The sequence below is a fragment of the Aptenodytes patagonicus genome, chromosome 3 (assembly GCF_965638725.1).
Source record: "Aptenodytes patagonicus chromosome 3, bAptPat1.pri.cur, whole genome shotgun sequence".
Classification (NCBI taxonomy): domain Eukaryota; kingdom Metazoa; phylum Chordata; class Aves; order Sphenisciformes; family Spheniscidae; genus Aptenodytes; species Aptenodytes patagonicus.
The window spans coordinates 37382493-37509705 of NC_134951.1; the positions used below are offsets into that span (position 1 = coordinate 37382493).

General features: G+C 39.0%; 1 protein-coding gene across 5 annotated transcripts; it reads right to left on the minus strand.

Moving 5' to 3' along the window:
- Positions 1–19034: 19034 nt before the first annotated feature.
- COL12A1 (collagen type XII alpha 1 chain) lies at positions 19035–121565 on the minus strand. Of its 5 annotated transcripts, none has more exons than XM_076333084.1 (66): positions 121298–121565; positions 118527–118634; positions 110025–110141; positions 109112–109255; positions 108148–108204; positions 107182–107445; positions 106904–107068; positions 106277–106450; positions 105164–105454; positions 104337–104939; positions 102676–102948; positions 100130–100402; positions 98899–99171; positions 88700–88969; positions 86482–86748; positions 83970–84162; positions 83134–83255; positions 80366–80515; positions 80161–80280; positions 79447–79611; positions 79110–79256; positions 78326–78465; positions 76986–77115; positions 75785–75930; positions 75377–75506; positions 74434–74573; positions 73545–73674; positions 72000–72139; positions 71568–71700; positions 71441–71467; positions 70988–71130; positions 67775–67904; positions 66744–66883; positions 65520–65649; positions 64663–64805; positions 63482–63611; positions 62401–62543; positions 60736–60865; positions 60422–60541; positions 59314–59460; positions 58376–58492; positions 57772–57918; positions 57223–57297; positions 56546–56685; positions 54377–54500; positions 54044–54187; positions 51640–51804; positions 50722–50760; positions 50490–50628; positions 48196–48338; positions 47707–47816; positions 42368–42517; positions 41116–41193; positions 40393–40479; positions 39463–39516; positions 38837–38932; positions 36769–36822; positions 35471–35524; positions 34174–34227; positions 32989–33060; positions 26770–26805; positions 26594–26660; positions 24794–24982; positions 23656–23724; positions 22499–22669; positions 19035–20118 (listed from the first exon to the last, which is right to left on the minus strand). In XM_076333084.1, the coding sequence occupies exons 2-66, from the start codon at positions 118597–118599 to the stop codon at positions 19937–19939; spliced, it is 9369 nt and encodes a 3122-aa protein (XP_076189199.1). In that variant the 5' UTR covers positions 118600–118634; positions 121298–121565; the 3' UTR covers positions 19035–19936. The 5 variants fall into 5 exon arrangements, with proteins under 5 accessions (XP_076189199.1, XP_076189197.1, XP_076189195.1 ...); XM_076333082.1 differs by lacking the exon at positions 19035–20118 and adding an exon at positions 20132–21357; XM_076333080.1 differs by lacking the exon at positions 19035–20118 and adding an exon at positions 21366–22134.
- Between the last annotated feature and the right edge of the window lie 5648 nt (positions 121566–127213).

Below are 127213 nucleotides of genomic sequence, written 5' to 3' on the forward strand. Positions count from 1 at the left end.
CAATAACTAAAGCATCCCTGTGTTATCAAGGCTGTTTCCAACACAAATCCAAAACACAGCCCCATACTGGCTACTATGAAGAAAATTGACTCTATCCCAGCCAAAACCAGCACAACGCAGTAGCACATACTTATTGCCTCTGCAAAGCTTTTCCAATTAATGGTCCAAAATAAAGACCCAAGTGCTTTAGCACAAAGTTTCTTTTTTCATAGCAAACTTCCAAAGAAGCACAGACAGCAACTGTGTGTCACCACACCCAAAATGACAAACCAGTAAGTAGCAAACATCCAATAAATATAATACAGTATCAATAATGTGGAGCAAAACAAAAAAAAAAAGCTTTGAAGCAAGATTCCCATTAGGAAGTTGTGAGCTTGTAGAAATACTGATCCATTTATGAAACTTTACAGCAATCAGAATTACCAGGAAAATTAACATGAGAATTATGTGGGACTTTACCATAGAAGCCACAAACACAATATTTTTGTTTGTATGTAAAAAATAAATTATTTATGCCAATCTGTAGTGGAAGTAATTGATTGTTTTCACTGACAAAAATTCTTATTAGATTGCCAAAATTGTAAAATATTCATGGGATGTTTCATCATGTAACAATTGAACTGAGTTCCTGTAAGAATGGGAGAACTTGGCAGACTGCAAACTTTTGGCTCTTTGCACAGCCTGTGAGCAAGAGGAGGTGTTCCCTGTGAGCTGTTAGGAAAGGATCTCCATGTATTTGAAAGAGAGGAGAGCACAGGAACTTCTGTGCCTGGCGGATCTGGACTAGTACTTTTTGGAGACTGGCAATCTTGGAGCCTCCATTAGTATAGTATCACTGCTGTGAACAGCAGCAGTGGCCCTGCTCTGTTAACATCCCATGTAACAATAGCAGTCTCACTGAGATGGCATGTGTCTCCGTATGTACATCCAGAGCCACCTCAGCAGCACAAGGAAAAATCAGGTTTTTAACAGTAATAGAACAGCTTGCCCGGACACAATCTCCAAATAGCACCTCAGGACACCAGGACCAGAGGAGATGAGCCCCTTTCCCTGCATGACTAGCCATATGGACACTAGATAGCCCTGGGAGCCAGGCACTGGATGTGCAGCCACTTGTACCAGCTCACCCCATTATTGCTCCGCACTGAGGAAGACCCGGCTCTCGCTGCAGGAGTGGGGCATGGAGGCTGAGGCCATGTCAGCAGTTACGCAGGGCAAGGATGAGTGTCTCAGCTAGTCAGCCTAGGTAAGACACAAGCTGGGTGGATCCTACTGTGAAATAAACGTGTGTGTGTGTATGTGCATGTGTGTGCACACGTGCATGTGTGTGCAAATTCTTTAAATTCATTATGCGCTGCCCCCACCAGCCTGGCACTGCTTTGCTTATGCTTGACGTGGCCAAGCTCTGATTATATCACATCAGAAAGGTTAAAATGATAAATAAAAGATCAAAAGAGATGACTACAGATATAAAAGATAATGTTTGTTTTTCTTTTCAAAAGTATTTCTTTGGAACCCAACACTGTGCAAGAACAGGCTGTACTGGCATGGACAAACAAAAAGCAATGGGAAAACCCAGTAAGTCCACTTTCAACCACATAAATGAACTTGTCTCTAGGCATGACATCACAGCCCATAAAAGCCTTCAGTGTAGGGTTTCATTCTGCTTTAAGAGCATCATAAGCACTAATTTTAGACTTGGTATGTTGAATAACCCCAGGGGAAAAAATGAAAACAAGGAATCAAGACTTTTCTCTACTCATCAAAGATCTGAAGTCAGTGTTTCCCACCAGCTGACACAATGTATTTCAGCCTTTTTCCTGAAGAGCAACGTAGCTAGAAAGAGCTATGGGGCATGGATAGTCCTCCTGGCAGTGATGTGAACTGCAGGTTTATTTTCTGAAGGATCAGACGCTTTTGTTTGTTGACACTACATTGAATGTAGCAGAACCAAAGGGGTCCATTTAGATAGACATATAATTCATCCCTTTCTGAAGCTTTGTGGTTATGATTGTGATAAATCCTGTCAATAAATGAAGCTCTGACTTGAAAGTCCCTGAATCTACTTCTCCAGAAAGAACAATTCAGAGATAATGTCAAAATAGTATGTTGCATCTGAACAATAATCTGCCACAGGGTGACAAACCACTGAAAGATAGCTGTCAGTGATCTTCCCCAGACCATTACCATCAAGAGGATACTCCTCCAACAAACACCTCTTTTAATGGATGAGAAGGTTCCCCCTTGGGTCAGTCACTGGTGTTCCAGTTAGTGCTGGGGTCCATGCCCCAAAGCTTTTACTGCGTGGCAGCTAATGGTTAGTTTAAAAGCAGAGCATTTCAGTGAGGGAGAAGGTTGGTCCTCCATTGCTTTTAGTCCCTTATAGAATCATAGAATCATAGAATCATTAAGGTTGGAAAAGACCTCTAAGGTCATCGAGTCCAACTGTCAACCCAACACCACCATGCCCAATAAACCATGTCCCTAAGTGCCACATCTACATGTCTTTTAAATACCTCCAGGGATGGGGACTCAACCACTTCCCTGGGCAGCCTCTTCCAATGTTTCACCGCTCTTTCAGTAAAGACATTTTTCCTCATGTCCAATCTAAACCTCCCCTGGTGCAACTTGAGGCCATTTCCTCTCATCCTATCGCTTGTTACTTGGGAGAGGAGACCGACACCCACCTCACTACAACCTCCTTTCAGGTAGTTGTAGAGAGCGATGAGGTCTCCCCGAGCCTCCTTTTCTCCAGGCTAAACAACCCCAGTTCCCTCAGCCGCTCCTCAGAAGACTTGTTCTCCAGACCCTTCACCAGCTTCACTGCCTGTATAATGAGGGAGGAGAACAAAACAGGACAGGAAGAGCTGAAGTCATTATTGCCTCACTTTTCTAGTCTAAAAGAAGGTCTTGTAAAAATCTTGCTTCCCATGCTGACTACAATTATTTAGTTTGCAAGGTGCTGGGAAAAGGTTAAGAGCAGGAATTAGATGAGCACAGTCAGAAATCAGCTATTTTATGACCTCCCCATTCCATTGCCCTTCATCAGTCCTAGGACAGCTCTTTCCCTAAAAGCTTTTCCATAGGATTAATTGCCTTAATTTTCAATTCTACACATGAACCAAATGACTGTTCTGGTCCAAATTCAGGACTGCCTGAAAGCAGCTCAGAACTGCAGCTTTTCAAACCATGCTAGAAGTTGGCCTCTGACACAAAGCACATAGTTCTGCTGTATGTGGGATCAAAGCTATGATGTTGCAGATGACCTGGGGTGGGAAATTGTGCTGGCCCTGGAACACCACTAGGTCATGGAGGACCCAACAGAGATGCTCAGAAGCCACCTCTGCATATATCAGGCTCCCATCCTCTTCCAAAACTGCAGCCACTATTTAGTGCTTTGTCATTTATTTACATAAAAATGTTGTCCTCTCTAAGGGTTCACTTCTGAAAATAAGCCTCTGTTTTAAATGCTTTGACAGTGACTGCATAAATTTATATGACTCATGTCACAATACTTGGAAACTTGCTATGCTAATGATGGATACTCAACATTTCTTTGAGATAAGTTTGCACTGGGAGCTGCGGGGAAAGGTTAGACTGGCAAGACCTCAAAATCTGAGGAGATCATAAAACACTGCTAGTAACATCTTCATGCTTTATCTCAGTAACTATTTTTACAGCATGAGAAATTGTGCCAGAAATTCAAATTACATTCATTTTATTACACTTGCCCAGGTGTTTTGCATGCAGGTATGATCCACTTTGCATTTCAGGAATTAAGAGCCAATTACTGAATCACAGAATCACAGAACTGTTGAGGCTGGAAGGGATCTCTGGAGGTCATCTTGTCCAATCTCCCTGCTCAATCAGGGCCACCTAGAGCCAATTGCCCAGGACTATGTCCAGACAGTTTTTGAATGTATCTCCAAGGATGGAGACTCCACAGCCTCTCTGGACAACCTGTACCAGTGCTCAGTCACCCTCACAGTGAAAAAGTTTTTTCCTGATGCTCAGATGGAGCCTCCCATGTTTCAGTTTGTGCCCATTGCCTCTGATCTCGTCACCAGACACCACTGAAAAGAGCCTGGCTCTGTCTTCTTTACTCCCCCCATCAGGTATTTATACACATTGATGAGATCCACCCCGACCCTTCTCTTCTTCAGGCTGAACACTCCCATCTCTCTCAGCCTCTCCTCACAGGAGGGATGCTTTGATACTTTAATCATTTTAGTGGCCCTCTGCCGGACTTTCTCCAGTCTGTGTGTATCTTGTCTTATACTGGGGAGCCCAGGACTGGACACAGTACTCCAGGCGTGGCCTCACTGTTACTGAGTAAAGGGGAAGGATCACCTCCCTCAACCTGCTGGTAACACTCCTTCTAATGCAGACCAGGATACCATTAGCCTTCTTTGCTGCAATGGCACATTGTTGGCTCATGTTCAACTTGATGTTCACCAGGACCCCCAGGTCCTTTTCTGCAAAGCTTCTTTCCAGTTGGGTGGCCCCCAGCATGTACTGGTGCATGTGGTTGTTCCTCCCCACGTACAGGACTTTACACTTCTCCTTGTTGAACTTCATGAGGTTCCTGTCAGCCCATTTCTCCAGCCTATTGAGGTCCCTCTGGATGGCAGCACAACCCTCTGGTGTATCAGCCACTCCTCCCAGTTTTGTGTCAGCAGCAAACTTGCAGAGAGTACACTCTGCCCCATGATCAGGATCATGAATGAAGTTGTTTAACAGGATTGACCCAGTATTGACCCCTGGGGTACACCACTAGTTACTGGCCTCCAATTAGACTTTCTATCACTGATCACAATTCTTTGGACTCAGCCATTCAGTCAGTTTTCAATCCACCTCACTGTCTCCTCATCCAGCCGATACTTCATCAGCTTCTCTATGAGGAGCCTATGTGACAGTGTCAAAAGCCTTCCTGAAGTCCAGATAGATAACATTCATTGCTCTCCTTTAATCTACCTTTAATCTACCAAGGTAGTCATCATAGAAGTTTGTCAGGCTCATCAAGCATGACATCAATTTTGTGAATCCACACTGACTACTCCCAATCACCTTCATGTCTTGCATTTGCCTGGAAATGGTTTCCAAGATTAGTTGTTCCATCACCTTCCAAGGGATAAAGGTGAGGCTAACTGGCCTGTAGTTCCCTGGGTCCTCCTTCTGGTGATTCTTGAAGATAGGAGTAACGTTGCCTTCCTCCAGTCCTCAGGGACTTCTCCCAATCACCACGATCATTCAAAGATAATCAAGAGTGGTCTTGTAATGAGATCAGCCAGCTCTCACAGCACTCAGGATCCCACCAAGGATCATGGACTTATGTAGGTTCAGTTTGTTTAAGTATTTCCTGACCTGATCGTCTTCCACCAGGGGTGTGTCTTCCTTGCTCCAGACTTTCCCTCTGCTCTCTGGGACCTGGAATTCCTGAAGGCCGATCTTACTAGTAAAGACTGAAGCAAAGAAGGCTTTCAGGACCTCATTCTTTTCAATGTCCTGTGTCATCACGACCCCTGAGCCATTCAGTAGTGTCGCGGATGGAGTGAGACTGCACTTCACTCGTAAGAGAGAAGCAACAATACTCTATTGATAGAAAACAGTGAGTTAAAGCGTGAATTAACAAAGTTCAATGGTAAATGCAACAGTGAACAAGATTCGATGGCAAGGCACACTTAATTATTTACTGCATAGAGGACAGGGTCAGACATTACTGTCAGGGAGACCCTCCCGTTGAGTCCTGAGGTTCAGAAAGGACCCCCTTGCTTTCTAAACTTCTCAGAGAGGAGTTTAGGTGCGGCTGGATCCAATCCTAGTCCCAGTCTTGGTCAACAGTTTATGTCTAAAGGATTATATATGCGCAATATATAATATTACATCACTTAGCTAAGATTTCAAAGTTTAGCATGCTATTAGTCACTTACCGAGGATCTGTCATGGCAAGGAATTTCTCAACCTCAAGGAGTAGCCTTGAGAGGCGTCCCTACTCAAGGGGAGATCCTGCTGTGCAGCCCGCTGCCGTGCAGGAGAGCTCAAAGGGCTCTTGGGCTGCTCACTATTTATAGGGGTAAGATGATTGACTCATAGTCATATTTGCATACTGATAACTGTGCTTAGGTGGGCGTATTTCTCACAATAACCAAGGGCTATTGTGTTGTTATCTGGCTCCCAAATCCACTTCATTAATGGATGAAATATCACCATCAGCATCCATTAACAACTGCCCCTGGTAGTTCTCACTTAGGTAGGGTTACAGGAGATAAAGGTCAGGTTGGGCGGGGGAGCACACCGTCACAAGTAGCAGGCCCACATTTTCCCTACTCTTTTGCTACTTACAGAAGTCTTTCTTGCTTTCTTTGATCAGATTGGCCAGATTCAACTCCAGGCGGGCTTTGATTTTCCTCACTGCATCTTTGCATGCTCAGACAGCATTTTATATTCCTCCCAGGTTACCTGTCCCTGCTTCTGCCTTCTGTATATTCCTTTTTTATGTCTGAGTTTTGACAAGAGCTCCTTGTTCATCCATGCAAACCTCCCGGCATCTTTGCTTGACATCCTGCTCATTGGTATGGATTGTTCCTAAGCTTGGAGGAGGTGATCCTTGAATATCAACCAGCTTTCTTGGGCCCTTCTTCCCCCTAGCACCTTATCCCATGGAATTCTTTCAAGCAGATCTCTGAAGAGGTCAAAGTCTGCTCTCCTGAAGTCCAGGGTTATGAGCTTGCTTTTTACCATCCTCCCTCCTCTCAGGATCCTGAACTCCACCATCTCATGGTCACTGCAGCCAAGGCTGCCGTTGAGCTTTACATCCCAAATGAGCCCTTCTTTTTTTGTAAGTGTGAGATCCTGCAAAGCATGTCTCCTTGTTGTTTCCTCTATCATTTGGGTCAGGAAGTTATCAATACAATCCAGGAACCTCTTGGATTGCTTATGCCCTGCTGTGTTGTCCCTCCAGAAGTTATTTCAGTGGTTAAAGTCCCCATAAGGACCAGGGCCTGCAAACATGAGGCTACTTCTAGCTGTCTGTAGAAGGCCTCATCCACTTGTTCTTCCCAGTCAGGCAGCCTATAGCAGACACCCACAACAACGTCATCCATACTGGTCTACTCCAGCAGAATGTGGAAGTGAGAAGTGAGTGAAAAATGATCAATCTGTAATAAGCTGACTGACAGCACCACTAATATTTGCCTCATTTTTCAATACCCATGAAGTCGTGGTTGGATAGGAATATGAAAATTAAATGATTTAAAGTGCAAGAGAATGCAGACAGAGATAAATTGTTGGTTTTTTTTTTTTAATTTGTCCTTGTCCAACCACCTACATTTCATTTTAAAATATATGATGACAGAGAGACTTATAGGAATTACAAAACTAATTTCATTTTTATTCTTCATTTGTTAAAACAATTAGGCTTTTATATAACGTAGCTCACATGCTTCTGTTCAGTGGCAGATATTTTTAGCAGATGTGCCTTTTGTGTGTCCTACGTATTAGGAGAGATGGATGGATATTTTTAATATGGCAGAGACAATTCTTTTCTCTGCTTTCTTTCTCCTTGGAGCATTTTCTAGTTTCTACCCTAAAAATAGCCCACAAGAAAATTATTCTGCATTTTACTTTTATGCAATATTAGTAACATACTTAGTTGAGAGATGCAGATTCACCCACCCAAAGATGATATTTTTCCAGTCCCATGCTTGGTGAAGTTCAACAGGGAATGAGGTCCTATAACCCCAAACATAATCTAGGCATGGGACCCCCTCCATGGACCACTTGCCATAGAGTCTTCTCCTAAACGGCCTGGTTGGCTAACCAGGGAAGAAAAGTTTTTAGCAAAAGACTTCATACTTTTACTCTTGACTGTCTACCTTTCTGTAGGCACCTACTGCTTCCTCATGGAAAGCACTGGGTCACTTAGTAGTATGCGTTCATCATCTAAAGTGAACAAGCTTACTATATCTATGAATGGCAAACTGCAGACTGTCATTGGCTGATCCTATAGGGAACCCATAGAGATTCCCAGGGTGCATTACAGCTGAGCAGTACCTGGGTGCAGCTCTGGTTTTCCTTCTGTTTGCTTCTTCTTCCCCCTACTCCTGGTAATGCCATCCCACTGCCTCTCTTGAGCTACCACCCTGAGCCAATTCCACCCTCTCATCTGGTCTTTAGGTTAGGCACTTTTGGTGCCAAGGACACTTGCTAACATTTTTTTCTCTGATTTTTTCTGACACTATCTTCTATATTCATGTTCACTGAAGCACGACAACGAATTCTTACATGCTAGATATTCTTGAGAACTTGACCATTTCATTTAGGTTAAGGTTGCGTAGTCACTTCAAGACAGGCACATGTAAACCCTACCTGCATTTGAAGATGGGTTGTTACGAGCCACCTCCAACTCAGGAGCTATGTAGAGGTGCTAGTTTGGCATTGAACCTCAGCAAAAGTGCATCTTCTCAGCAGATCTTGCTAGCTAGGTGTGGGAAAATAATGGAAGATTGGCAAGGAGGATTGTAAACACGCTCAAGTGACTTGCAGCTGGGGTGTTGAAAAACACTTATATGATAATAATTGTTGTTTGGCCTTGTGTGTTGGACGCGTAGAACATCTGTGTTTAGATAACATAGGCCTGTGATAGACTTAGAGGCACCCAATCAAACATGCTTGAGATTCCTGCCCTGCTGTGGGAAAGATCAAAGCACAGTGGTAAATTGCACAGTGGTAAATTACGCCTGCGTGAATCCCTGAAATACAGGTGAAAACAGCAAGTTCGGTGATCCTCTAGCATGGACCGAGCTCCGTGGTGCCTGCGCTCCCACTTGTGTGCCTCTGCCCAGGTGCTGCTTCGGGGATCCCCCGGTTGGTGAGGTAACGAAGATAAATTTACTCTTTGCATTTCATCTGTGGTTTTGTGGTTGTTCCTGCGTCCTGCCTGTGCCGACTCACACACTAGGGCTCAGCACCATGACAGCGTGGCTAACCAGCCTCCTTTAAAAAGCGGGTTCACATCTGAACCCAGAGTGTAACTAGACTCAGTGCCTAAACAGAATTTTAACTTTCTGGGGAAAAAAAAAAAAACTAGGCTCAACTCAGATTACAAAGACTTATTGAAAATCTGGCCATAACTCATGAAATTCCATACTGATCCATTTCCAAAGAGTTTATTAAAGGTAAAACCCAATTGGTTTGGAAGGAACTAGTTCTTCCTCCAGTGGAATTTCCACCAGACTGCCGTGTGGCTTTTCCCACAGTACAATGCACAATGCTACTAATGTTATAGGATAACCGTAGTCCAATGTGATGTGGCAAAAGTCTACATACTAAGAAAGTGAGAAATGTTGGTTGTAAATTTTGACTGCCAAAGAGGAATTGATTCATGCAGCTTTAGAAATATGTATAATTTTGCAGCATTTTGTGTAGGTGATGATCCTGGGGAAAGAATAGCAAGAATAAAATCAGATGTAGCAGATAAAGCTGGGTGAACTTTAAACTGGAACAAAATGTCATACACTATTGGTATTACAGTAAGAACTTCCCAGGTGTTGTAGCTAGGAAGCCATTCTTAAAACTGCAAAATCAAAATGGATTAAATACATATGTATCACACCAAGACATGACAGTGAATATACATCTTATGAATCACAAAACACATTTTATCATAATGTACCTCATTTTATTCACTCTGTTTACACAGTATGCAAAATGAGGGGAAAAAAAATCATTCTACATGGGAAATATAAGCTATTTTGACCCCTTGGGGTTCTGAAAGCACAGTTGACTGGACTTTCTTAATTGACCATGTAGTATAGTATCTAAGTATCCCAGGAGCATTCTTTCATGCTGAAAAATATTTTTATGAAACTTTTGGTGTTGTAAGTTACCATAAAACCAGTGTGCTATGTTCTGACTTACATACATTTGTGAAGCATTACAATACATGCAGGAAGTCTGATAAGACTGTTAACAGGTAATAAAAATAAGGGAGGTCTGCCTTTTCTGAGCACTTCTGGGTAAGAAAGATCTATACCTTGATCTGAAAGGAAACTATCCTTGCATATGCCCATACAGATACTTTTTCCACTCTAACATCTCTAACTTCATATTGAACCCTACCACATTTTATGAGGTCATCTTAGAAGTACTTCTAAGAAGGGATAGATAATATGCTTTTCTTTAAGACATCATGAACTCTTCATTTACTCTAATATGCAAGATGGATGTATTAAAAATGCACAATATTACTCTGCAGAAAATGGGAAAAGCTATTCTTGTGATACCTAGCCATGTATGCCTGTAATATTACCCATTCAGCTTTGAATAAGAGACATGGAATGATTCAGAAATGTGAAAGGAGAATTTTTTCATTTAAGGTAGGAATTTAAAATTGTACGTTGCAAGTCTGAGTGATGCAGTTAGGCTGAAGTTGAGACATATTGCAAATGAACTGAGTCAGAGTCACACAACTGAATGAATTCTCTCATGCAGGGTTGTTGAAGAAAACCTTTATTTCAGGAAATCTGTAGTATTACCTCTGACACAGTCAGTGCGTGGCTGAAAGATTATTGTCTATGTCTCCATTTAACGTCTTTCCATCTAGAGCTAAATTCCAAAGAGAATTGCCTAAAATATCTATTTAAAAATAACTGGCTATAGCTCTTATTCATTGTACATTCCTAGTTACTATTTCTATATACTGCTGCATAAAGCAGGATATAGCAATCATTATTCACATTTCTGCACATACTCCCTTTTGAAAAAAAAAATCAATCACCTCCTGCTTTAAATGACTGTATTTTTAGAGTATGCAGAAATTGTATCTGTGTATCTTCTGCCAGAAGGGGATGATGAGTACACTTATTTAAAAGTGTAGGCCTCTTACTTTCTGTTTTTATATTTCTGTAGATCATCAGCTATAATCTTCATCATTTTTCCCCCAGTAGATCTCAATGAATCACAGTGAATAGCATTGCCTTATATACGAGCATGAGGATTTGTGAGCAAAACTGTGGGTTTTCTTAATTTTTTTGTCTGTTCCAGTGTCTGTAGGCCAAGTATTATATGCCTAATACCTTGGTTCTTAATTTATTCCACTTCTCTGTTTTCAGCAGAGGCCCCATTGTCATCTTTATTTAGTGACAGCACTGTCTTCCATCCCTTCAGCAAGACCGTGCTGCATTGACAGTCATCTTCCAGTGTCAACAGCCACTGTCTCTCACAGCACACCTCCAGCTTTAGGAGGAACAGCCCATATGGTCCTCGTAAGGTACGCGTTTTGTACAATTTTACCATCCAGCCTGGTGAATGAGTAGCCTCAATGATGACCATTTAAGGATTTCCCAAACTGAATATTGTAAAATACTGTATGAGTAGAAAATAGTATTTTCAGATACCTGAAGGCAGTGCTAGGCCTGACTGTCCCTGCCAAACCTCCGCTGGGGCCTCCCCACCCTGCCTATGTCCCAGGATGCCATTTCAGCCCAGCCTGGGGCCATCAGCCCCTGCCCAGTGACCCCACAGCAGGGCCAGTCTCCAGCTGTTAAGAGGGTTACTTATGCAGTGATGTCTTGCTGGACAACACAGAGCTCTTGCCCTTTCCTCGTGCTGGGCAGCATGAGACAAGTTTGGTTACTCTAATGAGTTGACCTTCCAAGCCAAGAGGTCACTCTTGCATATGCAGATCCCCAGGTTTAGGTTCTCGTATTGCACCAACTGGACACACTTCTAGAGGCTTCCTAAGGAACATGTGCCTTCCCATGACTTTACAGGAAACTCTGATACTTAGAATGTGTCACTAAAAAACTAAAATTTTAGTTCACAGGCTAAAAGATGAAGTGCTTAATAAAATGGGTTAGGTCCCATTGCGGTTTTTTGTCTGTTAGCATACAAACTAATGGGGTGATCTCACCATCAGGTTACCAGCACAGGCAGCATAACTTGTGCTCTGCATGTGGGGCAAAAGAAGGAGCAGTCAGAAAACAGCATCTCATAAAACATTCTTTTGGTCAAGAGCAATGACAGTCCTTATGAAAATAAGCAAATTACCTTGATTTCCGGGATGACTACAAGTAGATGCAGTTTGAATGAGGACACCTACTATGCAAGAGCTCCTTACATCGTTCTCTATCAAAGGAAGAACGGCAAGTCATATTTCTCCCTGCTCATTCTCTCCTCAGTAAAGAGTAAGCTTTATTCCATCCTTGAAGGCTAGCCTTTCCTCCCAGCCTACTCCAGGAAAAAATGCAGCCACCGAACTACACTAGCTGATGACTGCAATTGGATGTTTCCCTGCCCATTTTCCCATTTGTTCCTTCACATTTGATCCTTGTTTTAGTTCCTTATTCTGAACCTTTCAGGTTCACAGATATATGCCAGTCCAGTAACGCACACTGAGGGAGTGGTTAGAGATTTGTTGGACCAGGGTGTTGGGAGACACAGTTTGTGAATTCTTTCTCCTCTCCGTGACTTCATCTACCTGAGCAAAAAAAGTTAGGAACTTTCTCCCACCTCAGCTGGAGAAAGAGGTTGTGTTTTAAAGGAATTAAATAAAGACAAAGTTCAGGTAAGATGGATATGGCCCTTAGGAAGTCTCTTTTTCTTGAAATTCCTTATTGTTGTGGCTCACTGATAATATACTCAGTGCACTGATGGTAGCTCGGTGTTTGGGTCCATGCTAACTAATCTATTGCATTGAGGAAACTGTTGGGAATCTCATTAGTGCTGCTTTCCCTTTCCTCCCTTTTTAATCACCTCTAATACCTCAGATTCAGGAAGAAATGGGAACAACCTGTGACCCTGTGGTAGTACATAGTTCTTGTGCAAGATGGTCTGGTTTTCTTGACCTGTGGGTGGGAACTTACATTGGGCCAGCCCTGTTCTGAATCATAAAAACACTTTAATTTTATGCCACTGTCTAAAGTAAAGCTTTTAATTTTTACTATATATCTAAAACTTTTTCTCTTCAAATTTCTGAAAGCTTCACCTATTTCACTAGCAAATTTCTTGGCTCATTTTTGGGGAAGCAAGTGCTGTAGAGAGAAAAACACATCTTTCAGACATGTCTTTGAGAAATGGGACAGATATATGAAATGTTTGGTGCTGTTTTGACTTCTGTTGCTACTGAAAAGAGATCAGCTAGGGAGATTGAGAAATATAACCTCAGAATATTACCTTGGAGGATGCACTGGCTGGGATTTTACAGTATACAGGCATTTTCTGTCAGATGTACTGTACACAAGGGCATTGCCAAATAACAACAGAGAGTATTCATGGTATTCTGAGGAACTGCCAAAGAAAACAAGTCTGCAGATTACCTCTTGTTTGATGTTATGCTGACATTTCTCACATCAACAGAGTTTCTAGAACTGAAAACTTAAGGATAAACATCTAAGGATGGATAATGGGCCAGGATTCCTTTTCGGCTTTTTAGGGAAAAATCCTAAATACATTGAAATGAGCCAAAATTCAGTAATTATAGAAAAAACCTTGGATTTTGAATTAAAAAAACCCTTCCCTTATCTGTAAGTGGGTGTGTATACACATGACATATTTATATAATTTTTAAGATTGTTTTTCTTTCTATTTCAAACCTTGGTTATGGTTTTATATCTTTGGTTATTTATCCATAATGCAAATTAAATTTAAAATTAAAAGCCATTGTAGTTAAGAGTATTTTTTTTCACTGTCTTCTAGTGCGCAAAAAAGTATTTGTTTTGTTTCTTGTAGTTACATAGAAGAAATAGATTTGGGTTAAAAACCTGTCTTGAACTATCTCACTAGGTAATTGACACCTGTAGCTACATATAAGAAGAAAATAATAAAATCTACCCAGAAGAATTCCTGCTTGTTAATTTATTACAACAGTAGTATAAAAGCAGGAAGAGGACTAACAGTTCAAAAAGATACCGGGAGACTTGAAAAGGCCAATACTTATACAAGTGTCAACAATACGGAGCCCTAAAACTTTGTTCCTAAAAACCCACTTTACAGTTTTAGATGCAAGACAGGCAATAGCAAAATGCAAGTCACATGGAGTGCATGATCCAGGAATCCTCAGAATTTTCTTAATCTTTCATTCATATACTGCCATCAGAACAAAACGAAAAGAACAGCAGGAAGGCAAAGGGAGTTGAAGACAGCAGAGGAATCCTTCCTTGTCAGACTTCTCTTTGCCAGGCTAAACAAGCCCAACTCTTGCAATCACCAGGTGCTCCAGCCTGCGGACCACCTTGGTGTTCCTCAGCTGGACTTGCTCCAACACGTCCTTGTCCCTGGGGAGCCCAGAGCTGCACAGGCAGGAGGGCTGAATAGAGGGGAATAGTACATAAGCTTCAGGAAGGAAAGGGCGCATGGAAGAAGGGGAGACTGTGCAGGGCATGACATGTTAGCATAACCGATAAAGAGAAAACCGGTACTGTACAGTGTACAGTAATTTTAATTAATTTGTTCTGTTCATTGTCATGAACAGAGCCCAAAGCTGCAAACATTATTTAATGTGTTGCAATTTTCCAGTAGTGGTTGCTATGAGACATAAACAGCAGACCATTATAACTGATAAACGTCTCACATTTGCTTCAGTTTGGTAGCTGTAAAAACAGTATTACTCAAGGTATTTCTCAGTTTTATATACTTCTGCTTATCCCAGACAAGAACACTTTTTTCATGATCAATACTGGAGTTATGGTAACTTATAAATGTCTTTATTTTGCTCAGAGACCAATAATTCTGGTGAAGTTTATGGCCGAAGTCTCTGGATAGGTGCCCTCTCTAATGGAAAAAGATACAGCTTTTGTTTTCTCCTTTCTAGTATTTCCTGAGCATCTGAAGCTTTTCTGCTTTCATTATAGCTGAAGGAAGAAAATCCATCTCCTTCAGTATTTTTAACTTAAGAACTTTGCAGGGATAACGTGAAAATGAGAGACAGAATATATCTTATTTCTTCTCTGTTAAATTTTTATTGTTTTGTTCAATATTTAAAATTATGCAAATAATCTTGGTAGTGACTTGGAAGATAACTCGAGGCTGGTTAAAGAGGTCAAGTTATTAGAAGCATATTGCGTTCTGAAACTAAAAGATCAATGGGTGCTTCAAAGTGAGAACCCAGAAATGTCATGTTCCCAAATCTTTAGCAGCTCTTGAAAATCCAGTGAGTAGCTTGCATCACTCAAGGGAGGAATAAATATGGGCTGCACAAAGAAAAGCTACAGTGAACATGAACTAAACCTTCAAGACATCCTGGACTGTCTATACAGGAATGAAAGACAGTGGAAGTCAAACTGGGCACTAAACTATTCTGTAAGAACAGTTCAGAAACAAACAGCCGGTTTCAAGGATGAAGAAATTCAGAACAACAAAGCTGATACAGAAATGAAACTGAGAGCAGCATCTGGGTGACAGCTCCAAGTGGTCTTGCTGCGTTTCCTCATCAAAAAAAACCCCAATAATTTATTGCTAAGGGCTTTCTACATCTCCAAGCTTACAGAACAGATGTGTTGAATGAAGTCAAGACTATAAATTCAACCTCGCTAAATTCAGTGGCAAAACATAGCTGATCTTACAGGAGGCAGGATTTCACTTTGCATTTCAGAATCACTCTCTGAGGTACAGTTTGTCACAGTTACCTCAACAATCTCAGGCATGACACAAAAGAACAAAACCAATGAGATGGAAACATATTAAACAAACAGCACAGGAAAATAACTCAATGAAAATGCAACTGAGCATTTCTTTTCAGAGGCGAATAATGCATCAGCACTAAAATCCCTGTCTGAGTCTATTCTTTTTAACTGAATGTCATCTAAGAAATGTTCAGATGTGGAGAAGCCTTCAAGAGAATTTCCTTTCATTCCCATCTCTTTTTCTAGAGCATGAAAGTGACGGCTGTGCATCTTTTAACTAGCTGGTCAAGGCAAGAGTTTGAGGTCTTCTGCAGAATACTGAAGGAAGAAAGGCCTTTATTAGAAGTTGTGTTTTCTTGATGGCTATAAGCTGGTCTGATCTTTTTTACTTTGAAGAGGAGAAATACAACTGCCTTCATAGCAGTATGTTCAATGGCGCATCTAAAGTAAAATGACACAAAAGTTATTCATTCTTATACCAAAAAGCTGACATGAAAATAATTAGGGTTTTCACACTACAACGTCTTCCCAAAAAGTTTTCCCATTTGTAACTTTGGTCTGAGTTGCAGTCAAAAAATATCAACACATTATTTCACTTCATAAAGGCAGTAGACAACCTCAAGGACTATGTGACTCCTTTAATGTGTTTTCCACAGTGGAATTTATTTTGGAAACTTGCAAACGAGAATTATTGCATTTAAGATCTATATAGATCGATCAAGTTATCACTAATATACCATTTTTTAATACCAAAAGGGGCCTTCATGGGAACAAAGATCAACTGTTTATGCTGTTGGTTGAAACTCTTCATGTCTAGCAAAATCAGTCACTGTCCCTTTATCTTCTTCTTTTGTAAGCATCTCTGTGCAGTCAGTGCTAGGGCATTCAAAAGACTATCGCAAAACCACGACAGAAGAAAAAATGAAGGGAGGCAGTCTTTCAAATAAGGCTCCTTACGTGCTTTCCTTCAGTCCATTTTTGCCTATTATTGTACAGAGATCTCAGCAGTGATGCATTACCATAATATTTAGCCTTCGTAAAACAGTAATGCTGCCTGGGTATTTGTGCAGTTTTCCTATCCATACTATTAGGAACGCAAAGAACTTGCTCTCTGAGCAAATGTTTGCAAGACACAGAAAGACTGTCTTCATTAAGGTCCTCTCTGCAATGTTCAGTCCTAATTTCAAACAAGCAGCAGCCCTTTCCCACCTGCTTGTTCGTATCCACCGTTTTTGCCATATCCACAGGTTTTGCCAAAATGAGAGAAAATGTGTCTACAATTAAAATTGAGCTGTTTAAACAATTTCCTTCTTTAAAACTGCCAGACTATGTAAACTGCTCAGTTGTGCATGAGATATTCAGGAACTCAAACTTGTTTATATTTGCTTTGCATCTGTATTTCTCCAGGATTTGCTTGGCTCAGCTTTGCAACCTTTCCCAGAAGTGTCATCAGCACTCCCCCACCCCCCCAAGAGTCATTCCCCCAAGAATTCCTGGAAATTAGTTGTTCTTCCTTGTTGGCTTCCATCAGTGAACACTCATTTATATGCTGTCCAAACATTTCAAGTATTTTCTCCCTATTTTGGATGAGCCAGTGAAAGTCCTTTTTACTTCAAAATGCACTGTCAGAAGAAGTCTGACCCTGTCAAACATTGCAGCACAGGTGAAACAAGTGTTAACCAGGTTTGGGGATTATGGGGATTTTTTTATGAAATGCAAATGCTTATCAGCACTTATCTCAAGTTCAGAGATTGTCATGACTCATCCTTTGTAATTCTGTGCCTGTAGGAAGTACACATCCTAGAGCTTGTATCCATCCTGCAGATTTGTGAGCAGAATTTTGTGGTTAAAATGTACTGACTACCAATAAGCTTAGGTTTCATTGCATGTTTAAATATTTCAGGCCACCAGATAATCAAATAGCAGCATCTCTATTAAAATTGATATTAATAAACCCCACAAAGAATACAAGGCATGGTTGGCAAGCATTGGGCATATTTTGTGAAGAAACAGAAAAATAACTTAAAATATATGCTTTAAATAAGGTAAAACTTTCTGTTTGGAGGCCAGAAGGGAATCTTTTTTATGAAGATATGGGTATCTGGTTAAGCTTGTCCTAGGGACACACTTAATGCCAGAAAAAGACAGCTGGGGGATCAATGCAAGATGTCGTTATTTTTAAATACAATTCAGAGAAACATTTTAATCACTTCTCTAAATTTCTACCAACATCTTTCTGTCTGCCAGACACATGCATTTCTTTATTGCACATCAAGCTGCAGGACATGTTTTTTATACTTAACTCTCTGCAATTAGAAGAAAACATAAAGAATCAATGGCTTTGATTCTCCTTTAAATGTTCCTCAGTTCAGCCCAGAATTATTCTCTTACAGTCTAAAAGGCATATGGCTGTAATCTGGATTACTCTTTGAAATGCCATTTGTTTGGATTTCATTTCACTGAACCAGTAGGCGGTCTATGGAGTTGTTGTATAATTTCCATTTGTGGACACTAATATTTGTCATATAGCTTCCAGTGCGGAGTAAAATTCAGTGATCAGGAAGCCAGCCTGCACATCTAGCTTCACTTCTGTGACAGATGTCTTGCATGATCTTAAGAAACATCATTCCAGCTTTCCCAATGAAGTCAAAAGGCTTTGCTCCAGGTCCTATGGCGAAAGCCACTTCTACTTCTAAGACAGACCTTGGTTAAGATACCATGGATAGGAGGGATCACCACCAGTCCACTCTCTCCTCCTCAGTTAGCAAGTGATTCTTCTGGTCCACTGCAGTTTTGTTGTTCTTTTCCAAATCATCCTTGTCACCTTCTCCAGGTAAAGCTACCTCACAGCCATCACTGTGATCAAAGCTTGTGCAGATACCAATGACCTCCTGAGCAGATAGTAGCCAGCTCATGTATGGTCCAGCAGGATGGAGCTCAGCAAACACCAGACACCCACTTCCTCAAGCAAGCTATCTGCTAATACTGATCTCCATGGTGCCATGGCTACAATGCTCACAGCACATGAGGAATTAAAAGTTTGTGTGGCTTTAGGCACTCACTGCAGTCCAAGTAGTTCCTCAGGTGGAAAGAGTCTCTCTCTCTGCAACAGCCATCCATCAGAAACCCCAAAAAAGACAGCAACTGAAGCTCAGAGCCTCTCTTTTTTTTTCTTCACCAAAAGCCTTGCAGACTGAATTTGTTAAAAGTCTTATTCATACCTCAGACAGAGGAAGCCTCTCCTGCTTTCATCCACCCGCCTCTAGACACCACAGCCCCAGTACCTATTTTAAGACTATTCCCATTCTAGTTGATTTTTGGTACCTGGAATTTCCAAATGGCTGAGTAAATAACACTAATAGGATACACACACATCAGTCTCACCGTGCCTTTCAAAAAATGCATAGTCACATATAAATTTTCAGTAGTTTTATTGAAAAATGCCTCTTTCATTTCAGAAATAAATAATATAAGGCAGTGAAATTCACAATTTGCAGTTAAAATATAAAAGCAGCAATTCTATATCCATAGTCTTGCACACAATTTCCAACTGCTTTTGATAACTAAGAAACATTGTATTCTGAAAAAAAAATTTCATACTAAATATACAACATGAACATGCAATTCCATCTCTGCAGGATTGACTGCAATTTGGCATAAATGTTACTGTGTCTACAAACAAGGAGATTTCAGGCATTATTAAACTGTATCCAGTCGATACAATGATTTCAGCTACCTAATGTCTGTGGTGTTTAAAGGAGATGTATAAGAGCAGTATATGCTCTGCAAAGTGTAACTAAGAATAGAAGAAAATGACAATGATATTGGAAGGAGAGGGAAATTTTTGTTTCTTTTTTAACTAGATAATGCAGACCTATGATCTGACTGAACTGCAAACATGCATTTGAAAAAGAAGAAAAATGTAGAGCTAAAGCAGACAGTCCTTAGAAAATTTGCAGCAGCTCTGCGGTTATTTTTGTTTTGGTTTTTTGGTTTTCTTTTTTTTATTTATTCATTTTTACATTATTTTAATGAAAAGGCAGGACTGGGATAACTGAATGCACATATTGACCTGTACGCAGCCACTACAAGCAAAAGTATTTTACAAGCATTTCCAGAGCAATATGAAGCCCCTAGGCGCACACATTGCTATCCCCACATAAGCAAGATACAAAACAGGGGTGCGTCTGATATGAAAAGACCAGAAAGCTGTATTGCAGAAGAAATGATGCACTCTCCCTGTGTGTGTCTGCAAATGCAAGTATAGCAAAACCAAAAACCACCAACCAAAAAAACCAAAACAAGACACAGATGTGTTACGGTTTTGTTTTTGCTTTTCTTGACAGCGATCTTTTCCAGCGCATGTGCTCAGGGTATTCTGGTGAATGCATTTCAACTCCATAGTCCTCATACTCGTCCTCTCTCCTTTCTGACTCCATAGGTACTATAAAGGGTTCACCTTCAGGTTGATAGGGTCCACTTTCAGGCACGTATGGTTCTGGTTGAAAATAGTTGTCCGATTGAACATAATAGTTATCGCATGTCTTTGAATCCACAAATACAATGAAAGTTAGTTTGTCTACATAATGTTAGTCCAATCTTATTTCCACATAATAAATATATAAATTAATAGTTCACTGGGGGTATTTTTCAGTTTTGCCAATGAATACTTTTTGGCAGTAAAATAATAAAAAGTTTGAAACTCATTTTGAAAGGCTTTGTATTTATAGTACACAAAACATTGCAGAAAGTCTTAAATTGCGCAAGGGACCAATTATTGTAAAAGAAAAATAAAACAAAACCAAAGCAAATCAAATAAAAATATTATTTTACAGCTACTTCAGTAAATCCAAGCACTGGACTTTATTTTAGACTGCGTAATTAGTAGAAGACATGGAGCGGGTAAAATGAGTAGGTGGGTTTGGAATATACTAATTTTCTCTGAGAATGGGAAAGTAAGTGTACACGTAACTATCACCAGCGGCAATATACAGTACATGTCATTTTCTCGTGCTGTTCCTCGTAACAAACCGAGTTACAGCTGGTGCTTCAGGAACACCAAAAACTACAGCAAAACAGAAGAAAAATAATTATAAAACTTTGGTATTTATAACTGCAGTTACAGAATCCAACAAGATTACATATAAAAAAAGGCACATGCCCCGATTCAGACAAGTTGGTAACAAGCAACAGACAGGTAGGTGTCATAAGTTGTCAAAGATGTTATCCCGGCATATAGCAAGCAGCAGCAGGCTTTTATGCAAAAGCATCACGTAGAGTTGTTAACAGTTTTTAGTGGATACGGTCCCATACAAATCATTTACAAGCCACAATTAGTTTACTATTTACATAAGTCATTTCTCATTTACCAGGTTAAATATGTCTCTTCTAATGGCATTACCTTTGCTGGTTAGTAGTTTTATAAGCCTCCTTCACCACTGAGGCTTTTGATGGTCTGGGTCTTTTTTTTAAAAAGAAAGACTGTCTGTTTTATTATTGAAATGCAACAGGCTTAATGAATTGACATCACTGTCCTTTATCTCATTCACGAGTTGTGTTAGTAAAAAGAATCTCCCCATTCTATGAGACCAACATGGTTCAAAAACCATATCCGTGGTGAAATATCCATACGGACTCATTTTCTAATAAGCACGTGCGCAAACATCTCAGAAACAGGATTTTCATGTATTCAAACTGTAAGCAGCACTGGCGACTTAGAAAATGTGTTAGCCGAAACCTGAAACAGGTCAAAGATGATGTTAGTCTTTTAAAAAGTCCATCAGATGTGCAAAAACATACTTTCATCCAACTAAATACATAACAGTTAAGTCATAGGCATATATTTATATATGTATACATAGCTGCTTACTAGAAAGGAGAACACTGCTGAATCACAGTTACAATTTTCTTTCTTTTTCATTTAAATAAGAATTTTGTGTGAGATCTGCACGACCACCTGGCTCTTTAACCAGCAGCACTGAGTCTGCAAGTGTGTACATATATATATATATCTATCTCTTTTTTTTTCTTTTCATGGGTACATGCACAATACACTAACAGCAAACCATATCCAATACTAGTATCACATACACTAATTTTGAGATGTTGCAATGCATACATATTAATTTGTTAACAATACTGTGGTCCTGCAGGATCCCCATGTCAAAATATATTAGAATCTTTCCAGTCAGAAATTGGTGGCCGCTGTGACCCTTTCTTTTGATTCCAGAAACAGCCTACTGTTTTGAGCTACATCACAGAGCGGAAGGCTGATATGACCCAGGGCTAATCAGAGACTCCATGGTGTTTAACTCGGTAGAAATTGTAGGACAGTGGTGTTTTTCAGTTGTCTGCACTGTGTCACTGAATGGATTTCCTTTGTGGAAAATTTTTATTTCAGGTATCAATTTTGTATAAAATAATCCTGACATTGCTCAAAAAGAGACACACGGAAATTGCCAACCACAGCATTCTTTTTATTTTTCAAGAGAAACATGGAGAATTCAACCTTGTTCTGAAGACAGTTGGAAGGGTTGGGGACGGAGGGGAAAAAAGAAGAAGAAGAAAATGGTCACTTAAATCCTATGAGCAACATTATCAACTACTAACCATCTATGTTTAAAAAAAAAGGACTAAAATATTTAGTTACTACTTCCTATTTAAAGCGAACCACACATAACATCAAGTAAATCTGCATCAAAGTCCAAATGACTGCTCATATACCTGCACATTACAATGAGGCAGACCTGCTCATTGCAACCATTTCCTCCTGATTCAGTATGTCCAGGCTAGCAGGACTGTCTCATGTAAAGCAGCTCAATATGAACAGCCACATCTGTGAAGGCTATTTAAGGCAAGTTAAGTTGTTCATAACCTACCTGGGAATCCTTGGCCATTATAAGGGATGCTAGCACACTGGGATGAATCACAATATCCTGGTGGCCCTGGGGGACCTCGAATACCCGCATTTCCAGGACGACCTGGCGGCCCTGGTGGTCCTCGTGATCCTGTGGAGCCTGGTGGACCAGTTCTAGATTCTCCTTGTGGACCTAATTTTAGAATTGAAAGATTGGGGGGTTGTTTTCTTTAAGAGCTAGCTTGATAAAACAGCTAACATTACTGCTGTCTAGACTACACAGTCTAGGCTATGTCTTTGGTGAGAAAACACTTGCACTTTGTTGCTAGTTGTTGGGGGTCAACAGAAAGAAAAACAAAAGAAAGCTAGAAATGTGACTCATCATTAGTTGCTTCCCTGTGTGTGGCTTACTTAAGGATTTATTCACAGAAATTGATTTTGTAAGTTTTGAGCCAAGTAAGAAACATCAATGAATTCTCTGGTTTATTTCCCCTCTGTGTAAGATACAAAGATCTCAAGGGAAACTACTAGATTAGACAAGCACATTGGATTTCAATTAAAATATAGGAGTACATTAATTCTTCTACCCTGTAGCCCCAGGATAGATGAGGTAATGTTTTTTTTGGAACCAGTCTTATTATGGTTAGCAGAAAAGTAAAGCTTAAGTAACTGGGGCTACAATTTGCTGCAAGCATCTTATGGGTCCTGTAATGAAAAAACATGTTTAGCCTAGTAAACTACAAGCAGAAACAAATGATGTAGCTGATTTCTGCCAAGGCATCAGTGAACAAAACTGCATGATGTCCAGGGACAATTTGTAGTTCTGTAATCACAAGTGAAAAATGGAACTAGATACTGCAAAAGTATCATCTGATAACGCTTATGAAAATATCCGTCAAATATTTGGACAATGTATTTTCATGAGACACATTTGCACACAAGCAAGCATGCCAGATGAGTAAATTACAAGATAAAGACAAATACCTATTAGCCACAACCAAAAATCTTTCTAAATTGCCCTTTTTTGCAGGGCTTTCCAGTAAACTCTAATACATGTCAAAAACATGAAGTGGACAGAGTAAAGCATGTTCATTCACCATATGTAGTCTGGTTCCCTATGAAGAAATGTTGTCTTTTTCTCCTACTTTTCTGTAAGCTGATAAAACAAAAAATATTTACCAGGTGGTCCTGGCAAACCTCGTGGTCCTTGAGATCCAGTCCCTCTTTCGCCTTTCTCTCCAGGCATTCCTACAGAATAATAAAAAAAAAAGCAATAAAAACCAAAGGAAGGAAATGACATCAATAAATATTTCTTCATGCTCTCTCATTGGTATTAATATTTATTTCCCATTATTTAATGTAACAAGGCTGGTCAAACCTTATTTTGTACAGATGTCCAAATATGCATTTGGGAAAATAATTTGGATATAAATATACTAACCTAAAACCAAAGTAGGATGCAGAAGTAATTTAGTGTGAATAAACTTTCTCAAACATAGAAAAGTCTTTGAGATACACCACAGAACCTTATTATATTAAACTACAAACAGGAAGGTATTTTCAAAAGCTTGCATACTTCTGCTATAAAGGATGCTTTACACTTTCTTAGAGACAGTTATGATGAAATAAGTTTAAGGAAGAGCAGAATTCAGAAATTCATTCTTCCTTGATTTTTTCCTAGTCTTTTTTAAAGATTATACTAAAATATATACTAGAAAACACAGCACTGAGTCTATGCTACAGTAGAGTAGCTGGAGTAAGCAAAGGCCACAACATAGTACAGTACAGACACTCCATGTCATTGCAGTGATCCAAGGTAGCCATTACCATATGCTCAAACTCAGTTCAGAGTTGCTTCCCTCTCTGAGTACTGCAAAGAGCCAAGGATATAGACCTAATACTTTCAACTCCTTTTTATTCTTGGTAATGACTCATTTCCTCTCTTAATCAGAGTTCTGTTCTGCAAAGAGTTGTGTTACTCCAGACAGCCTTTCAAGATATAGCTGTTTAGTGCCAGAAGAGTTCTGAGAACATTCACTTTCCTGGGATATCCTGTGGAAGCCTGAGACAGCAGCCAAAACATTATACCAACTTGTGTTTCGTGAAACATGAGCAAGGGAGAGACAGAGCACAGCACTGTCGTAATTAACCTTGTCCTCCAGAACATCAGTGTCCCTCAGGCAATCCAACTGACCTAACAGGCTACCACTAGGTGTGGGCTTCCTAGTCTGACATGGTTAAGGGATCAGACTGCTCCTCTGGCAGCCACTGCACTATGTCCACTGTGAAATATACAGCTGCCTTGGAATTTACTCACCTCTTTCACCGGGTGGTCCTTGGACCCCAGGAGGCCCTGGGAATCCCGGTCTTCCTCCAGGTCCAGGCTCTCCTCTTGTCCCAGCAGCTCCTGGCGGACCAGGTGGTCCTGGTGGCCCTGGCTGGTTACGATTTGAATAATAATCATTCGGGATTTGATTCAGCATTTGATTGAACCGGCTCATTTGACCTTCAAAAGGGAAGAAAAATGGTTCGATAAACCATGTGAAATGAGTGAAAGTCTTCTATCAGAGTGGGAAGGAATAACAAATTCTCTCTCTTCATTAAATCCTACCCTTGCTCCCACTCAATAGATTAGGGGTGAACTACTACAAATTAGTTAGGAAGACTTAAGATGAATGTCTGATAAGAAGGCTGAACATAAATGGAGGAGGGAGGGAAGAAAGGTAAGGGGGATTCTGGAAACCAATAACATTAACAAAAATAATTTTAAAGCAATTAAAGTCACAAAATAAGCATTTGTTTACAATACTCTTGCTCTCAGAGTTCTATTTAGAGGTTGTTGCTACTCTGAAGAACAGAAAGGACTTGTTACACTTCGAAAGGTGGAGTATCACATTTCTATGTACTTTCAGAGCTCTGAAGCTACCACAAACACAGTATAAACTATTCATGTGTAGAGCTAGCAGCACACAGTCTATGAAGTCACTTTCTTAAGCCTGTAGGGTGCATAGGCTTGTACCTATATACCTTCTGCATACAGGCAAATTTCATTTCCAAAGAAAGGTGTCTGAACAAAAGCAACAGCGTTGTGAAACTGTGCAGAAAGGAGCCCTTAACAAGGGGCCACATCTAACCATACCCGATTAGTGTAATGTGCCAGTCCTAGCATAACCCTGAAGAGATGAGCTGAATATGAAAAAAATAAGGCAGGGATGTTCAAAAAAGCGATGCTAAGAGATCTCAGATAACACATCCTTATTCACAAGCTTAATACATTCATGAACATACTTTCCTTCCTCTGCGATGGCTAACTAATAGACATGTTTTAAACAGCAGCCATCACAGACATTTTAAAGGACATACTGTCCTTCTCCCTGTACACAAGCACTCTTAATGATCCAAAAGGTATGTCTGTTTACCTCAGTCAGCACTTACCCTTGTTATAGAAACAATATTAAGAACAATTTATGGGCACATTTGTCTCTGTCCTCCTCAGCAGGGCTACTGATAGCAAAAGCACTGCCTCAGGGACAGAAAGAAAGCCTCTGCAGAGAACATTTTCATGGGCTGCAGAGCTGCGCTGTGTGGCAGTAGAGGACTGAAATTCAGTTTGGAGTCCTTATCCAAATAAGTATCATTTTTACTTGCATAGCACAGCTGATTCTGTGCACAGTGTTTACCCAACACTCATCTGTCTTTTCCTGCTAGCAAAGTACCTGCAGTGAGCATCCTTTTTCTCACCGACTCCTTCCTCCTGAAGATAAGACATGTTCAATGAGAAAATGTATATCAATTTTTATGACAAAGATAAAGTAATTTTGGACCAGACTGACAAAAGGACAGTCATCTTCCTTGTATAGAGTATTGGACTTGCATGTGCATTTCCAAAGGTCACAGTTTAGTTTATGTTCAAGCTAGCCATTTGGATCTGGCAAAAATTTAGTGCTACATTTTTTTCCACCAAATCATTGGCATTGGACAGCTACCAGGTCACTCAAGCTCTTGCTATGCTCTGTGGCCAGTATCCCTCACCTTAAATTTAAACCATTGTTTTCTCTTTTAACAAACAAAGTAGTAAATTACTAGTATGAGAAAAAAAGCAAGCAACGCTGTTTACCATTTATCAGTTGTTCACAAACTTGTCTTGCAACTGCTCGCATCATGTTCTGAGAAGCAATGTCACCCTAAATAATCAAAACCAAAACAAGTGTTTTATTAGCAAGTGTCTGTGCTTTTAAAGACATAGTGTTTAATTAAAAAATATGAGAAAAACTGTGTTTAAAGGAGACTTACTCTGTCACCTTTTTCTCCCTTCATTCCAGGTGCTCCCTAAAATAAATACAGTAAAAATAAAACAGCTGAAGGATTATGTTATTCTGCCCCACCTATAGGTTTGAGACATGCAATTTTAGAAAACGTTTTGACTCCTTCAAGAAGACAGACCTGGTCCTCCTTGAACTTTACATTTCATTTACTTACACCTAAAGCAGGTGCCAGAAAAGACTGGACAAGCAGTGATCTTTTGTGTATAATCAAACACACTGACAGATGCAGAAGAAAAAGATCTGAAGGAAAAATTCAAACTAGGGCCAAAGAAACTGACATATTCTGTCACTGGGACCACACTGGCAATTTGAAAGTTGAATTTCTAGCATCACATTTGTGTAAATGGTGAATAGTCTTGTGTGAATTATATATGACTCTTTAATTTTAAGTCTTAAGCCAACTCATCATTGAAGAAGGTAAGCTAGGAAGAGTAACACATGTCTAGGAAGGGTAGCTGTCTCCTTGAACCCGCAAGAAACAGACCCTGTGTTAAGCGAAGAAGCGCTATGCAGAGATGACACATAAGATGGAGAATATGCCATTAAGTGCTTATTCTATTTATAACGACAGCTTCCCTGATAATTCTCAACTATTTCTAGTCTTACAATAGCTTAGCTTGAGCTGCTTTATAATTATCGACATTTGCCAAGAGCTAACTTTTGTCTAACAGCAATTTCCATTTGCCTTTGAATACTCTAGTGGTTGTTGTGGGTTTTTTGGTTTTCAAGAATACTATGTAAGAAGCCAACAAGAAGGACTGATTCTAATTTTTATATATTTATGTGTCTATGGCTGGAAAAACATCAGATATACTCTAAAGATGTTTTTAAATGCTGAACTGGAGATATGCATGCACAATCTACTCTGCAAACAAGATTTTGTGTGTGCACCTCTCACAAAACATTTTGAGTTTTTAGCCTTATGTTTGCATTCCAGTGCTAGCAAATAAAAGCATCAAGAGAGAGCAAACCATACTTTCCAAAGAAACTGTAATTACAATACTTGTTATGATAGATTTTGAAAGATTTTCAAAATAGACAGCAATGATCTCAGAAGGATGTTTATAACTTGCTTTGATCTATTTGACATGATTTTGGTCACAGTAAAAATTGCAGATACCCATTTAAAGTAAGTGGAGAATTAGATTCACAGTCGTTTGTTTTAGTCACTAGGTCGCCCTTTGAAAAATCTAAAAATCCGCAAAGTATTTTAAAACTATTCTTTTAATTTTGACATCGAAACACAAAAGGAAAAAGAAAACAAAACTGCATTTACTGCAAGACCTGCTTAGAGCACAGGAGCTTTGTTACTTAAGCAAAAAGAGGCTAGCATGAGTTCAAATAGATTTTCACTTGTAGCCTAAATTACTATTTGAACGTAAGGCATATTTCAAAGGTGAAAGACCAGTTTGGTCATCTGCTGCTCTGCATGGCTCTCCACATAGTTACACATACATCCTAAGTATTGCTGCTTTTTACATCGTAGCATTTCTTTAAGGAGCCTGTTTATCACCATTAACAAAGCAAAGGCTAAGTGTGGGCTGCAGCTGTTTTTCATAACATTCCCACAGTACCCACAATTAATTTCAACAACACGAGACAACAAATCATTCCACAGAGGTCACAGCGGATAGAATTCAAATGCGGTGGCACTGTTTCATAGACTTCCATCAAGGTTTTGGGCTAACAAATCCCATGGGATATGTCGGGGTGCGAACTTAGTATGCTATCTGAGCTTCTCTGCAGCAGTGTTGCATACACCTACCCCATGACGTGCCACAGAAAATATGAGGCAGCTCATCTATCAGTGAGTTAAGTAGTTGGCATACGGTACATTTGCATCATGCATAACAGATTGTTCATGCACAATTAATTGTACAGACTCAAATGAAAGATTTAGAATGCCGACACCATAAATGTGCCACTAGAATAAATTATGCCACCAATGAGACAGTTACTAATATGTACACAATATACTCATCAAACTGATGAATATTCTTTCCCTTCTGTCCTGCACTCTTTCATCTATATCTTTTCTTACTCTGTGAAGTCCACAGGGAAAAGGTCTGTCTTTCAGTTTTAGCTTAGCACAGCCACATGCTGTTTCAGACCATGGACTTGTAAAATGGCCATAACAACATAAATAAACTGTAACAATTAAGACCATCAGGGAAATATGACATTTCTATCTGTCATTCTCTAATAATTAACATTGTGGTAAATGCTGATGTACTGAAGCTCTAGAAGAGATGTAATTTGACTCTGAATTCAACAGACATTAACTTCTCAGTTATAAACTATCACATTTATCTGAAATATCCACTGAACAGAATTGGAGGTTTTTCACTTGCACTAGTCTATAACATGAAAATCTGGGGGAAAAATTTATTAACAAATTATTTGGTGCTTCTCTTTCTGTTTGAAACTTGGCAATTTTTGCTATTCTCTGAAAGCGTATTCATTTGAAATTATCTGCTGAGTACATACTTATAATACCTGCTCATTGTATTCTCATTCTTCCTAAGGCTTTCATAGTACAACCTCGTGTTGTTTTGACCGGAAGCAAATCACGCAGTACGTCTTCTTGTTTATTCATTAGGTAAGTGCAAGCATTAAAAATCAGATGTCTAGTCTACTATCCCAGGAATATTCTAATAATTACTTAAAGGGCCCTGTTCCAATGAATTCACTTGCTAGAGCATTCACACACAGAGCTATACACAGAAGAGAAAAAAATGAAGCAAACTTTAAATGTTCAAATCCTATATACTGTTTCTGGAACTATTTTTGCTGACCAGTCAAGAAAAGTTTTTCAGGCTGCCTTCAGCCACATGCCACGTTGGTAAGACAGGAAGGTGCTCTGATAACAAAAGCACAACATTGCTCCAAAGTATTGCCAACAAAGGTCTCCCAGCTAGAAAAATGCTAAGGCCATTCCTTAATTACAAGCGATACACAGTCAATTTTACAATTCATTGAAATCAAATGATCCTCATTCTTCAATTTGTGACCTTGCAAAGATACACTGTTTCAGCCTTATGATTGGAAATCTATAGGCTTTTCCAAACTAACTTTAATATTTGAAGATTAGAGGCTGACTGGCTATGTTAACAACAAGGTTCATTTTCTACCTGGATATTTTAGAAATATGATTTCCAAAAAATAATTACAACTGCAATTACTGAGTTGCTATTTGCATCTTCCTCCCACTTGGTTATAGTCTTCTTAAATTTAGTTTATTTTCTTTTAATAGACAAAAACGTGCAATTTAGCCAACAGCTTGCCAGCATTTTGAGAAGCAGCAGCTGCTGTTAACATTCTTTTTTGTTGATATCCTGCAATGAGGGAGCTACTTTGGGTCAGTGTGAGGAGAAGCTAGTTTATGCTGCATGTGGGATTTTTCTGAGCTGTGGGATGAAGGCTGGGGCTGCAGCAAAGTTCTACAGCTGAAGGAGGACAAAACAAAGGAAGTTTTGCTATTTTTACTTTAAAAGATAATGTGCTCAATTGTTTTGCCCAAAAGAATGTTCGCTCCCCACAAGAACCACCAGTTCGCTGCTCCCAAAGCAGGATCTTTTTGAGACTTCATCTGGGATGTCTGCATAGATGGATGCAAGATCAGTAAACACGTGGCAGCAGAGAATGGAAAATGCTCAAATACTGCATCTAACTCACAACAAACATCTCCCTTATGTGCTTGGGATTAACCTCTAAAGATTTTCACGGTCTATTTGGTCCTGGAGGCATCAGTCTAATAGTACCTTATATATAAAACATGAATGCCTTGCACTATTTCCCGGGGACCTTCTAGATCAATAAAGTCAGACCTTGTTGTCACAGAGTCTGTTTTATAAACAAGACAGCTCTACCTTAAGACAATTTAGTCTGCCTACCCATCCATTACCATTTTCACTCTCACACCTATAAAACAACAATACAGGAACTTTTCTTCTCTGATAGTCCAACACCTTCTATTTTCCATTACATTTATTCACAGAAAACATATCCATTTCTTCTTGAGCTAACATCCCCTTTTAGCTAAATGACTCTTTCTTACCCTTGCTGGTTGTTACCCTATGATATATGTACAGACTACTACCAAATTCTCACTCTCTGTTTGACCAGACAGAGGACAGATATTTTAGTCTCCTCTAGGATAGCCAGTGCTAAATTCTCAATAGATTACTGACTCATTTGTGTTCTTACTGTTCCTTTTTCGGTCATTTTGTTACTACACTGAAAAAACACCTAAGTTTCTCTTGGAAGTACTTAGAAGCAGATTATAAAGTCAAATTTCCTATTTCCATGAAAATTCAGTTAACACTTCAAGTATCAACTTGTTCTACTATAAGTACATATTGAGGTAGAGAAATGTTTACAGCCACATTCGTGGTGTGGTCTGCCTCAGCTTAGCACATTAGTGGTATTTAACACGTCAGAAAAGAGCTCCAATCAACTGTGTTCACTGAGAATGTCTTTGCAACACCAAGGCTCCTCATAATTTGCAGGTACCTGTGTATTTTTTGCCTGGGGTGTAATGTTCCTTGCTTTGTAGGGGTCTTTCACCTGACTTGCACTGCATAATACCAGCAATACAAACTTTTCAGGTAGAAGAAAAAATGGCAGGATCTGGTCAAAAATTATTTACTCCTTGTATTTACCAGAGACAATATGAAGCCTCGTTATCTTTCTCCAGGACAGGAAGTTACAAATTCAGGCAGGCCTGAACTATGATTCATGACACTGCAAGTTGCATTTGGCCATAAGGCTGCACCTTTTGCAATTCTAATACTGGACACAAAGGAAAGTGTTGAAATTCTGTCCTCCAGGAGTCTGATAAAACATCTGTGCAAGGTGCAAGCCAGAATTCCTGCTGGGATCTGTTCTAGAAACATAGGAAATGGTAAATATGATGCACAGTGTCCCATTACAAGAAAGTGCAATAACTGGAAAAAAATGGACTTCTAACTGAAAGGAACGCTTAAGATTAGAGTGTAGGAGAACTTACACGTGGTGCTTGGACAGGAGTTGACTGCCTTGTTTTGCAAGAGCATGAAACAGGGCTTGTAGCCAAATTTCCTTCTGTGCCCGTTATTTACCTGCAGAAGATCTTTGCTGCTGAACTGGGTCAGCTCTCCAGTGTCCCAGGCAAAGGAAAACTCAGATACATCTGCTAGTTTCAAGCTCACTTGTGAACAAACCACAGCACCTTGTGCCCTGGCTATGTCTATTAAGCATCTGACCTGGCAGCAACATCACATTAGCAATGTATGTCTAAAGGCAGGAAAGCTTCAGTGCTTTCCTAAGGTACTCGAAGTCCTCTACTGTAAGGAGAAATGGGATCTATAGGCTGGCAAATGCAGACCAAATTCAACATGTGTATGAGAAAATGACCCAGCTTCCAGGTGCTCCTGGGAACTTCCACTTCATAACCATCAAGCCGCCCAGCCTACTATATATTCTTCCAAATTATCCAGCTGTCGTATACACAATGACATTGAAGTGGGATGGAAAATTCTGGCTGATTGCCAGACATTAAGGTACAAGTAATGAATGACTTTCCATTTCAATTGCTGTCTCCACTCCTGACTCAAACACCATTTCTCACAGATCCTATAAATGAATCAATTCAAATTTCTCCTGAAACTGTTGGTGGGAGGCAGCACCTCCTGCTCTTTCTCCCTGTTCAGGATGCACTTTAACTTTAAAGTTTGACTAGAACCCACAGAAACCAACCCCAAATAATTTTGAAATCACATTTTAAAAAACACAAAATGTTTGCAAAACAGAAGTGATTATGTAATATTACCAAAGATTGTCCACTTTCAGCAGTGTGCCACTTTTTTACTACACACACACACACAAATCTAAAGACTTTCCAGTCATTTTGCTGACCCAGTTCTTCATGCTTATGCAGTGTAGGAATATATGTCTTGGCACATAATAGCCTACGATCTTTTTAGTGGAAACCAGAGACCACAATTTCCAGCCCCAACTATTAAACTGAGCAAAATGACATACTGTAAAAATAAAATTGTTTGAAAAAAAGGCTTGCGGTCTTAGGTCAGCTCCACTGTATTAACCACTGTCATAAGTGCAAGACAAGTATTTAAAGCAAGGAGAAGTCTCATATTCACCAACAGACTGTAATTTTAAATTTCATACTATAAGGGTATCATTATCTTACTGGTGTCCCACGATCTCCTGGCTTCCCTGGTTTTCCACTTGGGCCAGCAACTCCTGGAACTCCTGGGGCACCCTACAGCAGAAGACATGTAAAGTGAATTGCAGAAATCCACAACGGCCTAAGTGCTAATAAGAAATGTGATATGGTATTGAGTGCAAAGCAATACTGAAAATGGCTCCTATCAGTTTTTTTTTTCTGTTAGGTACATATCAGGTTTGAAAACTTTCCTCCAGGAAAAATAGTTTGTTTCTTCATGGAAATGTGTCCTTATACATAACACCACAGTTTAACAAGCATTTCTGAATCTAAAGATGCAGAGAGTGTCTATATGTTTTTGGTATCGCTCTTAATGACAGATTCCTAAAGGAATACAAGACAGTTTGGCCTTCTAACTTCATCTAGCAGGTCTGTGATCCATGTAAAAGTCCACAACAAAAAGTCCATAAAAGTCATTCTAATGATACCAGATAAATATGAACAAATAAAAGACCAGTGTTACGTTATAAGCTCACCTGCACACCCACGAAGGAGCACAAGAAAGACAATCCTGGGGGAGTGGGGGCAGCCCAAATAATACCCTGCCCTAGCGACTCCTGTCTATATAAATATACGTGGTGTAAATGTGTGCTCTGTGTACGTATGCCTACTGAGAATACATCTTCCGCCTCACTACTGGTTGGACCTGGTAATATGGAGCTGCAGTAACTTGCCTATCTCAGGCTGTCTGACCCAGCATGATATGTTTTTCTCTAACAACCAGCACCTTTTCTAACATGGTCCCACAAAACACAATGAAGTAGCTTTTTAAGCAAAAACTAATCCTCAAATACTCGTCAAGAAAAACTTGTATTAACAGTGTTTGTTTTCACCAGACTACAAGTAATAAGCTGATTGGTTTCAGTAGACCTAGCTATGCATATAAAGGTCATGTCTAAAGAACCAGGTAAACTGGTTCTTCCCTTATTTACACTGGCAGAAATCAGTTTCAAAACCACTCATGAATGTTTCTGAATACATGCTTTACACAGCTGTCTGCTCACCTTTTACTGTGATTTTCCCAGATCCATTTAGGATATTAAACAGAGGGTCCATTTCATATTTGACAGAAACTGAAAATGTCAATGTGGCTCTCTCTTGGGTCAGGTCTCTTATTTCAGAGTATATCAAAGACAAAATTATATTTACCGCTGGTCCTGGTGGGCCTCTGGGACCTGTGGGACCATCTTTTCCTGTGAAACCCTATTCAAAAACAAAAGCATGATTAGACATTAACCTAAGATTGTAGCCTGATTAAAATGGCCTTTAAGATTATATAATTGCAATACTCCTGATTACTACTAGCATGTACTTTAAAACCTATCCACAATGTAAGTTATAAAAATAGCTATCACAACTAATGCTGGAGAAGGCTATGGAACAATGAGCTTCAGCCAATTTAGAAGATGTTCAGCTGCTGTTGATTAACTGAAGATGGAATGAGTCTCTCTTAACATTTTTAAGAAAAGGAATCATTGTTCTATCCCAGAGGAGCAAGATCTCCCTTTTTGCTGTTCTCTCACTCACAGATTAGCTGGAAAATCTGAGGTTTCTACTTAAATGAAGAACAACCTCCCTCTCAGATACATCCTCTGCAAGAAGAGATGCTGAGAAATCCCATTTCAACAATCTAACGTAGCATTCACAAATTAACATTGATGGTCCATGGCCCACTAATGACCCACCAACCCCATGGTATGTTCTTTGGCAACTGGCTATCACATGGTGGTCTGTTTTCATTTCTGGCTATCAACTCCCACTAAAGGATAACTATAGATGCATATATCAGCTATTAATTTTGACTGTAAAGGTAAGTCCTTTCAGGTGAGACCTTTCAGTCATCTCAAAGGTGATATGCCACTGTGAAGACAAAAGAGAGTTGCTTAGAATTAGAAGAAAGGGATTGCAACAACTCCACAATGAAATACCTGTGTGCATGTCCATTATGAAGACATTTCAGAATCCCCCATCCAAAGAAAAGTTCTTAGCTCAAGACAGTCAAAGTTTAAGGAGCAAACTTGACCTTCACAGTAAGAATAGCACAGACAGATTCTTTACAGATATGACATCTCCCAGACATTGAGACAAGCAGAGTTTCAAAGGGATCCCCTGGAGCAGCAACAACAGTGTGTGGAAGGCAGCAGGGCTGAGTACATCAGCAGAGCCCTGCTCAGTGGACATACTGCCCTACGGGTGCAGGCATCTGAGAACCCAGTCAGGAGAGTGAGCAGTGCAATTTTTACAGAAACTATCTGGCTGTCCTATGGCTATCTGGGCAGGTTTTCACCCCCAGGTTTTTCCAGTCCTTCCACTTTTACCTCTCTAGGTTGGATACTGATAAAAGGACTCCTTTTGAATAAGCATTTGAAAACAAGAAGATATGATAAAGAAGGGGTGGGGGGAATACTACTCGGTCTTTTCAGAAGATAAACTGAGGAAACCTTACCCTTTCACCTGGAGGTCCCATTGGGCCAGGTGGACCAGGTAAACCTGGGGTTCCCTAGAGGGAAAAAGAATGATAAACTGTATCCATGACAGAACAAACATCACTGCTATGTTAATCATCCCAGTATTTATGCAGAGATTTAAATATCTAACTGTCTTCAGTGTTGCTTTTTGGCATTTACAAAAATAAATCAAACCTTTAGAAGAAACCATTTATTTCATATACATGATACAAGAGTCTTCACCCTCACTCTACTTTTTATTTCCATTTCCTTACCAGCCCATAATTCAGCTTCAAAAATAATTTTCAGTACTGTTCTCATAAAACAGATATATGTGGTTTGTTGCCTTTACAAGCATGACTTACAGATGTCAGCTAATGGTTTAACACTGTAGGATCAGTTCCACTGTTGTAGGAATTTGATATTGAACATCCTTGTGTCATGTTGTCATGTTCTTCCCCCTTTTCTGTATAATCTCACTGTACGGTAAAATGTAGCATTGCCTTCTACAGGACATTACTACTTCCTAAATGTATATTACTCAGGGTTATAAGGACTAATAAAACAGGTAAAGAATACAAGGCCCTTGGTTCATGACTGACCTTACCTGATATATGAAACTAAATCTACAAGCATTTCCCATACAGTCTTCATATCCCCAGTAAAATCAAGGACAATACAGTAACCAAGGAATATTAGTTATGTCACCACATGTGCAGATCAATGACCTTAGATTATTCAAAACTGGCTGATTATCAAAAAACCCCTTATTTTTTCTCCTCAAAACCTAATCCTAGTTTACAATAGAGAAACCTGCAAGTAAGTAAAATTTAATATTGCTTTCTTCATTCAGAAAGCATACAATTAATGTCCCAAGACCATTTGACTTCCAAAAGTAGAAAGAAAGTAGACAACATTGCTGAAGAAGGGTTCAGCAAAGGTTCTGCAACCTCTATTTTAGGAAGACATTTAACTGCAGGTGGTCAGAAGTTGAGAGAACTTCCTGGGGAGTTATCAGTGTATTTTTCCTAATCTGTCCCTGTGCATTCACAACTATCCAGAAGGACATTTCGCTTGACTCAATACAGCTGTTCTTTCACTCTTGCTGTTTTGAAAGGTTTACTATTTCCTACATTTCAAATTCCTAAGTGTAAGATAATTATGTTTCCAAAACTATTGCTTAGGAAGGTATGACAAGAGCCCATGACTCCTAGTGATGTCAAAGACAGCTGTCCAGCAGCCAGCCTGCATCAGAAATAGTGTAAAATGACATTATCTTGTCTAAGTATCGACTTACCGATCGCCCTGGTAGTCCAGGCTGGCCAGCATCACCTTTCATTCCTTGACGACCCTATAATTTTCATAAATGATTGTTAGAGATTCTGAATTACAGAATAGGTCAGCAAAATAACTAATTTGTGTAAATGGACATGAAACAATTTGTGCAAAATACCTAAATTAAGTAATCCATAAGCCAACTATGTACTATTATTTACAATTGGACTCGATGATCTTAAAGGTCTTTTCCAACCTAAATGATTCTATGATTCTATGATTATGGAATAAACAAAGATACATATACTTCTTAACTGAAGCAATATTGATCATCTCACAAACATTTGCAAATGCAGGATGACCAGCTGACATTATATTAAAAACATAGGCAAGCAGACATTTGGAAGGACACATATTTTGATAAGGAAGTAACACAGACTTTTCAGTAGGAGAGACTGATATCAATGTCTTCACAAGCAGGAAAGCAGGGAAGGGTTATATGTTTTCTCCCAATCTCCCTTATCTTTCTCAAGTGGTGAATGGAGCTGTCTACACTCAAGAAAGGTAAAAGCTCAGTCTTTTTAAAGTATCACTGTTTTTCTCTAAACCATGGTCTAAAAAGCATTACACACTTCCAGGACACAAGGTGTAGGAGCATATAAAGAAGCAATGTATTGCCTTTCACAACTTGCTTGCATTCCACATATACTACAGCACTGTAGTATAAATGCACAGTCTAAACCCACGTGAGCTAAATTTGACAACACAATATTTATTTTCCACAGTGGCTTGCATGATATTCCATAACTGTTGATGACACACAAATAATCAAACAATTTGTAAACATAGCCTGCCAATGTGAATTGCAATTGGTATGAAAAATGAAATTACATTACTCAAAAAAGTGCCGCTCTAACATTGTTAACTAATGAAAAATTCCAAGAATTATGTTGGTGCTTTCATTCTTCAAAGGTTTTCAAACTGAATGTGACAAATAAAAGTCTTTATTGTATTCCACATGTAAAAGGAATGTGTTTGGCCTTTCTTGCTGTTTGGCACCTCTAGGCCATCTCGATGAAGTTTTTCCTTCCGTTATATAACAAAAAACTGAAAAGCATCTACACTGGTTAACAAAATCTTTCTACTTTGTCCTTAGAAAACAGAAGATGTACCTAATCTTAAAACACATTTTGTTTTCCATTTCCCAAATTACATTACAGACTGAGAAGGTAACCTGGTTCAAATGCAAAATGAGACAGTGTGCAATCAGACACCAATTCTATTATTTGTTTTCATAAACTTTACATTTTAGTCAAAGACTTAATACAAAAAGCTCCTGATTGTATTAAAATTCAAGCTATTCCTAAACAGGAAACATCAGAATTATATTCCTGCTTTTGGGGTGATTACTTATTAAAATATGGCAAAAGCAGTCTTAATACATTCAGAATGTAGACAAAGGGTTACCTGTGCTATCTGCTCTAAAAACCCAAATCTGGTGAAACTTCATCAGTGTCAACCGTTACTCTGGCTTTGAAGGCATGTACATGAAATCAGAAATAGCCTCTTGCTAAAATATGCATGCTGTTGTGAAGAAAGCCCTATAGGAACAAAGGGTTATTTTGTGTGCCTAGATCTAGGCACCCATTGCCTCTCTGAACATTCAGCTATTGATTTAAGCTTAGAAAATAGAAGTTGGACATGTAAATCTGTGAGAAAGGCTTCAGAGTAACATTGCATGCTTAATTTTCCTGCACTACAGTTTGATAGTTTTGAGTCCTCGAACTTGAAGGCCTAGCAACTCTACAGAAAAGCTGTAAGAGAAAAAATGGAGTAGCACAATCTACATTACAACACTTAGATTCTGTCCCTTCACAGACATCCCATAAGCACATGTAACATTCAGGATAGAAAATGCTATTGTATTGGAAGAGACTTGTTTCAGAAAGAGGCTTGTTTCGTTATACTACTGCATTGCAGAGAGAAACGAATGTTAGAACAAAGCTGCCACCTTGTTCCCAAGGCCACCACCCCCATGGATAGCTCTGACTCCACACACAGTGCCACCCACACTCAGAACAGCCACTCACCGGTTCTCCTGGGATTGACAGCCCGTTGGGGCCCTGCGGACCTGGGGGACCTTGAGGGCCAGGAGGACCTGTCTCACCACGAGGACCAGGTGGCCCCTTAAAGCAGAAAATTAAAAACAAGATTGTAAATGACAACCCCTTCTTAGGTCTGTAACTGCAAAATCCTTTGGGTTAGACACTTAGGGTAAATCAGAAGCCTGGAGACACATTTAATACTTCAGAACAACTGTGGAAACGGTTATTCAAGTGGCATATCCTTTCATAAGCTATTCTCTGATTCATGTTGGCTGTCTCAGGCCAATATACACCTTCTTGCAGTGTCAATTAGAAGTATAGCTGTCTCCTCTGTACAGAAGAAAGGACAACAATGCTGCAGAGTGTGCATTAACACCCTGGTGCATGTACTCTAGTTTCCTGATGTGCAGTCAATGCCTTTGAGGTTACATATATACATAGGCTGTGTATATATAGTCTCAAATAGGTAGGCTGCACGTAAATAACATATAGGCATATTTCCAATTAAATTTTTAATCTCCATTCTTAGCTCAGCATAGAACTAAGCATACAAATTTTCATACAGATAAGCATGTAGCAACATTATAGATGCATCCCAGAAAGATACTTACAGATGATCCAGTCAAACCCCTTTCACCTCTGGGACCTTTAGCGCCTGGGCCACCCTAAATTGAATATTTGGAAATAAAATATATTTCATACAGGGAAAGCAAGAATACATCATACTGGTGTGAGTTATGAATCCTCTTTATCAAACTCTTATGTGAAAGCCCAAAGTTTTGAAGTGTATAGATCACACTGCTAAAAAGAGTACTAGAATAAAAGATGCATCAGAAACTCAGGTAAACCACATCAGCTTCAGCCTTGCCAATTCAGCCCATGAAAAAATATTGTCATTTTTGTCTCTACAGATATAAACTTCTTCAATTTATATTCACCAAAATTTCTGGATACCTTTCTAGTAGACTGCCAGACAACTTAACTGGGCTTCAGATTCCTCATGTGGCATTTTCGATAGCTCCAAAGTAGAAGGACTACTGGGCTGAGTATAACTCCCTTATATTCAAAGCAATTGGTAGGAGCATATCCATTCCATAGATTACTCTCTCTCCACATAAAAAAGGAGAGTAACTAATTTATTTCCCTGACAGATTACAGAGTCTTTTCTTGGAGTGAAATCCTGACTCCGTATTTAGGAAAAATATTTGCACAGTTCATTAAAAATGTCTTGTACATGAAGTGCAAGACAGCTGAGATTGAGTCAGGTTCTTTCAGCCTATCAAACAATGAGGAGCTATTCACAGTGATCACACTGGAAATATGGGAAAAGGATTATTATATAAACAAGTAGAGGTGGTAGGAGCTGCCCAGCTGTGTTTTAAACTAAGATGAAAGGGGAACAGATTACCATGATGTTATGGATGTCTTGATAGAAACTATCTCTCTGACTGACCTTTGTTTCACAAAACCACAGATCAACACAAAACTACTTCCATAAATTTAAAAATCAGAAAATTTGTCTATTGCGAGTAGTTCCTTACAGCTGGTCCAGGGGGTCCTGGAGGTCCCACACTGTCTTGAGTACAGGTACAAGCATTTGGAAGAGCTGGGCATTTTGCTTCATCTCTCTGAAAATTCAATCACAACTATTACTGTCCTTTTAAAGAAAAGTACTTGGTGGCAGTATATTTTTCTACAACAATAACAGCAAGATTCTCTATTATCCTGTTTCCAAGTACAAGTAAAACTCACAGCTAAACAGTGGTTTCCAGATGTTTCTACAAAACCTTTCATATTTTTAGAAAATTTTCTCTGCGAGCTATACAAGACACTAACAACAGAGGCACAAGCAAAATCAAATTCATATGCAATTTCTGTTGTTCTAATATTTATATCCATTAGATAATCAGCTTGCACTGACAAAGAATAAACTAGTTACTTTTTGAATGCCAATCTAAGAACAGATTAAACAAAAACATAAAATAGCTATTCCATTCATAATACCTAGGATCTTAAATATCACTGAAATACAAAATATAACTGACATTTTTTCCACCATTCCTAAGGGATTCAATGTCTAGCACATTACAATCTTTCTCCTTCAGACACAAAACTCTGAAATGCATTGTTGTTCACTGGCTGCTCTGACAACTGTGATTTAGATGTGTTGTCAGTACGAGGTATAATACCAGGCTAATATTGATATTGTTAAATTTGCTATTAATAACGATTTTCTGAATAGCTTCTGGTTCATTTATACTTACCATAGAAGGAAGATCACAGCATCTGTCTCTGCTAGTCCAAACTGGACTGCATACAATGTCAAAATTCTGGATTTCTAACTGTAAAAGAAAGAAGGACTCTTGAAAATTACTAGAGATGTTATTTATGAAATCTAGTGGCATTATCATTAAAAACTACTCCTCAAACAATTTATTTCTAATGTAGTTAACATCATTCAGACTTTCACAGAAAAATTATTTTAAAATAATAAAACATTTAAAACCAAGCCTACATAAGGCTACAAGAACTTAAGCACTGATGCTTGCTCTTGTTCTGGGGCAAAAGGTAACCAAATAAAGTGACTCAAGAAATATTTTGCAATACTTAGTGAATAATACCAATGAACTTCTACATCGGCTGAGTGCCTGTGCACTTCAACATGAAATCTGGCTGAAAAACTTTTGGACCAGCTCTAAGGACTGCAGTCCTTGGGTCATATATTAATTCAGATTCATGTATGGAACTTTCCACTGACATTAGCGGGGAAAAGTTCTGCAGAAAGGCTGAAGCTGGGACCTTATGTAGACTGTACGGTAAAAGCAGTTTGCTCTCTTTTTTTCACCTCAAGAGCGATGACCATATAGTTTGATACATACAACCAAACATTTGGTGGTTAGCACAGAGAATCTTCTTCAGGTGTTAGGGTTTGTACACATGGATCAGATTGCAGACTTAAATCTTCTAATATGAAGCGCAGGTAATAGCATTGATTATACATTAAGTATAGTTAATCCATCAAGATAATTGGTGTGCCCTTCATAACAGCAGCCACTTTTTCATTATAGGTTTATAGATCATAAAGCCAGTGGGAATTATTCTGATCACCCGGTACAAGACAGACCATAGGACTTGCCAGAATTAAAACCTGTTCATTAGGGTATGTCTTTTAGAAAAACAAAATGATCTTCATTTAAAGATTTCCAATGATAGAGAATCCACAGTAAATGGTTCCAATGACTAACTGTTCTCCCTGTTAAAAGAAAAACATTTCCGCTTTTGTTTGAATTTACCTGACTGCAACTTTCAGCTATTAGATTTTTGTCCTTGCAATTCTGATAGAATGAGAAGTTATCAAGACCAAACTTCTCAGTTAAGTATATTGGGTCTTGCAGTACAGACACTTGAAAGCTTTGGGTGCAATACTGGTTTCTTAGCAATCCTTAATCTCTAATCTCTTTCCTCAGAAAATTTCAAGGGCTTGCATTAATGACTGGATTAGTGTTTATTGCTTACTGTTGCTGATCTCCGGTCGCCTTTCAGAAGTTTCCCAAGTATTTCATAGCCATCAGTTGTGATGTTCCCAGCCTCCTTAATTGGTTTTTCCAGTATTTCACTGCAGTCAATGTAAATCTTAACATTTGATGAAGTTACAACAATATGGACCTGAAAAAAAGGTTTAATGTAATATTTAGAAAAGGCACATAGGCATATTTACTTTAATACTTTAACAGTATTTCACTGTTTAGGTAATTCTGTTTTAAATTTTCTTCCTAGTAATCCTGCTTTACTTTCAACTGGTGGAAAAATTCAAACTCAAGGAAAGCCTATGACATTAGTAACCTCTTTAAAATATGTTGAAGGTCAGTAAGATCTGTGCTTCAACACAAGCACAGCTAAGAAGTACTATTTAATATAATAGTTGAACTACAATGTTCTATTTAAAAAAGCTTGCCTGAAAATTGCTTTAAGTTGGCATAAAAGTAAAAAATAAAAAGAATTTTTGAGTGAATATAAGCTTTTCTTGTCCTCTTCTGATGGCTGGGACCACACAAGGGATTAATGAGTCTGTGACTGCCCACTGGCTAATAGACTCTGTCTGTAGTTCAGAGAGTAGATTGTTTCAGATCCAAAGGTCCAGGGTTCAGTTTCCACAGATGACTCAACCAGAGGCATTAGTTGCATTGAGATAGAGGAAGTGAGCAGAGAAGCCTGCCCAGAAAAAGACAAAATAATGGAAGATGCAAGAGAGAAATTTCCATGAGAGAAATTTGGCTACAAAAACATATGCCAAAATAAGGGAAAACAGGGAAGAAGAGGAAGATATTAATTATTGGCAATAAGGGAAACTTAGGAAGGAGAAAAGAATGACTGTAACAAAGGAAGAGTAAGTTTACCAGGAGAAGAGAATGAAGTGTCTGGGGAAAACACAGTAAACCTTAAACAGAAGAACAAACAAAATTGGAGCAAAGGTTACCATTCCAAAAATTTATAGTACGTATGGTGAATGTTATGCAAGTGAATTTCCTACATATCTATGAAAACAGAAGACATTCAGGAGTCTCCAAGAAAGAAACAAAGGTCTGACATTTTAGTAAATCTAATATGCAGTTGATGGAAGAACATCTTAAGGCAACAGAAAGGTTTCAGTGGCTTTATATACCTTACATACTGCATATATTTTATATACAACATTATAATATCTATGTAATTGTTAAAATATCAACACAGTAAGATCAGCAGTAAAGAATCCTTGAAGTATGTATTTATGTTTTAAAGCTTCTGTTATCACAGTACATAACCCTTCAAATACATATTGCTATTTGATGACTGCTTAACAAAAATTGGCATAAAGTTGAAACAGAGATTCCCTTAAATGTCCTGAGTCAACAAGTGCCTGAACAATCTCCTGAGAATTTGTTCTTTTTTTCCATATTAAATACTTTCCCATGTGGAATTGTCTCCAAGGCATCAGCATAGCTTATCTAAAACTCTTTAAACATTATGTGCTTATGCTTTATATAATTGGATTTAAGACTTTTGAAACTGTCCTCATTTTTTGTCACCTGAAATTCAGTTGGCATCACAGTTTAATTCTCAGTGCTATGTATACAAGTGTTTTGTTAATTAACATTCCCAACTTTGTTCATTGAGCAAATTAAAAAATAGTGGAAAGATAACTGAGTGTGTCCAAAGTATATTTTGGTATTACATACCAAACTTTCCACAAAATAAAATAAGCACCATGCCAAAACTTTAAATTCAGTATCATTTATACATCATATACTCAGTCATTTGATTACATGACTAAATTTTACAGGTTAATTAACACATCAAACAGTTTAAACTCATCACAGATGTAATTTACTAATTCTGAAAGGTACCTAACGTGCAAGTCCTTCTACTGGAATGTTAACTATTTGTCATAAATTAAATAAAGCAAATGACATCTGCATAGCAAATGCATATTACTGCATTTTCATTTGCACACAAAACTTAGGAGAGGTGAATCAACATCAGAATGCTGAACGGGATCATCAATTTGAAAATGTTCAAACAGCAATGACTGCTGAGCATCGTCTATCTATCCAAAGAAGAAGTGACCCCAGCAGTCAAAAATGAGCAGGGCTCCCCCAGGTCATTGACTCAGTTCACTGCTGGTTTAATGCCAGCTCTGAATTCCAGCCTGAATCTCATGGCCCAAGCATAAATCTAATAAAAGGATGCATCTAGTTTTTACAGTAAATAAACCAACTCTGTATTCAATCCTGCTACATTTTGTTTTCAACAACAAAAATGTTAACAGAAACATTCTCTTCAATTTCTCATACACCAACATAAAGCATCACTTCTGACCATTTCTAGCGCCAGAAGGCACTGAGGTTTTAAGAAAGAAAACATACTTTAATCTTTCTCTCTGGACCCCTTCTAAGATAAAGTTTGGTGGTGTTCTGATCTACTGCTAAATGAACCACATCAATAAGCTAAGCAAACTATTATCCCATATGTACATCAGCAGAAAGACATACACTCATTGTCAAATTTCCTGTGGCTAACTACTGCAAAACTGCAATCTAAAAGGAAGTCTAGCATGGTAAAAGTAAGAAAGTAGAAGTCGTCTGTCTCTCCAAAACATTCAGTTATAAATTTAATGACTGTCTCAGGCAGTCAGGATTTTTCCTATGGGACTTGCCAGATTCAACAGCTTTCACCATAGCTATGCTACGCAAAGTGTTCAAGTATGCCAAAGTAAATTTCCTGCACAGTTAGGTGTAGTTAACTGTGCTTCACTGAATGAGCCAGTAAGTCATCGAAGGAAAACCACAAAAATATTTTGGAAAACATCTTCTTGCATTCTAAAGATTTGTCATTTCTTTGAAGTTTCTTTGAAACTGGATGGTAGGAGAAATTGCAAAATTACCTTTTGAAATGTGTTAATCTTACTTTCCTTCCTTCATCCAGCTGAAACTACTGCTATCCTTTATTAGGAGCTAATCAACATGGCTGATACATAAGGCTTTCCCAGCACATGAGCATCCCATGATGCCATCATTAACTTGACTCATATAGCAATCTCAGTAATCATCCTGGAGAGAATCCAGAGGAGTCAGCTCAGTTACATGGTGAGAAATCCCAAATACAGCTCTTTAAACCAAGGTTACTTTAAATACTATCAAAATCTGAACTTTTGATTCCTTTCTGGGAAAAAAAGAAGGGGAATGGCACACTGCACTAAATAACTGATACATTTTTGCTTAAGAAATAGTCTCATAAACAAGAATTCATAGTTCCAGAGCTTTAAGATAATTTGCAAATGGTTGTTACTCCTGTACATCATTTGGCATCTTAGGATTGCTTTCTGTTTGCACATATGAGTGTATTTAACTATTACAATAATACAAAATTCTGGATTTTTATTTCCCCTGTAATTGTTTTTCACCAGCAAGTGTAATAAACAGTTATACATAACTGCTAATACTGCTGGGGTGGCAGGGTTGTTCCCTATTTGCTCTGATAAATGAGCAGAGCTTTGCTGTAAGTGCTGTCAGATAATTCTGCTCAGTTCTGTCACATTTAGAGGAACAACAAGGAAAAATATGACTCTGAACGTCAATGAAATTAGCAGCAGACACTTAAAACAGACTGCTGGCAGTACAGCATGTAGAGAGCTTCACACCACTGACCTGAAGAAGGGAAGTCTCAACTGTCACACTGATATCTAAAATGAGGCATGCTACATGCTGTTCTGTGTTTTAATAGTACTTCTTGGTGATGACTCAACTTTTACACCAAAACAATACCTATCCTAGCCTTTACTGACAGTTTTTTCTCACTCCAGTAGATTAATACATTTCCTTAAAATTCAGTTGTCCTACTAAGCTATCAAAAAAAAAAGAAAGGCAAAAAGCCAAATGCCAAGGACAAAATAGAGGCTGCCTAATGCAGGGGTGATCCAAGCCTACTCATAAGTATCAGTTACAAAGTCAATGACATAAATATTTCTTCATATATGCAAAAATAATTAGCCATTAAATAAATTATAAAACAAGAATAATTGCATATAACATAGAAGCAGTTTGGGAAATTATTCCTCAAATTCTGAGGAAACCAATAGCTTTTATAGTACTGTGAGATTTTCGTAGTCATCTGTGTTTTAAACAGATGAAGTCACAAAATATTATAATGCTGGCACCAGCTATCTTTCCCTGCTTTCAGCCTGGCAGAGCTAGGTTGACAATGTGGCCTCCAGTATCAGCAAGCTGACAGAGGCAACCTCTTATCAGTATCCTCAAAGGAATGCTGGTAGTGACTAGTGATGCAGGAGAGAGTATCATAAAGAAAACAAATTTTATACTCCAGCCATATTTATTCATCAGAAGAAAATTAAACTAAACAGAAGGGAGATAAATGAAAACATGAGAATATGCATTTCAGCTGACCAAAAATGTTGCAATTGCAACTCACTTTCTTGCCCTAAACATATATGCTTAACACAGCAAGAAAATATTTTTTAAACTGTGTTTTAGATATATATGTAGCTTGAGTCAAACACTTCCTGATGACTAGAGGTAAGGAAGCCTGGCAGGATCAAGTTTTCATAATTCAGTGCACCAAATCAGAAAAGCAAGCACAAAACTATCACAACTGAAGGCAGATGCAATAACATGTAAGGATTTCACTAGCCATTTTGACAATTCAAAAAACATGAGTTTCATTCTAAATCGCAAATAGATTATACAATCTTTTATGGGCGCTCTATCATTATTGTTACTTCCTCAGTTAACATTACTTTGGAATATTTTAGGCCCAGTGAATGTAAGCCAAAAGTATACCAATACACATTCATACATACAAAATATATACATACACATGTATTATGTTCGTTAAACATATGAATCTTATTCAATATGCTATTCACCTCCCAAAATTGGTTCCCTGCCTTTATCTGTAAGTCAATAGCTACTTACTTTCTGTGGCTATATCTTTCTCTTCTCTGAATGATTTCAAATCATTACACTCCCCCCCAGTCTTTTCTCAGCACAACTTCCTTTCCTTTTTTTTCCAGTTTATCTTTTATTCTTCCTCTTTCATGTTCCAGGAATCAGGCTACGATGTCTTGTTCAGATATATTCCTCCACTTACACAATCTTGACAAATTCTTGACAAATTTCTCACATTGGTTCAAAGAAGAGCTATAACTTCAGAGATCTTGTTTTACATGATCTGTAAGTCCCTATGTCAACTTACAGTACCATACAAAGACTGGATATAACGGACAGTGACTTCTGCTTGCTTGTCTTTTGTTTCAAAGAACAGCACTTCAGAAAGCAACATTCATAATTTCAACCCTTTACCTTATGGAAGCTTCCATAAAAGATTTTCTTTACTTCATCATTATCAAAAGTTACAGTTTGAACCTCTCCTCTTGTATCCTTGTTAAAGAATGACAGCACTTTGCTAGCAGCTGCAATAAACAAAAATAATACATTTCATTTCATATGAACTACTGAAACCACCATCCTAAAATACACTTATAGATAAAATGTAATATACCACTCAGTTGGGTAAACACAGATTATAGATGGTCTTACTGACCCATAAGTACATAGATGTATTTTCGTTTGGTTTTAGAGGTAATACCAAAGTTGAAACGTAGCTTAGTTGAATTATTCTTAGTTGAAAAAAATAATTGCTGTACAAAGTAAAAAAAAAACTCTTAAAACTAAAAAGATATAATCCTTTTACCATGTAGGAATGTTTTGGGTTTGGAAATATTTGGGAAGAATGCATGCAAAGTAATGTAACGTATAAATTCTCTATGCAGTAAGCATAATCATCCTTACGATCAAGCACAACTCCAACTTGTGGTTTGTAATCTCTGTCTGTAATCTGCCAAATTGCAAAAGGCTCATTGGGGGATTCGGGCAGAAGACGGAATAACAGAATGATAGTGTACGCCTGTGGCAATCCCTCGGGATGAATCTCCCTGTTAAGACAATAGGAAGACATTTTTTCACACAGAAGCATGTGAGGAAAATAAGTTCTTCATAATTTGCTCTTTTTCAAAGAAAATACATGAGAGTAACAGGGAAGCCACAGTGTTTAATGGAACTGAGCATTTTAACTACTCTCTCAAATAGAAAATAACTTGGTGATAAAAAACACTATGTAATTTGTTAAGATGAACTCACAGCCTGTCTTCAGTTGGTCCAGGCACCATGGTTATGGAGGAAGCCAGAATATGACCAAGAACTCTCAGAGATGTATTCTTGTGGCAAGATTCTGTATAAACTACACATATTTAAAATTCCTTGATGATAAGTACAGAAAAAAGGACCGCAGCTTCATTTTTTCATCTGGCCTGTTTTAGACAGGCAACAGAAAACAGCACTTAACTATTGCTGCCTTTCAGGCACAGATACAATGAAGGAGATATTTAATATATTCTCTGCAATTGGTGATGTATTTGGGCTCCACCTCATTCATCAGTGGCTGAGGTTTAGATTTGTAATGTTCAGACTTTTAGACATTAAAAAAGCAGAAAGCCAAGAGTAAATAAAATCATGCATTAAATGGCCTCCAGCATTTTCTGAAGGGGAGGGAGGGAATGCAGGAAGGGAACTGTAAGAAAGGAGGTAGCTTCTGCTTCTCCTTAACCATTGTAATGGAATTGAGATGGGGATTTGGCCTCATGAACATAAACATAGAAACCTTAAAATGAAGAGAGGAGCTGCTCTGTATTTTAGGCAAAGCTATGTACCCATACAATTACAGACACTCTGCAATAATAGCCATATCACTAAGTCAACAACACCACATGGCACAGTGCAAGAATGAAAATATTAAAGTAGATATAGCAACACTATTTATAATTCAGATACCAAGTTATCTCAGGTATGGAAACAACTATGCCACCAGGATCAGGATGCTTTTATTGCTTTGCTGACTCAGTCTAAAATGAGTTTTATTTTCTGGTCTCTCATGAAAAATAAGTGTCCAGAATACTCTGGCAAGTCTTTTCCACCTCTTACGGCAGACAACAGACTATGTATTACAACATTCTAAAAAAAATTAAATAAATAGTCTTTTTATTGTCTTTTTATCATCTTATCCTGCTAAATGCAGGGTTTATCTTAATGTAACAGAGTTGCAGAACTGGGATTATCTGTACTTCCCTAGATCATAAAAATCCAGGCTGTCAGAGACCTATTACCCCCATAGCTATAATGGCACGTCAATGAACTCGAAAAGTCCTCAAGTCCTCCACTTTTAAAGTTGTGAGCTGAAAAGGCTGGCAAAAAGAAATTATTTCTTCATACACCTCAGCTCCTGTGCCTGGGATCTGATCTTTACCCAACCTGGAAGGACTGCAGAAGATTTCAAAGGTTTGTATGAAAAGAAGATTAAATTTCCTTAAATTTAGTAGGAATAATGGGCTATCTTTAGGCATCTCCTCTGACTCAGAATGACTTTTTTGAAACTTACTTAAATAGATGGGAGAGGAACAAATGTAAAAAGAAAAAGAGAGAGGTACTGTTCCTCCTGTTAGTAAAACTAACTGCTAACTAAGTCTTTTTTCTTTTTTGTGTGTGAAAAAATGTTGGAAAGAATGACCATGTATTACCCCTCCATAACCAAGCTCTAAGACCATAGGCCCTTGAAAACTCCACTCCATTTGCCAAATACAGCAGCTCAAGCAGAGAAACTACCCTAAGTCAATGGCATCAATGTGTTGCCTACTGCAGCATGAATGATGCCCCTGCAAAAAGTGGTGCTTATCCCTCCATATTGAAACGATTTCCCTCTGGCATCATGGAGCTCGTTGTACTAAGGAGGCTGTTGTTCAACTGCCTAAGGACAAACTGTGGATTATATGCAACTTGAATGGTTAAGAAGCATAATCTCCAAAAAAGAACAGTAAGCAACTGGATTAACAGTGAACAGATCGCAATGGAAGAAATAGATTAGCATTTAACGAGAACAATGATAGATGTCCTTGGAGTATATTTCTTGGAGTTCAGTAAAAAGAACATCAAATAAATGCATCTTCCATAAGATATTAATGCTATCATCTATAAGCTCTACTAATTCTTCCTCACCTGCTTGCCCTAAATATGAGTCTTTCAGGTTTACTTACCGTATTGGCTGGCTGACAAAGGCATTTTTGTGGAGTCTATATGCTACATAGCTTGGGAAAGAGCCTGATTCCAGTGATACACCTTGTACAGAAGCAAAATGCTTCTCTGTTAGATTATATGATTCCAGCATCTTGAAACCTTTAAATCCGGAGAGAAAATAAAAAATAAAAACACTGTAGAGCTGTAAAAGACACAAATGAACCTATGCCAAAATATTAGACAGTTACTTACCAGGTGAAGTGTATCCCTCCAAGTAAATAAGAGGACAAGCTAAAAGACATGAAACAACATATAATTCAAAACTATAAAACCTAACAGGATATGAACATGTATATACTTCAGAAAGTTTTATTACCAAAAAGTCTGTGCTATTATTAATTATCAGCCAACTTTTGTTACATTTGTCATCCTGTGTTCTGCTCTGTGGTAGATGTACTGCTAAAATCTTTACTCGTTACTTTTAGTAGGATATTTCTACCGTGAAAAATTGTATGGAATAACAAATGAACCCCCCAAATATTTTAAGAGTCTAATTCTTAAGAAGAAAGGAGCACAATGACACAGTCTTTCCATGAATATTTAAGGCATGAGTCAGGCTGCATAATAGCTGTCAGATTCACGAGGAAAAACTGTAGATTTATATGGCTCCTCAGGAGCCAGCAGATGAGGCAGTTGGGGAGTACACAGTTGCACATGACAGGACTGAGAATTTCTCATTTTTGCCATGGAAGGATTTCACTTGAGTAAACATCTGAACTTTATTTAGATAATTTTAAAACAGCATCACACACTATAGCTGCACTTCTTTAGCACCACTAGACCGGTGGTAAATAAAAGACTGTTGTGTCCCCCAGTTCACATTAGGCATCATTCTACTGCCTCTTAAAGAGCAGTAGTTCTCACTGACTGTTACTCTCTTTTTGTTATACCAGTACTTTTGACATGTGAGACAAGATTACATAAAATGTAATACCTACTTCAAAATTTTAAAAAAGTAACTTGCTCTTTTAAACTATGTCCAGTTATTATGAAACCTAACTTTTATATATGAACATTTCTTTCCATGTACCTTAGATGGGATGGCAACAGTAGCAGTATATAAGCAAATGTGTTAATTTGGAAAAAGGGAAAACAATGTCTTCTACTCACTTGAGGTAGCTGTCTCACACACAAAGGTGACGAGGTTATCTTGAATCTTTTCAAAGGCATCAAAGTCATCAACAATAAATACATGACGCTCACTGGGCTTGCTGGCAATCTTGGCCAGCTCATTGTAATCTACATCAGCCACACCAACCACGAAGACACTGAAGCCTGTAAAAATAACACTAGTTACTTGAAATGTAGTAAACATACATTTCACAGACCATCTCTATCATTGATTTCTCAGACTCTACCTAGTCTTTTATCTGGCCCTCATTATGAGCATACATTCTGGACATCCTTTCACCCTATCAAAGCTCAGGAGAGATTAAACTGATTTTTGCATCTTTCTTTCAAAACTTTCTCCTCCTTCCTTCATTGATTTTTGTTGGGCATTATCCAATCTAAAACAGCCTCGGCTACATATTCCCCTCACTCTTTCATACAAAATGTACAATCCTCTCAACTCTACAGTATCTTAAATCTGTTCTGTGTCAAAAATCTCTGTGCACACTATTAGTTATCCAGTTATCTGTTGCCATCTCCTGCATTTCATGCTTCTCAGTTTCCTTTTCACTTTCTTAGGGTGGTATTCATCTCACCAATTTTTACTTTCCAAGTTAGCAACAAGTCTAAGCTAGTTGTCTAGTCTTCCTCTATAATCAACAGACAGACATGGGTAGATCCAGAATGCAACTCGTCTCATCTCCCTAAGATGTTAACTTCAAAACAGAAGAAGCCATGGTCTGTAGATGCCTATCTGTTGCTCTCTTCACTAGCCGTAAAAGGACCCTACATGACAACCTTAGACCAGACATTTAGTTGTTAGATGGCTTAAGTTAAATGAGAAGAACCCAGACCCTAGAATTTAATCATATCACTAGGTGTAAAGGCATAATCTTCTTCTTTGTCAGGGTGATTTTCCTCTTCAAATACTTAAATTAGTGTCTCCTTGCCTTCTATGTCAAATTTTTTTTCCTGCTATCTTCTAGCCTTTACAGAATTCTGTCTCTGACTCATTTCTTCCTTTCCCTTCTCCCACCTAAGCCTCCATGTAGTAATTTGACATCTCTCTGCCATACCAGAAAATAAGGAAGAAAAAAAAGTCACTGCACAATTCAGCACTCTATAGAAAAAAAATCTCCCAAAAAAATTTCATTGACAGGAAACTGCACAGCCATTGGAAATGCTGGTTGGAGGCTGAAAGCAGAATTCACATTTGTTGCAAATGATAAAGCTATCTTTATTTACACTTTTAATTTTTCAAAAAGAAATGGGAGATAATTATTCCTCTGTAGCCAGTTCTGGTGAAGCTCTGGCTGAAATACTCTGTCCAGCTTTGAGCACGATATTTAAGATGCAAAGAAACCAAAGCAAGTAGAGAGGAGAGCAAAAATGATAAGAGGTTTGGAAAACATGATCAACAGGAGGTTGTAGGAAATGGATTTGTTTAGTCTAGAAAAAAGAGGACAGAAAGAGGAAATTACAATAGGCTTCAAATATGAAGGCCCGTTACAGTGGACAGTGATAAATTGCTTTCCTGGTTAACTAGGGAAATGAAAAGAAGACAATAGTTTCATTAGCCTGAAGAAACACTTAGGTGAAATGTGAGGCAAAGCTTTCCAACTATTAGGGTAGTTAAGCACTGAAGCAGATTATCCAAGGAAACTGTAGAGATTTTTATGAATAAGTTAGCCAAACATCTTTAGAAACCATCTAGACAGAGCTGATTCCTTCAGATCACGGGGGCAGAAAAGATGACTGCTTGAGGTTTACGTGCCAGTGATTTCCGTAAGGAAATACAACTTCTCCTTACTCAGGGAACAGGACTCCAGGTGGTTCATGCACTGAAATGCAAAACTGCTGGGTGCAGGGACAAGAATAGATTATTGGACTCACATAAGCCACATTGAGCAAATCTGAAGAGGAGGTGCAACGCTTCTCAACTCAAAAGGCAATGAAGGAGGCAGTTCAGACCCAGCTCCAGCAAGAGCAGTTACTTTAACTGGAGATCCACTGGTTTATACCAGGTGAAACATAAAGCTCAGAAAGCCAGGCCCATTACGTCAAAAGCACTAGAATGGAGTACACTTCACAATGATCCCTGAGGTCCACACAGCAAGGAGAGAAAGAAGTAACCAAAAGTCACGTCTGTAAAACGATATGCATGAGGAATTACTTGGAAGCCTTTGGAAGCCACCCCAGAGAGAAGGCTAGAGAAAGAAAAAGTAAGTCTCGCCCAGAGAGTCTAAATTCTTTAAATAGTTTTGTGTTTTTCCCAAACACTCAGAATACATTTCTGAGTCCATAAATGATGAGTAAAGGATTCCCAGATAATTGAAGCACCACTTATAATTGCATTGCTTAACACATAAGGATATGAAACAGGTAGGTACTGTGAATCACTTACCAGAGTGCTGTATGACCGTTGCTGCTTTCCTCACCTCATCCTGAGACCGACCATCTGTGACAACAACAAGTACCTTGGGAACACCTCGCCTCATGCCACTCTCCCAAGTCAAAACCTTTTCTTTGATAAATGTTAGGGCTTTGCCTGCAAAGTGCACAATGAACAAGGAGTCAGCCATATTGTAAACAAAAGAAGAAATCCCTTACTTTACTTTGAAAGGGCAACAACCACACAACTAAAACAGAAGAACATAAATACCTAATTCTTCAGCCATGCAATATTAGGATAATGAGGCAGTTATCTTAAAGAAATATAATTACTGCTCAGAATTACCTGTCCTTGTGTTTCCTCCTCTGTACTGAATATTTTGAAGAGCTCCCAGGGCCTGGGCCTTGTCATCAAACGTATTCAGTTTAAATTCAGATTTTGCCTCATCACTGTACTGCACAAATGAAACCTGAAATGGAATATATCACAGTGTTCAGCCTCATACCTCCACGTTCAGGCCATTGAAATGCGTATTGTGGTATATTAGTAAGCATTTGTTTGTTTGTTTGTTAATAACAAGTAAGCATTACTAATGCTTACACAAAGCAGTAAGCATTAAATAATTGAAAAATCTTTTTCATGTATGTATGATTATGCACATACATCCATATTTACAAACACAGATATCGTCACAGCAATGTACACACAACACCTTTCTTTCTCTTTCGTGTATGAAATGAGATGTGACCTTATATACGTGTGACTTAATTACTGCTATTACTATGATGCAGTATATATGGTGCCTATTCTCTGCTTCTGAGCAGATGTACAGTATCTAAAAAACCTCTTCCAGGTTTTTTAGGAAATACAAAAACATCTTGGCAATAGAATGTCAGTAAAGTTGGATATTTACAAAATTGTTTACTCTTTTGCCTTAAATACTGGAATACAATCACTGAATGTTTATTCTGAAATCATCTTTAAATTTAAATATTGTATATGTATATATTTAATTTTGTTCCTTTTATGTATTCTGTAAAATTGCAATATTATAGTATACTAATTTGATGCTGAATATACATCTCTCTGTATGTATATATTCACATTTCTTGAAGTAATTTCCCCTTTTTAAATTATTAATATCCAATTCAAAAGCTGAGATTGTTGCAACTATCTCAAGAGGTATGGGACTTAAATATTTTACTAAACATTAGCAGTTACATGTCTCTGTCACCTATATCAGGCCTTCTCTATCTCTACACCAGGGACTCATAGTAATTCACAGGAAAATATTAACAAATAAACAAACAAATGGAAAGGAAAACTACCCAGTATAGATTAGAGCTAGGAAGGATAAAGAGTGTCTGAGACAAAGCAAAGTATGAGGGGTATCTTTTCCTTAAAAATATGTCTAAAGAGTTAAAGACAGGGAATCAAAGACCTAAAAATATGCCTAGAAGATGAAAGGCAGTTCATGAGCAATGTAAATAGTTTTTATAGTTACTGGGGAAAATCACTCTTCCACAAAAAAAAGACCTTCAGCCTTCTAACCAAGGAAGATGCATTGCACCTGCAGGTCATTGCAATGCACCAGAAATACCTTGTTTGAAACTCTCTCATGTCTCATGTTATTCACTTCATCTAGTGAAAGAGAAATGGTTATGGGAACCTAGGCAGTGATCTCATCCAGCTTCCCATAAGCAGAAAGAAACTAGTAATGGTGCAAGGCTAACAGTAAGCCTAACAGGAAACATCTCTGACATAACCTTGATCAGCCCAGAAATGCTGAAAGTCTATTCCTCATTAGCTATTACTGTTCAGTTTCTAAAGATGCATTAATTCTTTAAGAGGACTAACTTTTCACCTTTTCATACTTTCACTATGCCCACTGTGGAGTGGACCCATGTTATGTATCTTTAGGATGGGATGAAGAGACCCCTGGAAGTCCTCTCCCAAAGGGATTCTGCCTACTTACTTACTGCAGTGGGATTCTAGGCAGCTCAACCAGACAAGGCTAAGGGCAAGCCAGCTGGACCCTTTACATGCACAAGACTCCTTCCTTGCACTGAGAAATTTAAACGTAACCCTCACTCGACAGTCAGACTGTCCCCAAAACAGGTTTCTAATATGACATAGACAAAACCTAGCATATAACAACTAGGCAGCGTGCCAGTTGTTGATGCCCTGTACAAAGAAACAAACGTATAAAATTAACCATACATTGACCATACATCACCCCAGTTTCTCTGCCTGGAGGATTCCCACACACTACAACTTTTGTCTTTCAGAATAGTAACCTCTCAGGATAGACTGGATTCCCTTTGTATTTACAAGATGCCCAACATATTTCATAAATAATTATACATGTTCACATGTACACTTGCATTGTACAACAATCTAATACAAAAAAATGACAGCATTCTGAAAGAAAGGAAAAATCAGATGTAACTTTAGTAATTCAGCTTCATCTTCAGTTTCCCTCCAAAATGTACCTAACGGAAATAACAAACCTACCTGGATTCCAGCAGGATTAATCAAGTCAAATGCTCCTACTGTATTAAAAACAAATTTCACTACTTTGTTGAAGTTATCATCACCAATACTCCAGGAAGCATCAGTCAAGAAAACTATGTCTGCTTTGGCACCTCTGCATACTGAAAGACATGCATATTGAAATACATCATTCATAGCACTGTTAAATAGAGAGCATTAGTTCAAAATTTGACAATTCAAGAATGACAAGTATTCAGCAAACTTCTATTACCATGCAGTCGGGCTGGCAGATGGCTTATGCTCAACACAATACCATTTATTAAAAATTTTCAAAGTGCAAGAAATTAGGAAGCTCTCAAGAATCAAATGCAAATGTTTTAAATGACATTTCTTTTCTGAGTAGCTATCATAAAACAAAATTTTCTGCTGAGGGCCAGGCTTACGGACTTGCTGCAGAGCTCTATAATATCATCATTTTTTCCCCAAACATATGCACCTTGCTCTCCTAAACCAGGAAATTTTGAAGTCCAGTAAAGCTCAACAGCAAAAGGATGGCATTAGGAAACTGGTCTCAAACTTCATTTCCCTAAAATGCTGTGCTAGTTTTAAACCTATTTAAACTTATGAAAAATAGAATTAAAGCTGAAGCAGTGCAACAACTATGTAAAAATACTGAATAAATCTACAAATAAACATACCATCCCAAGCTGGAGGGATTGTGGGAGGTGGAGGAGGTGTAGGTGGCAGAGTTGGTGCCTCTGTAGGTTTGAGAACTGAAATAAAATAATATTTTTTTTTACTCTACATAAATTATTTCATTGAAGGAAAAACTCTAGATTATGTATTATATTACCACACAGAAAGATTCAAATATTTTCTCACTAACCTAAACAACGTAGAATTGGCAAGGAAAAATTTCTTGTGTTACAAGAGTAATGAGATTATAGCTGCTGTTAAAACAAAGGTACATGATTTCATTATAACAGGAATGCTTTTACATAAGTAACACTGCACTCTGATAATACATCCCAATTTTTCATCCAAGTGCTAGGAAACACTTGGTTTGAAGAAGAGCATAAGAATTTTTCTTTCCCTCATAAAATCCAGTTGACATTACAGTGAGAGAAAGAGGAAAAAAGATCACTTAAAAGATATCTTGAAAGCCATTTAGGAGCAAGACAAATTCTACAGCTGAAACAAAACAAGTTCTATAGCCAAAACTTAAGGTTCATGTATCTATTTCCTACCTGTACGTTCCCTCATAGAGACTGGAGGTCCCTCAAGGTTAGGGGTTTGAACAAAGACAGTAGCATTGTATTCTGTGTCTGGTGAGAGACCAGTAAAACAATGGCTTGTTTCTGATCCACGTACTGTGATTTCCTGTCCTCTGGAACCTGTCAAAACAAAGCCCAATGGAAAGAAAGTTAGAACCCACTATTTCCCTTTTAATATGTGTGCAAATAAGTGTAGAAATTAGAGACCTCTTGTGAGGAGGTTGGAACGGATGGGACAGCAGTTTTATTCTTGTCCCATAAAAGCTTTTCTAGACCAAGATTATGTGGTGATTATGCACCCTGGAGCATACTGGAGAGCAACTACATTCCAGTGTCCATGTGAAATTCAGGTAACTAGCAGATTCCCACTAAAGAATGTTAACTTGACAATAAGCAGCACTCCCTCTTTGCAGCTTCTTCACCACTGTAGAAAAACAGGTTATGTTCAAAGCTTTAAAGTTCAACCAGATGCATCATGACTGCTGGTGGGGGCTTGCCACCATCCCAAATAAGTGGTGCTGTCACTGAAATAAAACAATTATGTTTCCAGAAAATGCAAAAAATAAAATGCACTTACCATCAGCTGGGTTTAGCTTCAGTCTGTAGGAAGTTGCTGACCGATGAGCTGACCATCGGATACAGAAAGTATCCCAACCCACTTTGTAACTTGTTAGGTCAGTGACATTCAAGTATACTGTGAACAGAGAAAGAGATAAATTGCTCTCTGGAAAACAGTATGTAATGGATGTTAAATGAAGCACATAAAAATGAAAATTATATTATATCTGCTGGTCCAGAACTTGATTTTTTTAAAATACTCACAGAAGGAAAGAGCAGTTCTAGTCAAATCTCTTCATTTTCTGTTACACCCTAGAGATGCCAGCCTAGTTATTTACAAAGGCCCAAAGTCTGATAGCCTTCCTGTATTGCGTAACAGCCTGTTTTATGAGTTTTCATATGAAGTAAGTTGAGTTCTTTATAAAATAAGAAACTTCCAAAAATCAGAACCTGACTCATATATAGCAGTATGAAAAGAATATACTGAGACAACAAAACTCAGGATGTTTGATTTATCTTAACCGAAGAAATTTTTAGAAATTTCTTAGCTGAGGCCATCAACAAAATTATCTCCTTCTGAAAAGCTGAAGTTTCAATCACTGGACATTCCTGTGAGATAAAGGCAGAGTAGCAAAAAGCCTAGACCTGCTTAGCATGGTTAGACTCTGTAGTACCTTGCAGACAGTTAAAGATTGACTCCAACTATCGCTGAATAAAATTTTAAGAAGCAGACCAGAAAATTTTATATCATCAAACCATTACATAAAACTGTATTCCCGTTACTGTTCCCAAGCTTAGTGTTTTTAAGATCTACGTCATGGACAGATGATCAGTGTTTTCCATGAGAGGATATTCAGACTTTCTAACAACCAGCCTTAAAAAATCCTCTCTTAATCAATATTATCTCAGATCAGCATATGTATCTAGCATGACTACAACAAAATTATTTTGACTTACATGTAGTGCCTTGATCTGTCAAAGGTATGCTCATTCCAGAATCATACTGGGCATAAACATTCACATCGTAAGTAGTACTGGGAGATAGATTATGCAAGGTGTAGGAAGTCACTTCTCCAACAAAAACCTCCATGGGCTCATTTGAACCTTGAATTGAAAGGAAGCATTAAGAAAGTACAGAGAGAAAGAAAGATTAATGATTAGGTGAGCTACAAAACTATCTGCTGTCTTTTACATGTCATCAATTGTTAATCTCACTTTTTCAAAACCAAAACATACTAACTTCTTAAATTTTAGCATATTAGACTGTTGCAAAAAGAACATACACATAGCTTTACAAGCTATTGTAAAGATGGCGGCAGACTTTTTAGCAGGGCCTGTTGCGACAGGACAAGGGGGAATGGCTTTAAACTAAAGGGGGGTAGATTTAGACTAGATATAAGGAAGAAATTTTTTACGCTGAGGGTGGTGAAACACTGGAACAGGTTGCCCAGAGAGGTGGTGGATGCCCCATCCCTGGAAACATTCAAGGTCAGGTTGGACAGGGCTCTGAGCAACCTGATCTAGTTGAAGATGTCCCTGCCCACGGCAGGGGGGTTGGACTAGATGACCTTTAGAGGTCCCTTCCAACCCTAACTATTCTATGATTCTATGATTCTATTGTGCAATGTTTGTGTTTATTTTAACTTATAAAAAGGTATGTCTATTTTTTCACTGTCACATAAAACAAAGGTTCTGAAGGACAGTAGTACCTAAATACCTGTCCAATACTCATCACACATACAGCAGTTCATATCCTCAGAAGGAAAAAGAGGTATTAAAGAGGAAAACCAAGTCTGGTCCAGGACTTTATCTATTCACTGTACTAAATATTAGCTATACAATTCAGTCTCTGTATTTGAATGTATGAAACACTGTATTTGATAATTTGTGCTTCTTATAAAATACTGATAATAAGACTTAAGCTTCCATCAAAATCAGTAAACAAAGGAAATAAATAAATCCTTTAACACAAATATTTCACGATACCTATGATTTCTGTTTTGATCTCCCATTAGCCACTCACTATTCTGAAAGTGGTACACTCAGAATGAACAGGTTTTCTTACCCACAGGTTTGTATACAATTTTATATCCAAGAACAGGGGATGGTGAAGGATCCCAGGAAACTCTGAATCGTGTATACCATTCATCAGTTATATACATATTTTGAGGAGGAAGCAGGCCAACTAAAAAGAAAGAAAAACACTCTAATTAGGCTAGTGACTGGTTTTCAACCTCTAGAAACTTACATTGTAACTCTGTCAGGTAATAATCACGTCAAAGACGTAATTAACATAATGAAACTCCAAACAATGTTGGAGCGCTCAAGGAATATGTGCCTTAAATTTAAAAAAGAGTATACAATATTAAAACTAATTACCAGTTCTGCCATTTCCAGTCAGTTGTCCACCATCTCCATCTTCGTACACAGCCACAATAGTAATTTTATATGGCGTATCTGATTGCAGCGGTTGTAGTATCACATTATTTCTTATCCCAGGAACTGTTGTCTAGAACACAAAAGAAACAGAGGTAAACAAACTCACAGTCCTGTAACTGATCGATAAGACAGTTACTACAACTAAAAATTTGTTTTGACACTTGGCGCACTTTTTTTATGTCCACTGTAGATAAAGTCATTTGGGATATCTTAAGGGTTATAGCCTATAAACTATTATTAGTATTTGTTATTTTAAATTGTACAACACTGTGGTCAGCACAAAAAGATAAATCGAATCGGCTCTTCAGTCCCTACCCTCACATCAGACTGATATGCTGCAGTTCCTCACCAAGATTTCAGTACTGTTCCCTCATATAAAGGAAAAAGTCATGATGATGTGTTTGGAGACAGAACAAGAGAGGAAAAAGCTCCTACAATGGGGACAGAAGTCAAAGTCATTCACGCTACTCATCAGTTTCATTTCTACCTTTTTATTATCCTCATCTTAGGATATGATTTTCTTGGCAGAAACAACAGTTAGTCTGAGAAGGAAGCTCTAAATATTTTGATATATAAAAACGTGCCTGTTTATGCATCCCTCAATCTCTTCAACTTCCTGGTGCAGCCATGAACTATTGCTCCCTTCTAATGAAAAGGTAGGTATAATCCAAAAAGTGACACTGCTCCATAAAATGGCCATAAAGCACTGAAACTACATAAAGTAACTTGAGGTATGTATCTCAAAAGCATGTCCCGGTCAACATTTTCCATTATTACTTGATAAAAATTTTCAGTTGTTTTAGACTTGCTATTTTTATGAAATGTCCAATATTTTCTGCAAAGAAGATACATGTGTTGAAAAATGTGTGTCCTGATTAACAGGTCCAGTAGGAATTTTCAACCCCTGAATTTTCAGCATGCCCTATACAATAATATATAAGCAGTAATAGCATTTAAATAGCGCTCTAAACATGTAACATTTTGGCCGGTGGCAGTCAGCAGGAATTCTGCCATTGACCTCTATAGGATCTGAGTTTGGCTTTGCTATAAACACTCAGAGAATTTTATAAGCATCAGATTAACTTGTGCTATCATTAAGCTGCAGGAAATTAAACACAAATACTTACAATTCATACTGAACCTTACAAAAGCAAGTTAGATTCTGAATCAAAGCTACCATTGCTTTCTTATTAAACTCTGCCAACTTCCTTCAATTTATAAAATGCAGACTTATGTTCTTATTCTGTATCTTAGCACACTGACTTCATAATGAATAGAGTATGAAGTAATAGATGGCTATTCACTGTAGCACAATGTTTGAACTAAATGTCAGAAAGCAGGTTCTGCTCAGAATCTTCTGATTAATGTGTGACTCATTTAACATTATTTTACACACAAGTTGGTTCATTAAACTGTATATGTTCTGCAACTTTGGGAAAAAAAAGAACTGTTTCATACAAATCATGGCTTCTCAGCATTGACAATGACCAAAGAACCCATAGAGCATGCAAAGTGTACAACATGTAAAACCGGTCTCTGTTTTTCTGTAGCCTAAAGAATCAACTGAGAACATCTCAGTGCTTACTAAGGAATTACAGAGCTTACATATTCATCGATAGGGTCTCCCACAGTGGGTGAATAAATGATTCTGTACTGCTGGACTGGCCCATCAGCATGGTCCCATTGTACAGAAAGGCTGTTTGTGGTCTCATCGAACACTCTCACATTCCTTGGACCACTGCGAGGTACTAAAGAAAGAAAATACAGAAGGTTGTATGAAGCACGATTCTTCCAGTTCAGTGTTGCTCTCACTGATTCAAATGCTGCCCTGAAGCCAAAGCTAAGGGCCCTCCCTGAAACCCTGAATAAACATATACAGGTAGATTTAGTCAATGATAATACAGCAGTGCCTGAAGGTCTCAAATAGAAATAGGGCCTTAGCCAGAGGAACTGAAACAGTATGGAAGGGAGAGAACATCAGAGGGATGTGCAAAGTGAGCATCTATATACATTCTGCTTCTCAGACTCTTGCAGACAAGTATAACTATAGCCTGTCACATCTGCAAGTTTTAGATGAATATGGGGATTTAACAGAGAAAGCATAGAAGCAGCAAAACAGAGGTGACCTATTATTGCCATAGACAGTTTCTTTACACATTATTTCTAGAACGAATTTTAAAGAAGCCAAGCGTAAGCCAACCAAGATCCCACAAGCTAAGTTGTAACAAGGAGGTTTTGGTGTTTAGGCATCTCCAGCAAAAAACAAACATGTGGGGAGGTTGACATATACAATTATTGTGTAAGACACAGAACATAAAGCACATTTTTTTCTGTTGACAGCAAATTCCACCCATCTTAATGGGTTATTTTTTTTCCAAAAGACAAATTGCTATTTATCTGTAATCACATTTTAAAGAACAGCTTTTAAACTTTTAAACATTGAAATTAGGCTTATTTCATAAATGGAAATTACTTTGGTGATTACACATGTACCATAACTGACAGACAACATAGCAAAAGCTTCCTTCCATGGGGGCCCATAATTGCTTCAGCCATAACTCAGATGCATTGATCTCAGAGTTGCACTGAATGGCTTACACTATTTGTGATTGTAATCAATTTTATAAATTCTTCACACAGAAATTTCGACATATATTTCACAAAGCAAGTACTGACTGCCTCTTACATGTTCTTCCCTGTGCTTGGCTTGGATTTCCTTCTCCATCTGCATACAGAGCTATAACATTTATTGAGTAAGCAGTGTCAGGAGTCAAGCGCTCCAGCATCACATCACGTGTGTTGGCTGGTACCACAATCTAAAACAGAAACAAAAGGCACCTATATAAAAAAAGCTTTGGTTTATACCATGTCTTGTTAGAATGAACTATTTGAATGAAATATAGAAAAACTGGGAACATGACCATGCTGCATGTTTTCTAAGAAAAATAATACAAGTTTAATATAAGCAAATAATATTGATAAAAATTCAAGCGCAGGTGCAAAAAAAATGACAAATACATAAGGAGCTCTCATTCTGCAAATGGAATCGTTATTTTCTACATTTTACATAAAAATAGTTCAGAAAAAAAGAAGAAACATTCAGGAACAGAAACCAAAAAAGTAAATTCTGTCATGGTTTGTTGACATATAAAGGACATTTTCTAACAGGTACTAATAGACAGGTTCCCACTTACATATTACTGTGAAGTAATATGTAGTTTCACTTTACAGATGCAAATGGTTCATTAAAACTTCTTACACTTCCTTATATAAAAACATATTCATCTGTATGTGTACAATATGGGCGTACGTTTTGTGTGAGTACCTTCACAGGCTTAGCTCTAAAACTGCACTTATTTCTACACAAATCCAAGAACTCTTACTTGACACCTGGAGGGCAAATTTTTACAAAAAAAATTGAAGAGAATTGAAGCAGACTTCACTGCTCACCAAGACCTACTTAAACAATAATGATTTGGGGTAAACAGATGGTTTAGTGGTAAAATCACATAAACTTGGCATCTGGTGTCATAATTAAACATTTCCTAAAACATATTTGTTGTTTCCTTCTCTCTTTTTAAAAAAAAAAAAAATTATTTTAATTCATCTTTACCTGCAATATGATAAAGGATACTCAATCCTCAACACTCAGTTTTAAATGGGAAATTCTTATTTCTTATTTCTTTTATTTCACCAAATTAAGTATTTATTTACAATGGACTAAATTCCTGTAGACACAGTGCGTTCAGCAGGGACACTCCTGGGCAGATATTTGGCCTGAGTTTATTATTATTGTTCTACACTCATTGAAGGAAGCAATATCCTCCACACACTTTTAAGGAATAGTATAAAGACTAAATTACTTACAGATTCTGATGGCCTTGGGCCAGACAGTGGAGAGTAATTAATTCTATATTGCTGTACTGGACCTGGAGCAGGTTCCCATCGGACATTCATGCTGTTTGGTGTCGGATTGTAAACTTGAATGTTTCTTGGTGTTCCTCTCTCCACTAGATCAAGGATAATTAAATTAAGTTTTACAAAGTTGCTTACATAAGTTCTAGTTCTACTTGAATTTACAACAGTGCTTAAAGGAAGCTGAAAAGCACATCAGCCCAAGATAAACACATTACTTTTGTTACCCCAAAATCTACAAATCTAAGAATCTCAGTGATTAGTCTTTACAAACATCCTTGCCAGGGAGCAAAGTACCTATGTTTATGCTGCAAATTGAAGGTATGATCATAACTCTTTGTCACCCAATTGTTGATTACCATACTGAGGTATGAAAAGTAGCCACAAACTACATATTTTAGCTCACGCGGACATTAGGAGCTCAAACTTCCTGGAAAATTTTAAGTACATGGTATGGACATTAGCATGGATTAACACCAATATTTGCCATTCGTTCACCAATATTGCTACTGGCACTACAATTAAAATTTTACTGTTGTGTGGAAGTAAACAGTAAATTCGCTGTACAACATAGGAGCTGAGCTTGCCTGAGATAAGTGGACTGAAAGCCTCCACCCAAACAAGCAGAGAAAACAGAATAAGTTACAGAGCTGCAAGCATAACGAAGCAGGTAAACAGAGTATCTTACACTTATGTTTTAGCTTTGGGGAAAATAAACTTCCATACTTGATGTAAAATCACTTTCTAATGATCTGAGCCACTCACACGAAAAATCCTAACATTTTCTTGAAAAGGACTACTTTACTTACAAGTTCTTCCAGTGTCAGAGACACGTCCACCATCCCCCTCTGGGAAAACTGGAACCACAGTTACAGTGTAAGGTGTGTTGGGTTCAAGAGTCCTCAGGATGACATAGTTTGTGTTTCCTGGTACTGTGGTCTACAAATTTAAAAAGAAAGGTAGGGGCATAAATATGCAAATATTTAAGCTTTTTGTATCTCCCTTACTCCTCCACCACATCTCATTTCTAGACTGGATGTGATAAAAACTTTACAAAAAGTGAAGCTTGAAGTAACAGGGTTCATGGTATTTTCTGGAATTGCCTTTCAAGAAGGTTCTGTCTTGGCGTTAACAAAAATGGTTGTTAAGTCCTATGCTGTCCTGTACAATCCTTTACAGCTATCTTCACTTTTGGGTCCAGATCCTGTTCTACTAGTAACAGTAGCAGAATCTGCAGTGATCTCTAATTACTACTATTTAGCAGCTCAGAGGCATTAAAATGTCACTTTCTAAATCAGAAAAATAAATATTACATAACACTACAACATGCTAATGACAAGAAGTAATGAGCAGCTCATGTCAGAAAGTAAAACTCCACAGCATTTAAGAATATTTATCATCAGTAGATCTCTAGATGCTATTGAAACAGTGGAAATTCATGTACTCTTCATTTCACAGGCACATCAAATTGCACAAATGTGGAAAAAGAAACACAAGTCGGAAAGAATAATATTTTCCCAGTCGGCAACAAGGGTTCCCATTTTCAAGATTGTTTTAGCTCTTTAGCAATTACGTAATTTTAGGAGATTAGAATAAGACACCTATGTGGATTTTTCTGCTTTCACAAATATTATCCCGGCTGACTGCTTACAGTCACATGACTTCTTAGCAGTAAAAATGGGTAGAAATGTGGTCTGCTGACTTTATAGCCTTTTGTATACCCTGAAGTCAGCTTTACATTCACACAACACTGCCCTAAGAATAAACAAACAAAAAATTTTGTGTGGTATTAAATCCCTGTGCTAAGAACTAATCATTGAAGGCCTACTATATAAAATGAAACATCTGTAATACACACGGGAGTAACTGTCTTTCATGGAGGTGCTCTGCATTTTCTCCAGGGTAGCTATGAACGGAAAAAAAGCCAGTGCATAGGCAAACAAGACCCACTTCACTCAACAGTATTTCTCTCACTAGCACCATGAGCTGCAATTTATCTGAGACAGTTAGTGAGATCCACACAAAGCATTTACCATTTCTTCTGCACCTCCAGCTGTAGGTCCATAAAACACTTTATACTGGCGAGGACTTCCTTCTGCATGATCCCATCGAATGTTCAGAGTACTGGTGGTTGGGTCATAAACTAGCAAGTTCTTCACAGTAGTGAGAGGTTCTGAAACAGATCAATGAGCTGTCAGAAATGTGGAGCCAGATGTGCCTCACCTGTGCTGTCAGATCATGCCTATGTAATCAGGAAATTTAAAAAACAATAGGTTTAATAGTTCGTGTTAAATGTTATTTGTCTTCATTAATCAGAACACATCAGACCCATCCAACAGCATAAGGAATGCTAAATATAGTAAGAAAAATTTCTTTCTGGACACTATTTTACAATTATACGATGAGTTCATTAGGATTGTTTTCCTCATTCCTCACCAAACACTTTGCTATGTCTGACTTTCCATTGCGGGCTCAAAAGTAAACCAAGTACAATTGAATTAATAAATTTATTAATAAATTTATAGTTAAATAAGTAATTAATTAAAAATAGTGAATTGGTTTTTATGCCTGAAGTATCTCTGGTAGCAAATCACTCAGTGCTTTCTATAGCAGGATCAAAACAATGCTATCAACATAAAATGGTAGAGTCTGAAAGTGCACACTGTAAAGGTCAGCCTCTGAACTGAAAGTGCTGACAGGAAAATAGTAAACTTATACTTAACAGCACACATATGAGAGTGACATGCCTTCAGATGCTTTAAGGTGTTTACTAAATTGTGGTATAAGACAATTAAACAGATTAAAATGAGGAAGAAGTTCCATAGTAGCATTAGGGTTTCTCTCATCCTTAAAAACTGGGCATCCAGTCTAAGGTAGCGGTCCAGGGTTTCTCTACAGCCAGTAGACTGACAGGCCTTCTTTAGATACTTGAAACCCATCAAAGGACAAATTACAAATACAGACAGGATGAATTTCACCACAAGAAATTTTTCTCAGATCATTTGAAAAGCAATACATCAATATTGTTTCTCACCTAATAAGAAGATGTCAAGAAGTTACTTACTGGTTCTGCCTCGTCCTGTCATTCGTCCGCCTTCACCGTCTGCGTACATTGATGACACAGTAATAGCATATGGTGTGTCAGGCTGCAGCTTCTGTATCACCACACTGTTCTGCCGTCCTCCAACCATAGTCTACAGTAAAACAAAAGAAAAAGATTAAAATCCCTTTTATGCTGCCCCTTTTATGCTTACTGTTACAGTGAAGAATGTAAGCATTTGATGCAGAGTGGAAAACGCTATGATATATCATATGCTGCAATGCTCTTGTGACAGGCACTGACAGTAGGCATTGAACAATAATAATATTTAGTACATATTCATCTTAGCAAGTTTAGACAGAGTCCACTGACACAAAGCCAGTATTCTTTAACACCTCCAAACTTGCATATAACCACAATTACTTATCAACTGCCAGTTCTGTGCCAGCACAGAGCTGTTTCTCCACATTGCCTCTGACTACATCATATTGAAATCAATGAGAGTCTTTTATTCATTTTGACAGACTTTGAATTGGGCTCTTTATGCTCCGCTCTCAGGTAGAATGCAAGCATGGAATAAATTACAACACTCTCTAGATCTCTAATGTAGATTTGATACAATATCAACATTGTCTCCTTGATTTCAAAAATTTTACAGCATGATACTTCAGCTTCTAAAACAGCTTTGTTAGAGTCTAAAATCATTATGGATCTTTCATTTCAATTTTTCTTTTGCATATAATCCTGTGATCATAATCTCCACCAAGGAAAAGATTTACAGCGCACTGAGAATAATACTTAGATCTTCAGCATTTGTGAGTCATGAGCTTTTTGGGTTTTAATTGTGTGAAATTACACTTGCTCAAGGGCATCCGTTGTACTTTTGTGCTGGTTTTGGCTGGGGAGAGTTAATTTTCTTCACAGTAGCTAGCATGGGGTTGTGTTTTGGATTTGTGCTGAAAACAATGTTGATAACACAGGGATGTTTTCGTTACCGCTGAGCAGTGCTTACACAGAGTCAAGGCCTTTTCTGTTTCTCATACCACCCCACCAGCAAGTAGGCTGGGGGTGCACAAGAAGTTGGGAGGGGGCACAGCCAGGACAGCTGACCCCAACTGACCACAGGGATATTCCATACCATATGACGTCATGCTCAGCATATAAAACTGGGGGAAGAGGAAGGAAGGGGGGGACGTTCGGAATTACGGTGTTTTGTCTTCCCAAGTAACTGTTATGCGTGATGGAGCCCTGCTTTCCTGGAGATGGCTGAACACCTGCCTGCCGATGGGAAGTAGTGAATGAATTCCTTGCTTTGCTTTGCTTGCTTGCGCAGCCTTTGCTTTACTTATTAAACTGTCTTTATCTCAACCTATGAGTTTTCTCACTTTTACTCTTCTGATTGTCTCCCCAGTCCCACTGGGGGGAAGAGAGCGAGCGGCTGGGTGGTGCTTAGCTGCCGGCTGGGGTTAAACCACGAGAACTTTTAAGACTATCTGCACATTGTCAAAGCCTATTCAGCTAATATGTTTGTCATAACACTTAAAAGCTTCTGATGATGAAGAACTGATAATGAGCAAGCATTTATACATCTTCACATTTCATAGAAGTAGATTATTTTAATTTACAAGGACATTTTTTATTTGTACTCAAGTGTACAAAGCTCAGTTCAAAGCATAAATGTTTTTAGCATCGCATCATGGCTGCCTCCATATTTTAGTATCTATTTGCCTTTCAAAACCTGATCCTAAATGATCGTGATGGTCTCTGGAGTTTAGTGTGCCGTTTTTGCAGCATTGCCTTCAAATCACCTGTGCTCTTTCTTGGTGCTGAGACCATTAAACGTCAGACAGAGCAATAAAAAACTTCTATAAATTCTATTTTAAATATTTCAGTGGGGACACTGCTATTGTCTACCCAGCATCTGCAGTTTAATCAAATATCACAGTAACAAAAAAAGCAGACAAGGAATTACTATCATATGACTGAGAATTATTTGCAGACAGACATTAAAATGCCATTAACAGAGCATGAGTGTTCTGTGTGCTCTCCTCCAAAAGAGGTGTCTTCTCTGACTGCCACTGCTGAACTCTATCCAGTTGTGAATAATTAAGTCTATTAAGTCTATTCTTTGCACAAATTTCAACAGAATGCCCATAATTCTTTTTTTATTCCAGTACCAGCAATTAATTACAGATATTAATTAACCTTACTGCTGTTCCTTGTTCTTCTAGTGATTTCTCACTAAACTTGCATTCAACTACTCAATTCATATAACAGTTCAATTACCTCAACTCAAATGCATGTTGTTTAGAAAAGAGTAAAAATGGGTGCGTAAGAATCCAACTGATTCTAAAGTAAACATTCCTAGATACTCTTCTGAACATGTGTGATCTCCAATTACAGGAACAAGCTAAATGATTGTGGTTTTCATCTGAGACTGTTCCTCTGAGTCATTTGGCAGTAACCACAACAGCCTCCCACTGCAGAATAGGGCATTTTTAAGTAGCACACATTTCTGATAAACAGGCTAACTGAATTACCATTCCCAGGCTGTGTTGCGTAGGCCACCAATAGTCAACACAGCTCTTGCTGACAACACAGGGAAAGCTGGCTGATCATATGATACTGGCTCTCCCTATCATTACAGCTGCTCAATCATATTAAAAGACACTAAAATACCTTAAACACTTCCCTAGCATATGTTTTGCATGGATTCGTTTTTGCAACTGCTGCTTCTGGGTGGTTATTCTGTCCCTAGCGTGGTAAGCGACAGTCTCAACTGTTCACAGCATGTTCCGTGGCAAAGTCCCTTTGATAGCACATGAACCACACTATGAAAACAATGGAAAACTCTGGACTATGGAAGTAGTCATGGTAGTTCACATTCTTGATTGTTGTGATAACTATATATCTGTGACTTGTAGTCTCATGTGTTGATTGACTTGTTCCTCAACACATTTTAACTTTATTCTAGTTATATCTATAGATTATGTGATTTTCAAGAAAACAGGCTGTATCCAAAGTTATTTTTGCTCCATAAAAAGCATTCTATCTTGGATTTGAAAGGGGAGAAAGAAAAAGGTGGGAATATATACTTATTCACTATAAATAGAAATCTTCACCTAAAATGTGATTAATATATACACTGTTGTGCTTTGAAAATAAATTATTCTAATGGATTACTTTGCAGAACTATCATTTAAGGTTGAATAACTATAGCACTTCAAAATTAATTACCAACTGTTCAGGGCCATCCCCACTGATAGGCTGGTAAATGATCCTGTATCTCTGCACTCGACCACTGGCAGGATCCCACTTCACAGTCAAACTGTGTGAAGTTGCATTGTACACCTGAAGGTTTCGTGGGCCACTCTTTGGGGCTGAGAAATGTAATAAAGTAAAGAATAAATATGTAAGTCAAGCAAAAAGCAGGAACAAACACTTCATTCATACTTTTAGGCTTCATGAATGCCTGACCAAGAGCAGAATGTATTAAGTACAAGACAACATAAACTGTAATGTTTGTAAAATAATAAACAAGTGCTAATCTGGTGTTTAGTATTCTTCCAAATACACAATAATATTTATTAAATGATCTCAGCTTTTTAATGTCAACATTCCTCACAGTTTAGAAAAAGATAGCTATGAGTGGTCTTTAATAATACCATACCTGGAAATTCAGACTCTTACCTTGTGTGGTGATAGGTACCAAGGGTACTAGAAAAAAGTAGAAAGAGTTTTCAGAATTCTTGTATGTGTATGCCTTCTGATTTAATAACTATGAGTAACAACACGCAGAAACCTTTCATTTACTTACATGTTCGTTCACTGCCAATGAGGTCATCACTTTCTGATTCATCAGGATAGATGGCAGTAACTGAGACATCATATAATGTATCTGGATTCAAATTTTCAAAGACCAAACTATTCTCATCCCCATTTAAGATAGTCTTGTGGAGAAATTAAAAAAAAAAGTAAGTAAATAAATAAATAAATAAATAAATAAATAAATACAACCAACCCAAACCAAACAAACAAGCAGAGTGGGATATAACTGAGTAACTTTTTACACAGTAACATCAGCACAAATGGCTGTGACTATGTGTTCTACACCTTCTCACTGAATTTCCACTGAGCACAACAGGAGGGCTTGCAAGTTATAGGCCATATATTAATTACATTTCTGATTTTAAAAACATACCCTCTGAGAGACTGCCCACAAAATCCTATGGTGACTACCTATTCTTACCTCCTGTTTTTCTGATCTTCCATAGGGTCCCCAGGTTATTCTATATAGAGAGACATCTGGAGCTCCATGATCCCAAGTTCCTCTGAAACTATTCGTGGTTACATCTGTGATTCTGAGATTGGCTGGTGCTGGCACAGGCTCTATTATGAGAAAAGGAAAAGTATTCCTCAAAATGTAACTACAAAATAAATACAGTTAAACCAAGGAGTTACTCAGACAAAGAATTTAGAAGATTATATATAAGATTCATCTCTCAGTTACCATGCTTCTAATGACTACAATAAAATGCTGTAGTATAACCCAGCCCACCTACACTAAGGAAATCATCCTTCATAAGGTCACATCACTAGGTCATCACCAGATAAAACAGACATAGCTCTACTGACCTCAGCAGAGGTCACAACTCACATGCCTACTCACAACAACTGAAGTCCTAGCTCTTACATTTTGGAGTTAGAAGGAGTGATTATGAACTCCCACACACAGAGGTCAAGCTCCTGCATGAGTTTCTCCCAGATCTTAAAATTCTTTGTATAAGCCAAATAAGTCATGACTGAATTACACCACTTATTTAGAAAGAATTCACAGAGGTTAACTGTAGGTTAATGAGGCAAAATATTATAGCCACTGGGAAGAAATGAGTAAATAGGTAAACCCAGAGAATTAAACTAATTTCTTTAGCAGAGCTTTCGTCTTCTTCCTTACACACACATTCACATAAAACCACAGCTATAGAAGAAAGGCTAGCACAAAAGCAAGCAAAAAAATCTACAAACATTTTTAAATACACCAGGCTACAAAATGAAAAATTCAGAAGAAAAAAAAAGAGAGCGAGCACGTGTATGGTTTTTCTCTTTTTTTCACGTCAGAGCGCGGGGCAGTGATAAGGTAACGTTGTTCCTTCCTATTCTAGCTCTTCTGGTTAGCTGTCTTCTTAAATCATAAACCTAGATTAGGATGAGGGCTTCCTTGATACCAGCTTTCTCCCTTCAGTCTGTCACTTCTCTTGTATGGAGATCGGCTCTTACCGTTTGTGCAACACTGTTTCCTTGCCTCTATGTGTTGAGATTACTCAAATGCTGCCTTTATGATTCTTTAAAAGTACGGGCTGGTTTAGCATTCCATGGCACAAAAACTCTCTTGGATCAGAAGCAAGACCATGTCTCTCTCATCCTCTAGCATATGTCCCAGTTTCCTACTCACTTTCCTAGATAGATTCCTGCATAGACTTGCTAAACCTTTCCTCTGCCCTCATATTTTCTCACTAATTTTACCCCTACACTCCTCCTTCAGCCTGTAAACACAAATAATTTTGCTTCAGTTGCTCGTCTGTCGCCTCTCTGCAAACTTGCAGTAAGACACTGAACTCACCTAAGATTCCCAGGGATAATTATATTGCAAATAATGCTACAAATGCAAGCAAAATATTTCTCAGATAGATTAAATTACAGTTCCAGCTAAACTCAGTAATACATTGCAACACATGCAACTTAAATGGAACATAAGGCAAAAATAACCACAGGAAGGCTTATTAGGAAAACTTACGAGTGACAGCTTCTGCGTTTATTGGTAGGGATTCCCCTTCATCATATACAGCCACAACTTTTACATTATACAGTGATTGGGAGGAAAGGTCAGAGAGAGTAGTGCTGGTTTTGAGTCTGTCGATTTCCACCTAAGAATAAAAACAGTGACTTAAGAATTGTAAATTGTTCTATTTCTGACTCTGCATTTGATTAAATGGCAGAAATTCTTGTACTGAAAAACAGAAAAGTATTCCACATTAAATTTTGCCATTTACCCCTAAATTTACACCTGAATATTGAGTGCTATCTACTAACTCCCTTGCAAAGCATATTGTCTCAGATACTAGTACTACTTGTGGATCTTTCACTGCTTCATTCTTTTGGAAACAAGGATGCAGACTGCATCTCCAGAAAATTCTTATTCCCTTACAAAAACACATTTAATCCTCCAAGAGCTGATTCATGCGTAGCAGCGCAATTATGGAAAGCTTGCACATAACTCAAAGACATCTCTAACAATGCTCACACGTGTTCTGACAGTGGGCAAAGGGGCTAACATACCTTTATTCCAAAATCCTGTCCTCCTAATTGTTCTTAGAGCTTAGCAGGATAACACTTAGGCAGAGAGTAGAAATGGCTATTTATCAAAGCACAGGAAAATTCTCCAGTCAGTTTGAGGATTTTCCCTCTCTGGAGGAGGAAGAAGAGGCGAGTACACAAAGAAATCTATCTTGTGCTTATTCAGTTTCCAAGAAATCAGTACCCTTTCCTGACTGCAATCACCATAAACTGATGTTCTTTATTCTCAATGGTGGCTTATAAATACTACTTTTACTACTATTTTAGTAAACTAGCTCCTCAAAATAAAACTGTCTTCTAATACTTTCAAAAACATTCCTGTCATTTACCTCCTTTACATCAGCTTCATCAGCTATTTTGTATCTTAGGATGTATTTTCGAACTTTCCCTGGGGCAGGATCCCAAAGGACATTCATGCTGCTGTGAGTAACATCCTGAATTGTTAAGCCTCTGGGTCCAGGCAAAGGTACTGTAAAAATAATGACAGTAGTAACTGAAAATGCTATTCATGGCAGAGCTTTACATCTCTCACAGAAGGAATTAAATTCTTTTTATGCATTTCATGGAGGCATAACTTTCTGGGAAGTTCATTGCTCTGGCTGTTAGATGAGACAGCTAGGGAGCTTATTGTCCCAGCAATGAGCAAAATAGCTATAAACTCCGGTAGCTTCACCTTTGTAAATTATAAGCACAATACTTTTAGAAGTATCAGTGCTTAAGAGCATAATATTTGGTGACAACAGCCACTTTTCATGTACGGTTAAGGGTTTAACATTTTTTAAGAACATACGAATAACCATACTGCGTGCATCTAGCCTAGAAACATGTCTGTGCCAGCAGGAAATGTTTCAGGAAAGATGTTTAAGGAAAGCTATAAAAAAGGAAGCCATGTTTAGATATATTTTTTTCTTGTTATGGCATGTTTCCTTAGCATTTTCTATACCTAAGGGAATGTCTGAATTCAGGAACAAGGTTTCTAAGTTAATGCAGGCAAAATTGAGACTTTTTAAAAACACTATAACCTCAAGATTGTCAAGCCAACTTCCTTCATTATTCAAGGAAAACACCCTTTTGTTCCTCTTTTAATTGTTGGTCCCTTTTCATTGAAATTGCCTTTAACATCTTTTGGAAATGTATGAGTGTTAGAAAATGCATAAACCATGGCAATGATGGTCTTCTAAACAAAACAATATATAAAAACTGTTGCATGAAATAAAATTAAAATTAAATCTTGCTGAAGCAATAACAAAGCAAAAATCAAGATGTCCATACATGTCACTTCCTGGGTGGTGAGTGGGTCACTGGTGATATCACCAAACAACACGTAAGCCGTTAAAGTGTACTCAGTATTGGGGATGAGATCTACCAGCTGCACCTCATTCACTGATGGTCCAACACGCATCTGCATATGAAAAATAACACACCACGTTTAAAAACTGAAGAAAGCAATGGCAGAAAAGCAAGCAATGATTTAACTTCAAAGGAATTTTGTTTGTGAGATTCACAGTATATTTACAGCTTCCTGACTGATGTCATTGTATGCAATATCCCAGTAAGTTCACTGCACTTCAAGAAGGACATGCCAGTCTCTTTTGACTATTATGATAGATCAACAAAATCTATCAGTTTTTCTTAATTTATTTTTGGTAGAGTACAGGAAGTGAAGACAAATTCTCTTACCTCTTTCTCTGTGGTTGGGACTGTGGCATTCACAGGATCATACGTTAACAAATAACCCGTAGCTCCATTGAGAGGTTCCCATCTCACTCGCATGGAAGTTGATCCAATATCATAAACATTCAAGTTTCTAACTGAAGAGATTGGCACTGTCAAATAAAAAATATATATTAATTTATTTCCTTCACCTTCTTCACCTTTCATATTTCACATCACAGTTAGTACCACTGAGAATATTGTACATGGGTATTAGGGCACATTATGGGTAGTAGAAAGGTGATCTGCAAGTAGTGGTATTTTAAGTGGTGCTTAGTTTAAGAATGAGGTAACGGTCATCACATTTTGAATGTGCTACAGATTTGCTATACACACAGCTAAAACTATCATACAAGTCTGCACTGGAACACTTGAATATTCTAAAAAGCAACATTAACTCACATGAATGCTCTAATACGAAACACCATGACTGGTTTGGGATCTATACTTGCAAAAGGATTTTTTTTTTACTTTTGTCTTGTTTTCTATATTTCTCAAATTATTAAACATCAAAAATTACCACTGACTTCATAAAAATCATGTACAAACTTTAAGGGTTTATGACAAGCCTAATACAAAACAATCAAAGAAGTGAAATGAACACCTAACATTCAATATTCTTAAAGAGGCAGAAAAGTTACCCTATGTTGCATTCAGCATAAATATATCTAAAATCAATCATGTAGGCACCTAATAGTAGAAACATGGCTAAACTATGTCTCATAGAAGTGACCTAATTGTGTTGAACTGGCTTTTTGTTAATTTTATAAAATTAGAATGAATTTCTATAGTATTCTGGCTGCTAGTAGCAGGAATTAATTATCTAGCGTAAAAATGAAGGAGTACACATTTGTATATGATCAGATTTCAGGAATTTATAAACTCTGTCTTGTAATTCATGTCTGTTGCTCTAGCCTTGTACAGCCATGCTTTATGAGCCTGGAAAGGAGCTGGGACAAACATTTTTTACCACACTGCAGTTTCACTTTGCTAAAGTTTTCCAGCCAAGATCTGAACAACCAGTGTAACACAAGACAATTTGGTCATTCAAATTAAAAATTTTGTTTCCTCTAAGAAAAAAGCCCATAGTGCTAAACGTTCTACTGGACAGTTCCCCAGATGCCAAACTGGCTGTTAACATGTTATTCAAGTTCCATTTCTAACTTACAAGTTCTTTCCCTGCCGATTAGAGGTTCACTGCTTTCATCTTCTACCACAGAAAACACGTTAACAACATATTCTGTTTCAGGTTTCAGATCTTTCAGAACTGTCGTTGTTTCCATCCTGCTTACATAAAACTACATAAAAGAGAAGCAATGTTAACCACTGTACAACAAATGCATTTGTAATCTTATCTCTAAGAAAAAAAAATCATTCCTTGTGAAACTCTTCAGAAATCAATAGTATGGAATTAGAAATAAGTATGGTCTTAATCATCTATGTATTTTGTCTGACAGTATACCATTATTTTTGCAAAGCAAGCTGTAGGGAAACCTCAGACAGACACTTGTTTTCAGTAGAGCTAGATATATCTAGCAGCCTTCACTGTGCATCCTGCTTTCTCACATAGTTTACACTTTTATATTACTCAGCAACATAAAGAAAGTGCCAGGGATATATGTTACCACTTTGGAAAAAAGTTTTAAACACCCAGGATAATGTAGATGGTGACAGCACATGGCATTAGCAATGCCTTGCAGAACAGAAATGCCGGCAAGCAGTCAAGCTGTAAAGTCAGTGTGCACTGGAATGACTGCTCCAACCTTAATCAAAGGCCAAATCCCGAGGTCATGATTTACTAAGACTAAATTCTCCATGAGTCAAATCTGAGTTAAGATGTAAAAGCCACATTCAGAGATGGGAAGTTCAGACTTAGGTACACAGAGGTGCCTAACTTCATCCTCCTAAATACTATTCTGTCTGGTTGAAGAGAGTAATGAGCAACTCCGATTGCCTAGAATCAAGGGTTGCCAGTTACTGGCTCTGAGCGTAGAGAAGTAATAACCACAAGATGAGCTTGACCCTGTGCATTAAACAGTTTGGAGGATATGCTTAGGCACAGGTTCAAAGTACCATCATACAATGTTCATCTAAGCACTACCTCACAGCCTGTATCACCCACTGTTTTCTATTAACAAGAAAATGTAATAAAAGGACAGTAAGCGTACCCATGAGTATGCTCAGAAAATTTCTACTACAGACTTATTTAAACCAATCTGTGACAGTGGAATATGAACAGAAAGGAATTACTAGAAATACCTGTCAACTGTTTTTAAGAAATACATTTTACTCCTGGATTCATGATTTTAAAACAACCAAAGTCATCTTTATGCTCCTACTTTTTGTAATTTTGTGTATCATTTACCAAGGTGTGAAATTCTTGACCTTGGAAGTCTTTTTTCATTTACTGTTATACAATACACAGCACAAACTTCAGAATGATATTACTGTGATGTGGAAGTCCAAGGTTATTATGGACAATATCAGAGATGAACATACAGTACTAACCTGCTGAGGGCTACCTCCAGAGGTGGGGTAATATTCAACTCTGTATCTATCAACACTCTCAGGAGGTGGACTCCATCTCAGTCTGAAAGAACGAGGTGTCACTTCCGAAATAACTAGGTTAGAGGGAGGTGGCAAATCACCTACAAGTGGAAGCAAATTTAAAAATTATTAATTTATCTTATATCATCAGGAATAAAAACATGAGGAAAAAAATTGCTTAGGGAAAAAAAATACTTTAGGTACTTGCTTATGTTTCTGTTTCCTCAGGAATTCTTAAAACAACTGTGTGAAGAGATAGCTCACCATCACACTCTCAAGACCAAACAAGCTCCCTATCATTTGTACTTCACCTTCAACACCAGTGCAGTGTTTCATTGGAGAATCATCAGTTAATATTACTGTTTTTCCATGCCAGGCTTTGCTTTTGGGCTGTCAGACATTAATACTTGAGCAGGGCTGCTGAAATTTTCCTTATTGGGTGAGTATCATCAAAGAACCTACCACAATGAGCAAAAAGGTGACACACTGAGCAACATAATTCCTGTTTCTGGGAGAAAAGAAGGCACGTCCGGCCATGTCATGCTGTGTTAGGTATAACAGTCATTGTTGAAAGGAAAGGAAGAACCCCTGCAGGGTAGTCCAGGTGGTCTGCACAACTTCCTCACACCAGCAGCTGAAAAAACAGCCCAGGGCTACACAGTGTTCCCAGTAAGTAATAAAAAGGAATTAGCAGTGCAAGCACGTAAATGGAAAAAGGATGAATTAGACTGAAAATGTGATGTACCTGGACCTTTCACACTGTTACATAGATTCGTGGTTACATCATCAACAATACTAGCCAGGAAGGAGAAATCTGCAACATTGTAAGCATGGATGTCGTCTGGATCCGTTGCAATCTGCTTCAATTCATTTTCATCTGCATTTTTAATACCTTGCAGAGAAGACATGAAAACAAAACTTGTTAGAAATGACAGCCATGAAACACAATGCCATGAACTTAAGTCCCTAAACACACCCTTTGAATACCCTTTTAGGTACTTAACGTATGCTGCCACTTCCCTGTGCATTTAGCAGACAGGCGGGGGGGGTTGGTGCAGGCCATCTCTTCATATAATACTTACCAATTGCATAAAGTTCCACTCCCTCATCTCTGAGTCTTCTTGAAGGGGTGACTACATCATCTTGTGATTTGCCATCAGTGATGAGAACACCAATTTTGCGAGCTCTGGGCCTTAAGCCTGCATCTTGTTTGAAGTTATTTTTTAAGATGAAATCCAAGGCCATTCCTAGCATGATACAAAGAAGGTAACCACCACTATAAACTATTTACACATAGTAGTCATGGCAGAGTATTTCATCCTAGTGATTTCACTCTGACAACATCATTCCACAATTTACTTCCTTCTAGAAGCACTTGGAATGTAGTTGCAGCCCATCATCTAGACTTACCAGCAACTGATACTATTTCAGCCCTTTCAAAGTCTCTAATCTCTTATCTTTTATGCATCACCCTCCTATCTGATTTCCTCTAGCCTCCCTTCTGGCTCCACACCTTGTCTTCATCCCAACCCTGACAAGGAACTGCCTTTTCTTCTTCTCACATGCTCAATAGCAACCCAAGCTCTTCATCACCCAAGCTCTCCTCATTAACTTTTCACCAGATTTCCACTGAGTTTGTATGTCTACATGCTATGCCTGTTCTCTTCCAAACATACTGAATTGAACTGTAAGGCCCTTTCATCATGGACAAATTTAAGCTCACTGAACAATACTGGGGTCAGCTACTAGAATTATTTTTATTGGAGCTTAAGGAAAATCCTGGCAGTATGACATACCTGTTAGAGTATTGCCTCCTTTGTATGGTAAATTGGCTACAGCCTCTAATAAAGCCTGTTTGGTTCGGTAAGAGTTGAGATTCCATTCTGTCCTGGGATCTCCACTATACTGTGCAAGACCTGGAAAAAAAGCCATCATTACTCAGTTATTATGTGGCTGTGTAGCAGTTGCACCTCATTTTCCCTCCAATGTATGAGGACTTACCAATCTGTACTTTGTCAGGACCAATATCAAAAACTTCAACAATACGGGCAATGAAGTTCCTGATAGTTTTAAAATTTGGCCGCCCAATACTCCATGAGCCATCCACCAGCAGCACGATATCAGCTTCTGCTCTGGTTCTACATTCTAAACCTGCCGTGTCAACCAGAAAAATATAGCCTTAGCATGATAGCTTTCTTTCCCCATCCTTTTATATGACATATGTCATGAGTTAGCTTCCAAAATAGCTCTAGTTTTATTCACTGGCACTCTGTCAAGTATGACCTATTTGTGAACGTTATTCACACTAGTCACTGGTTCCATGGCAAAAGCTGTATAAATTTCTTCATGTATGTTTCCTTTTATAAATAAGCCTTCACAAATGTCAAGGCCAGTGCTCTTCTCTATTGTCATGTCATTATCTGTTTTGGTCTTTAAAGATGGTTGATAACTTGATTTCAGAGGTTTTGTAAAAGACTACTAAGCTAACCACTGACATGGCAGTGAGTATTATCAGATTATCCAAATTTACAGTATTATAGTCTGTCATGGTTGGCTAAACTACTGCTTAGTTTTCAACTATGTAATAGTGGAATTAGTAGCATATATTACAACCACTTTCAAATAAATAACATTTCTGAATTTTCAGGGGAAAAAGACATAGTAATACAGGTGGTATAGAAGTTTGCACATCCAGGAAAGAAAGAACTCAATTTAAAGAAGGTACACAAACATAAACAAAGGTCAAGAGATAGAAAGGGGACAAGAACAAACATTTATATAAAGCTGCAGTGTTCTGAAAAGGTAGGAAGTTATTTCGGATATCTTCAGTTTACAAATTACAGAATAAAACACGCATTATATTGTTTTCATCACAAAGAAAATCACAAAATATTTGTACAAAACAGACATAATTGTTTTATCCACAGCCATTTGGAAAAAAAAAAAAAATCCTTGCTCTCTCTCTTTTCCTGTAGATTGTGTTACCAGCTGCAAATTTTCTGGCTTCCTGCCATCAGAGCTTCTGGTCTTTATATGGAAGAAATCCCATTGAGAAAAATCAGCCACACTCATCACAGTTGAAAGATATTGTGATTTCATATATGTTCCACATAATTGATCCAACACTGTAGACTCATGAATATAACTATTCCATGTACCTGGGGGTTAAAAGCATGATCCTCTTCTGCATAGAAAATATAGATCTAGTCTTTAGTCAGGACAATAAAATCAGTTGGGAGTAGGGTTTAAGTAAAACCATGTTAGTTCAAAAAACTGCATGCATAACTTTAATATGAAAGTTAAAGTTAGCTTCATGTACAATATAAAAGTTAAACTATTTTGACTTTTATTTTTCTTCCAACTACCATAGTTCCCCACATGGAAAATTCTAGCAAAGGCACAGGACCTAGAGTAATTTTTTTTTCCCCTATTAGTAAATAATGTACTATTACATTTACAGTCCCAGATATAAAATTCATTTTTCACATTAATCATGACTCAAATCCATGCATTAGTAAACTAATTAGCTTAAAGAATATAACACTGAAGATAGAAATGACAGCTGCTGTAATAAAAAAATAATAAAACACTCTTGGTGCAATTATTTTTCTGCCAGACTTATTACAGCTTTACTCTAATGTCACTGATGGCCTGTTATGTAGTTTTTCTCAGTTTTAGCCTCTTGTATTAGACAGAGTGGGACAGCAATTAATTAAGAAGTTTCTAAAAATGTTGTCAATAAAGCTAGACGAGGTGGATATTTTTTACACAGCCCAATGTGGAAACAAGGCATCAAGGAGATTAAGTGACAAGAATATAGAGTCAACTGTCAGAAACTTTTTTTTCTTCATTTAACATTGAAAGGCCTTTGCAGTTAGGTTCTTTCTCCTCACCAAATTCTCTCTGATAGTTATGCAAGCCTTGAAATGGCAGAGGAGAAAAGTCTTTACTTCTACATGTATACTTGGCCATTAAGAAGTAAAGACCTGCTTCTTTATGCTTTCCATGAAGGAGGACTGAGCCCTGAAACTCTCTTCATCCAATATTAACTGAGAGTATGGTGGGCACAACTAATAGCATGCAGAGGCCCATTAACCACACCAAAGGAGCTGCTATCATAACATTCATAGAAACTTTGACTGGAAGGTTTAGCTACACAGGGAGAAACTCCCAAACAGATACAGGAGAGCACTCAGCAATTGCATTTCTGAACTAAGTCTCCTCCTTCCATAGTAAAAAAAAAAGACTAAATAATGGTTATGTTGCATATAAAATCAAATAATACACAATAACACTGGGACGTTCCCAACTATCAGATCTTTGTTCATTATACCATCTTAGTCTTAAAAAGAAAAGTCACCATATAAGGACAAGCAAAGGGCTAAAGTTCTGCTTAAAATTCTTTGTTCTACTCCTGTGAACAACCCTGTAGATGAGCCATGATCTCTGTTCAAGAATTTGACCTTATGTGATTTAACACAGATGTGGATGGCTTGAAAATGCAATGCAGATGGCTTTGAGTAATCAGCAAAACATGGGTTGCCTGAATTATCATCTTTGTAAGATCATCTACAGGGTGCAGAGGACTAGAATCGTGAACTAGTGGTCATTTCAGACCAGAGGTTATGTCATCAGGGTAGGGAGTATATTGAATCCTGTAAATAAATATTTATGTGCATTAGAAAAATGATAAGGAAATGCTGATAAACTTTTGGTCTTTTTTTATCCAAATGCCAAGGCTGCCTTTTCTTCAATTCAGTCATGTTTACCTCTAGATAAAAATGGCTCCGAAGTAGTATCTGAAAGGGTCGTCATCTCTTGTCCAACGAGGGGGCTGCTCTCTCCTCCTTCAAACATTCCAAAAACATTTACCTTATAGGTAGTTCCTGCCCTGCAATAGTTAAACAAATGTACTGTAACTAAAGTCACTTGGCTACTAAATGCTAACACTTCACTTATGAAATCCTCACAGAAAAAAATCCCACATGGAAAAGAAGGTGCTAAAACACAAAGCCCAAAAAGTAGCTCTTCCAGAAGACAGTGAAGTTTTGACAATTTAAAAGCTGATTCTAGATTCTATACTTAAATTTATAGCCTTCTTCAGTCAAGTAATTTAAGACTAATAAAGACTAATATAATAATTAATTAATGATGCTATTTTTAATATATTTAGTGTATTCACATAACAGATTTTGACATGGTCTGAAGCCTACTTTATAAATCCAGGCCTCTGAGAAAATAAATCAAGAACTAAACCAGGCTTTTTTTAACATGAGGTAAGGAACTTTTGGGAGGAAACTTTAGAAATCCCGTCTTTCTCCAGTGTCCCATTAGCTTTCTCATATGCGAAATGCAGAACAGTCTCTGCCCACATCTTTGCCTCCTTCAGTTTCTGTAGAACACCACAAGTGATGTGAATAATCTCAGAAAGAGCCCTGCCAGGTGCCTTTCAGAGACCGCATAACAAGATCCTCACAGCTTATTGACAAAATTACTTTTTTACTTACAGTAGATTTTGCCAGGCATTTCAATCCCAGGTCATGATTAAACAAAACTCTAAGCTAAAGTTATTTTAAAAAAAGAAGACATGAATTATTATCCATACCTAAGCTCCTCCAATACCACTGTGCTGTCATACGGCCCCACTACTAATTCTCCAAGACTCCCATCATCTTCGGTAGGGTGGAAAGTTACTTTGTACCCCTTCACTCGCCCGGGGGCTGGCTCCCATGTTACTCGGAAACTTGACATAGTTGAATCGGAAGTTCTCAGATTTCGAGGTGGCTTAAAGGGAGAGGCTGCAAGGACGGAAAAAAGGGTTTTAAATCAGGTCTGGTTATGGAAAAAAATCAACAAGTATGCTTTTATGTAAAAATCTATATGCAAATGCAGTATTAGTGGCAGCCCTAAACTCTTTGTGCCTTTCCTTTGACATAAAGACAAGTATCAAGAGGTGAAAGGTGAGATTTACTTCACCTAATTTTAGCTATCTAACCGATAGGTATGTGAGCTAAGTTTATTATCAAGGCTCCCTCTACAGTCAACGGACTGAAGGATATATAGCAATTCATCTCACCTATCTTAAGCATTCATCTGATCTTACAATAAATGTTGATAATAGGTGGACTAACCACCGTCAGTCTTTCTCTCTATTAATTATAGACTAGCCCTCTCTCTTTTAAATGGCAACAAGTAGGTGAGCCACATAGACCAAAAGAGAGAAATGGAAGCAGCTTCCTCTCAAACCAACACTGAAAAAATCAGAATTTACTGCAGGCAAAGTCACACCCAGCCAGTACTCAGTCATCCATATCACTTCTCAAGCTGCTTCCTCAGAGCTCTGGGTCCCACAGGTCAGAGCATGGAGAGGGTGGAAGCAAGGACCCTTTTGTAGAAAAGGTCCTGCCAACAGTCCTCTCCCTTTACATGCTCAGGGCCTGGCAGCTCAAGCAACTTCACCAAACACAGGTGTGACAGTATGTCAAAAAATAATTCTTCAGAGGAGTGCCAGCCAAACAGCTTGAGGTTTTTAGGTCAAGAGCAACTTCCTCTGAAGACTAATGGCTACGCAGTGCAGGTCAGTCCTCACAGACAGACAGAGTGGTTAACAAGCCTGCTGCTAGCTTCTGCATCACTTTTGCTTTTGTGTAAATATAAACTGCAGTCGTCGAAAATACTGCAGCAGCATAATCACAAAATCACAAAAATGGGAATTAGAGTAAACAGAAAGTCACCACTATAGCTTTGGAGTGAAAAGATGGAGGGGGAAAAAAAAGAGTTTGCCTTATCCCTGTGCCTATGCAATTGTCTAACTATAGCTGAAATATCATAAATGTCCTCAGATTGTGAATTCTGCTGAGAAACAGTAGACACACTCACTCACAAGGAAAAATACAGCCTCTCTGTCTCATCTCCCATGATACTTCTCCCTGAATTATCATGACAGCTTCAACTAACAAGATCACTCAGGCTCCACTTGCTTCCAAATAGTGATTATCACCACAGTTATTTACACTGAAAGCACAGAGGCGTATCCTTATCAAGATAAACAGGTCAAAAATCAAAAGCAGCTGGATGATCTGAGATTTATCTCAGTATAATTTTCAGGATTGAAAAAACAGGCGTTGGTCAAGAGCTGATCAAGTTTTCATGACTCCTCTGCATCAACCACATTTTAATTTAAAAAGAAATCTTCCTTCAGTAACTGAGGTGCCAATATCTCCACTGTTAGGAGACTTGTTTCTTACTTCCTGTCATCATTCAATATGACATATGTTCAGAGAACAGAGAATGGCATGAAGTATTTACAGTGTACCTCAGTGAATGGCACTAGTCCCACATGGGCAGAAATATCTTGAAAAAAATTCTCTTTTTATAATGGCTCTCTATCTATGGAAGCAGAAAACTGACTCCAAATCTGGTTGATTTGATCTGGATAGCAAGAGAACACTGCCTTACAAAATGAAAGACCAGCATCAGATACATACTAAAGGCAGAGTAGAAAATGAGTTTTGCTTTTACCGCAAAAATCCCCTCACCAGGACTTAATAAATGTTACAGAGTTTCAGTTTCTGAGAGAGAAGACAGCTTGTCCAAAAGACCATGGACTCTGAGATCAGGCTTCCACTGATGACTCTTCAAAATCATCTACTCCCCCTTTTTATTACCTCCGGTTTTCCACAGAAAATATGGTGACCAAAGAAGACAAATCTAAGTAACAGGATGCTGGGTAGCTATTTAATCAATACTCAGGACCAAAAGGCAAATTATGAAACAACTGACAACACATGATTAAGTAGTCTGTTGATACTGTCTTCCTCAAAAAACACCTTGTTTTAACTTCTGATGACAGTGTTTCGAAACAAGTCCAGTATTTTCAACCAGATTTTACACCATATTTACACCATCAATAACAACAGCAAAAAGGTGTGTTCAGGCTATGCCATAGTGAAGTTTCCAACAAATCAAACTCTCTTCTCAACCTCTAACATTTTCTTCAATTTGCCTGTTAATTCATGATCTTGGCAGACTCCACCATACTTTTCTAGGTATCATGATTATTAATTTTAAGCACAAAACTTTAATTATTAAATCCTGTACAAGCTTGTGATACATACCTGTTGTTCCTTCCGCTCTTCTTGATTTTCCTTGTCCAAAATCATAAATTGGAACAACGCTGAGGTCATATGTAGTTCGCGGCTTAAGTCGCTTTAACACTATGCTTGTAGCAGGAGCATTTACTCTTCCAAACATCTGTCTTCCTCCACTGCGCGGTCGGTAGTACACACGATACGACAAGACTTTCCCAGGTGAAGGCTGCCATGTAACTCTCATTGTATTTTCTGTCTCGTTGTCTACCATCACAGTCCTGGCATTTGGTGACACTTTTCAGTGTAAAAACATGGATAAATGTTTACTTTGTCACATAAAGATATGTTCAAATACATGCCTATAAAATTTATTCTGCTGTATTAAAAAAAAAAAATTGCCCTCTTTAAAATTACAGTATTTGATTGTGGGGAAGACACAGGGGAATCTCACAGACCATTGTTAAATTATTTTTTAATTGTAATGGACTAAACAAACATAAGTGTGCTTATGAGAAGTGTGCTTATGAGAAGTGTGCTACAGAGAAAAAAAGAGGGAAGTATAAATTACACGATAACACAGCATAATTGGGAGTTTTATTTAGTCACACTTTTCAGTAGTCTGTCAAGTAATGGATTCAGCACTCTCAAATGAAAGTGATAAATTATAAAGCCATTGCTTTTTTATGAACACAATGTCCTATAGAGCTAAGACTAAGTTTTGAGTTTACAGATCTGGTAAAGTACTGGTATATACCTGAACTGCTGGGTGTTGGGCTCCATACAAACTATCCTACAAATAGTGGTGAGTGACTATCCTACAAATAGTGGTGAGTGATTTTCCAAATGCTTGGAAAATCACTCACCACTATTTGCAGGATAGTATATGTGCTGAAATAAGCACATGGACTAATAAAGCATTTTCTCTACAAATTGCAGCACTCGGCTTCTAAGAGATATTTTCCAGTACAAATGTTACAAACGATCTGAAGTGAACTGAAAGGTATGTAATGCTGGCTGTCAGCTGGAATAAGCCATCTAGGTTTTGGCAAAACAGAACCTTCCTGGCATGCCAGAATCAGTCAGTATTTCATCACACGGTAAGGTAGGCTTTGCAGGTTACAGTATCCTCTCCCAGTCCTAGGATCTGAGATTTTCTAATTGTGTTTGCAACAGAAAGATGCAATGTTAGTTAGTCTCAGGTCTGGGTCTATCGATAGGCCTGACAGCAAGTTCCCTCAGGCAGCACATTAAGAGAAGCAACAAATGATGTTGCTAAGCTGCCTACTTAACCTGGAAAAGGCTGGACAGCTAATGCTGCTGTTCTTGAAGGAAGAAGGAAGATGTGGGACAGCAGTCTGCTTTGACTCTGGGGAGTCAGCTCTTACCAATGGCAGCAATCACTACTCTTGCGAGACCTTAAGAGCAACTATACTGGGTCAAGGACAAAGGTTAATGTAGTTCAGCAGCCTGTCTCCAACAGCAGTCAAAACAGATGCTTAGGAAAGAGCACAAGAACGTGTAAACGCACATGATGCTTGCCCAGAGCACTCCCTCAGGCTTCATCTTCACATGGCCCCTTTAGGCAAACAACAGAAACATCAAGGCTGATCCAGGGCATCCCTTCATTCATTCTGTCTCCTCTACTTGCCAGTTCTTGCCATACAGCAACAAGCCATCCCTGGCCTCTCAGTGTTTTTTTTACTTTGCCTACACTGCAGGAGAGGCTTGAGCCTGCTTTGACTAATAGTACATAATGTTTATCAAATAAGAAAAAAGAGGAGCCTCAGGAAAGGTAAATAACAAACATCAAAATCACCCAGTGAGCCTCAGTTTGAGGACTGTGAAGACTGGAAAGGGCAATAGCTTGGAAAGGAAATTCATTGATTCTGTGGGAATTTACCCCGCCTTTCCTCCTTACTCTATCCATAACTTTTCTTCCACCTGATTTCCAGCAGTCACACCAAACCTATGAAAGGTTGGCTTCAGAGTAATTTGCAGACAAAACCACATCTCAAGGTCGAAGTAATTCTTGCTGAATCCAAACCTACATGACATAGAAGAGATTTTCCTTTTTTTTAATGGTCAAAAAAAAGCCAGAATTGACTGATCTGAGGTGGCATTTTGGTTTGCGGGACTTTTCAGAAAAAAAAAAGGTGAAGAAAAATAAGGTTCATTTTCTTTCAAATATGATAATTTCATCAAGAACAGAATGTTACAAGTGGTGGTGGTAATGTACTACACTCACCGTCAGTAAAAGCCTCTCCTTCTACTGGGTCTCCCTCTCCACTGCTGTAGGTTGCATATACTGAAATCCTGTATTTAGTCTCTGGCTCCAAGCCTTCTAGCACAGCATCCACTGTATTTCCAGGGACTCTCTTCTCTCCCATTGTATCATCATAAAGTGATTTCCATACTATCCTATAATCATTAACTGCTCCTGGAGCTGGTGTCCATGATAACCCAACTGTAGTGTCAGTTATGTCTGTGGTAACCAAATTACGTGGTGAACCACGTTCTGCAAGAAAGAAAACAGCAAATTGTCTCTAAAATACAAATAGCAAAAGTTAGCAAACTACAAATGGAAAAGTAAAATGATCATAAGAGCAAAATGAAACTTTTCCCATCAATATTAGTTTCAATAACATACATTTGTAGTTCCAAAATAAAATTGGTGGATTTTTCAACAAAATGCTTTAAGCTAACTTTAGACTATGAATGATCCTATCCCTTACCATGCAATATACTTAGCAGTTATGCTTTAGAACATGCAAAATACAAATGGCATTAATCAGAGACTTGGAATGAAGCCAGTGCTTAAATGTGCTGCAGCTCATTTAGGGAGGTTTTAACTCTCAAGTAAATAATTTTATTTCATTCATTCATCTTCATCCTCATGTGTGTAACATTTTCCTGGGGGGTAAATAAAGGAGACTTTTACCTGAGTAAAACAGTCCTTTCTCTGACAACCTTATCTTCTCATTTAATAGTACTATTCTTATCTTCCAGACTACTGCTTACCAGATCTATCAGCTATTTCATTTTATGTTTACAACTAATTTGCAATGTGGTTACTTCATGCCGCAGTTACAGTAGAAAACAGTCTCTGTCTTTCGACTCATAAGACTTGTCCCTCTGTCCTCCCTGTAGTTTGTTCTAGCCAGCTTGGAATGAAGGAAACAGCTCGTTAGTCTGTGAAATCCAGTTGTCAGCTGGATGCGTGAGTCTCACCTAACACACCAGAGTAATTCCACTGCTTAAAAATGGAGCTTATTGGTCTAAAGTGGTGCAGTGAAAGGAGTGCCTCTGTTTAATGTTTAACATATGTTTATAACATATGTTCAATTTTCCTATTGCGGTGGCTGACTTTTGATGGCAGGAAAGGAGCGCTGACTGGTGGGTTTAATGCAATGGCCTCACTGTAGCAAAATCTGCAAAAGGGATCTACAAAACCAGATCCGGATACACACAGAAGCACTCAGTTCTTTGGTGTGTATTCTCTGTGGCCTACAGGACATTCCTGAGAGACCACTTAGCAAGAGGACTTAAACACTTGAGGTGGCCTCATGGCGTCACAGTTAAGTTTTACCTGCACTGATAAAAATATATCCCTATATTATACCACAGCAACCACAGGACCAGAGTCAAAATTCTTTGAACACAGAGAAATTCCGTACCTATCCAATTTCCACTGCTTAGGCTCATTGCAAGAACAGATCTCGCTGTTTTCAGAAGCCTGAAGCAGTTTCAGTCCAAGACTGAGCAACAAGTTGCTCAAAGTCTTATACTGTGTTTTCACCTTTCATACTCATTTGTCTTTCACTTCCACCACAAATCTGCAACATTTCCAAACAGAATCCCACAGGAGCAAACAGAACTACCTGTAGAAAGTTCTGGAAATTCTGGAAATATCTCATTGCCAGCACAACTTCATTAAAACTGAGCCAATGAATCCCACTTGGCTTAATGATGAATGGAAATTAATATCAACCTATCTGAAAACAATGCTTACATATAATAAAGATTCATCAGCTACACAGATTACAGAATCAGAGGGTACCACTCCAATCATGAAGCTGACTCTCAAATATAGCTAGCAGAGCATGTAATAGAATTCCTTTGTGTTGTGGGTTTTTTCTGATTTTAATTCACAGTCTTGGGACATCCCATCATGTTCTTGGGGAGGCAATTCTTTTTCCATCCTAACTCTGCATCAGTTCTTACAATTTTACTCTTCAAACCAATTTTTAGCCTCACAATATAAATCACTACAATTTATGGCATCTTCTCTTCAAAAAAAGATTAAGAGACAGAGATTTTGGTAAAGTTCACTTGTTTATCATTTCACAAAAATGCCGGCTGCATATAGTGAAAAAGTGATATCGAAAAGGTCTGATTCAGCTCATGCTTCATGCAGTCTCACTGAATTCAGTGACTGCATTAAATGAAAGCCAGGGCAGAATCTAAACTCCAAAGACCAATTTTCCTGGAAGCCTGAAAGAAAGATTTGCCTTCAAAAGTAAATTACACCAATTTTTCTGTCTGCTCTTAAGCTTCTACTCCCAAATCTTGGCTTTTTCATACAATAAAAAAAATATTAAAGCAATCCAAATGGAAAAAATATGGAAAACCTAACTTGATAGAATGCACAGATGTTTCACAATAAAAACCTTTCTTTCCATATTTTAATGTAATATAAATATACAAGTCACTTTATTTTGGCTACTTTAAAACATGGCTCTGCCACAACATGATTTCAGTATTAAAGTATCTGCTACCACAGCACAATTTTTTGCAAGTCTACTCTTGGACGCTACAGCTAATGATATATGTTGGAAACACTGCAAAAATAACTGCACATTTAAAACCGTTATTGATTAAGTCATTATTGAGGTCATTAAATAACAGAGGAAAATAATTTGTTTGGAATGGACTATAATGAACACCAGTTACTGTAATATGTTGGTTCTGAAAGAAATATCCTTTGGAACTAAATGTCTCTTTTATAAGGCAAGGTAAGAGAGGGAAAAGGGACTGGGATTCCTACCAAACCACTAGAACTAAATGGAAAATTTTTACTTCAAATAGTTGGAAACTGCTGACAAGACAACTTACCTACTAAAGGAAATTAGACTTTTTTATATGTTACACTGCAACCGAGAACATTTCTTTAACATAACACACTAACTTGATTTGCACCTCATGTGTGAGGTGGAAGTTCACCAACAGCTTTTTTTCTGCTTCACTGGATCTCCCACAAGTGTTTTTGTATTAGGGGAGCAGCTATGTTTAAGATGCAGTCCAACTGTAAGTCTTAAATTATTCAGATTCCATCAAGTATGATCTAAGCTGCTACACTCAGAGTCAAGAAATGTATTTATGCTCCACAATAACACTGGTATAATGTAGTGACTAGCAAACACACAATTAGACCTATGCCATTAAAACAAAATACCTAGTTACCTTGCTTACGTTTCACAAAGAAAGAAAAAATCTACAACTGTAACGCCTAAGCAGTCATTCTGTTCTTTGGTCCACATGTTCAGAAATGCTTGTTGTACACCTGCTTCTTGCCTGCTTGTTTAAACAGGATGGATAAGGAGCGTGGAAAGACAATGCACACTATAAGAAAGAAAATTGCCGGCTGGCTGGCTTGCAAGTAGTTAATAGTCAAAAGATTCCTGCTTTTTCCTGACTTGAAATGGAAGTTAAAGTATGCCCATCACTTCATACAGCCCCCAAGTCATCTGCAAGTGAGGAAGCAGTTGGGTTTTGAAAATTATCCCCTAGCAGGCATTAGGTTCTATGATGCTCTGGAGCACCAAACCAGCTGGTGTAAGCACAGCTGTAAGCCATGGTGAGTACGTACACAGTAAAACAAAGTGCTTGCACGGACAGGTCAGACCCCTGCCTGGGTGAGCAAGCCAGTCACCAGTTTCAGGCTATCGGGTTCTCTTCAGCAGTCTTTAGCTCAGAGCTGCAGTCTGCCTACAGTCCCTTGTACATCTCTACCATCACTCAGTGCAGACACACTCTCAAAGATTAACTTGATAACTTTCAGTCAGATGCTTTTACACCCAGTGCTGGACTTCTGCAATGTCCAGTTTCCATATTAAGTTTTTCCACTATAGTATGCCAGAGACATGATATAATATTAAAGTAGTTTCCCTGTGTCCACTTGGCTCACTTCCCATAACTCTCCAGCAATCAGTGTTGTTATTGAACACAAGACTGTGAATCAGCTAAAATTAAAATGTTGACATTCATAAAAATGAAATGGCCTTTCCCTTCAGAAACATTTACACAACTCCAGCTGATTTCAGTGGGAGTTGTACATGCGGTTTGGGCCCAAAGTTTAAACAATTTTTTCTGTATGTGCTCTTAAAACCAGCTTTCAAAATCAACCTGCAGCTGTAACTTTCATGCAGAGCCATGTTTCATTTAAGTTAAACATAGGATTGATCTAAGCCAGCATCCTAAAAGATCAGAATCAACTAAATAAATGAGCCTTCTCTTGCAGCGGCATATACCAAAATTTTATGGCCTGAGTCCTGCCTTGTTTACAATGGGATACATCAGGAGTGCCCTATTAAGTCAGCAGGCTAGGTCGCCGCAGCCAAGGATCCAAGTGTGCACATCAGATGAGATGGTAGCAGAATCACCTGAAGGTTTTGCTCTGATGGTCAAACTCTCCTCAGCATTGGAGGAGGCAGTCACTTTGGTCGGCTGATATCCTTCCCTCTGAGGCGCAAAGTAGTTGGTTAGTCCTGGAGTACCAGCCCTCAGGCACGTAGAGAGGGGATGTGGACATGGTGCAGGGGAGAGTCAAGGACTTGCTACACAAAGGGAATGATTGCTTGACCCTGTTAGAGCAGGTTTCTTGTTCTTCTGCTACTGGGAATGCAGAAAGGTGAGAAGATGCAAACCAGGAGAGTTCTGACCCAAAACAGAGGGACTTTGGCCAGAGCACTCCTGAGTCCCTGCTCTAGGATAAAGCCAACAGGAATTCATACTCAGTCCCTTTAATATTTTATCTGTCTTTTCCAACAGTTAATCAGTTAACACTACTCTCAACTGTCTAGAAATATCTTTTTATTATTCATTCAACCTCCCCCGTGTTATTTTTTTTTTCTGATCTATATTTCATTTCCTATATAAAACTAAGATAATTTTCCACAGATTATCAAAAGTCAATTTCAAATGTCAGACTCAAAAATCTTGGAATGTGTAATTTTAAAAATGCATGAAACAGCATTAAATCTCCTGAGGACACTGAGTCCTTGTTTCTGTCAGGACAGAAGCAGCACTACGCAGTCCGAACATTACGTAAAGTCCCTGTAATATGCTAAAAACCTCATTGTAAGAAAATGTCACTTGAATTTGTACTACTCTGCCTGTAGGAGGTCATTCATTTCTAAAGCATTCTTATGTTACTATAGAAACAGCAAAAAGAAATCATTTATTTACTGAAGAACTACTATCCATTTTCTGACCAAAAAAAAGAGCGCCCCCAAAAAACTCCCCAAATCTAAGCTCTAAGAAATGTATACAACAGAAACTAACTCAAAAATGAAAAGTGACTCAGTGATGACAACTTTTTTTACTGTATCGCTTCAGTACAGCCCAATTCTCACAGCACAAATAGCTACCTGTCAAACGGGATGGCAGGATTGGGCCCTATATCACTGAAACATAAAGATTCTCTTTCTAAAGGGGAAGAGACTATGACATAATTATCTCTCAAATTTATCTCCTGAATATAATACACTACACCTCTTGTTGTTTATTCTAAAATGTACAAAGGTAAGAAATAAAATGGGTTGACATCTCTGCTGATGTAGACTAGCAGTCTCATTTATTTCAAAAGAACTACGTCCATTTCTACCAACAGTGTTTCTAGCCTAGAAACTTCAGTGATATAAGTGGAAATACTTGAAATTTCTCAGCGCAAGCAAGATGGGAATCTGACCACTGAATTGTTTTCTGAAAAAAAGGCTTTTTTCTAAATTTCTCTGAAATTTGTATTTAAAAGTGTAATGACTCCCCTGCTTAGAGTCAGTAACTGAAATATTCTTAAAGCTGTTCTGAAAAATATATAACTGCCAGCAAAAGGACACTCATAAAATAGATCTGCAGCTTTCAAACTTTTCAGACATTCATTAGGATTAAACATTTCAGTGTAGATTGCTTAATCTAGCAATGAATTTGTTTCTCCTTAAAACAACTGCAAATTATGAAAGTTAATTTATTTAGCAGCTAAATGTACAGTATGTTCATTTCATCTGACAGCATGCCTTTCAGCAGAAAACCAAATTCTTGCAGACTTACAACCACAAATTTCTTATTAAAAAACAGATTAGAAAAACAGTAGCTCTCGCAAACTGCTCACCATCTGTTGCATTTACACTCACCGCCCTCACCATGTGTATCATTGTATTTTATTTCTAGTGTATGATGACTTGGGTAAGATCATATGATCCTCCCAAAAATCGAAAGCCAAATGGTTTGTTTGGTGTGTTTGAGTATAAGAGGGAGACTTTTCCCTAAGGCACTCCTGTGGGTGTTCTTCAGTCTGTATTTTGTATCTTCAAATATAACCATCAATGCTAATTCGTTTAGTTCCCCCAGTTGTCACAAGCCTTGTTCCACCACACAGCAAATGGCAGCCTGCACTGATTTAATTTACTTTAGGAGTTTCAACGATTTTGTGTGAGCTGAGGGGAATCACAGCAACAAAATATGTCTGAGGAAAAATTTTCCATGGCACCTTTATAGAAGGGCTCCAACCAAAGCTGCCTAGTGATGGATCACCACGCACTTTTGAAAGTGAGAGGATAAAAGTGGAGAGTTTTCTACAGCACATATTTTGCATGTGCAGTATGAAATATAAAGCTCCAGAACTTTCACCTCTGGATAGTACTTCATAACTGCAGGCAAAATCAGCCAGTGACTGAAAGAGGCTGTATAAAAGATCAGAGCACTATAAATTTCCTAAAATCTGGATTACTGAAGAAGGAAAGCACACTCCTTCAACAGAGGGGCAAAAACATTGTTTTTCTTTTCCCGCTCCACAAACACAAAAAAGAAATAAACCTATTCTCGCTGAATAACAATTACCTGTATGGTATGGAACAGCACCCTCAGAAATTAGTAATTTTCTGATTGCTCATTTGCTAACTCTCTATACTGTGTTGTCTGTGAACAGTTCATAAAATTCTGATCCCCTGGCATGCGTTTATCTTTGGGCTGGACCAGATAGCTATGCAAACAGTTTATAGAAGAGATTATCTACAGTTACTTGGGCGAATATTTGCCCTCTCTGTTTTATGCGAAGAAACAATAAGGGCAAGCATATACTTAGCAAAAAGGAAAACAAAAGGAGAAGCAGAGATTACCCAGCTGGTAAATGATATCAAGTACACAGAATGATTGCTGGGTTTGCGTGGATTGATTTTCCCGAGTATCCTGAAACAAAGCAGCCACTTCAAAACACTGAAAAACTGCCGTGCACAGCAAAGCAGAGGAAGAGGAGGAACTTCCAAGAGCAATTTGTAACTGCTCCACAATACTTTGGAGATAACATACATAACTGAAGGACCTTCAATGAATGCCTGGGCAGACATGTTCTTGCAAATCATGTTAGAGCAGTCTAAAAAATTATCAGTTTTCTCTCTCTGCTGAAGGCTACCCTTGCAACCGAGATACAGTAACTGCCCATGTGAGTTCTCCTACTACATGCAGAGCAAAATAAATCATTACTGAAGGCAGTAAGAATGTTTGTCTACACTCTTAGTCACAGAGGACCATTTAGCGACTTAGTAAAATTCCATACACATCTGAGAGCTTGGATTTTTCATTTCCTGCCACTTGACTATACAATAGCTGGAGAAGTTACTGTATCCAGCTCCTCTTTTCTCACTTTTCTGTTAGTGCTGAAATATTCACTACACCCAAACTGATTTCTCTTAGGCTACGTATCAATACCATAAACTAACAACTGTCCCAGTTTGAAAGGCAATCTCAAGCCTAGCTCTTGATACGATGATGAACTGAAGTGGCCAGCAACTGTGGCATCACTGACTGAATAGGTTTGGTGAGAATTCATATGGTGAAGACATCAAGTAAGCCCCACTGGGATTCCTGATACAGGAAAATACTTAAGTGCTCAGTACTTCAGTGCTGTTGGCAATGAAAAACACACACTGCGCTATTTTGTTTCTCAGACTCTATGGCTCACGGAAAAACTAACTGAAATACTAAACACTTTTTTATGCTTCCTTTCACAGCTTTTCTGTCATTACTGTTGATAAGTTTATTTCTCCAGGAGTTAAGATCTGTCCCATTCCCAGCCTCAGACAGGCAAGTTATTTCAGCTAATAGTTAGTCAAGTATTCACTTCACTGACCTGTGTAACTTTTCAGCCAAGTCCAACCGTATTTATCTTAGCTTCACAGGCAGCATGACTTTTTTTTTCAAGTAAATTTCTATACTAAGCTTTGAAGTTTGAATGTTACCTTTCAGTTCAAAAAATTGCAACCCTTTTATTCTTAATTGTCTGTTTGTCCTCAAAGTTTTTGTCTTTTTATCCTTCAATGAGGTAAGACAGTACCATACAGTGAAATATTATCTTATACATACTTCAACAGATATTCTGAGAACCTTTCATACCATTAGTCAGAGAGTCTTTTAAAATATCTATGGACCATGTCCAAAGAGTTTTGGCCTAATTCAAGTATTTTTATTACCCCATGAAACTGCAGATATGCTGATTACTGAAATACTCAGTGGATGTTCCATGAGGAAACATCATGATTTAGGCCTCTGCTGTCATGCAAACAGAAATTTTTATTCTATTCTTTACCTTTGATCACCCAGTAATGACTGACATCTGTATATGCTCTTACTAACATTTGATCTAACCAAGAAAAATTTAATAGACAGCTTTAATATGAAAAGTAATGTTTTCTGGAGTGCACCCTGGTAGGATTTTCAAATCCAGCTGAATCTTCAAAGGATATGCATTTCAGTCACCTGTCAAAATGGTGAAAGTAATTTTTAATTTGGTTTTCTCCCAGCTGAGGAACCGAATAAAAAGTAATTCAGTTAAGTGACAGGATGCTCATTTCTTCATATTTATCTGAAGACAAAATCTGTCACAGAATTTTTTACATAAGGTTTTAATTCAGTTGCTTAGAGTAAAACCTCTTACAGGAATGCTTGTGTGTCCTTTTAAGGGCAACATCCATTTTAAACTCCATCTGCTTGCATATAAACCCATTCCTGAGCTATAGTCAACTATCCTTTTAAATTCTTTGACTCTTTAACCAATTTTCAGAATGTTTTTCTTCTTATTGACAATTTAGCACTGCAGAAAGTCCAAATCAGAATCAGAGCCCTCCTGTGGCAGGGGAGCACTGAAAGGACAAGACAGTCTCTACCTGAGACTGAATTCTGGTTTTCTGATGCATTGGTGAATCATTGGAACTGATTTTTTTTTTTTACAGTTTCCTATTTAAAATAGGTTTTCTGGTTTCTTTCCTAACCTATGTCATAAACAAAAAGTTAAACTGATGGAGAAACTGAGAGCCAAGTATATCCCTACTATAACTCCATTAGCGTCAATGGACAAGTTTTAATTCCACATAATTCATCTGTAAGATGCTTCAAGTGCTGTGCCTACACAGCTGCAGTGTCAGACTTTAGCAATACATACCTAGCCAGCATGGAGCACAGTCACACTTCCTTTCACGGCCTAGGAGGCAGCTTTCCCTATCCTCTGACAATTAACAGATGACACTGAGAATGCTCACAGAGAAGTCTGGGAAGTTCTCTGCACAAAGGCAGAGTGAGAGCAGCCTTCCCTCCTTATAAGAAAGTCTTTGGCTCCAACTTACACTTCTGCCAGCATTCTGTTAATGCTCAGCTCCAGGATCTTACTCCTATTAGTTAAAAGCAGGATATGATTCATTATTCCTATACCTAGACTAGATGTTGCTTCTCTAATGCAAAAATGGTCCCTGAACATCTTTCAGTCTCAGTACAGCTGAAATCCTGCAAATTTTCAAATGGATGAGATGCTTTAGCCCCATTAATTAATCCTGTTACATTAAGAACAATCTGCCACTAAATCTGCTTGGAAGCTGAGAGTTATAAGACAAAATATTTCACTGAGGCCGGTGTGGAAGTATAGTCAGTTTTGGCTGGTGCTTCCGGCAATACCTTTTTCAAGAGACCCAGAGTCCCCTCCACAACCAGTGATTTGACCCCACTGTTTTCTCTGATGGACAATAGGTTTGGAAAATCCCTCTAAAGTAGGAGAATGTCTTTATGCCTATTTTTCATTCACATATTTACTTCTACAGAAAACTCAGGAAGACAGTACACTTTACGATGCCTTAAACATCAATCAAATAAATGAATGACTGTACAGAAACAAGAAATAATTACCTTCAAGTGTTTCTCCCTCTCCAGAAAGGGCCTCTCCTGCTCCAGAGGCGTACAAGGCCGACACAGTCAATGCATACCTAGTGGCTTGGTCTAAGCCTTTCAGCACTTTAGAGGTAGTGTCACCTTTCACAGTCACTTCCTTAGTTTCACCTCCTGCGACTGGAGTGTATGTTATAAAGTACTGCTGCACTTTGCCAGGAGCAGCACTCCAAGACAGCTTCATTGTTGATGTTGTAACATCAGAAACTCTCAAATTTCTTGGATTTCCTCGGACTGCACATGTCAAAAGATGTTGAAAACAAGTTGAAGCAAGCTTCATTTCTTGGATTACTTTTTAGGTTACCACAACATAGGACTTAATGCTGAAAAAATAATTCCTGAATAGCCTGTACTAACACTGCTACAGTATAACTTTACTGTAATCAGGATTGTACAATTCCATTTCCACCCTCCTTAGGCAAAAATGCCCAATAAAGTCTTTTTGCTCCTATTTTTTTCTATTAAAACTACAGGCTCAATCCTGGAATACTTATACATACTAGCACCTGAACATACGCTCAACTTCAACATGCCAAGATCCATGTTGAAGTCACTGTCTGCAGAATCAAGTCAAAGATCACCAGTGAAATGTGAAATTAACACGTTATGGTTTCTTACAGAGTTCTTTTTGATGATAGTTCTTCTGGTTGCTAATATTTAAAATCGCAGTGAAGTTTCACCAGTGTTCAGGACATTCGTAATGTCTCTGTACTCTTCAGATTTTGTTGAATAAGACATGATACCTGTTAAAGGATCATGTATTTTCATACAAGTTAAGGCTACAGTGATAACTTTAGTAAATTAAATGTTTCATTCATTCCTTGCTAGCCATTCAGAACAAAGTGCAGACAGGGTCTGAATTTGCTGAAAAGAAATATAATTTATATCATTGACAATATGAAGAAACATGAGGACAATTAATTAAACATATAGGTAGATTCTTCACCCAAGCTACCTTGCCATATTAGGTGTTGCAGGTTCAATATACTACATTTTAAAATGAAATATTACAATTTTGATAAATTATATTGTCTTAAGTTACCTCTCAACTAAGCTTGAGCAATTTTATAATTCCCTGTTCATCTGGGCTAATACATATGGTCAATATGGGTTACTCTCTTTTCAGTATGAATATGTCAGCATGCAGGGAGTTCTTCTCAAGCTTACTACATTCATAGCATTGATCATGTACCTTCATCAGTTTTTGCATATCCATTCAGCGAATTTCCAGGCCCAGACTGATACTCAGGGATAACAGACACTTCATATCTTGTATCTTGGATCAAGTTCTGCAGAGTAGTCGATCTATCATTTGCTGAGACAGTCACTTGTCTCCTTTCTCCTCCAGTAAGTGGTCTGTATACAAGCCTGTACCGTAGGACATTCCCTGGCGCTGGAGTCCAGCCAACTACAAAGCTATCAGTAGTTTCATCTGTTATTCTTAAGTTTCGAGGAGCACCTTTAACTACAAAAAATATACACATATAATTTGTAAACATTTGCTTTTAATCAAGTAATATCTGAAGTGAAACCATTCCAACCCTTCTGTTAGCTCATCCAGTTTACCAAAACAACAGCTTTTATTGCCCTCCCATTGTTTTAAGGTACACAAACCATTAGTCTTTTCTGAAAATTTAGGGCCAGAGTTACAATCAGCAGTGTAATAAAGTTGTCCCATAAACTACATTAATCCCAGTTTATACAATTGCTTCTGAAACTTAAGAGAGTCTGTGTTTAGCGGTAACAGTAGAACTGAACTGTGTAAGGGACGTTTGGGCATAGTGGGGAAATTTCTCAACACAACAAATCGTATAGGTTTCTTTGCTGTGGCCATTTACTTCTGCACCACCTCCATTTACAGACAGTTGTCAGACACACCTGACTACACACAGGCAGCTCTCCTATTTTAAAGAAATGACCAAGGTAATTGCAACAGGAAAAAAATCACCAAAACAATTCTATTTCTTTAAGTTAAATTTTCACAACAAAAAATACATTCATTGCAATATGAGTTGCACCTACTGTTTAAAAAAGGCTTCTGAATTAAGTCTCAAACTCAAAGACAAGAAATAGCCAGAAATCCCAGAAATTAAGGAAAAACGGTGATGAATCATTTAACCTAGCCTGCTCCCTGACAAAAGATAGAGCAGCTCAGGTAATTTCATATTAACTCAGTGGGCACACCAAAGAAGGACTTGACTCTTCCAACATACATTATGATTTACTGTACTAAAAGTTGCCTAACAGTATGTAGCATTGTCATTTAGGCAAAAAAAAGTTTTGGTTTTTATTGTTTATTAACTAAAGTATAATTCAACATATACAACAATGTTGTATGCCAAAAGCATTGGTCTTCAGTGTTAAATTACAGATCTGTTAAGAGTGGAGCAATTAATAATCCTAGCTTTAAAGAAACGATCTTGTTTCCTACTAATCAGAAACAAAATACTCAGTTTCAAATTCTTTAAAAGCCTGAAACCAAAGTTAGTTGCCAAGAAAGCTGCTTAGCCCAAATTGTTAGCTAGACCTGCATGGAGAACTGCTGACATTTACATGATTGCAGAAGAACTCTGTCTTCTCAGACATGTCGGGATTTCATCAGATCAAGATGCTGACAATTATTTAAGGCAGTATCAGTTACAACACGGGAACACCATTTATTTTTATTAAAGCTATTCCTTCTCCTGTCCCTTACAATCACAAGTTACATATTCTATCAGCCAAGAGTTTGTCTGTTTTCCTAAGGGAAAGTTACGTGTGGCCAAAACATTCTGACTGGTACGGTCATGGAAATATGCACACCAACAGTGAAACCTGTATCTTCCAAACTTAACATCCAAACTAAGTTATTTCATAAATGTGTATTTTTATCAATCCTAAGAGGAAAGAGCAATTAACAAATTTCCATGCTGTTTCTTTTGCTTCCTTGGAATCATTTACGTCACCAAAGGTCACAAATGACAGCATGGAATAATGAAAAAGAGTGGATATTTTAAAAAGCATGATTTAGACTAGACTGAGTATTCAACTACTGAAATAGAAAATCAAATTTACTGTCATCCTTCTCCTTTAAATCAGTGGAAATGCATTGTGGCAAGTCTATAAAGAACAAGTACAGCTACCATGCTTAAATTTACAGCCATTGATCACATAAACTCACACTGACATGAATGGAAGTTTTGAATCAGTGAGAGTTACTGACCAAAAACACAGCCCCCTTTAAGCCTATGGTATATAAAACAGAATTTCTATTAATGTAAGTTAAATGTAGACACAGCAAATTACATGGGTACATGCTTGACTTTAAATGTATTAACGTCAACATGCATTCCTGCATCAGAGTCATAATTATTAAATAGAATAGAATAGTTCAGTTGGAAGAGACCTACAACGATCATCTAGTCCAACTTAAGTGTATATTAAGATTAATACATGCCAATGAATTTATTATTGACCACTCAACACTTCATTTGAAAATAGGCCACTGCAGAGAAACACAGAATCCATCCAACTTTCAGGGAAAATAAAATCCAATCTTAACAATTTAATGTTGGCCTATTATTGGAATTTTATATCTTTACTAAATGCATTGAGAGACAATAATGTTTATTCTCATCCTGCATACCAGTGCAGCTTCTCAGCCTTAGCCGGCTGTTCCACATACACCCATTCTACCAGTTAAGCAAATTCTTATTTGAACATATGACTCTCTGTATCTGAGAATAATGGGAAGCCTACCTTCTAAGGTGGTTTCCTCTCCATCCAAGGGAGGGCCATCACCATCTTCATATTCAGAAATCACACTGACTGCGTAAGTAGTTTCAGGTAGCAAGTTGGTGAGAACTGAGCTAGTACTTGAAGCTGGTACTGAAACAATGAAATCATCTCCACCGACTGCTACTTTATATTTAATGAGATAGGACAAAACCTCAGATCCAGCTGGAGACCAGCTCACTTTGAAACTGTCAGATGTTACATCAGAAAAGACCATATTCTTTGCAGGTACGTAAGCTGTATGGAAATAAAAATGCACAGATGAGGCATACTTGCTAGAATACTTTTTAACACAAAATCTCTAAAATAAATGAAAAATGTCCCTCAATAACTTGATTTATTCTAATTCAACAGATAATTTGTTGCACATGCAATAGTATTTGTTTTCTACACTTGCTTATAGCTATCAAATTTCATGAAGATCATATCTAGGTTGTCTCAAATCATATGACAATGAGTAGAAGCACCAACTCAGTGATTTCTAGATCAAATGAGAACAGTCCATCTAAAAAAAATGTACTTATGAAAACTTAAGTTAGAATCTGATAATCAAGTTCCCTCTTTCATAAGTCCCATGAACAGCAATAACATCATGCCCTCAATGGGAACTAAGAATCCTTGGGTTTTTGCAGATCTAGATTAGAAATAGGACAAAATCAATCCCAGTATTTTTTCAGGAATGGAGTCAAAGGGGAAACAAGGAATTTGACATGAGGCACAAACACAAACCTGACATCCTGGGCTTGTTTTGGTTGGCCTAGTCAGCCTAACAGTGGGGATGTTAAGGCTGCTTGAGCCCTCTAAAACAAAGACTGCTTTGCCGGTTTGTTCCTCAAAGCTATCCTGAAACAAAAGGCTTATTTTTAAAGAGAGTGGGGTTTTCAATACTGGGGACTATTCAATGTTAGTGTTCTACTAAACATAGGTAGGGACACTGAGTGTGCAACTAATCATAAGTAACTTTAGCTGACCAAAAGTTGGTCATTTAGAAATCTTTTAAATATTAAACATTATCCAAGCTCGCCAAATTTGGATGGATGTGAAGATTTTCATGTGCTACTTCATTTCAGTCTTTACAGTTGGATTGAGATTAATATCACCTATCATCTGCTGTCTCAAATCGTCTTGTCTAAGCCCATTTCAGAGGGCCATTCATTTTACCCTAAAAATTAATCAAATCGCCCTCTGGAGGTGTCAGCATTGTTCCGTTGCCTTTGAAATTCTAAAAGACAAGCTTAGACTAGCTACCCCATTTTGGACAGCTAAAGATGAATGGCCCTCATAAGTAACTGTTTTACTCAAGACATTAAGTGTAAAAGCAGAGCACGTCCACTAGGTCATTTCAGATAGATACACACTTCAATAACTTTCTAGGTACCTAGGAGGCGAGGGAAAAAAAAAATGTTTCTCCAATAATTTTTTCCTCTCCATTTCTCCATTAATTTCCCCCATTGCTTTTAATATGCTTGAAAATGAGAACCAAATCCCCAGGTATAAAAATTACCATTTGTATATGGACAATTTCATCAATATCAATTCTTTAGGTAACTACAAGCACAAAACATTGGTTCAGATCTTTTTTCATTGCATTTTCTACATTTCTCTAAGTAGTAGTAGTTACTTACATTTTTTCCTTATAGCAGCCAGTTCCTGCTCAATCCGTAGGCAGACAGACTGTGTAAGTTCAAATGATATTCTTTGAAAAGCATCAAAATCTTCCACTGTGTAAACGTGGGTTTCAGCAGGAGGCGATGCAATTGCTTCTAACTCCGTACGCACTGCATCCTTCACACCAACTGCAAATATTTCTACATCTGCATCCCTCAGCTTTATTGCGGGTTCTTTAAAAGCATCTGATGATTTTCCATCAGTAATAAGAATCATGACTCTTGGCACATTTGGTCTTGATCCTTTGCTGGTAACAAATACTTTCTCCCTCACATATGTCATCGCTTTCCCTGTGTTGGTAGATCCACCTCTGTAGGGGAAGGTGTTAATAGCCTGAATTATGTCTTCCACTCTGTTGTATCTGTTCAAAGAAAACTCCATATGGGGATCTCTGCTGTACTGGACAAGACTTATCTGTACTTTTCGAGGCGATATCTCAAAGCTTTTAACTAACACTTCCAAAAAGGCTCTTACTTTAACAAAATTGGCGATACCAATGCTGTAGGAACCATCCACTAAAAACACAACATCAGCTTTTACATCCACACCACGTGAGCATTCTGTAAAGAAAAAGAATTACCACTATAAACAGATATCCAATAGCCACAGTATTACAATTGCATCTGCAATTCATGTATCATACCCGGTTGCTTATAAAGGAAATAAACCATTCTAAGTAAAGCTGTTTCTCACAGATAATAAAGGTATGATATTAAAACAAGCATCAGAGGTTTAAACAACAAAAAGCTACCATGTGAAAATAACATAGTAGCTCCTAACTCACCCACTTGAACTTTTACTTGTTGTGTTTTTTCCATTATTGTTACTGGCTCACTGGGGGTCAGTCCTTTCATTGCATAAACATTAATTTGATACTCTGTGTCTGGAGAGAGATCTTTAACGTTCAGAGCAGTAGTCTGAGGACCCACACTCAGTACATGTTGTTTTCCACCAGCTATCATTGGAATGAACTGCAGCCGATAACCAGTTATTTGGCTTGTGGATGGATCCCAAGTGATCCTAACAGATTTTGAGGAGATCTGAGTGGCCACCAGATTTGAAGGAGGCTCCACCACTGAAAGAAATCAAAAGCAAACCCAAAATATTAATTACAATTATAAACATATTTTCTTGCATATTTTTATTTCTGGAATAAATTTAGTCATCTTTGCTTAATCTTTACTAAAAAACACATTATTTTTTTTAGCATAAATAAACACAAGTGAATTACAGGAAAGTCCAAATGAGTGAGAGGGTAGAAATATGAACAATGCCTTTGTGGTTCCCTGAGTGTAGTAGAAGTTCCAGGAGAAATGCTGCCTTGCTTTAATACTGTTTCAACCAGAAGTGAAAGTTACACCCACAGAAACACAGTGGAGAGTGTGAACAAATGCAGACCTGAGCAGAGCATTATGACAGTGGAGCCATCTCTGCTGCCATTTTGGTCAAAGAATAACTAGTTACTTAGAATCTTACAGGGCCAGAAATCTGCAGTGATACAGCTTGACGTCTGTGTTTTCACAGCATTCTCCAGTTTTCATTCCTCGGTTCTTAACCTATTACATATTCTGCCCCTTCACCAAGCGGGTTTTTTCCCTTAGTACATTTTTCCATAGAAGTGATACCTGTGTCCAAATTGACTGTATGAGACTCTGATAACTGCACATCATTGTGTTACCCTTGAAACTATGGAATACTGGAGCTATTCCAAATCTACTGCTTCACATGTTCTGTTCTCCTGCATTTAAATGCAGCAAGCTGAGGTCTGTTTTCCACACTTGCTAAATGAGGCAGTGGATCAAACTCCAGAAATAAAGCAAAGAAAGTAGGGATAGCCCCTTAAATATGCATCAGAATAAACTGAAGTCAATAAATACATTTATATAAAGTATCTCACCTTCTTCTCCACTAACCAGTTCACCTAGTTGTTCATCAACACCAGAGCACACTTGCAAGATAATTTCATTCTGTATATCCACAATTCCATCAAAATTAGCCACATTGAACACATGCTTCAGTGAAGGCTGAGATGCAATTAGCTTGAGTTCCTTTGCATCCGCTGCTTTGATTCCTAGAAGTTGCAATAGACAGGACTGTGTTAAGTGGTCATAAAATACAGACGCCTATGAATGTATTCATAAAGTATCAGAACACCCCGAGGTAAAGCTGAGTTTAATTCGGTTCTGTCTTCTGTCATTATCAATAATCAAACTACAAAACAATGATTAATGCAATGAGGTGACATACTCCATTTTCAACCTGAGAAAATAATGTGGTGTCTTCAATAAGGCCAAGGTTGAAACTATGCTTGTCAGTCATCTTAATCTCCCTGTAGGAGCTACAGAATTACTATCAAATTAACACAGCTGGTATGTTCCACTCTGGAGGGTGCAAACAACCCATTTCAAGGCATACACGTGGAAAGAGTGGCATCGTGAAATTCTTGAAACACAGAATCTGTAAAACATATAACTTACTTCTTTAGGAATGTTAATCTCTCAATCATTAGAAAAACTCAACGTACCCAAAGAAAAAACTTCAACTCCTATGTTGCGAAGCTCTCTTGCAGGAATTTCGACTTCATCTTGAGCTTTTCCATCCGTAATGACAATTGCTACTTTGGGAAAGCCTTTTCTTGCTCCAGCAGACTCAGTGAAGGTGTTTTGAACCAGGTAATCAATAGCCTCACCTAAAAACAACACCACAAGTTGTGTTTTATTAGGCTTGAATGAACTAGGATTTAAAGCAAATTTGAATTATAAAATGAAATGCTGAATAAACACATATGTGGGAAATCTGTACCTGTCATTGTGTTGCCACCTTTGTAAGGTATCCTTTTAATTGCATCAATAAGATCACTTCTTCTGAAATACTGATTTAAATTGAACTCTGTTCTTGTATCTGAACTGTACTGAACAACTCCAACTCTCGTCTTTTCTTCCCCAATGTCAAAAGCTGATACAAGGGCAACCATGAAGTCCAGAATATATCCGAAGTTATTTCTCCCTACACTCCATGAACCATCTACCAGGAAAACTAAATCTGTCATTGCACTTATGGAGCATCCTGGAACACACAAAAAAAAAATCTCTGTTAGCAAATGAGCAATTGCATTCTTACAAATCGGTGAGAAATGTCTGACAGAAATTTAGTAGGTAAAAGCCAAAGCAAACAGATATTTACTAGATTGACATTCTTACCTGGAATATCTTACTTGGGGAAGCATTATTCACATAAGTGAACACACATACGAGCCTTCTAGCTGCCATTACTAAAAGGGAACTGCCACCTAGATACTCAGTTTTGAGACACCTCTCACGCTATTCCACAAGATCTGTTATGCCATAGCAGATGAAAACTCACATATAAAACTTTTTGCAACATTTTGATGTTATCGGAACATTTCATTTTGTTACCACTTCTGCTTTGCATCTTTATCTCCCCATAATAGCTGCACAGGTCCTTCTGCAATGCCTTTTATCCACAGCACAATGTCTTTTGTTAATAGGACTAAGACACTTATGGACTTGCTCAGATTAGTTGCATGAAATTCCTAGTTTCAGTACCAACTTTGCACCTTATTCTTGCAATGCGGCTATACGTTCCTTCCATCCCAGTCTCTTCCCAAGTTTTCTTAACTCTGGACAATTTTACAAGTTAACTTTATTGCTAGGTAACACAGGAACACAGTTTAACTTTATGGGGCCCTAGAGCCAGATGGCACTTATCTCTAAAATGTCAAATAAGTTGAAAGACAAAACACCTTACTTTGTAATTGAGCCTCAACCTTCTTTTCCTCTGGTATCCCTGGACCACCTGTCTGAACTGCACAAAGCACAACACAGAATTAATGGAGGAAATCAGGTTAAATTTGTTAACATCAAAGAAAAGCATGTAGGGAATTAGAGACACAAATCTGACAAGCCTCAGAACATGAAAACATTAATGCAAGTTATGAATACATCACCTGTACTTACAGATTTGACAATATAGCATTCATGGCAACACAAAATACAGAAAATGCAAATAATTAAGAATCCTCTGTATTTGTGCATCTTGTACAGTAATTTCCTGAAAATTAATTGCAACATCCCTGAATGAAATACCAATATTACCCCTCTCTAACATATAAGGGAACTCATCATAAGTAATTTTCCTGCGGTTGTTTGGGAAGCCTGAGACATGCGACAAAACGTGTCATAGAAGATAGTCTGCTGTGCTTAACACTTTTGTTTAATTAAATTTACTTTATGCTTTATTTAATTATTAAATATAAATTATAAAAATTTAAATTCCATATTTTATTATGCATATAGATATATTGTGTCACATTTTATTGTTTGGTGAAGGTAGCTAGCTTTTTTTTTCCCACACACACAGGAAGCCAGTTGGATTCATTTGTCGCTGAGGTCAATGAGAGTCTTCCCCTTGACTTCAGCAGATGCAGTTTATAGGAAGTAGATTTAGCTCAAAAGAACCAGTGGCCTCCTGCGAAGGATTCTATAGGGCTTGTCAGACACAGTATATTCATGTTAGCCTCCTCTTATCTCTTGCAAATTATCTCTGCTTCTACTAGGAACGATGCTTAATGGAAAAAGACTGTTCAGACAGTTACATCTGATCAGAGTTTAGGTATGTGGCAATTTTGTTGAGGAACTGGAACAAAGCCAAGTTTTGTGAATGACCACTCAATTATCTTTCTTGGTTTTCTAATTGTATTACAGGTACTTACTTGTCAGTTGGCCAAAAACAGGTAGACTCTCCTCTCTCTCATCATATGAAGCTATTGATACAACATACTCTACATCAGGTATAAGATCTGATAAGACAGTTTGGGTAGTGCTAGGTGAAAGAGTAAATTCTTTAGTAGGCCCATCTGCAATAAATATATAAAACAGTTAATGCAGCCTTTAAATCCAGTAATATCAATGACAATTTGATCATAAACAAAAAAAAAGAAAATGCAACAGGGAACAATCTATCTAAAATCCAATTATAATTTTAGAACAATATACTTTCTTTTCTCCTGAAGTATGAATTTTGAAACATGAAACTTCAAACTAACCTGTTTTCAATAGCGAACCAAATTACTGAAGTGTTTCATAAATTCCAGGAAATTTGAAACTTAAAATGTATATACAAAATGTACTATCATCTAACAAATCATGGTCCAGTTCTGATTCAATATCACTTTTACATTGATTATTTCTCAAAGTGGAATAGAATGATGAGTGTCTTACACAGCCATTATCAGGAAGTTATATGACATCACTGCATCATTACCTGACACATGCAGTATTTCCCCTGGGAGAAGTACTTGAATGAAGTACAATACAATTCCCTAACTTTAAGGTAAAAGCATAGAAGAGGAGCAGAGTGATGATTCTACTTTCTTTTTGCTCCTTGCAAGGGAAAGGCATCCAAAACTTATTACTTGCAGTCCCGAAAGGGTAAACGCTACGGTAAGAAAAACTCTAACTTGGAACCATCACTGCTTCTTCCTGTATGCCCTTTGCTGCTACCCAGTCTTGATCACAAACTTCAGAAAGACGTTAATAGCTACTCTCATATCTACATTAGATATAAGTGAAAATAAACACGTTTTCCAAAAATCTAATGACATAACAAAATGCTACAGAACTCACCATTTGTTGGAACCACAGTTATCCTGTAACCCACTATTGCATCTGGTGGTCTTTTCCATGACATTTGAACATTATGTTCATCTATAATTGTAAAATTCAAGTCTGACGGTGGATTAACTGCAAAAGATTTATACCGGGGGGGATGTTTAAAAGTTTGAGCAAGCTTTGGCTAATGAATAAATAAAATAATGTTGAGCAAAGCTTACTAAAATTGTCTTTGCATAAATTTGTTTCCAACAAATATAAAGATATGTTGTTGGAAAAAGAGTAAAATAAAAGCCGACAAAATATGACAAAACATCAAAGAGTATACGCATTACAGAGGACAGCACAGAACATATGTTTCTTGAGTTGCCAAGACATTCAAGAATGGCCAGCAAAATCAAGCACAATAGAAAACATGTTTGGATACATGTACAATGAGTTCACAGATAATCACCACATATGCAAACATTTCACATAACAATTAAAGGAAAATTTTTTACATGCTGGGTGCAATCCGTACAAGCATGCCAAATCACAACCTGCTTACAATATCATGAGATCATTCAGGACATTGAGAACACAGTACTCTTCTTAATTAGACATCAAAGAATTGATCAGCTTTTAATATAGTCTCTGCATAGTCATATTTCTTATCAATTTCACTGAATCTAGAAACTTGGCAGAGAAAAATATTTTAAAGAATACAGGAAAAGATTGGACATTTAATGTTCAGTAAAACAATTTCTGTTAGGGTCTAGATACAAATATACATGTAAAATGTATATCAGTAATAATAATATACTGATGTATCATTTTATTTCAAAATACGGAGAGCTCTACCCCTTTGTTCCTAGAAGCCACTAAAATGACATACTTTGCATATGGCTGCAAAGGATTCAGGAACTAAGGGGACAATAAATAGGGTTAGTAATGGTTGCAATTTGCTGAAATATTTGAGCTGATGCGAAAGTTCACAAAAATAAGATTCTACCTGTTTACACCAGATTGCTGTACAATTTCACAGGTGTAAACTATTGTTTTCATGTTCCCTTTGCAGCAGGTGTACCCATACTAGTAGTGGCATTTTAACATAAAATGCCAGTATGGTTCCAAACAACACAATGGTTAATTATGAAAAGACAACATCAAAGTATATTTATGGACATTTATTTTACAGAATTTATAGAAAACAGCAAAGAGGGCACCAGTGATCTGAACACATGACTGCAAATAATACTTGTAGGAGCTGATGACAGAAGTAACTGAACAGTACAGAAAGAAATAGTTTACATACGCTATTTTGCAGCATCATGCATATGTAAATGAAATGTTGATTATTATTTTTTTAGCTTCCCACAATGGACAAAAGCCTCCATGTACAAGGTTTATTACACAAAGACGTTTCATAAATATTTTATAATGATATTCTCTTTGTAAAATTGTCATGCTTATTCATGCGGTATTTTACTGACTCACTGTCAGTGCATGGTAGGTGTATTATATATTATTGTTTAAATAGTTCTACAAAGTAAGATTAGATTCAGCCATACTTTCCTTAACTACTGTGAGACTGTTTGCAGGCATTTTTAATAGACAGATCTTCTCTGTTTCATGGAAGATCTCCGTCATATGTCAGATTTTGTTTCAGTTTTGAACATAATTTAAAGAGCAGATAAAGAAATAAATGCTGGAATGTATACTTATGAAAAGACACTGTCCAATTGCAATAAGTAATATTGAGCTCAAAAAAACTGGCAACCAATTGTGTAGGCATTTTTTTTCCCTTTAATTTACTGTCATTTCCAACCATAGGATAATATGGCTTTGTAATACTGATACAACAGATACACTAGTACTGAAGTAAATGTTATTTTTCCTATTGTCCATACACAGGCAGTGAGATTAGACTATTAACCTGCATGCAGTTTATTCATCATTCGGTTTATGAGTATCACAATGCTAGAGACAGCAAGGTAGTTACTTAGTATCAAAATCATGCAACACGTGTTAATAGTAAAATACATTTAGGTGATAAGAATATCATTATAAAATATTGTTTCAGTAGCAATGGCTCAGGACAAATTTAATGCAAAGGCAGAGACAACTGACCTGAGCATGCTTTTAAAAAAAATTCAGTACATGGAAAAAATAGCGCCACCAACCTTGCGAGTAAATTGGCATGTTGCAGCAGAGACTTTAGGCTTTAACTGCTGAAGGACAGCAGCAGCCCAACTTGTTGATATCCAAATGACCGGATTCCAGATAAACTGAAAAAACTGACTGTGAGGAAAAGTCTTTAACATTTGAAGGGATTTGAATCCATTTTATGAAAATTCAGATGTGGATCTTGGCAGGTAACAAGAATAGTACATCAATACGTAAGTGACGTATCCGTTCGTCCAGGTTTTCACAGCCTTTTAGAACAACGGCGTTGCAGGGGACCTCAGAAAGTCCCCTTGTCCATCCCACAGCCAAGACATGATCAGCCACCCCATGTCATTCCTGACGTGTTTGCTCAGATCATTCTTAAAGACCTCCACTGTTGGCAAGACTGCCAGCTTCCCACAGAAATTACTCCAATACCTCACTCCCTTTATCATAGTAAAGTTATTCCCGACACCTAACCCCACTCTTTGTTGCTGCAGTTTAAATCCATTCATCCTCAACCTATGGCTGGCTTACCAAACCAAAGCACTGAACGCTTCTCCCATTGAAATCCAAAGCAGAATCTCGCCTGAGTGAAACAAAGCCAGTTTGGATCCAGTGTCGTCAAAATGTCTTCTGGATGGCCTGTGAGCTTTTGATACTCAAACAGAACCTCCAAAACCTCCATGGACCTTCACGTGGGCCAGATTTCACCCATGTGAAACCAGCTGCAGGGTGAAGACCAAACCGTGGTCATATGAAGGAGAGCAGTAAGTCGATCTGAAGTACAGTGAAATGTTTAGATGGTAAAAACCTTATTGCGATAATCAAACAGGGCAACTGTTACTCCACCTTATTAAAATTCTTCTTCCAGAAGGGAATTCACCAGTGGAAAAAAAAATACATCTGCAATATGGAATCAGACCAGACTTCTAGGAACAAAATGTCCCTGGTTGCGGTGAGAGTTTGTCCCATTACAGGGACAAACCTTAAAACTCCACTCTACAAAGGCTTATGTGCAAGCACAGCTTTACTCAAGCATGCAGTCTTGATGTCGGGCTACTTGCGTAAGTGAAGTTGCACATACGCTTACAGTGCAGTGACAGTGCTGATCAGTCTGATCCTGTGTCCATCAAAATCCATGCCAAACCTCTCACTGACTTGTCAAGGCACAGGATCATGATCGTAACGTGATGGTATTATAGTACTGCCTTAATACAGTGATTCCACTGTTGATGCACAGAAGTGTATGGCTCCCCTACAGGTTTCCAGCCTAGTAAAAAAATAACTTGCTGTATGACAATAATGTGTACACAGTGTTAATTTCCACCACTCTTAGAACTATGATATGATAACTTCCTCAATCGGATATCCTATGTTATGCACCACAAAAGAAAAAAAAAAAATCAGACATAATATACTCAATTCATTGCCACTCCTTGTGTTATATACATGTATAATAACAGTATATTTTCTGAAACAAAAAATATAGAGCAAGGCATATTTCTCATGCTATGTATGTCTTATACTAGCTTGCATTACAGGTAATGCAAACCTGATATACCTAAAGCCTACAGCTTTTTACAGATAACACAATGTGACTGCTAGAGGATCCAAATAAGTATCTTAGTAAGACAGAATTAGAATATAATCAGAAGATCAAGCAATTTAAATCTAGAACCAAACTTAAAAGCGCTATAACTTGGAAGTAGCTGCCATCCACAATCCCTATGTGAAACAAAATCTGTAATTCCATCACTGGAAAAGACTCACTATAATTAGCATGTGAAATAACATGTTAGCCCATGTTAAAATAACATACAGGCCACAGAAGCTGAAGAATAAGCCCAGCCTTGCTCTCACTGAGATAAGCCCTGCTGAGGCTGGAAGAGGCCAAAACTCCTTACTTACTATTTTCTTCATATATGGCATGGATTTGACACAACTAACTAGATCACGACCCCAGTCAACCTCCTTTGAAGTCAGTGTTGCCAATGTGAATAGGAGAAAGAACAAGATGCAGCCTAGCAACGTAGTAAAGAGCAGCTTCTCAGCCTTCTTAGATATTCATTGCCAATCACAACACAGAAACACTGCCACCTGTATGTTTGCATTTTTTTTATTTTATACATGTATATGAAATTTCTTCAAAATACAAGATATAAAGCTCGTAAGTGTATTTTGAAAAAAAATCATTTAAATATATATACCTATACATATAAAGATGTATGTAACTAAACATAATTGCATATATATACACACACTGCATGCATGAATATTTACCAAATTTTACACGTGTTTGTGCATATACATGTATGTATATACACACGCACATACACTTTGCTTCTAATTAGCAGTAGGAAAAACAGGGAGTTATAGTCACCTTCATGTATATACAAGTTGAAATTTCACACATCAATCTACATGGTTCTCTCATTAGGAACTTGGAAATCAACAGCTAGTTTCTCGAAAGATAGAAATCAGATGTCAAAAGGTAATAAAATAATGGTCCCACCAACCAGTTCCAAAGCTGAATAGGTGGTTAGCTTCAAAAGTTTCAGCTATCCCGGATCACCTCTAAACCATTCACCCAATGAAAATTAATGTACTCAACACAAGCTTTATTACATGAGAAACTTTCTAATCCTCTGTAACTGCTGTGCTTCAATTATTTGTCACTTATTGTATTGCATGTCCTGGAGACAGATTTTTTCACCTGACAAACATTTTTCTGCACTACACAAAGGTCCCACGCTTGGCTCAGTGATGCCCTCCTTCCCTACCTCCAGCCTGGAAAACAGACTTTTCTAGGTCTGAACCAGTTCCTGAAACATTGAAAAGTCAGCACCTTCACACGCTCAGTGAGGTCACACAGAACCAACGATTTCCTCGTTCCTTTCCTGTGCCTTTGAAAATCCCTCTGTATTAGGAAACGAAACACACTACACAAGCCATGACATCATCACAGCATTACCTTGAGATTATAACTAACAGGTTATTCACATACTAATCTACTTGGCTTAACTATGACTAAAATAATGAAAAAAATTCTCATCTAGCGAAAGGACATAGATTTCCCCCTGGCTTTTTGTGATCACAGATGGAAAAAATACTGGGACAGAAAGAAATCTTGACATGAGGACATACAGGGAATGCACTGGAGTATTGCAGTGCTGGACTAAAAGGCAAGAAACAACTTAGAGCATAAAATATAGCATCACACACAAGAAGTTTAAGCTGAGAGAGAGACGTCAGAAGGATTGTGAAATAAACGAAGAATTTTGCTGTAAAAGAAAAGAGCAAAAATGCTGAGCATGAAAACAGATTTGCTTCCTTGTCCAGGGTAAACAAACAACTTCCCCAGTGAAATGCCATGAATGCATTTAGACTATATGTTGGTTTTACCCACTCTACTGCTACAGTGATCGTCCAACTAGAAACCCCTGCATTGCTGTATCTCTGTAGAAAAGCTCTAACACCATTACTGCAGCTCATTGCCTTGCCAACAGCAACAGAGCACGGCTCTCACAAAGGACTCACAGAGCAGCTGTGATGCTGATGAAGAACCAGTTTCATCCTGGAAGATTTAGGAATCTATGAACAGCAGTATCGGATAAACACCAGATCTACTCCCAGGGGAGACTGAAAAATGAAAGCTGAAGGAAAGCAGAAAAATAGAACTAAGCTTTTCCTTCCCTCTGCTTTCACTCCATCCTCCCACCCCATAACAACAATCTTTACCACATCAAATGGCCCTCTCCCTTATTCTCCTCTCACTTTTTCATCCCACCAACTATCTACCCGCACCTCAGGGAAAGAAAATTCAAACTACATCTCTTGTGAACACCACAAAGGGGGAAAAAAAACAAAGAGAGGGACAGGACTGACTAGTGGGGGGATGGCTTTGCCACAATGTGATCTGAAAGTTGGAAAAATAGACTAAAGGACAAATATCCACAGGAGAAAGTCAGTTCAGCAGACAGGATTTAAGTTGTAATGATACCAGAACTAAAGTAAACAAGATCCAACATGCAATTTACAAGATGATGAAAAATTGAAGCACAAAATTAAAACAGTGCAGAAGTATGACCAGTACAGTGCAAACAAAAAAACACACTGCATAAAGCTCTACAAAAGCAGTTCCCACCAGAGCAAGTCCCAAGGTACTCCTAGCTTTGAACTTCCATTTTCAGCACCACTATTTCTCACTCCAGTTTCAGCACCACTATTTCTCACTGCATTTCCAACTCAAGACACTTTTCTGCTCTAACTTCAAAACTCTGGAGCTAGGAGAAGTTTCTCGTAGAAACCTGATCACTGTAAATTAGGTATTTTATTTAATACACATTTCTGAATGCAGAGTAATGTAAGTCCTGTCCAGGAGTGCTCTACAACTCACAAGATCAGGCTTTGTCCACTCTTTTGCTTCACAATGGCGCATCCTTCAACACGAGATCTAAACAAGCTTGGCCAGCTTGTCTGGCAATGTGTCTAGTTTCACTGTTATAAAATAACTGTGTGCTTCTCCAAATACATGTTTGTAGCTTTCATTAACAGTACTCAAGCTATGACTGGTTTAGTCCACGCTATAGCTAAATAAAACACTTTCGCTCACATTTTGAAATAACCTACTCCATACATGTAATCAGTGGTGCAGGACAACAGCAACATTACTCCAGCTCCAAGTGGGCTCCCTCCTAAGATGGAGAAGAATGCACAAACACATCCACTCCCTTCCTCCATCAAAACTATACACTTTCTCTGCTTTCTCTGGCACTGCAGTCCTGCATTTCAAATGCAACTCTGAAATGACTTCAAATGACCTTTTTCGGTTCCTCAGCCAACAACAACGCAGCGCAAGAGGGAGGCAGCAGGCTGACTCTCTCCTAGGGCGACCAGATGTTGTACTGCTGACAGAAATGTCATCCTTTTCCAGAAAGCCAGTCTACTTTACATCTACGTGCCCCAACTAAGCACTGCTGCTGGGGGGGCAAATGCCTCAGAAGCATCTCTGACACACCATGCTTTTAGTAGCCATCAGCCAAGGTGACCAGGTCCAGACACAAGAGCTTGCGGCAGGCCACGATCAGAGAATTTGTTTCAGTTCAATACAGAAAGAGAAGTAAGGGGAAAAAACCTGAATGATCAGATGCTGGCTTCTGTTTTTTTCTCAGTAAATCCAGGGGAGTTCACACCCAGCAGTTCAGTTTACCCTATGGTGGAGTCAGGTCCCAGAGGTCAGATCAAGTCATTTCAGCGCAGGACATTCAGCGTCTCTATTTCCCCTGGCAGCCACTGCTGGCAGAAAGACTGTTACTACGACCAAAGCTGCGCAGCTCACACAGAGGGCGACAGGGGAGGTTGCCCCCACACTTGCTGTTAATCCGCCGGGGAGGCAAATGCGCCAGGGCCAGGCCATTTTGAGCCACACTGTGGCAAGTGAGGCAGCCACGATGAGTCTCCCCAGGCCTTCATTCCTGCAGCTGGAGGCAGGACACTGCCACAGGCTGACAGGGACCTCAACCTCCAGCAAGACTGGGCTGGGGCCCTGCAAGGAGGAGGAGGAGGAGAAGAAGAAAGGCCTCTTTGGGGGTGACGGCGCCACATGCATGCCAGAGCCTTGGGGCCCCAGCCGCCACAACAAGGCCTGGCCCGGGCCCAGCCACCCTTCACTGGTGCCCAAGACATATGTCATGGAGGCGGCGGCATCTCCCCGGGGGTGTCCCCCAGGTAAGACCCACCACGGAGGCCGAAGTGTTCCCGAGGAAGGGTCTGGCCGCCCCAGAGCTCGGCCGGGGGTCGCCCCACCGAGCAGGGGAGGCCAGTGCGCCGGCAGGCCGGTGGGGCAGAGGCGAGGGGTCCGGCCCGGACAAAACACACAGGCGCAGAGAGACAGACTCTGTTGGAGCATTTTATTTCAAAGCTGCGGGTTGTTGGGTGGTGGATTTTTCGTTTCCTCTCTCAACATAACTAAACGAGACTCTCGGCACAGAGCCCAGCCATTCTCGGTCCGTCAGCGGGGCAGCACCGCAGGCCCCGGCCGTAGCGGGCTGCCCGCCGGCAGCGGCAGTGGCAGTGGGCTCCTCGGGGCACTGCACCCGGCTGGCCCGTGTCCTGTCTGCGGGGCGGTGTGGACAGCACACCAGAGAGACAGAGAGAGGGAGCTACGGTCCGGCTGACTAGCCGGGAGAAACAGAGCACAGAAAGAGCTGGGCAAGGAAGGAGAGGCGTTTCTCTGAAGGAGAGAAAGAGAGAAGGTGAAGTAGTTACACTCAAAAACAGAGAGGGAGAGAGCCGGTAACTCAAGGCTGGTTGGGAGGTCTACTGGTCAGCGGGGCACCGGGGGCAAGGGGGCAGGGAGGGGAAGGTTACCTTCAGCCTCGATGGAGGAGAGAAGGGCGGCTGCACACAGAGCAGCGACTGCCGAGCACAGTGCTGTCTTCATTTCTGCCCTTTCAGATCACAACAACATGAATGAATCTGCAGTGATGGGGGGAGGGGGAAAAAGGGAGAAAGGAGAAGGAAATGATACGCGTGGATTAGAGGATTGTGTGGGTGTATTCATGAAACATAAAAAAGACGAACTGTGGATTTCACTTTGTTCCCTTATCCCCAGCCCCCACCCATGGGACCAGGTTGAAACCTCTAGACTTGAAAGCCATCCAAGATGATGACAGATCTGCATGACTAACTGGAGAGTCTCATCTCGCAATAATGTGGCTTCTGTTGCCGAACCCTTTCCAATCACGGTAAGCACACGTGGCTTTAACCTAGTTGGGGTTAATTTGATCAGGGAAGCGCGGTGAAGATCCGTGCCTCCACACGGGCAGGAGCCGGGAGGGAGCTCCATGACTTCATCGCTGAGTGTGATGATAGCTAATTCAGAGGTCATGCCTGCCTTGGATCAACTAAATGTCTCTTTCAGCTGGGGATTTTATTCGGCTCCTTTTTCATAACTGTTGAAGCACTTAGTTAGCTGTGTTTTAGTGGTCTCAAGGCAGTTTGGAAACTGTAATAAAACTTTTTTTGAGGGGTTCTGCCTACGAATGTGCTATTCTTCATTTCTTGAAGGTCTGAAATAGATTATACAGAAGTGTGTGTAACACAACTGAAACCTGACACGTCTGTCTAGCCATGATGTTTCAACATCTGACAATTCATTTACACGTCCTGAGAGAAAACAGATTTAAAATACACTATAAAAAGCAGGCAGGCGAAAGAGTCTCGCAGTCACTGCAGGTTGTCTAGCAAAATAGGTGGGATTAGGCCAACTTAGTGGTTTCTAATTGCAAGCAGCTATACCTTCATAACTATATGCTCTAGGTCACGTCAAATCACTCCCAAGTACTCCAGCAAAACTTCCAAATTATTTCCTTGTCTAAGTAAAGGCTAATATGAACAGTCCTCATTGCATATGCATATAAGTGTTTCTAAAGTTTGGGGGTTTCTATCTCGGGAAGTAGGGAAGGGGTAATTTGTTTGAATAAAGTCATAAATGCATCATGTATCATAATTAGGCTGGAGGAAAGAGAATTCCAAAAGCAGTTAGGCAACAGATTTTATCCGGACAGTGACAAGAGCAAAACAAAAGAAAAATACGTAAGTCATTAGTCCGCAGAAACAGCTGAAGGGGAAAATAATATTCTTCTGCCATCTAGAGAACTAGCCAGCAAGGCACATTTAGTGGGTAGACGCTATGTAGATCCAGGAATTTCCCAATTACTGACACTGAACTTAACAGGCTTCTGCCAGGCAGCTGTATATACTTGCCTTAGCCAAATGCCTTTACTGCACACAAAAATACCAAAAGCTCGAAGAAAAACTAAGCAATGGTTTCAGTCCAATGGTACCTCCAGTGGGTAAACAGAAGAGTAATATTGACTGTAACAACTCCCTGACACTAACACAAGAAAGACCAAGTTTAGCATTAAATTGTCCTGAAAGCTTCAAAATCGTGTCACTGCTCTGCATGGGAAACGGCTGTCCCTGAGCACATCTACCGTGTTCTGCAGCGAGTTTAAGGATCGCCTAAACTCAACGTAAATGGACTTTTGTCCCAGCAATCTTGTGTGGGCTTGGAGTGCCATCTTTTGATCCTTTTGAAGAGCAACAAAAATTAATCATCTCACAAAGGCAGTGAGATGCCTCTCTGGACTCTCTAGGAGTTCCCTACTGCTGCAGGTCTATCATTTCTGAGATACATTTTTCTTTCATGAAATAAAACATCTCAGCCAAAGCATTCATTTGCCCACCTAGAAACACTTTGCTTCCTTCTTGCAAACTTAGGTGTGTGAAAGAAAGCCTGGAGGTGGCAGCGGAAAGGTCCTCTCACTGGCTCAGTGGGGACATAAGCAGACTTTGTGTCAGGACTAAAGGTTCTCTCATTGATCTTTAGAGACCACTTTAAAACAAAAACGGGCTTTCGCTAGTGCCAGTCCAATATCACACTAATTCAACCTACAAAAGCTTAGCCAAAGCATTTCCAAACCATGCAGTGCACGACATTTACCACTTTCAAGAAGAAAAAATAACCTAAATGGAAAAAGCCACAGGAAGACCCCACTACCTATCAAAGGCATAAAAGACTGGAAACAGGAGAAAGCATCACCGGCAGTTGCACACAGAAGGGAGGGAAGGGAGAGCTCCTGCCAAAGCCGCAGCGGCAGCGTGCCTGCAGGCGCGCTGGGCGCTGACGCCGGGCTCCGCCTGGAGCCTCCGGCCGGAGAGAGCCACTGCGGCCGGGACACCCACCGCCACCGCCACCGCCACCGCCGCCTCCCCATGCATTTCTGCCCGGGCACCCGTCCGCCGGCAGCGCCCGGGCCGGCAGCCCGCCGGGCTCCCCCGTGCCTTCCCCGGGGCCTGACAGCCAGCAGCCCCCCGCGGCGCTCTGCTCTGCGCCGCGCCGCTCCTCCGCCCGTTCGGCCTCACGCCTGCAAGCCGGCTCTGACATGCCCGGCACGCACGCACAGACACACGCACGCACACGCTCTTTCCCCCTTCCTGTGCCAGCCTTCAGCCCAGCGCTGCTAACCTCAGCCTCAAGTGCATCAGAAGGGGCTGCGTGCGTGGTGCGTACGGACAGGCAACGGGAGCCGGCCGAGGGGAGGGCAGGGGATCCCCGCTCCCGCGCGGGCACAGACCTTCAGGGGCGGCTGCAGGGTGCCGGGGTCGGTAACGGGGCAGCTCCTCCAGCGGTGGCTCCGGCGGTGCCTGCAGCAGCAGCCGCAGCCGTCGGACCTGGATAAAGGGAGGAGGAGAAAGGATGAAGCTCCGGGGGCACCTTGTGGAGGGAGCAGCAAGTAGCAGCGGCGGCTGCGGAGGAGCAGAAGCAGCGGCAATAGCTGAGCGCAGAGGAGGCGCCTCGATTACTGTAGCTCCAGATGCGAGGGGTCCGTCTGGGAAGACTTGCCTTCTCCAAGTGGGAAGAGCCTCTTCTCAATCTGCTACTTAATAGAGGGCTGTTCCCAACTCTCGATTTACCCTCGTAAGCGGTTACGAAACTGCAGGGAAGGTGGACTGCTGCCACCGGGTGATATATGCGCTGCTCTGCTCCAGCAAGGAAGGGGATCCACTTCTGGAAACTGGCGCATACCTCCGCGCATTCCTGCGGCATGAGGCGGGCGGCCGCCGCGGCAGCGCGCCCGGGGACAGGGGCCCGGCCCGCCGCCCCCTCCCTCCCCTCGGCCTCCCAAACGGGGGGGACAGGGAGGGCAGTGGAAAAACTGAGTCCCCGGGCACGACTTCGAGGGACGGCGACGCGGAGGGTGTCCCCGCGCGGGGGTTTCCGCGCAGTCCCCGTCGTCGTCCCCCCACCCCGCTGAGGGCCCGCTCGCCCTCTCGGGGCCGGGGCTGGTCCCCGGGACAGTCTTGCAGAGAAGCGCGGGCAGCCCCGGTGCCGCGGCCGGGAGCCTCGGGGGCAAAGAGAATATAGTCATTTTAACACGATCCAGGTGTGTCTGGCCTCCACCCTATGCAGCCTACATATATTAAACCACCTCCCTCGCCACATAGGCGTTTTGCTTCGAGCACAAAGCGCCGCCGGTGCTGGGTGCCGCCTGCAGCGTGTCTCTGCGGGCAGAGGGGACGGGGCGCGCGGCCCCCGCCGCCTCCTCCCTCAGACCCGCGGGCAAACCCGCGCCTGTGGCCCCTGTCTGAAACCGGGTGCCTTCAAAAGAAACTGCACCTTCCAAAACCGGGCAGCCCGCTGGCCGTGAGGCTCCGCGAGGGTGTCCCGTCGCTTGCTCCCGGGAGCCTGCCCGTGGCACCCGGCGTGTCCCAGCGCGCCGTGCCAGAGGATGACACGGCGGGACACACGGCCCTTTCCCTGCCCGGGGGCCGGGGGAAGTAGGTAGCCCCCAGGCGGGGCCTCCCCGGGCTGCCGCCGGCTCCGCGCCCCGGCGAGGTCTGCTCCCGCACCCGTGGGGAACGGCAGCCCCGGTAACGCTCTCGGAAGAGGCTCCTCCGGGACCCCCTCGGGCTAAAATGCGGGATGCCACCGTCCCCGCGGAGCGCGTTGCTTCCCGCTCCTTCGGAGCGGGTCCGCAAACTCTGGAGGCGGAAAGGGAACAGAGGTCGGCGAGGAGCCGGGACAGACAGGGAGGGAGAAAAGCTGCCGGTGTCTCACAGCCGCGGCCCCGCGCGCGCCTCCGTCCCCCAGCGCCGCCCGCGCCGCGCCGGACCGGAGCCATTCGCGGTGCAGGGGCGCCCCCCGGCGGCGGCGGCGGGCAGGGGCGGGCGCGGCGCGGGGCAGGGGCAGGGGCAGGGGGGACACGGGAGGGCAGTGGAAAAACTGAGTCCCCGGGCACGACTTCGAGGGACGGCGGCGCGGAGGGTGTCCCCGCGCGGGGGTTTCCGCGCAGTCCCCGTCTTCGTCCCCGCCTCCGCTGAGGGCCCGCTCGCCCCTCCCGGGGCCGGGGCTGGTCCCCGGGACAGCCTTCCGCGGGGCGCCCCGGTGCCGCTGCTCTTGCAGCGGGAAGGGCGGAGAAGGAAAGCAAAAGACTGGGAAGGCTGGGGAGAGGGAGAGACAGGGGCAAACCCTCAGTGCGGAGTTGAGGACCCCCCCTGTTTGGAGAGGTCTGTTACGTTTCGGGGGCACATTGGCCCCATGTCAGCTTTTTGCACAGACGTGAATTTCAGAGCGATCAGGACGAGTTCCAGCCAAGGTGGAAGTGCCTGATAGTGGAGATTAATAGTTTACTGGGGGACGGCTCCTGAATCCTTTTCCGCAGGATTGGGAGATCAAGGACATGTCAACGGGAGGACTTGTCTCTTCCCAGCTGAATCGGGTTGTCTTCATTTCGGTAACAGTCCAGCTATCTGCACAAGAACCCAAATGCTGAAAAGAAAGTGATAACCAGAAGACATGCGGTGACATTTCCAGACGCTTTGGAAGTGAGTCAGCTGCTCTTAGGGACACGCCACAGCTTCAGCTGTCTGGTATTGATAAAATGCACTTTCCAAAAGCAACATCTCCTCCGCTGATAAACTTTCAAATACTCTTGACCTATTAACCCCCGTGCCCAGCTGTTGAGTTGGATTTTCTCTTTTGGCATTTTGGCATGAGGAATTTAATTTCTTCCTATCTAGATCTGATATGTAAAAGCAATATTTCTAAGAAATAATACTTTTTAAAAATTTTAATTTAATTGCCTGAGTGAACACACCAAGAACACTAGTGTAAATGTGGTGTGAACAATAGTTTCAGGAGAATGGATATCAGGGATTACAGTGAAATATCCTTCCATAGGAAGTGAATCAGTGCAAATGAGGTATTTTTACAACTTGTGCACCGAAACAGTATTTTTTACAATGTACTGTGGATTTCTTCATCATATGATAACCATTTATGTTAATAGTTAAAATCAATTAATGCAAATAATGAGGATGGAAGAAAATATATTATTCTATTTGAAAGTTAAATCACTCGGAACAATTTTAAAATATTTAAATAATTTGGTACTAAATCTACAACTGGATTTACATGAGTGGAGACTTTGAAACCAGTGGGTCTCTTAGGGGTGCAAGAATCTCACAGACTCTCCCTCATAGTCCCCTCAGCAGCATCTAGGTCTATGTCCCATTCCTCTCAGCTGACCAGATTTGCCTAATTTCTTGGCGTGAAATAAGACTCAGAGCTGGCAAGAGCAAATAATTCATTGACTCCAAGGGCAGCAGGATTTCATTTTTATCTTTAACTGTTTGTTCTAACCATTCTAACCATGTTCCTCCTAACATCTTCTACGGGTAAAATACACCAATGAATTGCATTTAGAGTGTGTGCTTCCATCCATCACAGTAATTAAACAGGTTGTTTTTAATCAGCTCTGTTGCTATGTACATTCATAGTCTGAGTACACAATATGTGATGCAGAAGGCATTTCTGAAATGCATAAACGTTTACTAACACTCTCCTGTCTGCTTGTTTCTTAGACAAGTGTTAAACACATTAAGACCAGGCACTCCAGCTCTGCAATTTTCTTTGCTATCTAAGCTGAATAAATTGAAACAGTGACAAATTTAAATACAAAAATCAAGATCTGAATTCATATTTATGCTTTTAATAATATTGCCCATTTCTGGTGTAGGTATTGGATAGTAATATTGCAGGTAACCAGGAATTTCTTAGAAATTTTGAACTGATTTTGGATCTAGAGTAATTCAAGATACCTTGTGCTTCTGGCACCTTTTTTTTGTTTCCTTGGGCTGCATTGCCAGGGCAGAATAAAACAGGACATTCTGCATTTCAGCACTGGAAACCTTGAATATTGTTTTCCATGTGGATATCACACTAGATTTGGCCTCTGTGGCTTTAGTTGCATCTGCTTTACATACGAATATGGTAAATGCCTTATTCATATGTGTATACATATTTGTGTATACACTTTACACAGAGGAAGAATCAAAAAAAGGGTCAGCTCTTTGAACATTAAACAATGGATAGACTCAGCATTAAATGTTGTTATACAGGCAAAACTGTGCTGCTACCAGTGACTTACCTACATCTACCCAGGAACTACTTTGCTGGTCAGTCTACCACTGTGTCTATCACTACAGTGTATCTAAATTAGACATTGTCTTAGTACAGTCATTTAGGAGGCCCATTCATTCCTTACAGCACAAAGGATGACCTTTCCAGTGTATTTTTTATTCCCTATTAGTCAGCCATAAAGCTAATATTGCACAGTATTATATCTGCATCCATAAAATGCAGAAGGACAAAATACAACAAACCACTTCCTCCAGGCCCTGCCTTCTCTGAGAGATTTCCAGTCAATAGCATGAGAAGAACTCAATCTGGTGTTTATTTATTTGGATAATTTCATTTCAGAGCTGGTATTCAGAGAGCAGTACTAGTCTGACCTCTCATAATGAGGAATGGCTTCTTATATTAGCAGTGTTCAGAGAGGACTGGTTCTATCTGAGATCTACTCATTTAGTGGAACAACTATGGAAGCAGCGTCCCTGGAGAGTGTTACAGCCATGAAATAATTATCTACCTCACCAGGTGTGTTTTCCTTAGCAACTATTTATTTCTTTAATTTCTCTAACTGATTTTTCCCATCATGTAATGCTCTGAAAGTAAGACATGATTGTGGCTCCAAATAAATAGAACTGGAAAAGTAAATAAATCATTCAAAAGCAGAGGTATAAATAGAAAGGAACTGGCCTTTTAATGTGATTTGGGAGTCTTACAAAAGCCAGTTAATTTGTAGGCAGTCATTTTTTTAAAATATCAGATCATTAATGCTAAAATTGGAAAAAATTAGATGCAGCAATCTCATAGTCCCTTCCATATATATACACCAATGCGCTTTCATATTAAAACATTCCTAAATTAAGTTGCTTTGTTTCAAAGAAGCTGGTTCGTTATTTCACAACAGAATCCTGATCTATTCAGGAAGCATTCCCCAATGAAGCCAGTACCAATCTTACTTGATTAAAGAGGGCAAGAAAAGAAATTAACTGAGGACAGTGACCCTGTGTATTTGTCAGGTATCACATTATGTCTTAACGCGACCGTTCCTGTCACAGCAATGGACTAGCCACAAAGACTTGCGGATGCAGGTCTAAGCATTCCTCTACTCCACGTGGCTTAGGGGTCCCCAGTGAAAGAACGATGATCCACTGAGGAAACACAGCATTTTAAAAAACCAAAACACTTCTAAAAATCACTAACTGCTGCTTGCAGAACATTACAATACAGTGTTCTCTGAGTACCTAACTGGATTCAACATATAGTGAAAGGTTAATAGCCATGGGTTCCCCTACATTTGGTAACCCTTCAACTATTTCAATGTTATTACTCCCTACAAAGAAGCACACAATATTAATCGGCAACAAAGTCTGAAATGGTGCAGTGCCCAGCTCTGAATAGGGACATTTTGCTAATTCCTCCTAGTACTTCTGCATCAAAAAATACCAATATATATTGTGACAGCAGGGTCTTTGTAGGTGGTAGGTAGGCTTATGGAGAAGATAAGCTTGTGCTTGAATGGACAAGGTATTCAAAGGTATTGAAAGTTCAAGTTGTGTTAGCTAATGAGTGACCTGATCCCATTGTTGCAGACAGTGGAATAATTAATGATAGTGGGGGAATTTTAAGACCAAATACCTTGTCATTAGGCCAACTGCTGATGCTGTCGTCCTCTCCCCCACAGGCACAAAAGGCATTGAGTACCGAGCGATGCTGCGCTTCCCCTGACTGAGGAGCAGGTCGGAGGGAAGCTGTCAAGGGGAAATATTCAGCTGCTGCTGCTGCACTCTCTCCCGTTACGCATCTTCCCAAGAAGGTTTAGAGAATGTAGAGGTCAGCCCCAAACTTCCTGTCAGTTCAGCAACGAATCCGATACGAATGCACAGAACCATAGTAAATGAGGCTGGAAAAGATCCTGAGAGGCCATTTAGTTCATCCCCCGTTATTTAAAGTATGCCAGGGCTTCAAAGATAAATCCTCCATACCATACTTAGTACTAACAGCATACTTTGGGGAGCTGTTTCCTAGTGGATGACAATAGATAATAACTTGTTTCAGGTGAGTCGCATGTTGTCTGTAGTTG

Bases quoted from the DNA above. Each gene is read 5' to 3' on its own strand.
- COL12A1 (XM_076333084.1), bottom strand. From the start codon at position 118,599: ATGAAGACAGCACTGTGCTCGGCAGTCGCTGCTCTGTGTGCAGCCGCC. The intron at 106,451-106,903 runs GTACGTTGAGTT...TGCAACTTCTAG, and splicing joins AGTTGAAGTTTTTTCTTTGG to GAATCAAAGCAGCGGATGCA. The intron at 20,119-22,498 runs GTAGGTTATGAA...ATTTTCAACCAG, and splicing joins TAATGGCCAAGGATTCCCAG to AACCATACGTGCCTGAAAGT.